A 144,179-nucleotide genomic window follows, 5' to 3' on the forward strand; every position below is an offset into this window, starting at 1 on the left:
CAAAAAATGTTGGTCCACCAACAAAAAATCAATTCATTTGTATACATTGTGGGAAGTAGAATAGTAGCTAAAATCTTTAGCAGTAGGAAGGAGCACTCTCCAGCAGTCAATCAGATGATAGGCCTGCAGGGATTTACGAAAATTTTTGAGAACGGGAAGGAGTGCGCAGAATGGCCCGTGGATGTGTCCATCTGCGGATCAGGGCTTACATTAAAGTCACCCCCCACTACCAAGTGTCCTTCTCTGAACGTGGATAGGGACTCCAGGACCCTATCCAAGAACGTAATCTGCTGGGTGTTTGGTGCATACACTGCAGCAAGGGTAAGTTTACGTTCAAACATGGTGCCTTTAAAAAAAGACAAACCTACCATCTGGGTCTGCGCTATGATCTAAGGGAACGAAAGGGCGGTGTTTATGTATGGCAATCGCCACTCCACCCGACTTTGGTCAGGGTGAGTTGCTGAGGTACTACTGATTATATAGGTTCATGGGAAGATGAGGGACAGAGTCAGAACAAAAATGTGTCTCCTGCAAAAAAAGTATGTGTGCCCCCAGTCTTTTCGTCTCAAGCCACAACTTACTGCGCTTAGATGGGGAGCCCAGGCCACAAACATTATACGACACAATCTTCAGGGAAGCCATGTATGACAGATGGGAGAGAGACAACCGTGGTCTCCAGGAAACATAGAGTGCTGAGAAGACAAAGCACACAAGTAAAAACCAAGATAACAACATTGAAACCGAACATAAGAAAAACAAAACGCCTGGAAGGCGATCCAAAAATACCAGTATTACCAGTAACGACGCAGGGGTCGGCATCTGGCCTCTTGACCAAAAAGGTGATGACAGCCCCTACACCGCTGTTTTTCCAAACTGGGGAACATAACTCAGAAAAATTAACCTATTGGGGGTGAGTAGAGAGGCATCCGGCGAGCACCAGCCAGTGGGCCCGCTCCGCCGGAAGAGCACATCAAGGAATAGATGTGCATGCTACTTGTCCTCAGCAGTAACAACAGTAACCCTAAAGGGATGGGAAAGGTGCAACAGAGTCCTAGGCAGTCACTCAAGAGGCTGCTACAGAAGAGGGCACCGATCCAGCGGAGCCAGATGCGCTATTGCAAGGTCTGTTCCGGCCCCTGCGGCGTACCGGCTTCCACAGCTGGAAGCGAGCCGGTATAGGAATCTCAGAGGAAGTGCGTCAGTCTGGGATGTCCATGGGAGCAAACCAAGGTGAGAGAGAAATTGAGGTAAATCTGCTTTATTTCGTAGGGGGACACGGTTACCATCTTTAGTGACAGAAAGACTGAAGGGGAAACCCCAGCGGTAGATCAGGTGAGCATCCTGTAGAGCTTCTAAGAGCAGGTGGAGGGCCTTGCGCTGCATCAGCGTGCATCTAGAGAGGTCAGGAAGCCGTGACAACTTAGCTCCATCAAAGTCCACGTGGCAGACCCCTCTGACATGATACATGGGTTCCTTCAGCGAGTATTTATGAAGCTTGCAAATGGTATCTCGTGGTTTAGCTGGGTCTTCTGAGGGGAGTCTCAGGGCTCTATGAGTTTGATCGATTTCAATGTGATCTGGCACCTCAGGACCAAGGATTTGCTTAAAAACTCCTTGAAGGGTATGGACTATGTCCCTGGATGCAGTGGCTTCTGGCAGGCCCCTGATGCGGATATTACCCCTGCGGCCGTGGTTTTCCATATCCTCTAACTGATCTAGTAAAGAGTCAATGCATTGATCTTGTGCTTTACTACATGTCTGCAGGGCCTTCAAGTTAGGGGTTATATCCTCCACTGATGAATCCAGAGCCCTACTCTCTAGGTGGGCTGTGTCAACCTGTGATGCTTTAATGTCCTGTCTCAGGGCCTTTTTCATTCTGGTCACAAATCTGTCCTCCTCAGACTGACACCAGCAACGCAGTGGCATTTTTTCCCAATGACATTGCCATTTTTTACCTTAGCAACACCACTGATGCAGGGATATTTTTTTCTTTCAGTGACACCACAGCCTCAGTTACACCACCAACATAGGGACATTTTTTCTTCCAGTGACACCACTGACGTAGGGACATTTTTTTCCTTCTAGTAACCCTACCATCATAAGGGCAATTTTTTCTTTTCAGTGACACCACGGACACAGGGACTAGGGATGATCGGTTTGACCCGAACATTGGCTGTTCGAAATTCGGCCTAATTCCGAACTTTTTGCTGAAAAAGTTCGGAATTCGGCAACCAGAACTGACCAAAATGCAATGGGACAGGAAATGGGCTTTAAAAGCCCGTGATTGGACCAGAACCATCAGTAAAAGCCAATTGAGGGGGCAGGAGAATGCTAGGAATGTGATTGGAGTGACTAGGGGGTCCAGAGACCAATCATTAGTGAATACGCCCCCCAGTATATAAGATAGCCCCGCGAAATTCCTAGCATTGTAATACAGGGACGTGGAAGAGAGTGGAAGCAGTTCTGTTACTTCTGCTTCAAAGTGTCATTTAGCAATTATTAGTGTGAGGAAAGGGATATCTAGTGTAGTTAGGGTGCTATTTTCCACTTTAGTTAGCTTTAATAATCTAGTTTTTGTAGGGAAAGTGTTAAGTGCCAGGGTGACCGTAGTGTAGTGTAGGGTTAACTCACTCTGACTGCTATGGCAGGGTGACCAAACCATTCCATGTCAGGGTGACCGCTATAGAGAAAAGATCGTTTCTCTTAGGTCACTTATAGAACAGCGATATGGCTTCTCGCCTGTCAGCCTGCTTTTTGCTGCAGGCGTTTATAGGGCTTTTTTGAGGACATGTTTGGAGTCAGGCATGACATCTGAACTTCTGTGTATGGGTATATATACACACACACACATGTCTGTACATATAAACATACACATATATACAGTGGGTACGGAAAGTATTCAGACCCCCTTAAATTTTTAACTCTTTGTTATATTGCAGCCATTTGCTAAAATCATTTAGGTTCATTCTTCTTCCTCATAAATGTACACATAGCACCCCATACTGACAGAAAAACACAGAATTGTTGACATTGTTGCAGATTTATTAAAAAAGAAAAACTGAAATATCACATGGTCCTAAGTATTCAGACCCTTTGCTCAGTATTTAGTAGAAGCCCCCTTTTGATCTAATACAGCCAGGAGTCTTTTTGGGAAAGATGCAACAAGTCTTTCACACCTGGATTTGGGGATCCTCTGCCATTCCTCCTTGCAGATCCTCTCCAGTTCTGTCAGGTTGGATGGTAAACGTTGGTGGACAGCCATTTTTAGGTCTCTCCAGAGATGCTCAATTGGGTTTAAGTCAGGGCTCTGGCTGGGCCATTCAAGAACAGTCACGGAGTTGTTGTGAAGCCACTCCTTCGTTATTTTAGCTGTGTGCTTAGGGTCATTGTCTTGTTGGAAGGTAAACCTTCGGCCCAGTCTGAGGTCCAGAGCACTCTGGAGAAAGTTTTTGTCCAGGATATCCCTGTACTTGGCCGCATTCATCTTTCCCTCAATTGCAACCAGTCGTCCTGTCCCTGCAGCTGAAAAACACCCCCACAGCATGATGCTGCCACCACCATGCTTCACTGTTGGGACTGTATTGGACAGGTGATGAGCAGTGCCTGGTTTTCTCCACACATACCGCTTAGAATTAAGGCCAAAAAGTTATATTTTGGTCTCATCAGACCAGAGAATCTTATTTCTCACCATCTTGGAGTCCTTCGGGTGTTTTTTAGCAAACTCCATGCGGGCTTTCATGTGTCTTACACTGAGGAGAGGCTTCCGTCGGGCCACTCTGCCATGAAGCCCCGACTGGTGGAGGGCTGCAGTGATGGTTGACTTTCTACAACTTTCTCCCATCTCCTGACTGCATCTCTGGAGCTCAGCCACAGTGATCTTTGGGTTCTTCTTTACCTCTCTCACCAAGGCTCTTCTCCCCCGATAGCTCAGTTTGGCCGGACGGCCAGCTCTAGGAAGGGTTCTGGTCGTCCCAAACGTCTTCCATTTGAGGATTATGGAGGCCACTGTGCTCTTACAAACCTTAAGTGCAGCAGAAATCTTTTTGTAACCTTGGCCAGATCTGTGCCTTGCCACAATTCTGTCTCTGAGCTCTTCAGGCAGTTCCTTTGACCTCATGATTCTCATTTGCTCTGACATGCATTGTGATCTGGAAGGTCTTATACAGACAGGTTTGTGGCTTTCCTAATCAAGTCCAATCAGTATAATCAAACACAGCTGGACTCAAATGAAGGTGTAGAACCATCTCAAGGATGATCAGAAGAAATGGAAAGCACCTGAGTTAAATATATGAGTGTCACAGCAAAGGGTCTGAATACTTAGGACCATGTGATATTTCAGTTTTTCTTTTTTAATAAATCTGCAACAATGTCAACAATTCTGTGTTTTCCTGTCAGTATGGGGTGCTATGTGTACATTCATGAGGAAGAAGAATGAACTTAAATGATTTTAGCAAATGGCTGCAATATTACAAAGAGTGAAAAATTTAAGGGGGTCTGAATACTTTCCGTACCCACTGTAGGTGTGAAAGTAGCAGAACACTATGCTTGCGCTAATGAAATAATTAACAGGAATATGTCTCCGCTCCTATCACACCTACATGTGTGTATGTGTATAAATACATATAAGTGTGTGTGTATATATACCCCTATACAGAAGTTCAGATGTTTTGCCTGCCTCCAAAGACCCCAAAAAAATGCCCAAAAAAAACGCCTGCAATAACACACCTGGGCGTTTGTTTTTTTGGGGCAGGCGTTTTTTTGCGCATTTTTTTGGGGTCTTTGGAGGCAGGCAAAACATCTGAACTTCTGTATAGGGGTATATATACACACACACTTATATGTATTTATACACATACACACATATAGGTGTGATAGCAGAGAAGCCATATGGGTGTTAATTATTTAATTAGCGCAAGCATAGTGTTCTGCTACTTTCACACCTATATGTGTGTATGTGTATAAATACATATAAGTGTGTGTGTGTATATATACCCCTATACAGAAGTTCAGATGTTTTGCCTGCCTCCAAAGACCCCAAAAAAATGCGCAAAAAAACTCCTGCGCCAAAAAAAAACGCCCAGGTGTGTTATTGCAGGCGTTTTTTTTGGGCATCTTTGGAGGCAGGCAAAACATCTGAACTTCTGTATAGGGGGTATATATACACACACACTTATATGTATTTATACACATACACACATATAGGTGTGATAGCAGAGAAGCCATATGGGTGTTAATTATTTCATTAGCGCAAGCATAGTGTTCTACTACTTTCACACCTATATATGTGTATATATACATATAAGTGTGTGTGTATATATACCCCTACACAGAAGTTCTGATGTTATGCCTGCCTCCAATAACCCCCAAAAATGCCCAAAAAAACGCTTGCTACAAAACCGGCAAGGTGTGAAAATAGCGGAGCCATATCCCTGTTCTATATTAATTCTAATACAAACGATCTTTTTTGTCTGGTTCTGGACATGCTGCAGAGCTGAAACTTCACAGGTACAGTTTTTAGACCCCCCAGACACTAAATAGAAAGAAATCTCATTTTTTTTTTCAATAATTTTTTCAATAATTGGCTCTCTATCAAAAATGACAATTTTTAAGAACTTTTTTTTTTGTGGGATTAATAGTCCCTGGGGCATGACCCAGAACCCTAGCACTTTTTAGGGGCATTTATTGGGTTTTAGGGCTTCAAAATGGTGTTTTTTGATTCCAGAAGTTCGGGTCCCATTGATTTCAATGGGGTTCTGAAATCCGAACCGAACTTTCAGGAAATTCAGGTGTTCCGGTCGAACCGAACTTTTCAAAAGTTCGATCACCCCTAACAGGGACATTGTTTCTTAGAGTGACACCACCAGTGCAGGGACATTGTTTCCTTCCAGGGACACCATTGACACAGGGACAATTTTTCCTTTTTTCCAGTTACACCACCAATGCTGGGGCATTTTTTCCTTATTATGGCACCACCAATGCAGAGATATTTTTAGCCTCATATCTGTGCACCTATTTTAAACCCTTCAGTTCCCTGCCACAAGCATTACGTTCCTTTTTTTGTAGCTTGTAGCTGTATAAATTGCTACTTATCTCAATACTTGAGAAGCTTGGATTATTCTTAGCTTTGACTAAGTGGCTGAGTCTTTGATGAACTTTGAGAAGGAGAAAAGCGGAACGAAGACCTGGTGTTCTTCCTTATACCTTGAACCTACTGTTGCACATTTTCTTGGAAATTCTAGGGCAATTTCACTACAACTGGGTTTACACCAAATGCAATTGCTAAGTACAGTATCTAAGACCTGGTAGTTGTGGGACTTTGGAGATTTCAAACTCTAGAAAATCACTCAGTTCCTGGAACTTCTTGTTGTCCCTGGTGGACTATCTGGAAAAGTTCTGTATTCTTTTGAATAAGGCAAGATTTTTACATCAGGGCTGCAGTAAATTTGCGGTAATGTCTCCCATGTGAGATTAAGGACTTTGTCTGATTGGTAAATGTGGATAATTTTAACTACTTCCCGTCCAGCCTATTGTCAAATGACAGTTGAGCGGAACATTCGTCGTTCCGGGTGGATGTCATATGACTTCCTCCCGGAATGCACCTCACGCACGACCCACATGCCGCGCTGTGGCACGATCTGTTACCAGCTGTGTCCACCAAACACAGCCGATGACTGATCTGCGTGCCAGCCCACTGTCGGTAGTGATCACAGTGAACTATCACAGCAGATCACATGACAATTGTAAATAATGGATGGCTTTCATTAATACCATCCATTGTATAAAACCCCCCTTGTATAATTTTCTGTAATTTTCCCAATGCAACAGTTACGTAATTTGTGCACCCTCATAGATTTACCCCAAAATCTCTATACAAAAAAAATTAAAGGAAAACTTTTTAATCAGGGTATAGCATCAAGTCAATTAAACTCATGGGATATTGATCTGGTCAGTTAAGTAGTAGGGGGGAGTTGTTAATCAGTTTCAGCTGCTTTGGTGTTAATGAAATTAACAACAGGTGCACTAGATGGGCAACAATGAGATGACCTCCAAAACAGGAATGGTTGTACAGGTGAAGGCCACTGACATTTGTTCCCCCTACTCATCATTTCTGTTTTTCACTAGTTTTGCATTTGGCTAGGGTCAGTGTCACTACTGGTAGCATGAGGCTATACCTGGACCCTATAGAGGTTGCACAGGCAGTCCAACTCCTCAGGATGGCATCAATACGTGCCATTGCCAGAAGGTTTGCTGTGTCCCCCAGCACAGTTTCAAGAGCATGTAGGAGATTCAAGGAGACAGGCAGTTACTCTAGGAGAACCAAAAACAATATGTAACCGCGCTCGTGTAACCAAAAATATTAGCTGCAGCTTCCAGTGTGATAACACCAAAAACCAGATAAACAAAAACAAGCTGCGCTGAGTGATAATAAAATATATATGTGACTATAAATAAATATATGCATAAATAAAGTAATGATCATAAATATATGAAAGCTGAATCAATAAATAAGTGCATAAATATATTAAATGAAAATCAGTAAAGTCCAATAAGTCCCAAATCCGTGAAGAAAAATAATGCTGAAGTAAATTACACCACACTGTGCTATATCCACCACCTATGAGACCTTTACCAGATGAATGGTAAAGTTGAGCCTGTAATCTCCAAGTCAGATGACCAGCAAAGGGACAACCAGATAAATATTTCCTCTTGGGCCACAGATACTGAGTACAGGAACTGATGTTTGCCAAATACAACTTAGGGGACACCCAGGAGCCTGCCCTCAGTGACACACATGTATCTCCACCATAAAGAGAAAATAAAATAGCTCCATAGCATAACATTGTATGGCTTTATTAAATAATAAAAGGATTACACTCACATATATATGCAGAGTAAAGCGCAGATATTCAAAAAGAGCCGCCCGCCGGTCGGCTCCTCCGTCCGTCCTTACTTCCTGGAACGCAGGGATGACGTCAGCACGCCGCAAACCGACGTACGTTTCGTCAGAAATGACATTTTCAAGGTACTGCTGGACAGGGCCATACAAGTTTCACCCATCAGCAGGACCGGTATCTGCTCCTTTGTGCAAGGAGGAACAGGATGAGCACTATCAGAGCCCTACAAAATTATCTCCAGCAGGGCACTGGTGAGAATATGTCTGATCAAACAATCATAAACAGACTTTGACGGTAGCCTGAGGGCCCAACATGCTCTAGTGGACCCTGTGCTCACTGCCCGGTAAAGTGGAGCTCGATTGGCATTTGCCATTGAAAACCAGAAATTGCAGCTCCGCCACTGGCCCCCTGTCCTTTTCACAGATGAGAGCAGGTTCAGCCTGAGCACATGTGAGAGATGTGAAAGGGCCTGGAGAAGCAGTGGAGAACATTATGCTGCCAATGCGGTCAGTGATGGTCCAGGGAGGCATACTTATGGAGGGACGCACAGACCTCTATAGGCTAGACAATGGCACCCTGACTGCTATTAGTTATCGGGATGAAATCCTTGGACCCATTGTCAGACCCTATGCTGGTGGTAATTCTTTATAAAGGAAATAATAAACAAAGTCTGCTGAATAAAATTATAATACATTAGTGTGACAGGCTAACATGGCGTGTGAAGTTCAAAGTGAACATATGCATTTTAATTTTGGAGATCTTTCTCTTATTGGGGGTCTGGACCTGATCAGTGAAGATGCAGCTTTGCAGCAGTAGATCACTGCTTTTAGTTATCTATTACTGGCCGAAATCAATATAGCATTAATCTGCTGCTGTATGGAAAGGCTAGTTAGAGCTATGACAGCTCTGTCTGACGCTCCCCATTAAATGGAAGTGCGGTGGTGTCACTAATGACGTTACCACACTCCCAATGTAAACATAACATGGGAGTGATGGGTTTACTTTCACTTGAAAGAGTTAGAAACTCAGGAGGCAATTGTTTTAGCTTGTAAGCTTAGCGCTGGATGCCAGCTGTCACAAACAGCCACCAGTTTCAGTGCTTGCCCCCCCTAGGGACCTGCTGATCCCTACCGCCATTTAAAAAAAGAGCCGCCATCCCAGTGCTATTTAAAATTGTGCTGGTGACTCAAGTGGTTAGGCTTCAAAGAAGACTTCGCTATGCATTTTAGTATAACAGATATTGCTACCTATTGCAAATCAGCTTAATCTTGATGGTCTGTAGATGTACAAAGTCTTGCTGAGGCATATTGCTGCAAATATGAACAGCCTAGCTATAGAGCAGAGAGTGTAGAAGGCTTTACAAATCCATCTTCTTACTGTTCTGTTTTAAATGCCAATATATGCAATGACATACTGTACCTCCAAGACCCAGTCTGTGTAAATAGTGTAAATAGTGTGGCCACTTGCTGACTTGGCACAATCCACAGGCAACTTAATTCTTCAATAGGTCAAAGAAGTTGAATCTAAGGCCAGCCATACACGGTTCGAATCTCAGCCAGTGCAGCATGAACCGGCTGTGATTCAAATCGTTAATGGGCAGGCTAAATGTACCAAGTTGATCGATTGATTAACTCGGGTACAACCAACCTGCCGGATTCTCTTGCGATTATCACTAGTGGCTGCTATAGCTGCTAGCAAAAATCACTGTCTTCTCCCAGCGGGGACTGCTAACGGGGAGAGATTCCCCTGTCATCACTGTCTGTGTTGATGGGGGAATCATGCAAAATTCTTTCTTGCAACCCGTTATTGCAGGAAAGAAATTTGCCTTGTGTAACACAGTTTTACATCAGATAAGTGCAGTGCAGAGAATGTTTTCTAAGTATTTTGAAGTGTAAGAAGACAATGACTTTCTAAGCCCTGTCTTTGCTTGGAAAGTAAAACTCACAACTGAGCAGCTAGGGGGTGTCTAGCTATAGACTGTACCAACTAACACCAAAATAAGCTGCTGTGGAGGATACTTTTTTAACATAAAATTCTGTTCGTACCTTTTGTTTTATTTTTTTTTCCATCTAGTCCTGTTGATCTCTTTCAGCCATTCTGACAGGGACTGCAGAGGACTATGTCTTTGCAATGTGTGTCGCATTGCCTATTGTAGTCTCAACTGGTGGAGCATGTGAAAGTAAAAACACAGGAGCCCAACTGGATGATATTTGTCACCCCATAGCAGGAAGTGCCTGAACAAGGACCTTCATGGCAGCAGGGGCTGACTGGCAACCTTCGGCCCAGGGGGCAAGTATAAACCAGAAGCCCATGGTGCAGCGAATCGGCATCACTCCCACTATCCTTCTTTCCGGCCTCCTCCTGACCCCCATTCCAGGCTGAAGCTCCGCTCCAGGTACTCTCTACTGACTGGGTTCCTGACCTGGCCAACAGGGGGCGGTTAGGGGGAGCTCGGACAGCTTGATTAGAGTCTCCAGTGGTGCATGGAACTGGCCTCTGTTCAGACACAGTTTACACCATCCATGTTGGGGGGGAGGCCTGCGCTCTGTCCTTGTCTTTATCCCGCACTCAGTAGGTCAGCGGTGAAGACTTTTTACTTCTCTTCACAAGAAATCCTTTAGGCATGTCTGTGGCAGAAGTGATGCAGGCTTTTCTAGGGCATCAGAGCGGTTAAAAAGATTGACAATTACATTTTACATTACATTAACATGTTAAAACCTATGAGACTTTAATTCATTGATTTAGATCTATTTTGAAAGTATTCCTCTTCTTCGAACACCTCTTGGCCTTCTAACCCTATTTCTGATCAGTGTTACTCGTTCTTCCAATTAATTAAGGGACAAAATCCTGGACTGGTGCTGAATATGATATTTTATGTTTTCAGTTTTGTCTTGTCAAACAACATGATAACCTTGTAACCTATACAAAAAAATGAAAAACCTTGTGCTCGCTTCTTTTTTCTACAACAGCCATTTATGTCGCTTTCGTAATCTCTGGATAAGGTATTTTCAATTTAACATATCCAGTGTGTTTAATGTAAACTATTTTGCAATTTTCTGAATAAAACAATGTTCAGCTGTATCTTTGCTTCTCAGCTGAATTAATATATGCCAGGCTGTTTGTACATCTATGACAAAGGAGCCAGGAAACCTAAAATAATTTACTTGAGAGTATCTTATCAGCTAGGCCCCCACAAACAGGCCACATGTTGGCTAAAAAATATACTGCCATCTCGTCACATTCATTTAAATAACTAATGTAATGGTTAACAGTTGTAGTAGTCTCTCACTTTCTCAGAGGCTGATGAATATGGTACATACAGTATGTTGGGGTGTTTGACATAATTCTGTCCCTATACAAAGGAATTGTCTTTATTGCATGTATCATTCAGGATTCCTGCAACATGAAATGCCCATCAAACCCAGGCATGTGTACTACTAGACAAAGCATTTGGAAGGCGCTTGGTGGGCATTGATACCACATGGTCACTGAGGCCCTTTCAGACCCTGCATGTACGAACCCTTAAAGCGGAGTTCCGTCCTCGAAAACAACTTTGCACCATCTGCTTTCTTTTTTTTTCCTGAAAAAGAATTGGATAGTTTACTTTTTTTTTTTACTTACCTTGATTTTAAAGAAAATATACTTACCTTCCTTTCTCCCTCTGCGGCCGTGGCCCATGCCGTCTCTTCCTGCTTGCATTGACTCCTGGAAGATGAGCATCATCGCTCCCAGGAGTCAATGCGCCTGCACTGGCCCTGCTCGTCACTTCCGGTGCAGGCGCGTCATTCCCTGCTAAACAGCTTCTGGGCATGCAGGGATGCCCCGGAAGTGACAAGCAGGGCCGGTGCAGCACATTCTGGGACTCCGACGTCACCGAAAAGGACGCTCCGGCTTCAGCTGCCCACACCTGAGATGGCAGCGCTGGACAAGACATTTTCAAGGTAAGTATTTCTTCTAAAAGGTAAGTGAAACAGGGGACAGTTCAGAGGCTATCGTTGCTGAAATGCACTAGCCCTGACTGTCCCGGGGGTATTTTTAGCTAAAAAATGTTTTTCAGGGTGGAACTTCGCTTTAAGAATAATTTACTTAAAATAGTCAAGCTAGTCAGCATATTGTTTTAAAATGAGAAACTGTAACAAATAAATCTCTCACTTATTTTAGTTGGAAAGCAGCTAATGTATAGTCCAGTACAGCATCTGATACCCTAGAAACAATTGTGTCTGCTTCCTCCACTACAATATTCTGATCGAAAGGACATCACAAAGCACAATAGTGAAAGCTGTTATTTTATCATGACAACATTTATTCCCTTGGTCAGTCCTGCTCATTTGTTTCATAAAAATAGGAAGAGCGGCCAAACAAGAATTATTATTTTTTAATAATTACTCCATACAGTACAGTGCATCTGGAAAGTATTTACAGCGCTTCACTTTTTCCACATTTTGTTATGTTACAGCTCTATTCCAAAATGAAATAAATTTACTATCTTCCTCAAAATTCTACAAACAATACCCCATAATGACAAATTGAAACAAGTTTGTTTGAAAGCTTAGCAAATTTATTAAAAATAAAAAAACAAAAGAAATCCCGTGTACAAGTATTCACAGCCTTTGCCATGGCACTCAAAATTGAGCTCAGGTGCATTCTGTTTCCACTGATCATCTATGAGATGTTTCTACAACTTGACTGGAGTCCACCTGTGGTAAATTCAGTTAATTGGACATGATTTGGAAAGGCACACACCAGTCTATATAAGGTCCCAAACAAAGCCATGAAGTCAACGGTATTGTCTGTAGACCTCCGAGATAGGATTGTATCAAGGCACAAATCTGGGGAAGGGTACAGAAAAATCTCTGCAGCATTGAAGGTCCCAGTGAGCACAGCGGCCTCCATCATCCATAGATGGAAGACGTTTGGAACCACTAGGACTCTTCCTAGAGCGGGCCGCCCAACCAAACTGAGTGATTGGGGGAGAAGGGGCCTTAGTGAGGGAGGTGACCAAGAACGCGATGGTCACACTGACAGAGCTCCAGCTTTTCTCTGTGGAGAGAGGAGAACCTTCCAAAAGAACAGCCATCTCTGCAGCACTCCATCAATCAGGCCTGTATTGTAGAATGGCCAGAGGGAAGCCACTCCTCAGAAACAAAATTCTCTGGTCTGATGAAACAAAGATTTAACTCTTTGGCCTGAATGACAAGCGTCATGTCTGGAGGAAACCAGGCACCGCTTATCACCTGGCCAATACCATCCCTATAGTAAAGCATGGTGGTGGCAGCATCATGCTGTGTGGATGTTTTTCAGCAGCAGGAACTGGGAGACTAGTCTGGGTCGAGGGAAAGATGAATGCAGCAATGTACAGAGACATTCTTGATGAAAACCTGCTGCAGAGCGCTCTGGACCTCAGACTGGGGCAAAGGTTCATCTTCTCACAGGGCAACGACCCTAAGCACACAGCCAAGATAACAAAAGAGAGGCTACAGGACAACTCTGTGAATGTCCTTGAATGGCCCAGCCAGAGCCCAGACTTGAACCTGATTGAACATCTCTGAAAAGATCTGAAAATGGCTGTGCACCAACACTCTCCTTCTAAGCTGATGAACCTTGAGAGATCCTGTAAAGAAGAATGGGAGAAACTGCCCAAAAATAGGTGTGTCAAGCTTGTAGCATCATACTCAAAAATACTTGAGGCTGTAATTGTTGCTAAATGTACTTCAACAAAGTATTGAGCAAAGGCTGTAAATACTTATGTGATTTTTTTTTTTTATAAATTTGCTAAGATTTCAAGAAAACTTCTTTCACGTTGTTAATTTATTTTGGAATAAGGCTGTAACATAACAAAATGTGGAAAAAGTGAAGTGCTGTGAATACTTTCCAGATGCACTGTATATGCCTGTTAGAGGTGTAGCAGTGAATCCCAAGAGAGCCAATGGAAATAGCTGGGTCCTCCTACCTGTCCAGAGGCAGTTTGACCTGTTACCACTCCCAATAGCTCACCAACAACCTCAGGCTCCAGCTGTGTTACTATAAGCATTTTATTGATTTACAGTCAGGTCCATAAATATTGGGACATCGACACAATTCTAATCTTTTTGGCTCTATACACCACCACAATGGATTTGAAATAAAACAAACAAGATGTGCTTTAACTGCAGATTTTCAGCTTTAATTTGATGGTATTTACATCGAAATCAAGTAAACGGTGTAGGAATTACAACAGTTTGTATATGTGCCTCCCTCTTTTTAAGGGACCAATAGTAATGGGACAGATTAACAATCATAAATCAAACTTTCACTTTTTAATACTTGGTTGCAAATCCTTTGCAGTCAATTACAGCCTGAAGTCTGGAATGCATAGACAACATTAGATGCTGGGTTTCATCCCTGGTGATGCTCTGCCAGGCCTCTACTGCAACTGTCTTCAGTTCCTGCTTGTTCTTGGGGCATTTTCCCTTCAGTTTTGTCTTCAGCAAGGGAAATGCATGCTCAATCGGATTCAGGTCAGGTGATTGACTTGGCCATTGCATAACATTCCACTTCTTTCCCTTAAAAAACTCTTTGCTTGCTTTCGCAGTATGCTTCAGGTCATTGTCCATCTGCACTGTGAAGCGCCGTCCAATGAGTTCTGAAGCATTTGGCTGAATACTGTATGAGCAGATAATATTGCCTGAAACACTTCAGAATTCATCCTGCTGCTTTTGACAGCAGTCACATCATCAATAAATACAAGAGAACCAGTTCCATTGGCAGCCATACATGCCCACTCCATGACACTACCACCACAATGCTTCACTGATGAGGTGGTATGCTTTGGATCATGAGCAGTTCCTTTCCTTCTCCATATTCTTCTCTTCCCATCACTCTGGTACAAGTTGATCTTGGTCTCATCTGTCCATAGGATGTTGTTCCAGAACTGTGAAGGCTTTTTTAGATGTGATTTGGCTAACTCTAATCTGGCCTTCCTGTTTTTGAGGCTCACCAATGGTTTACATCTTGTGGTGAACCCTCTGTATTCACTCTGGTGAAGTCTAATCTTTTGATTGTTGACTTTGACACACATACACCTACCTCCTGGAGAGTGTTCTTGATCTGGCCAACTGTTGTGAAGGGTGTTTTCTTCACCAGGGAAAGAATTCTTCGGTCATCCACCACAGTTGTTTTCTGTGGTCTTCCGGGTCTTTTGGTTTTGCTGAGCTCACCGGTGCGTTCTTTCTTTTTAAGGATGTTCCAAACAGTTGATTTGGCCACACCTAATGTTTTTTGCTATCTCCCTGATGGGTTTGTTTTGTTTTTTCAGCCTAATGATGGCTTGCTTTACTGATAGTGACAGCTCTTTGGATCTCATAATGAGAGTTGACAGCAACAGATTCCATATGCAAATAGCACACTTGAAATTAACTCTGGACCTTTTATCTGCTCCTTGTAAATGGGATAATGAGGGAATAACACACACCTGGCCATGGAACAGCTGAGCAGCCAATTGTCCCATTACTTTTGGCCCCTTCAAAAGTGGGAGGCACATATACTAACTGTTGTAATTCCTACACCTTTCACCTGATGTAAATACCCTCAAATTAAAGCTGAAAGTCTGCAGTTAAAGCACATATTGTTTGTTTCATTTCAAATCCATTGTGGTGGTGTATAGAGCCAAAAAGATTGGAATTGTGTCAATGTCCCAATATTTATGGACCTGACTGTATATAGCTGGGCTTCCCTTTTTCTTATGCTAAAGAAATTGTTCGACTGAGATCATGGAACAAGAATTGTTGTTGGTAGGAAGCAGGGGAAGAGAAGAAAGGACATGAACTCAGCCATATGCTAAAGACAAGGAGAAGTAGTTTTGTAGGACTTCGATAAGCAAGAAGAAGTCTGGAAGAGAACCTGGATAGAAGGAAAATGACTCCATAATAAAAGAGTGAAAATAGGAACTTTACCTGGGAATGAACACTAAATTTATAACAAGTTTAGTCACTGTTTAGACTTTAGAGTATCTTTATTGCATACAGTGTCAATGGCTATTTGTTAAGGATAGATAGCTTGTGTGTAGGTATATTGCATGCTGACAGGGAACAGGATTTTCTACTCAGGCTGAGGCTGCATTGTAAACTAAATACAAACAGTAAGAATTTGTAAACCTTGTGTTTTTCTGCACCAGAAATCTATTTAGCTGAAAGTTCAGTTGGGCTTTAATTCATAGGAACAATTTTATTTCTCTGTACAATTTGTCTAATCCAGGAGTTCCCAAACTGTGGGTTGGGACCCATTAGTGGGTCGCAAGCTGCGTTTGAGTGGGTCCCATTGAGCTGGAAATCACTGAGAGTGGGCCCGCTTAAATTGTGCTGTGCGAGCCGGCGCAAATTACAGAGAGCCAGAGCAGTCAAATCGTGATGGATTCAGGACCCCGCCCACGCAGTTTACGGAGGGTGGTCTGCATTTCCCGCATGGGGGATACTTGCATTGGTGAGTACGTATGTGGGCTGTTATGTAGGTTATGTTCATGGGGTGCTGAGCCAGCTCCTCGGTCCTGCTGGTGGCAGCGGTGGTGACTAGACTGGTGGCGGGATTCTCTCCTCCGTGTCATAGGAGGACCAGGTGGCCTGGCGCTGTCAGGAGTTCATGGCAGCTGGGTGTGCTGGGCCCTGGAGAGGGCAAACAGGGGTTTCACCTTCACTGTGGACCGCTGGGAGAGAAAGGAGGGTGAGCGCCATATAGCCTGCTGATCACTGTCCTGGGGTGGTTGATTTCTGTCCTGTGCCTGCCTTATACTGTCTATGAGGGTGCTGATTACTTATAACTCCGCTTATATGCCACAGGTTTCTGACCCCTCACTTAGAACATCTGGCAAGTTTATTCAATAACGAATTAAAAAGTTGTAATTTGATATTTTTAATTTAACATCCCCCTCTCTTTTAAAATATGCATTATTATTATTTGCATTTATATAGCACCAACACATTCTGTAGCGCTTTACAATATTCAATTACAAGCAAGTGGGTCCTAAAAAAAAATAACTGTATTCAGAAGTGGGTTTCCGCCCAAACAAGTTTGGGAAGCCCTGGTCTATTCTATTTGCAACCTATATTGGGGTCTTTAAATTACTGTTGTTACTTTTTATGATTCAATCTGAGTTTATTGAAAAATGATTTTACATATTGTTGTCACTGTAATGTTGTTACTTTTTAAATTTGTGAAGAGACTTTCCTTTGTTTTATTAATTTGATCTTTCTTTTACTATATCTCTCTTTTTTTTTTCTTCTGATCTTTCTTTCATTCATTCTTTCTTTTGATCTTTCTTTCATTCTTATCTATCTATCTATCTATCTATCTATCTATCTATCTATCTATCTATCTATCTATCTATCTATCTATCTATCTATCTATCTATCTATCTATCTATCTATCTATCTATCTATCTATCTATCTATCTATCTATCTATCTATCTATCATACTATCTATATTGTTTTCTGTTATCCTATTTGTAGTATCCCACTATTTATGAAAGTAATTCTTTTCAAAGACTTCAAAATAAAATAGAAAAACAAAATGGCCTGGCATCTATAGTGTAAAAGCACTCTATATGTCATACCTGTTTTATATGTTATATCTTGCTTTCTTTGTTTGCTAAGCCAGAACTTTGGGTTTTCTGCCTTAGCCAAGTAATTATATATGTAATACTACATAAATGTAAGCCGTTGCCATAGAGGCTTTTTTTCTTTTTTTCACAAGGCTGAGCCAGGACTTTATGTTTTCTATAATTTTACATCCGGTGCGATATGACATCACTATACACAGCAGAAAAACAGGCTGGATTCAGGAACATGGAATAAAAAAAAAAAAAAAAAAGAATTCACAAAAAAGGGTTAAAACTGAATGCTTGTGCAGCATACATAATTAGTAATACCCTATTTAAAAAAAAGAAAGATATGTACCACATTTTCCTTCTACACTAGTAAACGTGCATAGTAGATACGCTTGTATGTACACAACAGATGTATCTGTATTTTTATAGGCATGTATATATCCGTTGCATCATTCCATCAGAGCCCTGCACAGTTATCTAATGGATACTGTTTCCATAGAAACAATTCAATGTGTGGAGCCTGCTACTTCTCATGCAGAAAGACACAATTGCATCCTAGCCACTAACACCAGTAGCCCCTATAAGGAAGAGCAAACTGTTGAGCCACAAAGGCATCTTACCTGAATGATCGATTAGCCCACCAATGACAGAAGCTGTTCTCTACACAAGGGTGTGTCTAAGCAACTGAGTGACTGGGAAACATCGTGATCTAGATTCTGCTTAGTGCCCCCCAAAACCATTGCATCGTGACCATCAGAGACAGCTCAAGCACTAGGACAGAGGACAGAAGCGAGAGCCTGCAACGCTAAAGAACTTAAGGCTATCTTTCACTTGTCAGGTGAGTGCATATCCGCAGCTATACCATCTTCTATGATAGAGATTGTGCAGTGTACCATATGGTTTCTCTGAGATGCTTTGGACAAGTGCGTCTGCATTTTTTTTTTTTTGCGCTCCATAAATATATGATTAGTATTCATAAAAAATGTACACTGGCTTATATTTCAGCATTTCATAAAATAATTTGCATGCTACCTTCTCATGGTTGAGGGAATGAAAACAGGATGTCTCAACACTGGCTGGGTATCAGTCATTCATTTTTCTTTATATTGTGGCAATATACAGCACTGAAAAGAAGAGATGAATAGCATCCATAGTAATTCTACAGCTGTTTTATCATATCATATCAGCAAAACATTATATATATATATATATATATATATATATATATATATATATATATATATATGTAGATCTTAATGCACAAGGACAGGCATGTGTGGATGTGTGGCTAGTCAGCTACAGGTAGATAACGTATATAGAATAACAAATGGTCCTGACTTTGCTGAGAACATGGACTCAATGAGTGTGCTGTGTATACACACAAATCCTGGCACCTATCAAAGAACTGTGTGGGTTTTCAGTGTGAATACCAGTGAGGGGGGTGACAACGCTTTGCAGGGGAAAGTGAGGCATATAAACACCCTCAGAATGCACTCTGGGAGCTCTGTGTGTACCAGGCGAGGGTTGTCATGGAAACCTCCTCAGCACCAGCTCACACTTACACAGGACGGAAGATGGGGCTGATCCTGCATTTCTGAGAGGGAGAGATGGAAAAAGAGAAAGAAATAGAAGGAAAAAAAAAAAAACACGATGCACATAAATAAAACGGTGGCATAAAAATACGTCATAGCATGAAAATGGGAGAAAGCATCATTATTCCTATATTAAGTACAATAAAATGATAATGGCATGTAAACAAATACAAGGTTGTACACACAGGCAAAACAAATGCAGTTGTCAACATACTAATATTACAGACTGTGCTAAGGTAAACTGAGATAACTGTTGAAGAAGTGAAATGACTGACCCCAGGGGATACACAGAGATTAAACAAATCCTCCTACATGCGTTATTCCTGTTTATCTGCATTCTTCTCTTCTCTACATCTGTTCAGAGTACAGAATTCTTAAAGCTGGTATGAGCTGTCAGAAAAAAAAGGGGGGTGGAGAGCTGAAGTTACACTCTATAAAGGAAAAGGAATTGGCAGCACTCCGGTTGAGTCAAAATCTAGATTTATTGACTGGACATCCAAATATGACAATCGTGACAAGGTAGACGTGTTTCACACACTGACTGTGTGCTTAATCATTAAGTAGTAATGATTAAGCACACAGTCAGTGTGTGAAACGCGTCTACCTTGTCACGATTGTCATATTTGGATGTCCAGTCAATAAATCTGGATTTTGACTCAACCTGGAGTGCTGCCAATTCCTTTTCCTTTATCAAGTTTTCATGGAGGCGAGCTGGGGCATGCACCGGTGTGAGTCATCAGGCAATCACACCACCTTGAGCAGTGAGTTCTTGTCTTTTCAATTGAAGTTACACTCTGCAGAGCTCAGTGAGGAGAGCTCTGACAGCTGATTGGAGAGAAGGGACACCCTCCCTTCATACAGCACAGAGGAACAGAGCTAAGGCTGTCAATGAGCTGGAGATCCCTCCTCTGTCCCCATTGTTCTGGTGGTGTCAGCAGAAATTGTCAGCAGTGATTCATGGTGATAGGAGAGGAACAAAACAGAAGACAGAAATTACACTTAATGCTCTTAATTGAGACAAGTACACATTATAGAGGGATGTGCTTTGTTCATATTTCATTTCATGTCATGTCATATTTCATATACAAGCTCTTTAACATTTAAATCAATATGATCATTTACTTTTCAAAACGTCAACATTTCTGTCCCCATTCAATACCGTGGAAATATGCTAACAACTGCAGTAGTACAAACCATTATTAGTTATAACAAGTAACAAGCACTGTCTGTCACCAGGATTTCCTTTAACACTGCACAAACAGCAGTTCACTAAAATAATATATGGCAGTTCACTAAACTAATATATGACAGTTCACTAAATTATTATATGGCAGTTCACTAAATTAATATATGGCAGTTCACTAAACTAATATATGGCAGTTCACTAAACTAATATATGGCAGTTTACTAAATTATTATATGGCAGTTCACTAAACTAATATATGGCAGGTCACAAAATTACATTGTAATATGATTCCACTGTTTTGTGATTAAGGGAGGGCATGATAACCATATATAAATACAAAAATGTTCAATATAGTTAATTTGGTGTGCAGTTATTCACTTTAAGGTCATCACAGAGGACAAAGGGGGAATCTTTACGTCTGGAGGTAAATAGATTTAACCTTCAAATATGGAAAGGCTTCTTCACACTAAGAGATGTGGAAATGTGGAATAGACTTCCACAAGAACTAGTTCTGGCCAGCAAAGTAGATTGATTAAAAAATAGCTGGATGCATTCCCTAAATGCACAAAATATAACTGGATATCACATTTATAGGTAAAAATGTCAGAGATTATTGATACAAGGATTAGCAGATTGCCTCTGGGGGATCAGAAAGACATTTTTACCCCACTGGAGCGAATCAGACCATGCGTCATAGGTTTTTTTTTTTTTTTTTTTTGCCTTCCCCTGAAACAACTGTGGGTATCGGATTGTGTATATGGAGGTCTTGTCTTTATTTATTTTTTCAATTGGTTGAGCTGGGTGTACTGTATGTTTTTTTTTTTTATCTAATTTTGTAACTTTGTATCTGTCAATAATTATTTATGCCATATAATAAAAAAGAACACTGTGGGAATTATCTGTAATCAGGGCTGTATTTTCACCACTGGAGCCTATAGACACGCAACTTGCGATACCTCATGTAACACCCATCTACTAGGATACACTTTCATGTTTTCCTGTTCCTAACCTGACCTAAAAATATTGTGATAATGTGTAAATAACCTTATATAAGATGACTGTATCTACTGATGATTGAAAACAATGAATCTACCACTTTAGACATGTGCCTAATGGTAAATCCAGCCCTGTCTGTAAAGCACTGGCCCAAGGCAAAAATGAGGATTTCCAGTCCTATCTATCTGCTTTTTAGTGAGAAAATGAAAAAGAAGTCCACTGCAGTGTGTGAATGCAGTAAAAAAGGAAAACAAACACATAAAAAAAAAAAATGTTTAGGTACGGCTTTTTTGCATATTTACTTTGTTCCAGCTAGAACCAAATAAGTATGCATGTCTCATCCCTGGCTGATCCCTGGAGAATCTGGAGATCACTTTGTCGGCACTGCTACTGCAGTGATGGCCGTTAGCTTCTGAGTTCAATGCGGAGCAGCTGCCCTGCTGCATAGTGAACACAGGTTGCTCGCTCGGCACAGTTGCCATTCCGAGAATACTTTGCATTTTCTAAATTAATGCAAAGCATTCTCTGATTAGATGAGGTGGAGAGGTGGGGCGGTGATGTCACAACCCCCACCAAGCTGGACCAATAAAACTATGCAAAACAAGCCATACCTGAACTTCAGTTTTATTGTTATTAAAATATGCAATTTAGCACTGTATACTTATTAAACATTGATATTAAATGCACATAAAATGCACAACAATAGCACAGCCTAATACCCTGGCAATAGAAATTGGCACCAATACCCCCTGTAGTTGTAATTCTATGTGTTAGCCCAGTGATAGTAATTATATGCTCACATTACCATAGGCCTCCTACTATGGAGGCTCTCATAGATTTATAGAGTTAGGAGATAATACAGGGTGCTGTGGAGTGGCTCTGCAGCTTACGCATGTGAGCAAGCGTTTGGCTCGTGGTTGCAGAATGGCTCTTTTGACTTGAACGGGCAAGTTTAATAAGTGGTGCTGTCTTGAAAAATTAGCTGTGACTGTCACTTAAAGCATCATGGACACGGTATGTGTACAGCCCCTCTTGCTGTATAGTAGGTTTTAGGTGGACAGGCGAGGGGGGTTAAACCACGACTCAACCACCTTTTTCTTTCTGCCCCCCTGGTGAAAAAGGCCAGAGACACAAACTTCATCACTTTTTAGACTGCACACATACCTAAAATGTTTGACATTAGCACATATCAATGCCTTTTGTCAGTTATAGCTCTGTAGTTTTCTTCACCCTCTGACCCCATGCACACAGCTGTGTTAACCGCTTGATTTACCAGAAGATTTACGCCCCCTCTTCATGACCAGGCCACCAGCGCGGTCATGCAACGCTGTACCCACATACAATTTATGTAATTTTTTTCCCATGAATAGAGCTTTCTTTTGGTGGTATTTGATCACCACTGTGTTGTTTATTTTTTGCGCTATAAACAAAAAAAGTCTGACAATTTTGGTAAAAAAAATTCCCAATAAGCATATATATTGATTGGCTTACACAAACATTATAGCATCTACAAACTATTGGATATATTTATGGAATTTTTTTTTTTTTAATACTAGTAATGGTGGCGATCGGACACTAACTGACACTTTGCAGGAACCAGTGACACTAATACAGTGATCGGTGCTAAAAATATGCACTGTCACTATATTAATGACACTGGCTGGGAAGGGGTTAAACATCTAGGGCGATCAAAGGGTTAACTGTGTGCCTAGCCAGTGTTTTTGTGTAAACTGTGTGCTGCTTTTACTAGGGGACGAGATGGATTTTAATGTCTACTTTGCAGGAACACAAAATCCATCCCTTCCCCCCTGTCAGAACAGAACTCTGCCTTGTTTACATTGGCAGAGCTCCGTATTGAGTCTCTGCCTGACAATTGTGGCTGCGGTTGGACATCGAGTGCTGTGAATAACGGCGGCGAACACGTGACCCCTGCATGCGGAAGTGTGGAATCACGTGATCCGGCGCAGAGCTGCTGCCCTGTAAAACTGCTATAGGGCAGTTAGTAAGTGCCTAATCTTGCACAGAATCTTGGCAGCAAGCTCCTGCACTCCGCCTAAACTTTATGGACATACACCCGCTGATGTCTTTATGAGGTGAGATGCGAAGAGGCAGCTTGTATGGCCTTTTACTTCTCCCCAGTCTTTGAGTGCTGGTTCACATTGGTGCGATGCGGGAGCCCTGCGAATCTACTGCAGGTTCCCGCATCGCATCCGATTTGCAGGCAGTTCACACTGCCATATGCGAACTGCTGGGAGTGTCAATACAAAGTTAACGACACCCCCAGATTAGTTTGCATATCACAGTGCGAACTGTCAGTTTGGACAGGAATCGGATCACATAGGTGTGCAGACTTCCACAAGAACTAGTTCTGGCCAGCAAAGTAGATTGAATAAAAAATAGCTGGATGCATTCCCTAAATGCACAAAATATAACTGGATATCACATTTATAGGTAAAAATGTCAGAGATTATTGATGCAAGGATTAGCAGATTGCCTCCTGGGGATCAGAAAGAAATTTTTACCCCACTGGAGCGAATCAGACCATGCGTCATAGGTTTTTTTTTTTTTTTTTTGCCTTCCCCTGAAACAACTGTGGGTATCGGATTGTGTATATGGAGGTCTTGTCTTTATTTATTTTTTCAATTGGTTGAGCTGGGTGTACTGTATGTTTTTTTTAAATCTAATTTAACTATGTTGCGATGCAAATTCAGCCATACAATCTGTATGGCTGAATTTGCATCGCACAGACGTCGCATGTGATTTGCACAGCAGTGCGGGGTGAATCACATGCGATGTCTGACATCGCATATGTGTGAACTGGCACTGAATGACTAAAATGAGTGTGCATTCCTGTGACAGCAGCACATGCTCAGAATGACCTTAGCTTTCATGTAAACACACTATTAATTACATGTCAGCCCTGAGCAGTGGTGGTAGGGTCCATTACGCTATATGCATATAAACTTTAGCACAAATGTTTACATGGGTACATCATAAAATACAGCGAAAAGCAGGAAAGTAATTTTCTAGTTTAGGTAGCTAAATACTATGGAGGCTTGTACGCCTGTGACTTTCCATAATGGGCTCTGTACTGCCCATTATTTCACCAAGGTGACTGACTGCTGCCTATGAAGCGTCCAACACTTGAAGCTGTGTGTGGGAGAGTGCCTGCACATCATCAGTGACAACAGTGAGTTCCAATTTGGCACAAGCAAAGTAAACTTAGCCTTCTCACTGCTGTCACTCACAGAGCACTGGAGGCTTCGCAGGCAGCAGCCAGACACCCCGGTGGGCCAGTAGACGATGGGAGGGAGCAGTGCGGATTGCCCAGGAGTGTCAAGACAACTATATCACTATTACTGACAAAAGGCATAATGAATTGCTAAGTGTTAATTGCAAATATATATATATATATATATATATATATATATATATATATATATATATATATATATATATATATATATATATATACAATATATATATATTTTTTATGTGAGCAGCCTTAAAAGTGTTTCTTGATGACAGTATGGGGGAGATTTACTAAAACTGGAGTATGTCAAATCTGGTGTAGCTCTGCATAGAAACCTATCAGCTTCTAGGGTTTTTTTTTTTCAAAGCCTTATTGAACAAGCTGAGGTTAGAAGCTAGCTGGCCACCATGCACAGCTGCACTAGATTCTGAGTGCTCCAGTTTTAGTAAACCCCCCCGCCCCATTTGTTTAGGCCTTAGTGGGGCTTGACTGTAACTTGCTTCCTTCCCCCTGCCCTGGTGATGTCACTAACAATGCACAGAGCAGTGATGTCACCAAGGAAGAGATCCCAACCACTGTACTGACAGTAGTTACAACAGCCCACAGACTCTTAGTGCTAGTGATGCATCAGGGTGGAGCTTGTTGTGACATCATTGCGCTGTTTACGTGCAGCCATTTTGCTTACTGGCCAGAATTGATGTATTTAACGCTTATCCATTCTGTTTGAGTGCCTTTCTTTTACTACTAAAATTAGTTTTATTGGTACACACTATGTGGCACTTTTTCTTTTGATATATCTGTATATGATCTCGAGATTGAGAGTGTCCAGAGGTACTTTATATGACGAGTGGCACCATCCCAACACCAAGAGGATCCAGGCTTAAAGATAGACATAGCCCTTGGAGCAGATGCGCTGTTTAACCTTTCCTTCATAAGGAGGTCATGGCTATCTGGTAAGCCTCTGGATGCTTTTTCATGGAGGAGTTTGTGGCATCTTCTTTCAAAGCGCTGTTTTCAGATAATCATTACCACGGGGGATATTGTTTATTTCTTGGATCACCTTGCACTTTTTTCCTTACAATTTGAAAAAATGTTTCACATTGGACTTTTAAACTGTTTATCACTTTACTACTAGAGTAAAAAGAGCCCCATAAAATTCTTTAAGTATATAAACAGTAAGAAAGCGGGGCCAGAACACATTGGCCCCATAAAAGACGACAAAGGAAATTTGGCCACAGAGGACAGAGAAAAGGGGAAAGTGTTAAATAATTTCTTCTCTTCAGTATTCACAAAAGAATCGGGGGGCTACAGTAACCCAGCTTGTAATGCTAAATGAAATAATACAACTCAGGAAGTAACGCCATGGCTAACAGAAGATAGACTTAGAACTAAACTAGAGAAACTTAACATAAATAAATCACCGAGACCGGAAGGCTTGCACCCGAGGGTTCTTAAAGAGCTCAGCCAGGTGATTGCCAGACCATTATTCTTGGTCTTTAAGGATAGTCTACAGACGGGTATGGTGCCACAGACGGGTTTTGAAAAAAGCCAACGTGGTACCAATATTTAAAAAAGGGCTGAGATATATCCCGGATAACTTTAGGCCAGTCAGCTTAACATCAGTAGTCTGCAAGATTTTGGAGGGGATGTTAAGGGACCACATACAAGACTTTAGTAATGAAAACTGTATTATTAGTAGTAATCAGCATGCATTCATGAAAAATTGTTCTTGCCAAACCAATCTATTAACCTTCTACGATGAAGTGAGCTGCCACCTAGATAAAGGTCAGCCTGTGGATGTGGTGTATCTGGACTTTGAAAAGGCCTTTGACACCGTTCCCCACAAATGCTTACTGTACAAATTAAGGAATGTAGGTATGGCCCATAGGGTTAACACCTGGATAGAGAACTGGCTCCAAGGGAGAGTCCAGAGGGTGGTGATAAATGGGGAGTACTCGGATTGGGCGGGTGTGGAAAGTGGGTTCCCCCAAGGTTCTGTCCTGGGAGACCAATCCTGTTTAATATATTCATAAATGATCTAGAGGAGGGGATATCTAGTACAATCTCAGTATTTGCGGATGATACTAAACTAAGCATGCCAATATCTTCTATGCAGGATGTGGAAACCTTACAAGCGCACCTGAACAAAATAATGGGGTGGGCAACTACATGGCAGATGAGGTTAATGTTGAAAAATGTAAAGTAATGCACTTGGGCGTCAGAAACATGAAAGCAAGCTACTCACTGGGGGGGGGGGGGACCTCTGGGTGAGTCTAGGATGGAAAAGTACCTGGGGGTACTGGTGGACAACAGGCTTGGCAGTGGCCGCTGCAAGAAAAGCCAACAGAATGCTGGCATGTATAAAAAAGGGGATTCACTCCAGAAATAAAGGAATTATTCTCCCACTCTACAAGACTCTGGTCCGGCCACATCTGGAGTATGCTGTCCAGTTCTGGGCACCGGTCCTCAGGAAGGATGTGCTGGAACTGGAGAGAGTCCAGAGAAGGGCAACAAAAATAATTAGGGGAATGGAGGGCATCGGCTATGAGGATAGACTACAAGCACTGAACTTATTCTCTCTGGAGAAGAGATGATTGAGGGGGGATATGATATCGATGTACAAATACTGTACTGGTGACCCTAGCATAAGGAACAAACTTTTTAGAGAAAGGGAATACAATAAGACACGTGGCCACTCACTAAAACTAGAGGAAAAACGGTTTAACCTTAAAATAGTAAGGGGTTCTTCACTGTCAGAGCAGTAAGGATGTGGAATTCTCTTCCACAAGCAGTTGTATCAGCAGGGAGCATCAATAGTTTCAAAAAAACTATTAGATGGGCACCTTAAAGACCACAACATACAGGGGTATTCAATGTACGGTTAACAGCAAACACACACACACATAATAGGTTGAACTGGATGGACTGATGTCTTTTTTCAACCTCACAAACTATGTAACTATTTATGAGGGTTTTCAATTTGTGTTGGTTAGCACAACATGTGATTGTTACCATTGTTACCTAGCGATGCATCTACCTAAGGCTAAAGGGGATGGGGTCACTCCTCTCCCCATTGTTCACTCATTCATCAGGCCTGCACATTTAAACAGAAATGTCAAGTAAAATGCCAGCTGTATCATTTATAGTAAATATAGCTTTACTTATTCTGGAAGTGATATCACTTAGTTACCAACCTAATATTCTGCCAATAGTAATACACACTGTATTAAAATATCTGTAATGGCAATACGATATCAGCAATGCAAAATTCCATGCTAGAAGCATGTGTCTTTAATATTTGTCACCTTGTTCTACAACTCTCCCTCATGTTACTATTGCTGTCCTAGTGAGTTTTTCTATTGGGAACTAGGTGAAGATAAGGACCTTTTGACCAAGGCCTGGGGAAAAAGCATACATTTCTGCCTAGTATGGCAATCATCAAAACAGGACATGTGCACGGATAGCTAAAATACGCTGGAAAATGTTTGGGTTCCTTATCACTGATGTTTTCGTGAGTATAACTATTGCTATAACACCCTGAATGATTGTAAAGCAGTTTCTGGAGGCTCAGTACTTGGAAAGGAACTTATTTCAATGGCGTACTTCTATAGATACCAATTGTAGTGGCGGCTGGTGCTCACAATTTTTGAGGCGGCGCAAACAGAAAAATGTAATAGGCATTGCTTTGCGGCAAAAAACGCTGTAAAAAATTGCGTGACTTTGAGGTCACAAAAGTGTGAAATGGGCCTTCAGTAATTAAGTATAGCGTGCCCCCTTTCAATGCACAGTGACCAGCGTGCCCCCTTTCAATGCACAGAGACCAGCATGCCCCCCTTTCCATGCACAGAGACCAGCGTGCCCCCTTTCAATGCACAGAGACCAACGTGCCCCCTTTCAATGCACAGAGATCAGCGTGCCCCCTTTCAATGCACAGAGACCAGCGTGCCCCCTTTCAATGCACAGAGACCAACATGCCCCCTTTCAATGCACAGAGACCAGCGTGCCCCATTTCAATGCACAGAGACCAGTGTGCCCCCTTTCAATGCACAGAGATCAGTGTGCCCCCTTTCATTGCAGTGACCAGCGTGCCTCCTTTCAATGCAGTGACCAGCGTGCCCCCTTTCAATGCACAGAGACCAGTGTGCCACCTTTCAATGCAGTGATCAGCGTGCCCCCTTTCAATGCAGAGAGACCAGCGTGCCCCCTTCAATGCAGACATCATCGTGCCCCCTTTCAATGCAGAGATGCCAGCGTGCCTCCTTTCAATGCAGAGAGACCAGCATGCCCCCTTTCAATGCAGAGATACCAGCGTGCCCCCATTCAATGCAGAGATACAAGTGTGCCCCCTTTCAATGCAGAGATACCAGCGTGCCCTCTTTCAATGCAGAGATACCAGCATGCCCTCTTTCAATGCAGAGATACCAGCATGCCCCCTTTCAATGCAGAATCACCAGCGTGCCCCCTTTCAATGCAGAGATGCCAGCGTGCCCTTTTTCAATGCAGAGATACCAGCGTGCCCCCTTTCAATGCAGAATCACCAGCGTGCCCCCTCTCAATGCAGAGAGATCATCGTGCCCCCTTTCAATGCAGAGTGACCAGCGTAAGCGTCCCCCGCCCCCGCGCGAGACCAGTGCACTTACCTCAGGCAGTGACGGCTTCTTCTCAGTCCCCCAGCGTCTTCTCGAGTCGTCAGTCCTCCCGCCTCTTCCTCGGCCAATGGCATGGGGTTTGCCTTTCGGCCAATCAGGAAGCGGGAGGACCTGCTTCCTGATTGGCCAGGAGGAGGATCCGTGTGACAATAGCGAATTTTCATTCGCTATTGTCACACAATGGGTGGGCTCGGGGCGCACTGCTCTGCGCCCTGGGTCCACCCTTTGCTGAAGCCTATTAGAGCCTCTGGCTTTAATCAGGTGACAAAAAAAAAAGCCCCATTGAACTCCATGCGCCCCCAACATACCGGCCGCCACTGACCAATTGACATTGTCAGACTTGACTTTTGGAAGTAGCACTTGTGTGCTGATTAATTGCTATGGCCTGAAGAAAAATTACTTTTATCACATTTTTCCTACATAATTCCACAATTGCAATGTTAGGCAGAATTTGGTGCTGGAAGCAAAAGCATTTGGTGAAATATATGTGAATGGTGTATATTGGTGAAGGAACATCTGCTTCAAAATAAGCTGCTCGGTTATAACTTTTGTATGGGCTAGATCAGTGTTTCTCAACCTTTTTTCAGTCAAGTCACCCTTTAAAATTATGGACAGTCTCGTGTCACCCTTTGAAATTATAGGCAATCTCAAGGCACCCTTTAAAATGATGGACAGTCTCTAGGCCCCACATTCTAAAATGTGAAAAATTATTCTAATAGTTTTACAAAATGTAGCAACATCTACACGTAGGTCACCCAATGATAGAGGTGATGTTTTCTTCCAACGCAAATACACTTTTGCCCCCTGGTACTGGCTAGTATTCCAATGTTTCTCTTCTCCCTCAACAGAGAACATCATTGGTTGTTAGGATGCCAGTATCTAGAAAGTCATAGTGGTGCATAATGAAAACCTGTTGCTTTGTGTAACTAAAAGGCAAGCTTCACCCACCTGCTGGCTTGTATGCAATTTTTGATAGATTTTTAGACATTTTGCCAAGGCATCCCCTAATAAGCATTAAGACACCCTGGTTGAAAAAGGCTGGGCTAGATCTCTTTGAATTTTGCTTGGCCAGGGGCTTAGATATTTGTAATTACACATCAGGATGAATCCCCATGACTCTACACATGGTTTCAAAATATTCTACCAAATTAAAAAAAGTTTAATTTGTTTTCTAACTAAAACCAACAAGAAGGCTGAATCCATGTGTGCAGCAGACAGACAAACACTGATGTACCAAAGGTTTCAAAAGATTTAAGATTTGTTATTCTGCTGTAATTTTATTTATTCTTGTTTAGAGCTAAAACAAAGTTTCTTTTAGGAGGCCTTCCCTGCTTAATGTTGTGCCTAATAGCTTATATTTTGTAACATTCTTGTGATGTTATGTTACACCTCTAAAATGAATAAAATTGTAAAATCCACAGTTAAAATACAATGGGGTCAATTCACTAACAGTTAATCAACGGCAAATAAAATGCGGTAAAATAACGCTTGCGTTAAATCAGTGTTGAAAGTGCAATTCGCTAAGAATTTTGTAATAAACAACAAATGCGGTGTTTGTTTAATTGAGTGGCAATTACTGCATTTTTTCATGCTGTAATTTATCGCATTGAGCTGGTTGCTAAGGAGTGGGTCAGGAAGCCAGCTGTTGTGTCCTTAACAACGGATGACTCATCAACTGTCAGCGGGTTCCCTGCTAACACCTAAATGTAAAAAAAACACACCAGCAATTACAACTTATGAAAAAAAAAACAGTGTGCCCCCCCCCAATACATACCAGGCCCTTCAGGATTTTAGGGGAACCCCACACCAAAATTTAAATAAAAAAACTGGCGTGAGGTCCCCTCCAAAATCCATACCGGACCCTTATCTGAGTATGCAGCCCTGCAGATCAGGAAAGGGGAGGGGCAAGCAACCCCCCCCCCCCCCTGAACAGTACCAGGCCACATGCCCTACCAGGCCACATGCCCTCAAAGCACCTTGTCCTCATGTTGATGAGGATATGGGCCTCTTCCCCACAGCCCTAGGCTATGGTGGGAGGTCTGCGGGCGGGGAAGGCCTATTGGAATCTGGCCAGATCTTGGTTCCCCCTATGTGAATGAGCATGGATTTGACAGTTATAATATATAGTCAGGTCCATAAATATTAGGACATCAACATAATTCTAATCTTTTTGGCTCTATACACCACCACAATGGATTTGAAATGAAACAAACATGATGCGCTTTAATTGCGGACTTTCAGCTTTAATTTTAGGGTATTTACATCCAAATCAGGTGAACGGTGTAGGAATTACAACAGTTTGTATATGTGCCTCACACTTTTTAAGGGACCAAAAGTAATGGGACAGATTAACAATCATAAATCAAGCTTTCACTTTTTAATACTTGGTTGCAAATCTTTTGGAGTCAATTGCAGCCTGAAGTCTGGAACAAATAGACATCACCAGACGCTGGGTTTCATCCCTGTTGATGCTCTGCCAGGCCTCTACTGCAACTGTCTTCAGTTGCTGCTTGTTCTTGGGGCATTTTCCCTTCAGTTTTGTCTTCAGCAAGTGAAATGCATGCTCAATCGGATTCAGGTCAGGTGATTGACTTGGCCATTGCATAACATTCCACTTCTTTCCCTTAAAAAACTCTTTGGGGGGCATGGTCTGGACATGGCCGGCTGAGGCTGTGTTTTCTTGGAGCTCCGTGCCTGCCTGCTCCTAGCCCAACATATATAGTCTGTGGACGGTGGGGATGAGGTCCGTGAAGTGCCGGAAGACTAGGGACACCTCCGGGACTTCAACAACCCCTCGCCGGACCTCGGCTGGCGGTGAGATCCGGCAGTTCTTCTCTGCCTCCCTGGCTCCCGCGAGCAAGATGGCGGCAGCCCGCTCCACGCAGCGGCCTGATGTGGACTTGCATCCGGACTCTCCAGCATCCTCGGCGGCCACGGATGCTCTGCAGGATACACCCGCCGCACTCCGCCCGCTGGAACCCAGCCCGTCACTGCTCTTACATCGGGTGGAGGTGGACGAGGACCCCCGCGCCATCTTGCGCGCCCTGCCCAGCAAGGCGGACATTGAGGCCATAGTGGGTCGCCTGGAGGCGGCTCACCAGCGCGCTGTCGGGGAGGTACGACAGGTCTCAGAGCGGGTGACGGCAGGAGAGACTGCCATAAGTACTATGGATCGCAGCCTTGGAGCCCTTGAAACGGCCCATCGGGCTCAGGCTGAAGCAACTACCGCCATGCAGCTACACATGGAGGACATTGAGGATCGTAGCAGACGTAACAACGTTCGGATCAAGGGTTTCCCTGAGGCAATAGGCCCTGATGACCTCACTGAGACTTTCTCTGCCATCTTTGCCCGACTTTTGGGGGACTCACTTCCTGCCAACTTGGAATTTGACCGCTTGCATAGAGCCCCTGGGTCCCCGTTCTCCTGTTCCGGAGAGACAGAGGGATGTGATCTGCCGCCTGCACAGATTCTCACACCGTGAACTCATCATCCAGAAAGCTTAGGACACAGGTACACTGGACTTTGATGGTGCATCTTTGAAATTACTGCCTGACCTATCCAGGGCTACCCTGTATCGCCGGGCATTGCTTCACCCTCTTTTGGACTTAGCCAGGAGAACCGGGGTCACCTACCGCTGGGGTTATCCACTCTCCATCACATTCCGCAAGCCCAACTCCTTCTTTACGCTGCGGTCCCAGGAGGAGCTTCCGGCGCTGTTTGCCTTCCTGGAAGCAGATCCTATTCAAGTACCGAACTGGCTCATCCTGCTGCCTCGTCCCTCTGACCGTTGGACTGCACCGTCCAGCGGCCCATTTGGTTCCCCCCACCCGCAGCGGACCCAACGAGGATCTAGGCCACGGGTCCCGGAGGCCCCCAGGGAACTGTAGTGCACCCTCTCCGCTATGTTACCTGGACCTTTTCTCCTGGCTGCTCCGTCCCCTGCCGTTGCCTCTGCCAGCATTGGACAGCTGTCTCTCCGGTATCAGGTTTGATTGATGTTCCCCCTTGCCCCCAGGCGCCTTGGCTGATCTTCCCTCCATGGCCCACGGATTGATACTGCCCCTTCCCTGACGGTGGGATCAGGTTGTTTGGGTCCCCCATTTTCCCCCGTTGTCGCCTGGTCAGACTCTGATGATGCCGGCGGGTGGCTTTGCCGCCCCCCCCCCCCTCGGGTCCCTGTGGGTGCTCGGGGGCTGGGACTGAACTGCCACCTGGACCTTCCTCGGCCCCCCCTGTTTTCACTGTGGGGTCGGGGGCTTTCAATTGGTCTGTTGTCCCCCATTGCCCGCTGGGGATGTGGAAATTGAGTCGGATCAACGGGGTGGGGGGAGGGGGAGGCAGGGGATGTGGGATGCCTTCTGCAGTTGTGCGGGACCTGTTTTTTTTTTTTTCTCATGCCCTGCTGGGGACGGATCGCCTGGATGGGATGGGGGGGGGCTATGGAGAGGACACATTTCCCCACTATGGGGCCTGCCTGTGGGCCGGGTGACATGAGAGAAGTCTTCCCCCCCTTGTTCCATGAAGGGCAGTTGCCTTGGGGTTGTACATTATTTCCCTTACTGTTGCTGCTGGGAGATCCAGGCGATCTGAGCCCCGAACAGCTTATTGTTTCTTGTTTTCTTCATGTGCACTTTTCTTTGTTATCTATATTGCAATGTGTGGTCTCCCTGGGGTGGGATGGTGTTCCCTTGCAGCACCCCCGCCCTGGGGCGTCCCGCCCATTTTCTACCTGTTTACACATGAACTGTTTTATGTTTATTATGCACTGATTTTTTATTGGTTCTTTTGACCTCTCGTGGGACCGCTGACTGGGGGGTCTTGCGCTGATTTCCAGCCTTGCTGTCTGCCTGCCCTATCTTTACCCTGACTCTCTATCCTATTTTGTTTGCCGTGGTCTGCGTTGTGCCCCCGCTGCTCCCGCATTTCTCTACCTCTCCCTCCTCAATCCCCTTTTTCATTTTATCCTGCTGCTTGTCGGGCTGGGCGGGCAGCCGGACTCCAGTTCTTTGAGTTGCGCCGTCTCCGCTCTCGACCCCCCATAGGTTAGCACGCGGTGAGCTGATTGTCTCTCAGTGCAGGTGCAGTTCTCCTGCTTTCTAGTGCCTTCAGGGGATTTCCTATCTCCTTTCTCCTACCTGCTACTCCCTCTTGCCTTTTCTCTCCTTTCCTTCTCTTATTTTGTGACCTCTTCCCCCTTACCCCCTCACACTTTCGCCTTCCCCCACCACTACATTCCCTCTTACCTTCCTTCTCCCCCCGCTACCTTTGCCCCCCCTTTTTTTTTCTCTTTCCCCTAGGGTGTAGTGGGTGCCGTGCTGGGCTATGGACTCTCTTAAATTGATCTCCCTAAAAGCCAAGGGGCTCAATATACCAGAAAAGCGGAAGGTTCTTCTTAATGAATTGCACCGCCAACTGCACGCGGTTCGTACTACTGAGATCAATTCGATCACTTTTTCGGATCACGCGCTAATCTCCCTGACTTATAGCCTTTCGGAGGGTACGGGTGTGGGGACCAGGGTGTGGCGTCTTAGCGACTCCCTGCTGCAAAATACAGAGGTACACGCTGAGATCCTTCGGGAGCTAACGGAGTACTTCCGTGAAAATACCACGGAGGACAGTGATCCTGGCATGATCTGGGAGGCCCACAACACGGTGATGCGGGGCCTCTTCATCAGGCATGGCTCATGTCTTCAAAAGGCCCACTTACAGCTATTGGAAAAGCTTCTTGGTGAGATTCACACTCTTAAAACCAGACATAAACACTCCCTGACCAGAGAGGCGGAGATGGAGCTGATCTCCCTTCGCCAAAAGGTGAAAGACCTTCTTTTCGCGAGGGCGAAAGCGGATCTCCAAAGGTCTCGCCAGGCGTTCTACTCCTCTGGAGATAAATGTGGTTGATTATTGGTGGCCTCTGTCCGTGCGCAGAGACTGGCCAACTACATCCCTCACGTCCAGTCGGCCGAGGGACGGAAGGTGGCACTGCCTAGACTGATAGCGGAGGAATTTAAAGCGTTCTATTCCAACCTTTATAAATTACCTGCTCAGATGGCTTCTCTGGCGCAAATAGATGACTATGTAACAGCAGCGCGCCTGCCTTGTCTTTTTCAGGAGGAGAGGGAACAACTGGAAGCCCCAATATCTATGTTGGAACTCCAGGGGGCACTGGGTTTGTTTAAAGTGGGCAAGGCCCCGGACCCGGATGGCTTCACCCTCCCTTACTATACAACCTTTTTTCAGATCCTGGGCCCACACTGGTTGGCCTGGCTCAACCTCCTGGGTTCTAACAGATCTGCGTTTCCTCTCTCCGAGCTCATATCTCCCTCATACCGAAGGAGGGGAAGGACCCAGCACTCTGTAGTAGCTACCGCCCGATATCTCTACTGAATGTAGACCTGAAAGTTTTCTCGAAGATAATTGCAAATCGCCTCGGGCCTCTCATGCCGCGCCTGGTTCACCTGGATCAGATGGGGTTCATTCCAACTAGGGAGGCGCGTGACAACACCTCTAAGGTGCTTAATATCATACACTTAGCGCTCACGTCCTGCGTTCCCTGTGTCCTTCTGATCACGGACCCGGAAAAAGCTTTTGACCGCGTCAGCTGGCGGTTTATGACAGCCACGCTGCGGTCAATTGGTCTCGGAACCACTATGATGTCATGGATTGGACACATTTATACTGGCCCTACCGCCCAAGTGAAATGTAATGGGGTACTTTCGGACTCCCTCTCTATCACTAACGGCACCCGCCAGGGATGCCCGCTCTCCCCCTTGCTTTTCGCACTTTCCTTGGAACCTTTTCTCTGCAGGGTTAGAGCCAACCCCGATATTAGGGGGCTGAAAATAGGGGACGTGGAATGCAAGGTCTTGGCCTATGCAGACGATATGATGTTTTCTCTCTCCAATCCAGTAATCTCTGCCCCCAACCTCCTTAGAGAACTGGAGCTTTACGGCGCCTGTTCTAACTTAAAGGTTAACTACAGCAAATCGGAGGCAATGGGGGTGTTGATGCCGTCTGCACTTCTGGCTCAGGTGACGTTGTCCCTGCCACTTCGCTGAACTCAAACAGCGCTGACTTATCTGGGTAACCGCATAGCCCCAGATCTCTCGAAGCTCTACAGTCTTAACTCCTCCCCGCTGTTAGCGACTCATGTCTTGGGCCCGGAGGCATTCACTCTAGGTTCGGGCGATGCAATCTTATCAAGATGTCGGTACTCCCCAAGATCTTATACCTTCTCCAGGCTCTTCCGATCAAGCTACCATCGATTGTCTTCAGGCAGCTTCACTCCCTCTTTGTATGATACATTTGGCGCTCTGGATCGCCCTGCATAGCTCGCTCCCTCTTATCCCTTCCTAAGCGATACCGCGGTCTAGCCCTCCCAAATGTATCCAAGTACTACCAGGCAGTCCATCTCGGACGTCTGTTGGACTGGCGTAGGCATGGGGCGAATAAGCTGTGGGTCCGCTTGGAAGAGGCCCAATCAATAATCCCTCTGGGTGGGGCTCTGTGGTGTCGAGAACATTGCCCACCATCTCTCAAATCTCACCCGACGATTGGCGTCACCCTTGCTGTGACAGCCTCACTCCTCTCTCACCCAGCTCACCCAGCTCCCATCTCCACTCCCACCTCTCCCCTGTGTCCAATCTTGGGCAACCCGGCCTTTCGGCCTGGCGTGTCGGACCGGACGTTTCAACCCCTGTTGACCTTAAACCGGGGCACGGCCGCACTTTTCTTGTGCTCGGATGGCTGGCCCACGATCAAAGCACTGACTGCGCCTACCGGCCGCTATGCGTTGAATTTCTGGCAAGCGGCTTAACTCCACCACTTTCTCCACTCTTTACCTACGCCAGACCTTTTCAGCAGGGAACTCACTGCTTACGAAGTTTTGTGCTCTGGGGACGGGATCCTGCCCCACACCCTCTCGCAGGCTTATACTCTTTTGGTGTCTCCTGCGGAAGACTATACCCCTGCCTTTATCTCCAAATGGGAACGAGATTTAAAGCTGACGCTCTCACCATCTCAGCGCCTAAACCTTTCCACTATTGCATTGAAGACACCGACCTGTACAAAATTGCAGGAATCTAACTACAAAGTGCTGACGAGGTGGTATAGAGTGCCGTCTCTTCTGAGTAAGATGTTCCCGGGGACGTCTGACACATGCTGAAGGTGTCAGGAGGAGCGGGGTATCCTCCTCCACATTTTTTGGTCCTGCCCTACACTCCGGAGTTTCTGGTCTGCGGTTGGCTCCCTTTTACGTGACCTCACGGAACACAACATTCCAGACACCCCGGCCTTTTTTCTCCTGCAACTGTCGAGCATACCGCTGAGGAAATATAAAAAATCGATCGTACCCCATGTATTGTCCGCGGCGAAGTCTTGCATTCCGGTTTACTGGAAGACTTCCCAGATACCCACCATCAGGGATTGCATGCGCAGGTTGGAGGACATCAATAAGATGGAGGACCTGACCCTCACGGCGCTACATAGACGTGACAAATACGAAAAAATATGGGGTTACTGGAATATGTTTCTCATCTCTGACAGGGGTAAAGCCCTGATATGCTCGTGAGCTCTGCTGGAGTACATAGCTTGATGGGGTGTGCTGGCCTGGAGCGACATCCCACTGCCCCTGCCCCCAAAACTCTTTGGTTGCTTTCGCAGTATGCTTCGGGTCATTGTCCACCTGCACTGTGAAGCGCCGTCCAATGAGTTCTGAAGCATTTGTCTGAATATGAGCAGATAATATTGCCCGAAACACTTACGAATTCATCCTGCTGCTTTTGTCAGCAGTCACATCATCAATAAATATAAGAGAACCAGTTCCATTGGCAGCCATACATGCCCACACCATGACACTGCCACCACCACCATGCTTCACTGATGAGATGGTATGCTTTGGATCATGAGCAGTTCCTTTCCTTCCCCATACTCTTCTCTTCCCATCACTCTGGTACATGTTGATCTTGGTCTCATCTGCCCATAGGATGTTGTTCCAGAACTGTGAAGGCTTTTTTAGATGTTGTTTGGCAAACTCTAATCTGGCCTTCCTGTTTTTGAGGCTCACTAATGGTTTACATTTTGTGGTGAACCCTCTGTATTCACTCTGGTGAAGTCTTCTCTTGATTGTTGACTTTGACACACATACACCTACCTCCTGAAGAGTGTTCTTGATCTGGCCAACTGTTGTGAAGGGTGTTTTCTTCACCAGGGAAAGAATTCTTTGGTCATCCACCACAGTTGTTTTCTGTGGTCTTCTGGGTATTTTGGTGTTGCTGAGCTCACCGGTGCGATCTTTCTTTTTAAGGATGTTCCAAACAGTTGGTTTGGCCACACCTAATGTTTTTGCTATCTCTCTGATGGGTTTGCTTTGTTTTTTTTCAGCCAAATGATGGCTTGTTTCACTGATAGTGACAGCTCTTTGGATCTAATTTTGAGAGTTGACAGCAACAGATTCCAAATGCAAATAGCACACTTGAAATGAACTCTGGACCTTTTATCTGCTCCTTGTAAATGGGATTAAGAGGGAATAACACACACCTGGCCATGGAACAGCTGAGCAGCCAATTGTCCCATTACTTTTGGTCCGTTAAAAAGTGGTAGGCACATATACAAACTGTTGTAATTCCTACATCTTTCACCTGATTTGGATGTAAATACCCTCAAATTAAAGCTGAAAGTCTGCAGTTAAAGCACATCTTGTTTGTTTAATTTCAAATCCATTGTGGTGGTGTACAGAGCCAAAAAGATTAGAATTCTGTTGATGTCCTAATATTTATGGACCTGACTGCAGGTAAGTGGCTGAGCCGACTGGCGACATCACCTGGTGGCACCTCCCTCTTGTAAAGTCACCGATTCAGCATGTACGCGGTGGGTGACATCACAAGGGGGCAGTGCCACCAGGTGACATTGCCGGGTGGGTCCGCTCCATAGCTATTAAAGAAATGTCACACGGCAGGCCGGGCAGACCGTGGGAGTGTTTCTGGCGAGTGGAGCTTTTTAAATTTTTGCGGAACCTGCGGTGTCATGATTCTACATCAGGGACAGTTTTGTTAATAACTTATTCACTTTTACGGTGAATTGGTACTATGAACCTCATACTCATTCACATACGGGATCTGGGGACCCTTTGTTCCAGATTCCGATAAGCCCTCACCAACCACAGCCCAATGTTGTGGGGGCAGAGCCCCCCAGCCCCAAAGACCCCCCTATATTGAGGGCATGTGGCCTGGTATGGTTCAGGAGGGGGCGGGCGCGCGCTCGCTCGCTCGTATCCCCCCTTTCCTGACCTGCAGAGCAGCATGTGCGGATAAGGGTCTGATATGGATTTTGGGGGACCCCACACCATTTTGTTTTTACATTTTGGCGCTGTTTTATTTTCATAATTTTTTATTACCGGCATGTTTTTTTTACATCTAGCTGCCAGTGGTGAACCCACTGACAGCGGATGAGTAATTCGTAGTTAAGGACGCGGTGGCCGGCTTCCCGGCCCGCTCCTTAGCAACCAGCTAATAGAGGGGACCCACATGCTGTTTCTGATAAATACCACATATGATACCGTCAGCAAAACCCTAATGATCAATATTGCATGTTTTTTTACTCTCTGTTCCATTTGTGAATTGGACTTAATAGCTTACTGCATGTTTTTTTGCCGATATTTACCGGCAGGTTTTTCATTTTGCTGTAAATATGGCATTTTCTTGTGAATTGGACTTTATTTACCGCATGTGATCATTTATGCAAATTAGGTATATGACCATGTTATTACATGTGGTAAATGCTAGTGAATTGACCCCAATGTCCACAAACTAAACAGTCGTCTAGCTCAGATGTGCATAAAGCTGTCCATAGATGGATCAAAATTGAGCCGGTTCAGCAGGGACTAGCCAGATTTCGATCCATCTATGGTCATTTCCGTTCAAGAGGAGTCAATCTAATGAAAAACTCCTCTCAAAACAGGACTGTTGGTATATTTTCATTTTATCAGCAGTTGCAACCAATTGGTTGCAGTTCTAATCAGTGTATTCTGACAGCAGAAGAGTCCCGCTGTCAGAATACAATAGGTGCAGTGGAAAGGATTCCTTTATCCACCACAAGCATGTGGATGAAGGAATCAGTTTAGCTTTTTCTTAATCAGCTGGCTGTCTATTAAAAAAAATCAATTTATGGCCAGCTTAACTGCTTTGAAATTTGTCTGTTGTGCATTTGGCACCCATTTACACACAAAACTGGCTAATTGGAAATCCCAAGCATGGGAGCTGTGGTTCCCACACAGGTCCAGCGGAGAAAATAAACCCAAATTAAGTTGGCTATAGATGGTTTGAATCTAGGCCAGATCAGCAGGGACTGGCCGAGATTCGAACCATGTATGGGCAAGCTGATTGTACCCAAGTCAATTCATTGATCGACTTGGGTAAAACCAGCATGTTGGATTTTTAAGGTGCAATTATTGCTAGCGGCTATAGTCGCTAGCAATAATGACTGTGTTCTCCTGGCAGGGATGTTTCCCCCGTACCCCCTGGGAAAACCCAATAGGTCCATGAGAGGCATCCCACCCATCAACAATGACTGTGTTGTTGGGGATATCAAGCAATTTTCCTTTCTGCAATCCATGGTACAGAACCTTTCCTTCTGCATAGAGGGAGGGGAGCAGGAACTACTTTCGAAATAAGCTTCACTTTAAGTGCTGAACCTCAATATGTGATTTGCATGGTGGAAATGTAGGTACTGCACAGTGAGGTGTTTCGGAAGATGAAACTGGAGTATGTGTGTGCTTAAGGTAGTTACCCAATCAGAAAAGACCAATATATGTGCCAAAGGTGGGATCTGAATAGGGAAAGACCAATCTTGTGTGCTGGAGGTGGGATCTGACTGGGGAATGACCAATCCTTGTGCTGGAAGTGGGATCTGACTGGGGAATGACCAAGATGTGTGCTGGAGGTGGGTTCTTAAGGACAATGAATGTTTATAATTTTTTGTTCAAGTGGTTGAAGTAGAGTAGGAATGCAGCTGTTTGTTTGTGAGTTTGTGTCTAATTTCCCTAACCGCATACCAGAAATTATCCAGGATAGAGCATTTCGAAAATATACAAAATTACATAGTCAGGATAAAAAAGACAAGTCTATCTAATTCAACCAATAGTAAACATAAGTAAATACACAAATACATGGTGGTGATCATATCCCCCTAATCTCCTCCTCTCAAGAGAGAATAAATTCAGTTTTTCTAATATTTCCTCACAGCTGAGCTCCTCCATGTCTCTTATTAGTTTGGATGCTCTTCTCTGCACTTTCTCCAATATCCTTTTTGCAAACCGGAACTGCATATTCCAGTTGGCGACTTACTAATACTGTGTACGTGGGCAAAATGATGTCTCTCTCTCTTTCTCTCTATCTTTGGAGTCTAGATCACTTTTAATAAAAGAAAGTATTTTGCTTGCTTTAAAAACTGCAGCTTGGCATTGCATGCTAATATTAAATCTATGATCTACCGGCACACCCAGACCCTTCTATGTCATTGACTACACTAATGTTCGGGGTAGGGCTTATATTGCAGCCCACCCCAAAAATAACAATTGGTCTTATTTTCAGGGTAGGTCTTATTTTCGGGGAAACACGGTAGCCCTACATACAGTATCTATTAGAGATGGATGATTGAAGTTGCTTCACACAGTCCCAGGTAACCCTCACACCTTGAGATTTATTAAAGGAACAGAGTGTTCAAGGTTCAGGGGGTAGCTGCACAATCAGGGATACTGTTTGTCTTACTGGTTCAGTCTCTAGGCAAATTATTTTTAAAAATGAGTCATGGGCACCATTGATTTATTCTCATCAAGTTTGGTGTTTTTGAAATGCTTTATTTGCATAGCCCTCTAACTATCCAATTGAGATAATGTCATCTATGTTAGGCTTCTGAACTGTGTGTCAATAAAACTTGGAGGGAAGTCTGGGCCAGTATCTCGAATTTATATTAATTATAAATGTATTAATACCATACATACAGTATATTTAGATGGCATTTGTTTGTGAGCCACTTGCTGTCTCACTGGACAAGGTAAATTTTAATGCATTTATTAAATAGTTACAGTGGTCTGACTATATGAAAAGTCTGGACTGTTTATAGAGATATTATTTACAGGAAGTACTACAGGCACTCAAAGTGTATTTCCGTGTTTGCAGCCAAATTGGGATAAATCTACCTCACAGTATGTTTATTTGTTCCTATTCAAATAGTATAACTTAAAAGTAAAAAATAAACATTCCTCATACAATGCAGAGGGGATTGGGGAGTTAAAGTAATACTAAAATCTCAGGTTTTTTTGCTTAAAAATAGCAAACATGTCATACTTACCTGCAGAGCCAGCCTTTGGGGTGTGCGAGCTGTGCGGCCGCACAGGGCGCCCTGGGCAACAAGGGCGCCGTGCGGCCATCACAGCTCGCAGAAGATCAGGAGATTCAGGCCGCACAGTGGTAGGTAAGCGGCGACCGCGGCCTGGACAGGGTTAACACAGGCCGCGGCCGCCACTTCCTCCCGCTGTGCGGCTGTGCCTCGGTCACCTCACCTACTGCTGCAGCCTGCAGCCTGTTTGAGGTGAGCTGTGTATTACACACAGCTCAGCCTCCGATCCACGCACGGTGACAGATCCCTCCTTCCTGCAGGGATCGTCAGCTCCTCCTCGCCCCCCCCTTCTCCTCCTCCTCCCGACCCGCCCACACACCCCCCGGGGATGTGTGGGCGGGAAGTTTAACGAAAAGTGCAGACAGCGTGAGGTAATGTAAGTGAGGTCTCCTTCAAAAAAATGTTAGGGGGGTCTCTGATGTGGGGGGCTCTGTGTGAGGGGGGCTCTCTGATGTGGGGGGCTCTGTGTGAGGGGGGCTTTGTAACGGGGGCTCTATGTGGGCGGGGCTCTGATGTAAGGGGGCTTTTTGTGGGGGGGTCTGTGATGTAAGGGGGGCTCTGATGTGGGGGGCTCTGTGTGGGGGTCTGCGATGTAAGGGAGGCTCTGTGTGTGTGGGGGGCTCTAATGTAAGGGGGCTTTTTGTGGGGGGTCTAATGTAAGGGGGCTTTTTGTGGGGGGTCTAATGTAAGGGGGGCTCTCTGATGTGGGGGGCTCTGTGTGGGGGGGCTCTGATGTAAGGGGGCTTTGTGTGGGGGGTCTGTGATATAAGGGGGGCTCTCTGATGTGGGGGGCTCTGTGTGGGGGGGCTCTGATGTAAGGGGGCTTTGTGTGGGGGGTCTGTGATGTAAGGGGGGCTCTCTGATGTGGGGGGCTCTGTGTGGGGGGGCTCTGATGTAAGGGGGCTTTGTGTGGGGGGTCTGTGATGTAAGGGGGGCTCTCTGATGTGAAAAACCCTCTGCCTTTACAATCACTTTAAGGATTACCATTAATTAACCCTGACTGCACTATGCTGTCATATCTCAGTTATAAACTAAATCTGAATACTTTTTGTCATAACAAAGCGTTAACTGCTTGCCAGCCGCCCCACATACTTTTACTGCTCTGCACTGGATCATGTACCTAGTACGTGATCCGGCAGTTTCGGTTGGGGGCGCAAACTCGGCCCCGTGACTGTGCTGTAATTAAAACAGCACAATCCGATCAGCGGGTGTCAGCTAATGGATGGCCGCCCATACCTGCTGATCAGGGAGGAGAGACACAGAACAGAGCTCTGCCTATATAAACAAGGCAGAGCTCTGTTCTGTCAGCAAGGATGTGATGGATTTTCTTTCCTTTCAATGCAGGGAATAAAATCCATCAGATTCCTTAGTAAAAACAGCACACATAGTACACAAAAACACAAAAGTGTCAGATTGTCCACGGCAATATCGCAGTCCTGCTAGAAGTCACTGATCGCTGCCATTACTAGTTTAAAAAAAGAAATAAATAAAAAATCCAGTATATCTACACCATGGTTTTTAGACGCTATAACTTTTGCTCAAACCAATCAATATACGCTTTTTGGGATTTTTTTTTTCACCAAAAATATGTGGTAGAATGCATAATGGCCTTCATTTATGAAGACATTTTTTTTTTTACATTTTTTTTATAGTATGTGTTTTATAGCAGAAAAAAAAAATATTATTTTTTTTTTTTAATTGTCAGTATTTTTTCGGTTATAGCACAAAAAATAAAAATCCAGAAGTGATCAAATATCACCAAAAGAAAGCTATATTTGTGGGAAAGAAATGACATAAATTTAATTTGGGTACAGCGTTGCATGACTGCACAACTGTCAGTTAAAGTGATGCAGTGCTATATCGCAAAAAATGGCCTGGTCATGAAGGAGGGTAAATCTTCCGGAGGTCAAGTGGTTAAAGATCTAGAAGCTGGACTTCTTTATTGTATGTTATTGAGGGAAAACTCAGTGTGTCCTTCCTTGTCAGCTGGGACAAACTGAGTTGCTTCTCATTCCAAAATGGTCAGAGGAACCTGCAGTCTGTATGAGGCCTTCTCCAAACAAACACATAGAAAGGTAAGAATTTTATTTTATTTTTTTAACTTCTGTGCTATGTGAATGGGAAAAATAAGACATCACCTAGAGCCAGTGGGTTTTCTTAAACATAACATTTAGTAGTGACAAGTTCCACACACTATCTTGACCTAAGTACATTCAAACTACAACAAATAAAACCTTTGTCAAATACACTATATTATCAAAAGTATTGGGACACCTGCCTTACACGCACATGAACTTTAATGGCATCCCAGTCTTACTCTGTAGGGTTCAGTATTGAGTTGGCCCACCCTTTGCAGCTATAACAGCTTCAACTCTTCTGGGAAGCCTGTCCACAAGGTTTAGGAGTGTGTCTATGGGAATGTTTGACTATTCTTCTAGAAGCGCATTTGTGAGGTCAGGCACTGATGTGGACGAGAAGACCTGGCTCACAGTCTCTGCTCTAATTCATCCCAAAGGTGTTCTATCGTGGTTGAGGTCAGGACTCAGTGCAGGCCAGTTAAGTTCCTCCACTCAGGACTTAGTCATAGAGATATGTATAACTAAGCCCCAGTGGGTGGGGCAAAATGCATCAGAGGGGTGTGGAGGAGTTCAAGGCTGTTCACATTCATCTTCACCTATTGAGCTAGTGGTGTGCAGTGTCTGTCAGCTTTTCATGCTTAAGTTTAATGTATACTTTAACCACTTCTGGACCAGAAGGTTTTACCCTCTTAATGACCAGGCCTTTTTTTGCAATTCGACACTGTGTGATTTTACCTGGTAATTGTGCAGTCATGCAATGCTGGACCCAAACCAAATTTATGTCCTTTTTTGCCCACCAATTGAGCTTTCTTTTGGTGGTATTTGATTACCTCTGCGGTTTTTATTTTTTGTGATAGAAGCGGGAAAATAACAAACATTTTGAGAAAAAAAATTAATTTTCTACTTTTTATTATAAAAAATATCCAATGAACTCAATTTTTGTCATACATTTAGGCCAAAATGTATTTAGCTACATGTCTTTGATAAAAAAAAAAAAAATCTCAATAAGCATATATTTATTGGTTTGCGCAAAAGTTATAGCGTTTACAAACTATGGTGTATATACTGGAATTTTCGTAGCTTCTACTTTCTGACTGCCTATCTCATTTCTTGAAGTGCTAAAATGGCAGGGCAGTACAAACCCCCCAAATTACCCCTTTTTGGAATGTAGACACCCCAAGGAATTTCCTGAGAGGCATGTTGTGCCCATTGAACATTACATTTTTTGTCACAGGTGTTTGAAAAATGACAAAAAATAAATAAAAAATGTTTTTTTACACAAAGTTGTCATTGAAATTATACTGTATTGCCATGGTTATATGTGGTATTATACCCCAAAATACTTTCTACTGCTTCTGAGTACAGGGATACCCCATGTGTGAGACTTTTTGGCAGTCTAGCCGCATACAGGACCCCGAAAACCAATCACTGCCTTCAGGCTTTCCAAGGGTGTAAATTGTTGATTTCGCTCCTCACTACCTATCACAGTTTTGGAGGCCATGAAATGCCAAGACAGCACAACCCCCCCCCCCCCCCCCCCCCCCAAATTACACATTTTTGGAAAGTAGACACTCTAAGCTTATCGCTGAGAGGCATGTTGAGTCCATGGGATATTTTATATTCTCCCACAAGTTTTGGGAAGATTACAAATTTTTTATATTTTTTTGTTTTGCACAAAGTTGTATTTTAAATTATATATTGCTCACACATGCCATGGGTACATGTCAAATGACACCCCAAAATATATTCTGCTGCTTCTTCTAAGTATGGGGATGCCCCATGTGTGAGACTTTTTGGCAGTCTAGCCACGTACAGGACCCCGAAAACCAATCACTGCCTTCAGGCTTTCTAACGGCAGAAATTGTTGATGTGATTTCTCAGTACCTATCACAGTTTCAGAGGCCATGAAATGCCAAGATAGCACAACCCCCCCCCCCCCCAACTCCTCAAATGACCCCATTTCGGAAAATAGACACCCTAAGCATGTTGAGTATTTTGCAGATCTCGCTTGAAAAAATAAAAAATAAAAATGTTCCTTTTCTTTCTTCATTTTCCAAAACAAATGAGAGCCTCAGAATACTCACCATGCCTCTTAGCAAACACCTTGAGATGTCTACTTTCCGAAAAAATGTCATTTGGGGGTGTTTTTTGCTATCTTGGCATTTCATGATCTCCGAAACTGTGATAGGTAGTGAGGAGTGAAATCCATCTGGGGGTTGTTTGAACTGTCTTGGCATTTTATGCCCAATATTAAAAGCTTATGCCACATATCATCCACTCTTCTAACCTCTTGAAGACCAAGCCTTTTCTGACATTTTTTTTACTAGAAAATTACTTTGAACCCCCAAACATTATATATTTTTTTTTAAAGCAGAGGCCCTACAGGACACAATGGTGGGTGTTGCAATTTTTTTTGTCACATGGTATTTGCGCAGAGATTTTCCAAATGCAATTTTTTGGAAAAAATTAATTTAATGCACAAATACACTATATATTGCCCAATTGTTTAGTAAAATATAAAAGATGACCTTATGTGGAGTACATAGATACCAAGCATAACATGCTTTAAAATTGTGCACGCCCGTGCAGTGGCAACAAGCTACGTACATTTTTAAAGGCCTTTACAGGTTACCACTTTAGATTTACAGAGGAGGTCTACTGCAAGAATAACTACCCTCGATCTGACGTTTGCAGCAATACCTCACATGCCTGCTGCAATTGCTGTATACATATGACACCAGACCGATGCTTGCGTTCGCCTTTGCGTGCAAACACGGAAGGGAAGGGGTTTTTTTTGTAATTTTATTTATTTTGCTTTATTTATTTTATTTTGACACCTTCCCTTTCATTTTTTTTTTTATCATTTTCATTGTTATCACATGGAATTGAAATATCCCCTATTATAGCAATAAGTAGTGACACGTACTCTTTAAAAAAAAAAAATTGGGGTCTATTAGACTGTAGATCTCCTCTGCCCTTAAAGCATCTGACCACAGCAAGATTGGTGTGATCAGATGCTTTCCCAATTTCCCAATGGCGCTGTTTATATCTGGCGAAACCAAAGTCATGAAATGCTTGTAGCTTCCGGTATCTTAGGCCATAGAGAAGATTGGAACCATTCTGGTCTCCAGTCAGCTCTATGGTCAGCTGACGGAACCAGTCTCAGGTTATCCGGTGGGACAGGAGAGCCAGAGAAAACCGTGGAAGGTGGTGGAATGGGGGAGTCCCCTCCCACTGCTTGTAAAAGCAGTCTAGTGGCTAATTATCTGCTAGGATTGCTCTTACTTGAAAGCCGACCACTGGCTGTAAAAAAACAATACCAAGATGATGCCTAAATCTGCAGGCATCATCCTGGTATGACCACTCAAAGTCCAGCGACGTACCAGTACGTTGCTGGTCCTTGTTGGGCATATACTGTATTGACTGTATTGTAAGTTTTTTTTTTTTTTTTTGCAGCCTGTGGGCTGAACGAAAAAAGAGAACCTAACAGATTCCTGATTCACATCGATCAATGGGGATGAAGAAATCTCTGCCAGAAAGTGTGTGGTATGCCCACCATTAGACCTCTCAGCATCCACCCACTTCTAATGATAAAGAAATCTCTGCCAAGAAAAGTGTTAAAAAATATATGGCGAAGCATAGGGGAGATCCGTCCTCTGGTCCACCCCACCTCCTATGCTTCGCCTTATTTGCTCTTTTTTTTTAACTGCAGTTGTGAAATCACCTCCTACATGATTTACATCATGGGTGTCCAACCTTTTGGCTTCTCTGGGCCACATTGAGTGTAGAGAAATTTTCTCGGGCCGCATATAAAATACGTCTGTGATAAGGCCCTGGAGGAGGGCGAAACGCGTCAACGCAATTTCCGGTCCTACGCTTGCTGTGACGTCATTTCCGGTAGCGGTGGAACGCACGCCGGGACCAAGGGAGCCCATAACATAACAAGCATGCTTTCTCTTACCAAAATGTGAGTGATCCATTTATGTTCTTCTCAATAAACGTTTTAAAATCAGTATCACACTATTGTGAGCCTTTCCTTCCCCATATGGTCCCTTTATCCCGCTGAGCACATACATTGGAGGTCCATTTGCGTCCCGGGCCAGTCTAGAGGATATTGCCCAGATTCCTTACTGGACTAAGCTCGAGTGACCCTTACACAGTATTGTCTAGGGGTCCATACTGTCCGGTAAGTGGAACATCCTAGGGGAGAGGATATTCACCATTCTCACTTCACAGTGTCAGCATGATTTTGCACAGATTCCTCAGCACTTAAGCACCTTTATGAACTATCTTTCACTGGCTACTTGCTAAAGCACTTTGGGACTTATATGCAATGTTATGAGGAACTTTTTTTCACATTATATTTATTCTTATTTATTGATATTAATTGCACAGGGTGCATTGGACATTTGTTCTATTTATGTGAATTGATGTTGATATATAATTTAATATTTTTATGATAATCACAACCTTTTTGCGCTGTTTTTTTGCACTGTCACATTGAGTGTAGAGAAATTTTCTCGGGCCGCATATAAAATATATACTATAGTTAAGGTATATAAGTAATAAAACGCAGCCGCACCCTTCCCGCGGTGCTGCACCCCCCCCCCCCCAGCACTAATTTAACACAACTAAAAATTGGCAGGGGGCAGTGGGCCGCATTGACTGCGTTTCCGGGCCGCATGCGGCCCCCGGGCCGCAGTTTGGACATGCCTGATTTACATTTATGATGAGAGCAAACGCTGTTGCTGTCAGAATAAACAAACCAGTGCTGCAGCTGATGGACGTACCTGCAAAGCAAACAATGGCTAACAATAAAACACAGTAACAATAAAATATTACAATATAATAGTATACAGTGCAGTAAAACTGTTTAATGGTGGTATCTGCAAAGAAAACTATGGTTGACAATGAAAAACACAGCAACAATAAAACATTACATTATAATAGCATACAGTACAGTAGAATGGTGGTATCTGCAAAGCAAACTATGGTTAAAGCGGAGTTCCACCCTCGTTATACATTTTTTTTATAAAAATATCCCCGGGACAGTCAGGGCTAGCACATTCCACAATGGCTAGCCTCTGATCTGTCCCGGGTTGCACTTACCTTTCAGGAGAAATACTTACCTTGAAATTGTCTTGTCCAGCGCTGCCATCTCAGGTGTGGGCAGCTTGAAGCCAGCGCGATCCTCTTCCGCGTCCTCTTCGGTCCTCTTCCTTCTTCTTTGGTCCCACGATGCACTGCACCGGCCCCGACGTCACTTCCGGGTCTCGCGCGTCATCCCTCCACAGCTTCTGGGCATGCCCAGAAGCTGTTTAGAAGGGAATGACGCGCGCGCCCCGGAACTGACGTCGGGGCCGGTGCAGGCGCAATGGTTCCTGGGAGCGATGACGTTCAGCTCCCAGGAATCATTGCAAAAGCCAGGAAGTGACGAATCGCCGTGGCCGCCGAGGGGAGGAAGAAGGAAGTAAGGTGAGTATATTTTCTCTAAAAGGTAAGTGAAAAAAAAAAAAAAAATTGCGATTATCCATTTGTTTTTCAGGTGACCGGGAGCGAGAAGATGGAGGTAAGTATAAATTTCGGGTGGAACTCCGCTTTAACAATGAAAAAAACTGTAACAATAAAACATTACAGTATGCCAGTATATTATAAAATACAGTAAAAGAGTAAGAACAAAAAATTAACTCAATCAAACGACAACTACTTTTGTTTTTTTTCTTTTTTTTTTATTTATTTTTTGTAACTTTTTTTTAAACCTTTTTTGTAACTGTAAAAAACTTAAAATGTTCCAGGCTAGGGTCTCTCAAAATGCGATAGCCATCTAACATCTTTTGAGACCCTGTGTGAAAGTGTGTCCTAGACTGTGCTGTGCTGTACCCTAATACTCTACTAGTGTGTGGTAGCTACAGAAACAGTCCCTGATGCAAAGACCAGGTTAGCCAGGACAGGAGGGATAAAAATAGCGGGTGTCACGCCTATATCTGCGTTTTCATCTTCTTTGGAGTGCTCTTTGGGTAGGGGTACCAGGGAGGACATCCAGAAAATGCCTCTTATGCATCTGGATTGGGAATTTGGGCCCCAGCACCTTCTGGATACAGAAGGGCTGTGATGATCTCTTCCTGGAATTTTAGGAAGAATCCACTTCGTCCTGACGCTTTGTATAGAACATAAGCATTCAGCAGAGCCAATTGGAATAAGTATACAGACACTTTTTTGTACCAGCGTCCGGCCTTATGGGCAATTAAGTATGGTGCCATCATCTGGTCGTTGAAGTCCACCCCTCCCATGTTAAGGTTGAATTTGTGGACACAGAGAGGCTTCCAAACAACACCAGTCGCCATTGCAATTTGGACTGTCGTATCTGCGTGAATGGAGGACAGAACGAAAACATTCTCTGTGTCCCTCCACTTCACTGTAAGCAATTCATTTTGGGAACTCTATACTAAACTATTGGAGACACAAGTATAGTTCTGATCAGATCAAAGATATTGATCCGTTCAGATACTATACTAGTAATGGAGGTGTTTAGTGTGTGTGTCACTGGCAATCAGAGGGTTAAAATGTATTACTAACTATGCGGTGGGCAATCTGACGCTTTCCTGTATTGATGCTAACTAACATTAAAGCTAACTGATGTCATTTGTGACACTAATACAGTGATCATAAAAAAGATCTGTACACTATAACAGTGACACTGTGACAGGGTAATGAAGGGGTTACCTGGGGATGAACAGGGGGGTTAAATCTTTATTAAGGGATATATGGTGGGTACCCTAAACCTATCCGGGACTGCCCCTAACTACCACTGTCTCTCACACTAACTGAAGTCACAAGTGACACTAATACAGTGATCAGTAAATTATCTGTATACTGTATATAGTAACACTGTGACAGGGAGTGAAAGGGTTAACTGGGAGGTGATCAGGGGGTTAAATGTGTGCCTAGGTGTGCTTGTGTCAGTGTAGTGCTTGTGTACTCACTGTCTGATGCTCTCTTCTCTCACGCTGGAACCGAAAAGGGCTCCAGGAGAGGAGATTTCATAATTTCCTGTGCCTGTGTTTATATTACACAGGCACAGGACGTTCTGCAATTCTCAAAAATCATTGGCCTGGACCTGATGACTGAGCGGTTCTGAACTGAATCAGCACATCACAGGGACTGTGGGCGTGCACCCCCCTAGACCCGTGCACGACCGATATACAGTTACGTATGTTCAGGCAGACGAGCCACCTTGCTGCAGTAAATCTGCGGCGGGTGGTCGGCAACTGGTTAATTGGTATCAGGTTGTTCGTCAAGGCTGAATTTTCAGGTAAGCAGCACAGCAAGGCCCATAAAGGGGATCTTCACCCTCATATTCAAGTTCCCTCCTCTCCACCGCTCCTTTACACTATTTTTTTTCTGTTGTTTATTTCCTTTTTTTTTTTAAAGTTCAGCCCCCCTCCCCTTTGCACGTCCTTCACCTAGCCAGGGGTCTCCAATCTTTCTAAAGAAAAGGTCAGTTTACTTTCCTTCTAATGTTAGGAGGGACAAACCATGCCCAGTGGGAGTAAACAATGCTCAATCTTTGGCATTAGGGGGAGAAACAGTGTAGTTGGGAGGAACAGTGCCCCATTTTTGTTATCAGTGGAAGGAATTATGCCCCATCATTGGTATCACTGGAAGAATTAGTGCTCCATTGTTGGTGTTAGTAGCAAGTATAATGCCTCAAGGGCCGGATAAAGGCAAGCAAAAGGCCGCATCCAGACCCAAGGCTGCAGTTTAGAGACCACGGGCCTAGACGAATGACGCACACTACCTTCCCTTTGACTCTTGGGATATTCATGTCACATATCCCAGGAGGCATAGTGCTCCATAGAGATAAAAGAACATGGCAGCACGGGACCAAGCGTGGCTGAATTCTGAGAGGATTCTGCAGGACACTGCTGGATCCACTGACCGGGTGAGTATCTGAAATGTTCCAGCAGGGTAGGCAGGGGTTTGGAAAAAAAGAGAGGGGGAAGCTGGAGAACTATTCATTCCTAACCTTCGTGGACTAAGCCTGCAGATTGGACAGTGAGCAGCATGCTCAGTTCACTCTGCTCTCCCCTCCTGTCAGCCCGTACAAACTACAGCATGCACATGCATAATACAGCAAATTCTGTCTATCCTAGTGTACTAGCTTTGCCTCTACCAGTCTAAGTGCTGTTTTATAGGTAATTGGAAAAGGTTGATATCAAGACATTTTCAGGTACTTAAAGCGGAGTTCCACCCAACATATAAGACTTTGCGCCATCTAGTTAATCAATGCATCTTAAAAACGTATTGGCTAACTTTTTTTCTGTGTTTGTTTTACCCTCTTTTCCATTGTTATTCTTCTTCACTTCCTATGTACCTCACCGCGGCGAGGTATGTAATTTCCCCCGATTGCTTTTGGCCTTCCCCCCGCTACCTTCTGGGATCTGTGTGTGTTCCAGAAGACGAGAGGACCACTATGCAAGCGCAGTGCGACTCGTGCATGCACAGTAGAAAACCAGTTGTGAAACCTGAAGGCTTCACCGCCGGTTTCCCATAGTTTCAATGATGGCACCTGCACCCGAAGCCGATAGACGAATCAGCTTGGGGTGCCGACTTTGCGGGAACCCTGGACAGGCAAGTGTCCTTATATTAAAAGTTAGCAGCTATAGTATTTGTAGCTGCTGACCTTCAATATTTTTTATACAGGCTGGAACTCCGCTTTAAACTAGCTGCGTTTAAATATATATTTAAAGTGATTGTAAACGATCACCTTGTAAAACAACCCATTCAGTTTAAAACTGAAATGAAAGGCAAAACATTTGGGTATAGATAATAAAAAAACACTATAAATACTTTTTTTCCCCCTTTTTTTTAATAAGGGATCACATTCCCTCTGTTCCCTTTGTTGTCAGCTGCATAAGAGCTGGGGGAGGAGAAGCAGCAGCACACTGAGCTTCCCAGTGAATGGCTGTGTAGGACAAATTTGATCATTGGAGGAGAGCACACTAAGTTCTCAGCACAGCTAGAGAACTGACCACGCTGTGTTCTGCTGCTTAGTGTGGTCAATTTATTTAAGGAAAGCAAGGGGACTGGCAGGAACACCGGGGGGAAATTCACACAAAGGAAGCAATACAAGTAGAACAGGAGACTTTCTCATACATGGTACAGCAGGCACATATCAGCAATATGAAATGTTGGGGTAACTAATGCTTTAATGGTTTTTGAACGAATACATAACTGCCAACACATGAGCTTACTGAGGGTGGACTCCTACATCAGAAAGATGGTGAGCCCCGGTTCACATTAGTGCGATTGCGGAGATCGCATGTAATTCGGAGCGCACTGCTCCTTAATTACATGCAATCTCATATGCGTTGCAAATTTCAGCCATACACTTTATATGGCTGAATTCACACTGCATACACACTAAACTCGCACATGAGGCTTTTATCCGCAGCAGAATCGGATCGCATGGTGGTTCACACTAGTGAGATCCGATTCTGTGCAAACTTGCAGATCGCACTGCGATATGCGATCTCAACTGGGAGTGTCGTTAACTTTTAATTGACACCCCCTGCGTATAGCATATGGCAGTGTGAACTGCCAGAGGTGCGGATGCGATGCGGGATCACGCTGCATATTCGCAGCGGTCCCGCATCGCACAAATGTGAACCAGGAGCATTGATTTGTCAGTAAAGCTTGCAAATGGGCAAAGTGACAGTGCCACTTTAATGAAATGAAGATATGCTCTTATACTATCTTGGGCTTTTTAGGGTTGATTTTAGTCACAAAATCTTTTATTCGGCAAGAAACCAGCCAAATTACTTTGCAAAGGGATTTCATGAACACACTTCTGTGTGTGACAAATGGTATTCATTGCAGTATGAACAGAACAGAGAAATAGATATTATATCACTTCATTTTTTTTTATATTTCCTACGCCTTAACTTTTAAAAAGACACAAGAAAAACATGCCATCTGCCAAAGAGCTAGCAATGCAATCTACATTTAATAATCACATTCTGTTACTTTGGAGTAAGGTAATTAAAAGGGATTAATTAAAAGGTAATTAAAAATTCAAGAGGGCTGACTTGGGTCAACCAGGAGCAATAAAACTATTTGTTTCAGAGTAAAAGGTACTACCAAAGTTGAGCTGCTTCCCACAGGACCTTTGTAAGAAAGAGAGCAAATGTCACCAGTGATACTTATTTCTACTTTAACCGATTCTAAATGCATTTTTAGTTGTTTTTTTTAATTTAGCATGCTGTAGATGACATATTATTTAAACATATCCCACTAATTTAAAATACACCAGAGATATTTGAAATTAATTACCAGATGTAGATGTGTTCACAGCAGCATGAATGCTAATTCCAATATCTTTTATTTATAAAGTGCCAACATATATCATAAAACACTGTCTTCTCTGTCTTTCGGGGAATGAGTGAAGCTCCTGGAAAAACAGCATGCAAATCATCATGTCACCAGAGAAAAAGCTACACTGACAGTAAATTATTAGACTCAGATAACACTTGCGCTTGAAAAGTAGGACACAATGCTGACCTTTGGGCTTTTGAACACTGCTAGCTTGGTTAAAGGTGTCTTTCCAAGGACATAATTCAATACACATACTATGGTCAATGTACCAGTGTGCTGCATTCCATATTATTATAGGCAAACTGCAGCCTGGCTGGGTGAATTACATTATCCAATGTATCGTCAAAATTAAATGTGCCTTCATCGGCATAGGAAGATATGGGAATGGCTGTTTTGTGAATGTGATGCTAACTTAAAAATCTTAAATCCCCATTAACACCTGAGTGTTTTGTAGCTCAAAGCTCATATGCCAAAATGTTCCACATCCCATAGTTTTCAGTTGTTCCTGTTCTCACTCAAAGCTTCTTTTAAGCTACAAGCTTCAGGCTCCATTTACACTTGGCGATTTGGAATTGTGGGCATAATCACCACCAAGGCAGCCATTTGTGGACCCCTTACACAGCTTTAGGCCTGGCCCACCCTGGCCTGACCACCAACATTCCCCAGGGCCTGCCCACGGGTTTTCCCACTGAATCTGCCCACTAGCCATCCCACCTGTATGCACTTAGTCCCCCTCACACCTTTACACACTCAACCCCCCCCCCACACCTGTTCGCACTCAGCCCCCTCACACCTGTACACACTCAGCCCCCTCACACCTGTACACAGTCAGCTCCCTCACACCTGTACACACTCAGCCCCCTCACACCTGTACCAAGTAAGCCCCCTCATACGTGTACACACTCAGCCCCCTCACACCTGTACACAGTCAGCCCCCTCACACCTGTACACACTCAGCCCCCTCACACCTGTACCAAGTAAGCCCCCTCATATGTGTACACACTCAGCCCCCTCACACCTGTACACACTCAGCCCCCTCACAACTGTACACAGTAAGCCCCCTCACATGTATACACACTCAGCCCCCTCACACCTGTACACAGTCAGCCCCCTCACAACTGTACACAGTAAGCCCCCTCACAACTGTACACAGTAAGCCCCCTCACATGTGTACACACTCAGCCCCCTCACACCTGTACACAGTCAGCCCCCTCACAACTGTACACAGTAAGCCCCCTCACAACTGTACACAGTAAGCCCCCTCACATGTGTACACACTCAGCCCCCTCACACCTGTACACACTTAGCCCCCTCACACCTGTACACACTCAGCCCCCTCACACCTTTACACAGTCAGCCCCCTCACATCTGTACACAGTCAGCCCCCTCACACCTGTACACAGTCAGCCCCCTCACACCTGTACACACTCAGCCCCCTCACACCTGTACAAAGTAAGCCCCCTCATATGTGTACACACTCAGCCCCCTCACACCTGTACACAGTCAGCCCCCTCACAACTGTACACAGTAAGCCCCCTCACATGTGTACACACTCAGCCCCCTCACACCTGTACACAGTCAGCCCCCTCACAACTGTACACAGTAAGCCCCCTCACATGTGTACACACTCAGCCCCCTCACACCTGTACACAGTCAGCCCCCTCACAACTGTACACAGTAAGCCCCCTCACATGTGTACACACTCAGCCCCCTCACACCTGTACACACTTAGCCCCTTCACACCTGTACACACTCAGCCCCCTCACACCTTTACACAGTCAGCCCCCTCACAACTGTACACAGTCAGCCCCCTCACACCTGTACACATCCAGCCCTCTCACACCTATACGCACCCAGCCCCCCCCCCCCCCCTCACACCTGTACACACCTCCCACATACACACATCTGTAAACACACACACTGCTCTGGCCCTCCCTGTATACAAACTGCCCCTCCCTTTTCTTTGCAGCCCCTTCTTGTAAAGGAGGTTTTCCTAGTCCCATCTCCTGTTTACATAAAGCTAACAGATGTTGCTGAGACTCAGAGGAGCTGCAGCTGATCACAGTACATAATACAGTACAAGCAGCACTCACAAGAGGGCTGCGCATGCAGGAAGTAGCCAGAGGTGGAAGTAATGAGCTTGATGTGCGAGCGCAATGACACAGAGCAGCAGAATCTGCGGACTTGTGTTCTGAGGTGCACCACACGGTGTACCTACCCCTACTGTGAAGCTTGTCATCCAAAAAGGAGCAGGAGCTTCATTTTGGGCAACAAACCCACATAGGGCAGCCCATTGAAGTGAATAGGATGCCCTTTGATTGACACACAAAATCACATGAAAATCGCCCACCAAAAACTGAAAGAGGGAACGCAAGTTGGGGATGGGAACACCTACAGTAATGAGTAATAATTGTGCATTCTTTCCCTGGTAATTAAGTTTCCATTGGCTAAAAATAATACAAAAAAATGCTCAATCCTCAGATGCCTGCAAAAACTCATGTACTGAAGAAAAGCCTGTAAAATGATCAGAGACGCTCAGCTTAAAGTTATACGAAGCACACAATGTTTCATTTATATTGCCCCTTCTATTTCCTTATATGGAAAATGACACTGTAAATATTTTAATAAATAATAATAAATTTTAAAAAAACATCTAAGTACCGTTTTTCCTAATCGATATACAGCTGTCACATGAGGCAGATCTTTACCAGCCTATTTGCAGGGAAACATAAGCAGGAGGAGATTCTAGTCCTCTGCTGCTGGTCACATGTTCAAAGAAAAAAAAAAAGCCTTTGGAATAAAGAGTAAAAATAAATAAATAAATAATATCAATAAACTGTTTTACATTGGCATACAAACATATATTTGAAAAAAAATCTTTTTTATTTTGTGGAAATACCATGGTATGGGCACGTTACTGCCAGTCATAGGCCCTGTTTATTAGAATACGAAGGAGGTGCAGCCTCTATTAATCTACCTGTACTTGTAATATCCCACCCCCATTGTGTTTAGCTGGTTATTGACATGGAGGAGGAGGGATAGAGTAGGCTGTCATTTACCTCTGTATATATATGCCCACATGTGTGACTCTGTAGTCCGACTGTAATACATTGTTTATTGATAGTTTCTTATGATGTGGGTTTAGTGACACTTTAAGTGTGAATGCAGCCAGGAGAAGTGCACTCTGGCAACTTTACCCTTTAAACTGTGACAAGACCTGCATTTTTCTGCATTGGATAAATGCAGATCAGCACCTTGGCACATAGAAAGCAATTGTTTTCTATGTGCCCTGTTCACACTACAATGCTGGTGTGAGGTGTAGTGCATTGCAGTGCAGACAAATGCAGCATATATGCAATATTCCTAACCGCACAGTATGGCACCGTATATGTCACTACACAGCAGCACAACGCACCATGCTGCTGTGCAGCAACAGTAATGAAGTGTCACTATGTGTTTTACCTTGCAGGTTTATGTGAATCTAATGGGCCATACACACTATACAATTGTCTTTAGATTTTTTCCTTTAGATTTACCAAAACCATATAATATGAGGTCAAATATAAACACTTTTAATTCATCAGGCAGGTCCTTGCACTACATAGTTGAAGGTAAATCTAAAGGAAATCTAACAACAAAAGTTGTATAGTGTGTATCCAGCTTAAGTTCAAGCTATCATCAGGCAGTAAACCTAACCTAGTCCAAGATCCAGCCCCCCTGGTGACGTCAACTGTGTATGGAGTAATCGCTGTGATCGGTAGATCATGTGACATTTTTTTGATGGCATCCTAGTACCTAGTCATTGGCTCATGGGCTGCTTTTACTAATCTTTTTTCTATTAATAAATTTTTTAAATAAATCTGTTAGACAACCAGATTTTAGAAAGGAATTCATGACAAACATAAAATATAAATGAACAGCCCAATGAAATAAAAGAGAGAGAGACAGAGAAAGAAAATAAATGCAAGAAATAACAGGAAAACAAAAGGTTAAAAAAAACATGGTTCAGAAAAACCGGGGTGTGTAGGCAGGGTTGGGGTGGCCCCGTCAGGAAAAATGGTTAGAAACAAAATACATATACAGTAGTGCTTAATCATATGTCCGGGAAGCTCCTGCATTCCATGATCCGGCAGTGAGGTACAAGAGTGACGTAAGAGGCTCTTCCCAACGCGTTTCGGTATAACACTATTGGAGATTGCTTTCTGGTTCCCTTTTTAAACACTGGAATGGAGGAAAAGAGCAAAAGAAAATCCAGTGCCAGCAGCAAAGGAGCATAAACCGGTAGAGGAACAGTAGTGGTGAACCAATCGCATTTGACTCGCTTATATAAGGGGTCCTGGAGCCTTGGTGAGTGGGGTTCAATGAAGAGGAACACGTGTGTCACAAACACCAAAGTGTGTAAAATAGGTAGGCACTTTATTCCAAGAACACTTTAACAAAGACTCCACTCTTTGAGGACTTTTTTGTAATGATTGCACTATTATTTATATTGAATTAATATTCATATTGATTGATTATATGATTTTTTAAAATATGGGGGAGGTGTTTTATACATACATATATACATATATATATATATATATATATACTGTATATACATAGTGAAAGTATGTGAAATGTACTAAGGTATTTATATTAAATTAAGTTTTTTCACATATACAGTGCCTTGCGAAAGTATTCGGCCCCCTTGAACTTTGCAACCTTTTGCCACATTTCAGGCTTCAAACATAAAGATATAAAACTAATTTTTTGTGAAGAATCAACAACAAGTGGGACACAATCATGAAGTGGAACAAAATTTATTGGATATTTCAAACTTTTTTAACAAATAAAAAACTGAAACATTTGGGCGTGCAAAATTATTCAGCCCCCTTAAGTTAATACTTTGTAGCGCCACCTTTTGCTGCGATTACAGCTGTAAGTCGCTTGGGGTATGTCTCCATCAGTTTTGCACATCAAGAGACTGAAATGTTTGCCCATTCCTCCTTGCAAAACAGCTAGAGCTCAGTGAGGTTGGATGGAGAGCGTTTGTGAACAGCAGTTTTCAGTTCTTTCCACAGATTCTCGATTGGATTCGGGTCTGGACTTTGACTTGGCCATTCTAACACCTGGATATGTTTATTTGTGAACCATTCCATTGTAGATTTTGCTTTATGTTTTGGATCATTGTCTTGTTGGAAGACAAATCTCCGTCCCAGTCTCAGGTCTTTTGCAGACTCCATCGTGTTTTCTTCCAGAATGGTCCTGAATTTGGCTCCATCCATCTTCCCATCAATTTTAACCATCTTCCCTGTCCCTGCTGAAGAAAAGCAGGCCCAAACCATGATGCTGCCACCACCATGTTTGACAGTGGGGATGGTGTGTTCAGGGTGATGAGCTGTGTTGCTTTTACGCCAAACATAACGTTTTGCCAAAAATTTTGATTTTGGTTTCATCTGACCAGAGCACCTTCTTCCACATGTTTGGTGTGTCTCCCAGGTGGCTTGTGGCAAACTTTAAACAACACTTTTTATGGATATCTTTAACAAATGGCTTTCTTCTTGCCACTCTTTCATAAAGGCCAGATTTGTGCAGTATACGACTGATTGTTGTCCTATGGACAGAGTCTTCCACCTCAGCTGTAGATCTCTGCAGTTCATCCAGAGTGATCATGGGCCTCTTGGCTGCATCTCTGATCAGTCTTCTCCTCGTATGAGCTGAAAGTTTAGAGGGACGGCCAGGTCTTCGTAGATTTGCAGTGGTCTGATACTCCTTCCATTTCAATATTATCGCTTGCACAGTGCTCCTTGGGATGTTTAAAGCTTGGGAAATCTTTTTGTATCCAAATCCGGCTTTAAACTTCTCCACAACAGTATCTCGGACCTGCCTGGTGTGTTCCTTGTTCTTCATGATGCTCTCTGCGCTTTAAACAGACCTCTGAGACTATCACAGTGCAGGTGCATTTATACGGAGACTTGATTACACACAGGTGGATTCTATTTATCATCATTAGTCATTCAGGTCAACATTGGATCATTCAGAGATCCTCACTGAACTTCTGGAGAGAGTTTGCTGCAGTAAAGTAAAGGGGCTGAATAATTTTGCACGCCAAATTTTCAGTTTTTTATTTGTTAACAAAGTTTGAAATATCCAATAAATTTTGTTCCACTTCATGATTGTGTCCCACTTGTTGATTCTTCACAAAAAATTACAGTTTTATATCTTTACGTTTGAAGCCTGAAATGTGGCAAAAGGTCGCAAAGTTCAAGGGGGCCGAATACTTTCGCAAGGCACTGTATATGTTTTAAAGTAGAACTATAGGCAAAACTTTTTTTTCATTTTGGATAGAGTAAGGGAGGGTTATTACTCATGTAAGGTTTATTTTTGCCATCTTTGTCCCATTGGGGAGATTTCCCGTCACTTTATTTCCTGTCCCACAGACAAAACAGGAAGTGAAAGAAAATCCCTGAGAATTAAGGGAGTCTCTTGGGGACCCCGAGGTCCACATTAGAACATTTCCCTTTATTACTTTTCTGGGGACAACCCAAAATTTGGGATTTTCTTTTACTTTCACTTTTAATGATAATTGTAAACAGGACACATAGAGAGGCTGATTCTCACGAAAGGGGACACAGACTGCAATAAAAACTGACAGGTGTTCTAATCTCTCTCTCCTCTATCCAAACCTAAAAAAAAAATTTTGACTTTGGTTACACTTTAACCACTTAAGCCCCGGAGGATTTTCCTGCTAAAAGACCAGGGGGTATTTTGCGATTCGGCACTGCGCGACTTTAACGGACAATTGCGCGGTCGTGCGACGCTGTACCTAAACAAATTTGACGTCCTTTTTTTCCCACAAACAGAGATTTCTTTTGGTGGTATTTAATCACCTGTGCGATTTTTTGATCACGCGCTATAAACAAAAAAAGAGCGACAATTTTGCAAAAATAGCAATATTTTTCACATTTTTTTATATGAAATTCCCCAAAAGAAAATGTAAAAAACAAAATTTTTTAACATTTTTGGCCAATTTGTTTTATCCTACCTATGTTTGGTAAAAAAAAATCGCAAAAAGCGTATTTTGATTGGTTTGCGCAAAAGTTATCGCGTTTACTAACAAAGGGAAAGATTTTTGTCATTTTTGTTGTTTTTTTTTTTAACGCGTAATGGCGGCGATCTGCGATTTTTTTTGCGGTACTGCGACATTGCGGCGGACAGATCGGACCCTTGACTGACATTTTTGGGGTTACCAGTGACATTTCTACAGTAATCAGTGCTATACATATGCACTGTTACTGTAAAAATACACTGGCAGTGAAGGGGTTAACTTTATTTGGGAGGGAGGGGCTGTGTGTGTCCCTAGGGGCGTGGTTTCTACTGTGATTGGCTGTGGCTTGAGCTGTAAGGACACTGATCAACGGATCTACATACTAGATCCGTGTAATCAGTGTCTTTACAGCGAGGAGAATGACAGGCAGCTTGTTTACACAAGCTGCCTGACATTCTCCCTCTTCCCCCGACGATCGCCGAGTGGCCGGCGGACATCGGGTCCGCTGGTCACACGCGCGGGGGGGTGCGTGACCGCGCGGGAGCGGGAGCGCGCCTCCGCGGGCGCGCGCTCGCTCCCCAGACCCTCCCAGGCTAGTGACGTTAATTAACGTCACTCTGCCTGGTAGGGGCTGACCGCCGCAGTAAATCTACTTGCGGCGGTCGGCAAGCAGTTAAGCACATAAGAGAGAGGTGTTTTGCAGTGTCTCCCACATAATTTGAAGGGAAATAGAAGGGGGGGGGGGTGTCCAGTAGCAACACAGCAAATATACAAATTGGGGTTGATTTACTAAAAGCAAATATACTGTGGACTGCAAGCTTATTAAATGAAGTAAGGCCCCTTTCACACTTGTGTGACTTGTCCTGCGACTTGGGACTGCAAAGTCGCATGACAAGTCATACCCAATGATTTCCAATGAATACTGTTCATATTTGTTTCGACTTCAAAGTAGTCCCTTCACTACTTTGGTCCGACTTTGATGCGACTTGAGGTCCATAGACCTTCAAGATTACACAGGCAATGCTTCAAGTCACGTCAACGTCGCGTGAAAGTCGCACGGCAAAGTCGCGTGAAAGTCGCCTGACTTTCAGATCGTACAAGTGTGAAAGGGACCTTAAACTTCACTTTGCAAAGAATACCCAATCACATGTAAGGAAAATAAAAAACAGCATTGTTGTTTGTACATGATTGATTGTACATGATTGATGTCGTGATGATTTGCGCATGATTAGATGATAGAAACCAGCAGAGCTTTCCCTCATTTCAGAACTTCCCCTCAGATCTAGAGCAGCTGCACTTAAAGTGGAAGTAAAGTCAAAATTTTAAAATCTGCTGACAGGCAGGGTTTATATAACAGAATAGACCCTAGAGGTGTCTCCTGTCATAAATCTCCCTTTTTACTGTTAGTAGTAGCATGCGCAGCTCAGACCACATTTATGGCCCGCTTCGTGTGCCGATGCGGAGTGATGTCACTGCGGCCGGGCCATTCAAGTGACCGAGCTTAAGAAACCCAGAAGGAAGACCGGGTGAAGATGGGAAGGGCCAGAGGAGCCATTACAGCGCTGGCTCTGGAGGGCTCTGTTTGCAGGTAAGTCTGTCGTAAGATACTAGTATGCGGTACGTACTAGTACTTTATGACTTAAATCTGCAAGGGTTCTATCTGCAGGGGGAACATATTTTAGCACTTTTATGGGGACTTTACTACTGCTTTAAAGTGCGCTTGCAGTGCATAGTATATTAGCCTTTAGTAAATAAACCTTCCTCCATTTATATTTTATGTTTGGCCTGAGTTCCACTTTAAAATCTAGTTGTCTAACGGTGGCTATACACCAATTTTTTTATCCAATCAATATGTGATTTAATTAAAATGATCAAATCAAAATATTAAAACAGCCACAACTTCTCTTTCAATCAGTAAGGCTCAGTTTAGACTCAGCCAGGGTGGAAAATTATTGATCGTTTTGGATCAATTAGCAGCACTGAAGATGATGAATGAATATTTATATTCTATGGTTTTACAATATGCTAAGTCACTGTTATCAACATTAAAGCGGTTGTAAACCTAAAATAAAAAATAGAAAAAATAAAAAAACCTGCAAGACAAAGGCATAATGAGCTAGTATGCATCGCATACTAGCTCATTATGAATTACTTACCTTACAACGCTGCGGGCGCTGACATGATCCCACGGCGTCTCTTCCAGGTTCGGCGGCTCCGGCGCTGTGATTGGCCGGAGCCGCGATGACGCATGTGCGCGGGAGTCATTTTCCAGTAAGCTCCTGGGAAGGGAAGCTGAAGGTCCGCCGGACCTTCAGCGCGCATGCGCCGCTCGCGAGAGCGGCTGCATGCACTGCAAATATCTCCTAAACAGTGCCGGTTTAGGAGATATTAATTGTACCTACAGGTAAGCCTTATTATAGGCTTACCTGTAGTTAAAAGTGAAAAAAAGTGGTATACTACCGCTTTAAAGCCCAAGTTTAATTGTTTTTTTTTTCTAAATAATCAGCGCATAGGACAGTACAGGCGGTCCCTGGGTTACATACATTCGTCTTACATACAACTCCTACTTACAAAGAAAAGGGAGGCAACAGGAAGTGAGAGGAAATTTACCCCTAGGAAGGGAAATTCACTCCTGTATAAAATATCATGGGGAAAAAGGTGTCTCCATTGAAGCTTTATCACCAATCCTTAATTCCACAACAACCCAAAATTTTTAAAATCCATTCGTTACGGAGACACAAAGTGAGGGGAAATCTTCTGAACATAGGCACAGACAACAAAACAAACCTTACAGGGGTTACTTTTAACCCTTCCCTATGCCATCCAAAAAGCTCAAAAATGATTTGTTTGGCTAGAGTTACACTTACAAAATGTACCTATTCCATCTTACATACAAATTCAACTTCAGAACAAACCTACAGACCCTATCTTGTTTGTAACCCAGGGATTGCGTGTCCTGTCTTAGTTTAAATCTTTCATCAACTGCCCCCCCCCCCCCACACTCATATCCCTCCTACACTAGTAATCTTCTGGTGCTATCAGGGTTAAAACAGCCACTGGAGCTGTCACAGGTACTTGTGAAAATGCAGAATATTCCTGTCCCTTCCACCTCTCTCCTACATTTATAAGAGTTGTTCTATATCTTTAAATGAATGTAAGGCGCTATATGAATGGAAGAAGAGGAAATTAACCCCTTAGCACCTAAGGGTAAAACAAATCTTAATGCCTACGCACAATTTTGCAACTTTGACATGTGTTAGTAAAATTGTACATATCATCACAACTACTTTGTGCAGCCAGCTTGTGTTTTTTTTTTATAGGACAAATTGGGCTTTCAGTTGCTGGTAAATAGTATTGGATATCTTCTGTGTTTTTTTTTTTTTTCTTTTTTTATTATTATCAAAGAAAGACTGGCCCAAAATGGTAATTAACTAATTTAGCTGTATATTTCTTGCTACTACCATAACCTTCCACCAAAGAACGACCCAAAATAAATTCTCCTGCTCCTGATGATTGCAGCAATACTACATATGTGTATGTTATTGTTTGTACCCGTAGTACAGCCCAGAACCAATAGTACGCATCTTGCTTTTTTTTTCCTTTTTTTTTTCTATCCTACCGAAAACACCAAAAACATTTTTTTATTATTATTATTTTTTTTTCTCTCTGCAAGGTAAGAGAGATATGACATATCTCTCTCCTCCATTCACAGAGCGAGAAAACATGGGGACGGGCTTCACAGTGACTGATCACTGTGGTAGCCAATCAGAGGCTATCACAGTGATCAGGTGACCCGGAATTGGGTGTTCCAGATCCCGATGATTATTACGTGGCCCGGGGCTCTCGGTGAGACCCTGGTCTCTATGCTGGGGGTGCGCCAGGCAGCATGCTCCCAGCACAAAAGGAGATATGTAAATATGCGGCCCCATGGAAAAAAAAGTGGGCCCGTATATTTGTGTGATGTCAGTGTCAAGGGGTTAATGAAACTTCTACTTCATTTATAGAGCACTTTTCCTTGATGGAAGCTATAGTTTTTATGAATGGAGGAGGTGGGCAGAAAGGATGGGCATAGTTGGCAATCTTGATGTGTGCCTGTAAACAAGTGCAGTTAGCTACTCTGCCACTAGGTAGCTCTGTCCCAGAATAGTGTGGTGATAGCAAATTATGTAAGTGGGTGTAAGGTTCCTTTTAGGCAAAGCCTTCCTGTAGTGGTGTCATAGGTATAGTCAGAGCCCATATAAAAACCAGGTTGGGAGAAGCCTTGTGGCGTTCGGGAATGGGAGTCAAACACCCCACTAGCATGCAGATTTAGTTAGCTAACGCAGAGGCCCTGGACAGGACAGTAGGATAAGTTGAGATGGTCCTATACAAGAGCCAGTCATAGTCGAATCCTGATGCTTTATGGTTGATGAAGGCTAAAAGTGGGTTGGAAAAGACCTTTTAGGCCATGACAAGTGTTCTCTGCAGTGAGTGCTATTCCCCTGGAGGTCCTGGAAGACGTGTACAGAAACTAGAGGAGCAGCTGTAGCATTCCTATCTCAGGAACGACATGCAGGGAGTCATGAGCAGAATGCATAGAGCCTAATGGCACGGGGTGGCCTATGACCACAATATGGCAAAGGCTAAGAACTTCCAGCGGGCACAATATGAAGTTGGGCACAATTTAGCAAAGAGTAAGAACTTCCAGTGGTGGGTGCCTGTCCTATCCAAGAAGGAGTGGGTGGGATCTTGGGGATTTGGCACTAACAATGAGCCAATCATAAGCCCCCCTACATGCCTGTGTTGGTTTCAGCAGTTTTATTAAGGATGGAAGGATGGAAGATTTCAACTAGGACAGCAGCCCCAATGTGTATGCTGCTGCTCCAGGTGGATCCACCACACATTCTTCTTTTTTTTACCTCCATGGTATTCAGGTGCAAGCACCGCTCGTCCAGACATGAAATAAAAAATGGTCTGGCACTGTCAGTGCAAACACCTCCATCCCGAATTATATACAATTAAAAAAAAGGGGGGCCCTGTGGGACTTTATATGAGGTGGATGCAGCGAATCAACATAGTGTGTAAAATAGCAAATTTATTGAATATAAAATGTACAAAAATTGCAACAAACATCAATGTACAGCACAATAAAATTGTAACATCAATATTGCAATTGGATATCATACAATAAACTCATATCTATAATTTTGAACTCTACGCGTCATCAGGAGTATATGTCAGAGAATAAGCCTATCCATAAAATAAATCAATAAACACAGTATTAGTATGCATAATATTGGCCAACAGGTATGAAATTTCAACATAAGTATGTATAACCCAAGTGGGGAAATCGCACTCACATGTGGACAAAAAAGTTATGGTAAATGAGCGCTGCCATAAGGTAGGGGCACCAAAGTCTGATTTGGGAGCTGACGGGACCTGGATGAACAGCAACAAGGTGGGGAGCCAGACGAGGAGACATAGATAATAGAGTGCAAGGACCTGCTAAGTAGCATAGCACTGACCAGAAAAAAAAAAAAAAAAAATGTCTGTCAAAATGTAGAAGTATCTATAGAGTATCACATAGTGAGATCAGAAAAAGGTTTATATATAAAAGTATCCAGCCCTGGCTGGATTATATTTATACATACTGATACTTTTATATATATATATATATATATATATATACCTTTTTCTGATCTCACTATGTGATAATCTATAGATACTTCTACATTTTGACAGGCATATTTGTATTTTTCCGGTCAGTGCTATGCTACTTAGCAGGTCCTTGCACTCTATTATCTGTCTCCTCGCCTGGCTCCCCACCTTGTTGCTGTTCATCCAGGTCCCGTCAGCTCCCGGATCATACTTTGGTGCCCCTACCTTATGGCAGCGCTCATTTACCATTACTTTTTTGTCCACATGTGAGTGCGATTTCCTCACTTGGGTTATACAGTACATACTTATGTTGAAATCTCACACTTGTTGGCCAATATTATGCATATTAATACTGAGTTTATTGATTTAAATATGGATAGACTTGTTATCTCATATATACTCCTGATGAGTGGGCTCACAGACCCACAAAACGCGTCAAGCTCAAAATGATAAATATGAGTTTATTGTATGATATCCAATTGCAATATTGATGTTACAATTTTATTGTGCTGTACATTGATGTTTGATGCAATTTTTGTACGTTTTATGTTCAATAAATTTGCTATTTTACACACTATGTTGATTCGCTGCATCCACCTCATATAAAGTCCCACCCCTTTTTTCTACTCGTCCAGACATATGGAACAAATGCAACAGGATCCAAAGGGCTGCACACTTGAAAACAGCTTCCACTTTATTGATAAACTTTGAAACACCATATACAGCAGCGAGACACATTGGGAGCAACGTGTTTCGCGCTGCTAGAACCTATTCATGAGTAGGGATGATCGAACGGTTCGGGTCGACCATCGGTTCGACCCGAACATTGGATGTTCGATATTCGGCCGAATACCGAACTTTTTGCGGCAAAAGTTCGGTATTCGGCCACCAGAACCGCCCAAAATGCACTGGGACAGGAACTGGGCTTTAAAAGCCCGTGATTGGCCCAGAAACTTCTGCAAAAGCCAATGAGGGGGCAGGAGTCTCCTAGGAACGTGATTGGAGTGACTACGGGGACCAGAGGCCAATCAGGAGTGAATACGCCCCACACTATATAAGATGGCCCCGCCTAACCCCTAGCACAGTTATCCAGAGCCTGTTGAAGAGAGTTGAAGCAGTTCTGTCTGACTCCTGCTTGCTACACTACATTTCCTATATATCGAGTGGTTCTAAAGCTCCATATAGCAGAATTGTATTAAGCTTACAGCCAGTGTAGTTAGATACAGTGATTGTGCTGGTTCTTAGAGTTACAAAAAAAAAAAAAAACTTAAGGGACAGTGTCAGTCTTCTGCTGTATGGAGCTTTCTATTTAGTGGAAAGGGATATCTAGTGTAGTTAGGGAACTTTGTACTACATTAGTTAGATTTGAAAATTTAGTTTCTGTAGGGAAAGTGTGAGGGTTCTGTTTAGTGAGCACGTGGCACAGTGCTGCTCTATCACAGCAGGTATACGTGCTTGCTAGGCAGCAAAATACAGTGACAACTTAACGCCTGTTGTTCAAAGCGTTAGGTGCACTGTACAAAAGCCTTTGCAACTGTGCGTGACACGCAACTGCTGTGCTGTATCCAGCGACAACTGTGGGTCGCATAGCAGTGTGCGTTTTTCACCGCACACAGTTGCCAACGCATCAGTGACAACCTAACGCCTGTTGTTCAAAGCGTTAGGTCCACTGTGCAAAAGGCTTTGCTACTGTGCGTGACACATCTGCTGTGCTGTATCCAGCGACAACTGTGGGTCGCATAGCAGTGTGCGTTTTTCACCACACACAGTTGCCAACGCATCAGTGACAACTTAACGCCTGTTGTTCAAAGCGTTAGGTGCACTGTACAAAAGCCTTTGCAACTGTGCGTGACACGCAACTGCTGTGCTGTATCCAGCGACAACTGTGGGTCGCATAGCAGTGTGCGTTTTTCACCGCACACAGTTGCCAACGCATCAGTGACAACCTAACACCTGTTGTTCAAAGCGTTAGGTCCACTGTGCAAAAGGCTTTGCTACTGTGCGTGACACATCTGCTGTGCTGTATCCAGCGACAACTGTGGGTCGCATAGCAGTGTGCGTTTTTCACCGCACACAGTTGCCAACGCATCAGTGACAACCTAACGCCTGTTGTTCAAAGCGTTAGGTCCACTGTGCAAAAGGCTTTGCTACTGTGCGTGACACATCTGCTGTACTGTATCCAGCGACAACTGTGGGTCGCATAGCAGTGTGCGTTTTTCACCGCACACAGTTGCCAACGCATCAGTGAGAAATATGCCTGGTAGACCAAGAAAAGGCATACGTGGCCCTGCTGCGGAAAGGGGCACAGCTTCTAGGGTGTCTAGAGGCAGGGGTGGACGTGGTGGTCAGTCCTCAGCCAGGCCACCATTTGGATTGTTCTCCGGCAGTGGCCAAGCTATACGTCCACAGTATGTACAGGAGGTGGTGGACTATATGAACAAACCCTCATCATCGGCATCATCTGCAACTACAGTGACCCAGGCAGAGAAAAGTGGTCAGTCTTCTGCAGTTGTCAGAACAAATACAGATGAGTCCATGTCCACCTCATGTCCTCCCTTAGACCCAATTTCAGACATGGCAGAGGAGTCAGCTGAGCTGTTTGACCACAGTGTCGGCCATCTACTCCAGCCTGATGCTCAGTCCTTTATGGAGTCTGATGTTGGGTCTGAGTTTGAGGAGGAGGCAGAGCAAACAAGAGGGGAGAGCAGACGGCCCGCTCCATCTAAGGCCACACCTGTTGTCTCCCAGGCCAGGCCTGATGCTCAGTCTTTGATAGAATCAGATGTTGGGTCTGAGGTTGAGGAGGAGGCAGAGCAAACAAGAGGGGAGAGCAGACGGCCCGCTCCATCTAAGGCCGCACCTGTTGTCTCCCAGGCCAGGCCTGATGCTCAGTCTTTGATGGAGTCAGATGTTGGGTCTGAGGTTGAGGAGGAGGCAGAGCAAGCAAGAGGGGAGAGCAGACGGCCTACTCCATCTAAGGCCGCACCTGTTGTCTCCCGGGCCACTATACACACCTCATCTTGCTGGGCCTTTTTTGAGACATCCCATGCAGATAAAACAGTTGCGATCTGCAAGATTTGTAAGAAGGGTATAAAACGTGGCAAAAATGTCAACCACCTGGGTACAAGCTGCCTAAACAGGCATTTGACAACCCACCACTCGGCCCGTTGGCAGGAGCATTTAAAGAACCCACAAAAGGGCCAAAGATCGGTCAGTCGGCCTCCTAGTTCTCCTCGCGCTCCTCCTCATGCTCCATCTGCTCCACCTGCTCCACCTGCACATCAGTCTGTTCCTGGCCCTGCTATAGTCACTCGTCACCTGTTGGCAGCCTCCACTGGCAGGGATGATGATATAGCAGGCAGTGTCGCATCTACCTCCAGCACACCACCAGCTGTAACATCTAGACGCCAAATTTCGATTCCACACATGCTGGAACGAAAAAAAATGTATACTCCCCGCCACCCACATGCCCAGCGTCTAAACAGTAGTTTGGCTAAACTACTGGCTCTGCAACTATTACCATTTAACCTGGTAGAGTCTGCTCCCTTCCGTGACTTCGCAAAATGTGCAGTTCCACAGTGGCAGGTGCCAAGTCGGCATTACTTTTCCCGTAAGGCCCTGCCATCCCTATACCAACATGTGGAAGGCAATGTAGTGTCGTCCCTGGCCAAGTCAGTCAGCCGTAAGATACACTTGACGGCTGACACTTGGTCAAGCAAACATGGGCAGGGACGGTACATTTCTGTCACTGCTCACTGGGTGACACTGCTTGCCAGTGGAAGGGATTGTAGCCAGGGCTCGGTGCTGCAGCCAGTGTTGCCCCCACGTCTGCAAACAGCTGGTGGTGTCGCTGATCCGGGTAGATCGATCACTTCTACCCCCTCCTGCTCCTCCTCCTCTACCTCCTCCATGCCCTCCTCTGCAGAATGGTCCTTTGAATATGATGAGGTACCACGTAAACGTTCAAAGGGCTATTCTATGTCTCAGGCCAAAAGGTGTCACGCAGTGCTGCAGCTTGTGTGTCTAGGGGACAGGCAGCACACTGCCCCTCAGATTCTTGGGGCTCTGCAGGCACAGGCCCAGAGGTGGTTGACACCACGCCAGCTGCAGCCAGGGATGGTGGTTACTGATAATGGGTCAAACCTCCTGGCCGCCCTTCGTCAGGGAAAGTTAACCCATGTGCCATGCCTGGCGCATGTCCTGAATCTCGTGGTACAGCGGTTTTTGAACTCGTACCCGGGAATGCAGGATGTGCTAAGGATGGCAAGAAGGGTGTGCAGTCACTTCAGGCGGTCGTACAGTGCCACTGCACGTTTGGCCGAAGTGCAGCGCGAGTTTCACCTGCCGGTACACCGCCTCATCTGTGACATGCCCACCCGCTGGAACTCCACCTTGGCTATGCTGCAGCGCCTGTACACGCAGCAGAGGGCCCTCAATGAATACCTATGCGAGTACGGCACCAGCACTGGCTCTGCGCGCCTGGGCTTCTTTTCACCACGGCAGTGGCTTTTGATTAAGGATGCATGCGCTGTCCTCTCGCCATTTGAGGAGGCCACAAGGATGGTCAGCCGGGACAGCGCATGCATCAGTGACACCCTACCGGTACTGTTTTTGTTGGAGCACACTCTGCGTGGCATTATGGACAGGGCACTGGAGGCAGAGCAGCAGGAGGAAGAGGAGGACTTCCTTGCCTCTCAAGGCCCCCTTTATCCTGAGAATCCTGACCCCATTATGCCTAGCTCCCAGAGGCCCGAGCAGGATCCAGGGGTGGAAGAGGAGGAGGAGGACGATTCTGCAGGAACTTTTGCAGGGTTTGAGGAGGAGGAGGAGGAAGACATGCGGCAATCTGCAAGGCCTAGTTTGACTCCCTCGGGACACTTTGGAGTAGTACGTGGCTGGGAGGAGGAGGAGCCCGTTGAAGATAATGTCGTTATGAGTGACCCCGAGGAGTCAGCTTCTCAGGCCTTCGCTAATTTGCGACGCATGGGAAACATCATGCTCCAGAGCCTGCGAAAGGACCCCAGAATCAAGGCCATTAAAGAGACTAACCACTATTGGTTGGCCACCCTACTTGACCCCCGGTACAAGTGTAAAGTCTCTGAGCTTTTCCCATCCACCCAGAGAGTCCACAGGATCAAATCCCTTGAGGACAGTCTCAAGAGGAATCTGGTGAACATGTTCCCCGACTCCCGTATGGTGCAGGGGCGGGGACAACCTACCATGGATTCTACTGGTGGTCACGAGAGGAGCGTTGGAGAAGGCGTGCGGTTGACGGATGCCTTTCGGTCTTTTTTTAGTCCTCACCGCCCAGGCCTCTCAGCTGCCACATCGCATCGACACCGTCTGCATCACATGGTGGACGATTACGTGAGGGCACAAAGTGACACAGAGGGCTTTTCATGTGACGAATCCGATCCACTGGCATACTGGGTCTTAAGATTAGACCACTGGCCAGAACTGGCCCAGTATGCCATGGAGTTGTTGGCCTGCCCTGCTTCCAGTGTCCTATCGGAACGGGCATTCAGCGCAGCAGGAGGATTCGTCACAGACCATCGAACTAGACTCTCCACCGACTCAGTCGACCGTTTGACATTCATTAAGATGAATCAGTCGTGGATATCAAGCTTTGATGCACCTGATGCAGACCTTGTAGACTAGGCTATCGTTGTGATGTGGCAGTTGAGCCTCAGTTTAAGCCTGGACCATGGTGCCACCCTCAAACCCTCCTCTCAATCTCTTTACGTTCACAGAACCTCATTTTGGTTATGACAAAAACGACAATGTTTGCGCACCTGTTCCACAGGTGCACACCTTTACAATTTTTGGGCCTCCTTCAACACCAGCTCTTTGGGGTTAAGGTGGGGAGGTTATGCTAAAACAAAAACTACAATGTTTGCGCACCTGTTCCACAGGTGCACACCTTTACAAATTTTGGGCCTCCTTCAACGCCAGCTCTTTGGGGTTAAGGTGGGGAGGCTATGCTAAAACAAAAACTACAATGTTTGCGCACCTGTTCCACAGGGGCACACCTTTACAATTTTTGGGCCTCCTTCAACACCAGCTCTTTGGGGTTAAGGTGGGGAGGCTATGCTAAAACAAAAACTACAATGTTTGCGCACCTGTTCCACAGGTGCACACCTTTACAATTTTTGGGCCTCCTTCAACGCCAGCTCTTTGGGGTTAAGGTGGGGAGGCTATGCTAAAACAAAAACGACAATGTTTGCGCACCTGTTCCACAGGTGCACACCTTTACAATTTTTGGGCCTCCTTCAACACCAGCTCTTTGGGGTTAAGGTGGGGAGGCTATGCTAAAACAAAAACTACAATGTTTGCGCACCTGTTCCACAGGTGCACACCTTTACAATTTTTGGGCCTCCTTCAACGCCAGCTCTTTGGGGTTAAGGTGGGGAGGCTATGCTAAAACAAAAACTACAATGTTTGCGCACCTGTTCCACAGGGGCACACCTTTACAATTTTTGGGCCTCCTTCAACACCAGCTCTTTGGGGTTAAGGTGGGGAGGCTATGCTAAAACAAAAACTACAATGTTTGCGCACCTGTTCCACAGGTGCACACCTTTACAATTTTTGGGCCTCCTTCAACGCCAGCTCTTTGGGGTTAAGGTGGGGAGGCTATGCTAAAACAAAAACGACAATGTTTGCGCACCTGTTCCACAGGTGCACACCTTTACAATTTTTGGGCCTCCTTCAACACCAGCTCTTTGGGGTTAAGGTGGGGAGGCTATGCTAAAACAAAAACTACAATGTTTGCGCACCTGTTCCACAGGTGCACACCTTTACAATTTTTGGGCCTCCTTCAACGCCAGCTCTTTGGGGTTAAGGTGGGGAGGCTATGCTAAAACAAAAACGACAATGTTTGCGCACCTGTTCCACAGGTGCACACCTTTACAATTTTTGGGCCTCCTTCAACACCAGCTCATTGGGGTTAAGGTGGGGAGGCTATGCTAAAACAAAAACTACAATGTTTGCGCACCTGTTCCACAGGTGCACACCTTTACAATTTTTGGGCCTCCTTCAACGCCAGCTCTTTGGGGTTAAGGTGGGGAGGCTATGCTAAAACAAAAACTACAATGTTTGCGCACCTGTGGAACAGGTGCACACCTTTACAATTTTTGGGCCTCCTTCAACACCAGCTCTTTGGGGTTAAGGTGGGGAGGCTATGCTAAACAAAAACTACCATGTTTGCGAACCTGTTCCACAGGTGCACACCTTTACAATTTTTGGGCCTCCTTCAACACCAGCTCTTTGGGGTTAAGGTGGGGAGGCTATGCTAAACAAAAACTACCATGTTTGCGAACCTGTTCCACAGGTGCACACCTTTACAATTTTTGGGCCTCCTTCAAAGCCAGCTCTTTGGGGTTATGGTGGGGAGGCTCCGCCAACACCAAAACTACCATGTTTGCGCACCTGTTCCACATGTGCACACCTTCATAATTTTTACGCCTTCTTCAACACCAGCTCTTTGGGCTTACAGTGGTATGGCTCCGCCAACACCCAAACAACAATTTTTGCGCACCTGTCACACAGATGCATATCATTGTAATTTTTTTCCTTACAAAGGCAATTATTGCTTTCATTACCAGCACTTTCATAGGGATATGGTGTCAAGGCATCGTCCGCACCACCAAATGCCCAATTTTTAAGCATCCTTTACTTCTATTCAAAGTCAAGAGACAACAGTATTCATCCAAAACATCTCTAATCTTGTTCACTCTGCACTACATTGTGGCCCCTACCCCTAACCCTCAATGTATCCGTGCATATATGTCTGTTTCTTGTGAGATTTCAAGTTAAAGTGCACCAAACACCATTTTACATGAAATAAAGTGCAATTACATACATCTTTGGACTTCTTGAAACATTTGGTAATAAAAGCCCCATTGTGGAAATACACCCGTTAATTATATGCACATTTAAAGAGACAGCACCTTTTTCCAAAAAAACCTCTAATCTTGTTCCCAGTGCACTGCATTATGTCCCCATCATACACATTGGCTGAGCCGTTGATTAGGAGCAAAAGAAAGTTGCGGTTAAGCAAAAAAGTCATTTTTGAAGGTTTGGTATGCTGTAATTCTGGTTCTGGACATGCTACAGAGCTGAAACTTCACAGGTACACCTTTTAGAACCCCCAGACACTAAATCCAAAGAAATCTCTTTTTTTTTTTTTTAATTTTTTCAATAATTGTCTATCTATCAAAAACGACAATTTTTAAGAACTTTTTTTTGTGTGATTAATAGTCCCTGGGGCATGACCCAGAACCCTAGGCACTTTTTAGGGGCATTTATTGGGTTTTAGGGCTTAAAAATTGTGTTTTTTGATTACAGAAGTTCGGGTCCCATTGATTTCAATGGGGTTCTGAAATCCGAACCGAACTTTCGTGAAGTTCGGGTGTTCTGGTCGAACCGAACTTTTCAAAAGTTCGATCATCCCTATTCATGAGTAGGGCAGCAGTCATCAGCCATGCTTTTGCTGATTTGAAAAAAAAATTAACAAAACTTTAAAAAAAAAGGCAGCAATCCATTTTTATGTTCTTCAATCCCATTGGCATTGCTTTCCTTACACTTAAAGTGGAACTCCACCCAAAATGGGAAGTTCAGCTTGTCTGCCTCTTCCTCCCTCCCCTCCTCTGCAATTTTTGTCCCAATACATTTTGGGGGGGGGGGGGGGGGGGAGTGGTTACCTAGTTTGGCACAATCTTTCTGCCTAGTATCATTAATGTCCATAAATATTTAGAAGATATAGCTAACAATCATGCTGTTGTGTAAAATTATAAAAGGGTGTTTGCTGAGAAATGAATTGTTCAGTTGCATAGGAAAATGGATTTATATACAAACTGTAACATGTTTCTCTAGGTTATATATTAACATTTACTTCAATTTTCTTTCAGACATGGGAAAACAAAACAGTAAGCTGGCCCCAGAGATGCTACAGGACTTAGTGCAGAGCACAGAATTCACAGAGCAAGAGTTGAAGCACTGGTATAAAGGGTTCCTGAAGGACTGTCCATCCGGCATTCTCAATTTAGATGAGTTTCAGCAGCTATATATTAAGGTAATTTTTCTGGTGCTTTTCAGACCTTGTTCATTGCAACATAAATGGTCATGCTGGTAACATTTGTGAACATGTTGCTAAATATCAATTTATAAGGAATGATTTTGAAACTGTAGCACTACTCCCTTTGGAGCTGCTGATTACGGGTTTCCCTGGGTTACCATTAGCAACAACATGACAGTTTGACATTTTTCCCAAGTGTTTTAGCTCAGTCAGGAAACAGTCCAGTAGCTTTTGTTTTTGTGTTTTTATTTGGAACTTGGATAGGAGAAGGGAATGAGTGGGATACTCCAACTTTATACACTATGCACAATAGGCTGGGACGACTTGAAAATGCTGAGTAAAGCTGAGTAATGTTAGTCACGGCTAGGCCGCTGTATCCCTTTGCCCTTAGCTGTGAAGTATATTTGAATGAGCTTTCTGAGGTACACTGTATCCTGGGGTATACTATATCCTGAGGTAAACTGGACTGAGCTGCAGAACAACTTCAGGGCCCTTCCTGGCACCCTCTTTGTTCCTAATCTTCAGGGTCAACTACACGGCACCCCCTTTACTGATACACTCCTTGTGTGAGCTAGCTCCTTGATCCCCTGACTTCTCTGGAGTTGTCCCCTCTTCTAGGCAGACCCTTAGGCAGATCGCCTGGTACTCACGATACTGTTTTTTCCAAGATGATTCTGCCAGCAGCTCCACTTGTCAGCAGTCTGGATCCTCTGCAGCTCAGCTCCACACCTGGTTCACTAGGCCGACTGCCCGAACCACCTTCCTCACACTTGCAGGAGGAGAGACAGCCGTTCACCTCCTCCTGGGACTTTGCTCCAGCCAAAAGACACCCTGTCACATGCCCCCTCAAGATTTATTGCCCATCCCAGGATGCATTGCGGCAATGCCCACCCACTGGGGCAGCCATAAATCCTGGTGTGCTACTGGTCAGTTTTCCTCCACTGTCCAACAAGCTCCCTTATTGGATACAGTGGGGAGACTCCCTTAGACCCAATAAATCACACCTGGAAACATGTGAAAGACCAAACTAACAGATCAGGCTCTCCTGAGAAGCAAAAAAGAGCCACCAAATGCGTTTTCCTAGCACCTACCTAGGAGGGTGCTACAAAACTAAAGCATTTTTCCTCAAAATAGTTTGCACATTCAGTCAAGAACTTTGAACACTGAGTTGTTTGTGCTGTCAGGTGTGTCATTCTATGAAACCTCATGGGCTTCACCATACACTTTGGGGTGGTTTTTCTTTATTGGCCATCATTATGATAAAAATGCAAAGTTTGAAAAAAGTAAGCTTCCTATGCAGAATAAACCTGAAGTATTTAGAAACCTTGTATTTTCAGTCTATTTCTATTAAGTGAAGCCAATAAATTGTACTAATTTAAAGTAGAAGTTTGGCCAAAGCTCATTGGGTCATATTTCTCCTGTTGGTCATGGGAATGCCCTTAGTTCTGCACTCCTGAGACACCTATTCAGCCGACAGAGGGCTAAAGTTCACTGTCGGCTGACGTCAAAGAGCTGGTCCAGGCTCTGCAGGTATCCTGACAATAGTGTCTTGATGCGCCCGGATTCCCGACTGTCAGCTGGCTCTGCCTCTCAGCGAGAGCCTAAGCCAGTCACTCCCACCCCCATCACAGCCTGGCACTCCAGCCAGCGCTAGAGAGACAGAGCAGAGAGCCGGTGACTGACTCTCTCAGTACTCGGTATTAGAGAGGATTTTCGAAAACATGCACTTCTCTTTTAATGCCAAACTGCTTTATTGCCACAAGTCAGCCTGCAGTTTCCTGGTTGTGTATTCTTACTTCCTTGCTTTTTTTTCTACCTCGATTCTTTTCACATATGTGGTTTGGCTGTGCTCATCTATGAGCATCACCTACTATTCTGCGGGCTTTTATTTCCTTCCTTTCTATCACTTTCTGGCCCTCCTCTTCGTTTGCTTGCCTATATAAAACATAATCAGTGCAGCCCACATTGGCTCAGCAATGTCAAAGTTCTCTGAGCTCCCGATTGCTTGTTACTGTGTCTGGTTACCCGTGTACCGACCCCGACTTCGTTTACTATCTGTGTTTGTTTGCTACCCATCCAGACTTTGGCTTGTCTCCTGGATTGCCTGCTGCTTTATACACGAGTGATCTCTGCATCCTCAGCTGGGTGTACCTGGGGGCCGTGTCCTGGTTCCATCCTCACCATTAGGAGCTCTGGTGAAGAAGCAGGCTGGGGCTGAGACTCTGCGCCCTGGGGAACCAGGAGTTGGCGATCTACAAGGGCTTACTGCCAAAGACGCTTGACATTTAGTAAAGTGTAACTAAAGGCAAACCGTTTTTTGCCATCTGTGTCCTGTTGGGAAGATTTCCCTTCACTTACTGTCCCCTAACCAAAACAGGTAATGAGAGGAGCTCTTTCTAAAGTGAAGGAATCCCAGCGTGTCATCAGAACTAGTGCCCCCTGTTGGAAGATTTCCCTTCTATTAGTGTTTTGATGTTAGCCCAAAATTCTTCTGGTACTGAATTGTAAATATAATTTTTTTGTGGCTGAACCTTACATAACCTTACTTATCTTAACGTACTTTGTTAAAATCTGAGTGCCTTAGTTAAATTACTGGACAACTACGTTGACATAGTTGTGGTTACATGCTGTATCTAAAGAATTTTTAAGAGAATGTTTAGATGCTTTGTGAATTATTTATTTATTATGGTCAAAGAATTACAAAAATAAAAATGCTATAAACAATTGTATTTGTTTTTTAGCCAGGTTAATTATTTTTTATTTTATTATTTTGTAATCGGATTTTGAACCAACAAGGTAGAACAATAGCTCCTGTGCATGGTTTCTGCAGTTTGTTGCTGTAAAGCCTGGAGTTTTTGGAACTCAATAGCTGAAGCTAAAATTTATGTGCTCAAGTTGATGCGTCATCAGAGTAGTGACTTCTACCTTATTGGATGGCTCATTTAAAAGTTTCAGTCAGACAAAGCAAGCCTTAAAGCAGGCAGCATCTGCTGTGCTACCTCTTTATGCAGCCTGTTTTACACAAGCTTCAGTTTGTATAAGAGAAGCATGAATGGAAAGCTTTTACAAAGCATTTTCAGAGCTTTCAGCAAGCTTTGTTAAAGCTTTTAAAGTACCATTCATCTCCAGTTTGTAAGTGTTGAACACAGATCTTAATGGGAGTGCTAATTGTCACTTTAAAAAAGCTGCTAGCTGGCTTCAGCACTACTTCAAGGTTGTTGAAAGCAGCTGCTTGCAGCTTATTTAAAGTGACAGTCAGCACTTCTAATAAAGTTGAGCTAAACCCATCAATTGAATGTTTTTTTTTTTTTTAAACTGTTACATTCCTGACATGATGTCAGGATTGCCAACTGTCACATATATATTAAAAGAGAATAGCGCACACATGCAAAAGAAATGACTATCAAACATGGAGACAATCCATAAATAAAAAATGGGGATTTAGTCCCACCATATGGCCATATCGTGCTCAAGCCCACCACTGCGTCAAAGTACCCCATTATCAGTGGGTCCTACACTATCCATAGAAAAGGGGGTGAATCCAGCCTCTCTAACCCTTGGAGACAACACTCCTTGCTGGGATAGATTTGCTAATGCACTACAGGGGACTCCTCCTATATCTACTTGTATCATTTTTTGCTTGTTTATTATGTATTCGGTCTGACCAGACTTCTGAGGTTGAGCACCCCACCCCCCACACACACCTGTACTCTATCAGTGTCCACTATCAAGTAGATATAGGAGGTAAACTACACTACAAAGAGCAGGTAAATATAACATGTTTTTTTTTTTTTATGCAAAAAAAAAAAAGAACATGGGTTTAGTAACACTTTTACTTCCTTGTTGCTTCACAGAAGAGGGCGTGATAGGGTGTGTTCAACACTCTGGACCACACCTCCCTCATTACAATACTATCTTCCACCCACTTCCTATACAATCTGATTGTATGATCTCCTTTAGATCTCCCATCATATGTAGTACAAGGGCCTATCTGATTTGATACAAATTGAATGGATTGTTCAGGTGTATCCTTCTGGTATATCTAAAGAAAATTGTACAAAGAGATTGCATAGTGTATGGCTATCTTTATACAAGTACATAGGAAGAAGTGGACAGAGACAGTCAGTTGGCAGTTATATCTTCAAGTAGCAAAAACTCACATTCCCGCATGCGTTTGTTTTGGGTGTTTTGAAGCGTTTTCACTCGTCATGCATAGGGCAGCCCATTCACTTGAATGGGCTGCCCTACGCGCAACAATCGCCCCAAAGAAGCTCCAGAACCTTTTTTTGAAGTGCATGGTGCGTTACTGCAGTTTTTGGTGCGTTTGTCGCATTTTGGGTGCCTTTACCATGTAATGACAACACAAGCACGATGCACATTTGCAACGTTTCTGAAATACATGGCAAAGTGCGCATTTTCTGTGTTTTGAAACACACAGATGTGAAAGGAGCCTCATTGTTCTTGTGTAAATTTCACTTTCAGGCCCATTCACACCTAGAGTAGTGGGAGCGCATGTTTTTTGGCTTGTTTTGGCTTGTTTTTCCAGTGACACACATAGGGCAGCCCGTTGATTTCAATGGGCTTCTCTACATAGACAAAGTAGCTCATGGTACATTTTTGCATGTTGGTACGTTTTTTACTTCATTTGTCACCTGTTTTATGTGGCAAAATGTGTGTTTGCTTCTGTGTTTGGTGTGCTGTTAACAATTAATGACACTGAATGTGCAACTAGATCATTTTAGGTGAATAAATGTGGCCATACACTATACAATTAGATTGTATATTCTCTGTACAATCTCCTTTAGATTTAACAAAACTATATAATAGTAGGTCACACCATCTATCCAATTACTGTGTATCCAATCAGGCAGGCCCTTGCACTAGACCATGGGCTGCATGAGGCCCCAGGGAGTTTAGCATGCAGCCTGAGCCCGTCTGAAGGGACGCATGGGACGCCAGGCAAATGCAGGTGTGGAGAGGTGTCGGGGATGCTGTGAAAACTTAGTTGATGGTTGAGGGATATGTGCTAATGAGGACAGCTGGTAAACTTCTTCCTGTGTCTCACTGGTTTCTGTGTCTCAAATCCATACCAGGGAGTCTCTGAAGCTTTCTAATAAATATAGCAAGGGTTAAAGTGGATGTAAACTCCATTCATAAAATTTAAAGTGGACACATATATCTGTAGTGTTTACTTATATCTCTTTTTAGAGCCCTAAGTCCCGTGTCTTTCTGCTGCTCCGAACCTCTATTATCAGCATGATAACTTCTGACAAGTTCTCCGACACAGGAGATAAAAGCAGCTGAAAATTTGTGTTGAGGTGGGTGCATAGAGATAGATTAGCATAGACCTGGTTTATTCAAAGCACAGCTCTGCATGTTTTTTTCCTTCCTCTGCCTATGTGGAGGGGTGTGTTTGCCTTTCCTCCAACCAGCTGTCACACAGTGTATGCCAAGACTCCACACCCAGAGCCGGAACAGGAAGAAAAAATTCTAACACGATGTTCAATTTCTAAACAGTGTAGAAAGCTAAAGACAGGAGATATACAAGTAAAACTTATGTAGGGGGATTTGCTTAATCTCTGTGTATCATCTAAGGCTGTATATGTCAGGGTTTACATTCACTTTAAGGTAAGTCCTTGTTCTCAAAATCAAAGAAAGCTTTTATTTTTCTGCAACCGAGGTACATTACACTTTATTAGTACATAGAGGGGCTGGATTTTAGAAAAAATGTGAACTTAGCCTTTAAGATCTGTTTTTACAATTTCCAAAGTGGAGCTGAAAGGTGCTTTAAAGATTTAGAAAAAGCCGCTCGAAGCTTGCCGAAAGCTTTGCAAATTCTTGCTGAAAGTTTCATAAAAACTTGTTGTTCACATTGCTCTTGTACAAACTGAAGGCAGCGTAAAACTGGTCTAATTGTCTTTTTTTGTTAAACAAAGATTGTAGTGTGGTTTTTCTCTGGTGCTTGTTCCTCTGTTATCAGCATGAGTCACTTCTGGGAAGTGTTCCCGACACATGAGATAAAATGTGTGATGGGGAGGGTGATAAGCACACAGCTTGTCTATTCAAAATACAGCTCTGCAGGTTGTTTCCTTCCTCTTCCTATGTGGAGGAGGGGGGGGGGGTGGGGTGTCCCTTTCTTGCATTAAGCTCTCACACAGTGTATGCTGTAACTGCAGCTCTCCACCCCTTCCTCTGTACTCCTCGCAGATGCAGGAGGATTTTATCACAAATCTGTACGTTTGAAGGGTTGTAGACAAGAGAAGACTGCAGATAAACAAGTAAAACTTATGTAGGAGGATTTGTTTCATCTCTGTGTATCATCTGAGGCTGTTCACTTCACTGGGTATATGTGAGGGTTTACAACCACTTTAAATTATGTGTGCTCAGTGCCTGGGCTTTTTGATCCCAGCCAGCCCACCTGTGGTATAAAAAAGGGGAAAGGATGAAGGCCAGGGGCTCCCTTTTGGTTACCGTTCCTACTCTCAGCTCATGGTGCTGGGACTTCTGCACCTAGCAGTCTGCTGAAGGCACTGGGATTATGGAGGACATCCAAGACATAAAAAATACCTGCATGGACTAGCACCTTCATGGAGGTATGCCTGGGGAGCCACACAGTTATAGTTAGGATAAGGGTTTGGACTTGTTGTTATTGGACCGTAATGTTGAAGTGTCTCCAGTAAAGCAAAGGAGGGAATGGCTTTGGTGCTGATCCTGAATAATGAGCTTATGTATACATCTTGAATATTGCTGATCTAATAGCCAGACATTTTAAATGTGGTGAAGTGTTGGTGAATCTGGAGATATTCAAGCCACTGGATAGGACTCTTGGTGGGAGAAGGTGCATTGGGACCTGTTAATAAGTCTCAGTGGAAGGTGAGCGCATATGTTGACTGGTGGCAGGTTGGTGGCAGGTTGGAGTTGGTAGCACACGAGGAGACACACAATTGGACATTAATTTCGATTATTCACTACAATCTATATATTTGTTAGTGGAAGCTCTATGTTAAGGGGTTTCCACCACTATTTCATTACTGCACATTTATATTTGATTTGTATTTAAATAGATACACACCCCTGATAGTGTAATTTTGCACATTCTCTTGGGAATCAATCATTGCAGTTTATTTGTAGGAGGATCCTTTACACACTGCAATTTTTTTACAAATGTATTATTATTTTAATTTTGATATATAGGGTATTATTTAGCACATGCAGTATTAAGAAAGGTTCCACCACTATTCATAAACATTTTATTAGGGTTGCACTTTTTTCCTGAAATTTTGGTCTAGTTGATGTGGGAGCCCTTCACTAATTGGTTTAATTGCTTAGATTATTATAGAGGATTCCATTGTCATTTAGATACTAGCAAGGTGATAACTACATTTTGTTACTGGAAGTGAGGTGAGCAGGTCCACAATGGACTGGTGGAGTGGGCGCATGTCCCTCTTAATGCAACATCTACTAAAGTTACAGTGTGTAGTGACATGGGATGGGACAGCACTTTACAGAGGAGCTCTGTATTTACTGTACACAGTATGGAAGTTCATCTCTAAATCAGGGAACTGCCCTAATGTTCACATCTTCACATGACCGCAGTCTCCGCCTGGTCCTGGGTATTGATAAACATGCTCTGTATGAAAGGTACCCCAACGTGCAGGGTGAGTAGGCCCTGACCACAGTCGTACATAAAACTCACAACACACGGGGTATGTTCATTCAAAGCACACAAATTCATTATAATGCCCCTTGCTATTGTTGTTGTAAGAATTGTTATAAGAGTGTGATGGCCACATTCACTGACATTCTTCTGAAATGTAATGCAATGATGTCTACATGTTGGGATTTCTCTGTTGCATTTCAGCAGTGTCAATCTGGGATCCAGCCAATTATGGTGGTTTGGTTGACATAGATGTGCAATGTTCTTAGCAATATACAGGGAATGAGGATAACTCTCTGACAACCTGCCGTATTAATGCTTTGCATACATGGGGCATAGTAAAGGTTTTTAACAACATGACAACATTTTAGTCTTCATAAATATGGAGGCTATTATTTCACAAGATTCCATGCATTAGCAACGTCCGAAAGGCTACATGCATCATATAATATGGGATTATGTACTTGGGGCTTCAAAAAAGACAATATAACATTGTGGGTTCTAAACTCAATAAAATTTGCATAACAGTTCTTATTACCTGTGCATAAAAAAGCACACTCCATGCTTGTAGTATCGATTTGGTACCATAGGGCAGAGCACTCTGACTTTGGCACAGTTGTAATATTATACTGTTCCCCCCCCCCCCCATATTTCTGAAGCCTTACTGAAAATATTGTTTAGACCCCGTTCACACTGGGGAGACGCTACTTGCCGGGCGACCTCACAGGTCGCGGTGCGCAGCCCGCACCGTGACCTCGGAGCGGCCTGCACGGACATCATAACATTGAAGTCAATGCAGGTCGCCCCAAAGAAGCTCCGGACCCTTTTTCTAAGTCGGAGCGACTTGTGTCGCTCCTATTAGAACGGGTCCACAGCTTCTCTATGGCAGTCGACCTACGCCTGACAGGTCGCCCCAGTGTGAACGGGGTCTTACACTGAGGTAGAGGTAAACATGGTAAAATATATAAGGGACAATTCGTGTAAAGTGACTTTTTTAGTAATATAAAAACAGTACTTACTGTGTTTCCCCTAAAATAAGACCGGGTCTTTTATTAATTTTGGCACCAAAAGACACAGTAGGGCTTATTGTTGGGGTAAGTCTTAACATATAATGTGCTGTCTTCTCTCCCTCTCTCCCTCCCTGCCTGTCAGGAATTCTCTGTGTGAACCGAGTAAAAGTGTTTATAAAATCCTAGAATCCACTCTATTATTAGTATATCATGTCCAATGTGTGTGTTCTTGTATTATATTTATGCCAAATACCTTCGTTACAAACCGCTCGGTGCTTCCGTGACCCCCTGGAGCTCTCTTCTCTTAGTATATCATGTACAATGTGTGTATTATATTTGTGCCAAATACACTAGTTAGGGCTCTTTCACACGGTCCGCCTCCGCAGGCGGATCCGTGTTGCTCAGCGGGGATCGATCCGCGATCCCCGCTGAGCCGGGCGGACGACAGCTCCGTCTCCGCTTGCAGAGCGGAGAGGGAGGTGTCTCAGCACCCGCTGCCCTCTATGGGGGATCGGAGGAGAGCGGACCGCTTGTCTGCTCTCATCAGATCCGCTCCGCTCCGATTACTGAACAGATGGAAAAATAGGGTTTCCATCCGTCCAGATTTCAGCACAGGATCGGATGCGGATGGCAGCGGGTGTCAGCGGAGGTGTCTCCGCTGACACCCGCTGCCCCATAGAGCTGCATGGAGGATCCGATCAGATCCACCTAAAAAACTGACAGGCGGATCTGATCGGACCGCCCGTGTGAGCCCTTACAGCGCCACTCGGTGCTTCCGTGACCCGCCGAAGCTCTCTTCTACCGTATGTTCTAAGCACTGCAGAGGGAAGGGGCTGAGTTCCCCCCGCTGACAGCTGGGAGAAGAGAAGGAGAGCAGCAGGAGAGAGGCTGAGCGCCGTACCGAAGGTATTTGACACAAATATAATACAGAAACACACACATTGGACATTATATAAAACAGTAATAGAGTGGATTCTAGGATTTTTCAAACACTTTAAACTAGGGCTTATTTTCGGGGCAGGGCTTATATTGCAGCCCTCCCCAAAAATCACAGTAGGTCTTATTTTCGATGAAACAAGCTGCTGCACAACATTAGACAGTAGTCATTAATTAAGAATTACATTCATTTGCACATAGACTAATGTTAAAAACATGTGGGCAGTGGGACAAATTGATGTGTTGCTCATAGCAGTCATATTGTAGTCATATTGTAGCAGCCATTTTCTTGCATTTATAATATAAAGAACAGCAAAAACTTGATTGATCTCTAACTTTATTTCCTGCAGCTGTTAAAGTGATTGTAAAGTCGAGTCCCTCATTGCTGATTCTGTCCCCTCCCTCCTGTTGAGTGCCTTCACAGCAAGCAGCTTGCTATGGGGGCACCCGAGCTGACCTGCAGCTGTGTGTATCCATTCAGACACGGAGCTGCTGTTCATTCCTGCCCCCTCTCTCTCCTGATTGGCTTAACTAACTTTGATTGACAGCCGTGGGAGCCAATGGCTCTGCTGTTGTGTCCCAACCAATCAGGAGAGAGAGTCCCAGACGGCTGAGGGACATGTGGACATCGCTGGACAGAGATGGGGCTCAGGTAAGTATTAGGGGGTGCTGGGGGAGGCTGCTACACCCAGAAGGCTTTTTATCTTACTGCATAACTGACTGACTTTACAGCTCCTTTAAATATTCACTGTCTGTAAAGATTTTCAATGCTTTCTCTCTATGTCAAGATTACTATTTAAAATCTATAAAACTGACTTCTTTATGTCTGGTTACTTTATTCCTACAGTTTTTCCCTTACGGTGATGCTTCCAAGTTTGCACAGCATGCCTTTCGTACTTTTGACAAGAATGGGGATGGAACCATTGATTTCCGGGAATTCATCTGTGCTTTGAGTGTCACATCACGGGGAAGCTTTGAGCAAAAGCTAAACTGGGCTTTTGAGATGTACGATTTAGATGGGGATGGAAAGATCACCAGACTGGAGATGTTGGAGATTATTGAGGTATGTTTGAACTAGACTGTTAGGAAAGCATAAAAACTGGGAAAAGATAATTGGATACAGAAATTATTAAAATATTTTAACAATATGTCGTATAGTACAATTTTTCTAGCTATTAAGACATTTCAGTTCAATCATTTTTTGAGGTTTTAACAAAGCTAAATACTAGGAATTAGGAAAAGCCCAGTGCATTAGGTTATATTGAAAACGTTACAGTACACATGGTACAATGTAATCCAATGTATTGTAGATATACACAGTTTCAATGAGCCATAAGAGGTAGTGTACCAGTGTATTAATGGGCAGAAGAGAAGAACTGAGGTAAAGAAAAATTTGGGAAGTGAGGGAAGGTTAAGGGTTTGAGCGGGTCTGTGGTTGGGGGAGGTGAGGGGCTTCTTAATCTTCTGGGTCAACTTGGAGAAATATCAGTGGGGTTTAAGTATACCAGAGGCAACAAACAAAATTTGGGGAAGGTAGTATTGGCTCCACAGGGACCACACCTTCTTAAAAAGAGCCATTTTATCATTCAATAGGGCTTTCTCTTTATTATTGGATATCATTCATGATATTCTTGGCCTGACTTCTTTTGGATTCAAATTAGAAGTTTTTAATGCTTTTGGTATTGTCTGCTTAGTGAATGTTATTAGTTTATACTGGGAGTGCAGGATTCGCTCTGGTAACTCTGCTTAAGAAGTAATGCCTCTACTAGGTCTCCAGTGAAATGTGGAAAAGCATCCTTAGCATTTTATAGGTGTTCCCCCATTAAAATGTGCAATAGGCAATCAGATATTCCCTGGATCAACTTTACCTATAAATTAGGTATCCAGTTACCGTATATTATGTACATTTAGGAAAAAATCCAGGCCTTTTTCTTCAATCTACTGAGCTGAACAGAACCAGCTGACCTGATGGTACTAAGTACAACTGTAAAAAAACATTTAGCTAACAAATTAACTGCAACTCACGGTCCTTTCTCCTGCCATTTCAATATAAATGGTATTATTAAAGCTAAATTTCAGACAAACAGCTAAATATACATATACAATACAGTACAAATAAGTCAGATGCTTACCTGTCAAAAAAAAATTGTACTTCTGCCCACCTAGTCATGACATTTATACAGCCCCCTTGCACAAAACAGCAAAGTGGATGACACCTTTGAAATTTAATAAATACAGTGGTGTACACTCTACTTCAGTCTGTTGACTGAGCAACAAAGGAGCAGCAGTCATCTAATGCTGTGATCCCTCTGTCCTCTTCTCCCATTAACATGTTTATTGACAACGCATTTGCATGCAGCACAACTGGTGTAGGCAGGAGGGGTTCAGATCCCTGGTGAACAGGACTGACTTCTCAGTCGGTTATCAGCTCTTTAGCAGGGACGGACTGCACCTAAATGGGGAGGGTGCAGCTCTGTTGGGACAGAAGTTAACCAGAAAGTTAGAGAGACTTTTAAACTTGGTGCTGGGGGGGGGGGGGGGACCAGATGGAATGATAGCCAGCAATGAGCAAGTGTCAGCCGGTATATTGTAGGCATTAATAGTAGGGTGACTAGAATACCTAAACATAAGGTATGTAAATTGGCAAATCCTAACTGCAATCTCATAACAAATAACAAGGAAATAGTATGCGACCGGACAAAATTAAGAGGCATGTACACATTTACAAATGCTAGAAGTCTAGCTAATAAAATAGAAGAATTTAAGCTGCTTATTTTTGAGGAAGATTTCGATTTTGTGGCAATATCAGAAACTTGGTTTACCGGGCACATTACTGGCTGGCAACCGTTCTGTTACTTTCTATGGGGAAGTAAGCTGCCATCTAGATAAGGGTAGGCCTGTGGATGTGGTATATCTGGATATTACAAAGGCATTTGATACAGTTCCCCATAAACATTTACTTTACAAACTGAGGTCTGTAGGCATGTACCATAGACCATAGGCTAAGTACCTGGATAAAAAAAATGGCTACAGGGGTGTGTCCAAAGGATGGTGATAAACAGTGAGCACTCAGAATGGTCTGGTGTGGTAAATGGGATCCCCCAAGGATCTGTCCTGGGACCAATTATGTTTAATTTATTCATAAATTATATAGATGATAGGATATATAGCTCAATCTCAGTGTTTGCTGATGATACAAAGCTAAGCGGGGCAATATCTTCACTTACAAGAAGACCTAAATAAATTAATAGGTCAGGCAACTACATAGTAAATGAGGTTTAATGTTGAAAATGTAAATTAATGCATTTGGGTGCTAAAAATAACAAAAAAAAAAAAGCAAGTTACTCGCTAGGGGGAGAACCACTGGGTGAATCCAGGATAGAAAAATATCTGGTGGTCCTAGTAGATTACAGGCTACGCAATGGCATGCAATGCCAAGCTGCTGCAAGCAAAGCCAGCAGAATATTTGCATGCATTAAAAAGTGGATTTATTCCAGAGATAAAACAATAATTCTGCCACTTTACAAGACTCTGGTCCGGCCGCATCTTGAGAAGGCCATCCAGTTCTGGGCACCAATCCTCAAGAAGGATGTGCTGGAACTGGAAAGAGTCCAGAGAAGGGCAACAAAGCTTATAAAGTGCTAGAACAGCCTTTTAAAACCATGGCGCCCTGAGGTTTCTTCAGGGGTGCTTTGGCAAAATGCCTAACAAATACCCCAAAATTGCATACAAGCCAGCAGGTGGATGAAACCTGCCTTGTAGTTACACAATAGCTGGACGTTTTCATTGTTCACCATTACAACCTTTTACCTGCCAACCTCCTAACAACAAATTACATCATCGGTTGATAAGGTGGATGTCAGTTGCCTGAAATTCATCCACGTTTGACCCTCCCTTGTCTCTCTCCATCAGCGTTGGGGTCTCATTAGCTAAGTGATGGAGAAAACCTGAGAGAGAGGAGAGAGGAGAAACATTGGAATACTATTCAGTATCAGTTTGCAAAAGTGTATTTGCTTTGAAAGAATATATCACCTTTAACGTTGGGTGTCCTAAGTGTATTGATGTTGCTGCCATATGTAAAACGATTGGAATAGTTTTTACATTTTAGAATGGGGCGCCTCAAGACTGTCCATAATTTTAAAGGGTGCCTTGACTGAAAAAAGCTTGAGAAACACTGAACTAAAGGACCTCAGCTATGAGGAAAGACTACAAGCATTAAACATATTCCCTCTGGAGAAGAGACCCTTGGAAGGAGATATGATAGCGACATACAAATACCTTACTGATGACCCTAGCATAGGGAAAAAACTTTTCAGTGGGAAGGAGTTTAAAAAGGCACGCGGCCATTCATTGAAACTAGAAGAGAAACGGTTTAACCTTAAACTGTTTAGAGGGTTCTTTACTATCAGAGCTGTAAGGATGTGGAATTCCCTATCAGCAGGGAGCTTCGATAGTTTAAAAAACAATTAAATGGGCATCTTATGGTCCCAACATACAGTGATATGGACCTTACTTTAGACATAAATTCACACACACACACTCACACACACCACAAGTTAAACTGGATAGACTGGTGTCTTTATTCAACCTTACCAACTATTTAACTATGACTAGCTCCAAAGGTTCTTCTTCCCTCCTCCAGTCTGAGTGCTGCTGCATAGGTAATGGTAAGAGGCTGACACCAAGTCAAATGAAGGTACTTACCAATTGTGCATTTAGAAGTAATATAAAAGCAACTTTAATAAAAAGTGGACATTCATATTATCTTTGTTTTCTCTTTTAGGCGATCTATAAGATGGTGGGTACTGTGATTATGATGCGCATGAATCAAGATGGCCTAACTCCACAACAGAGAGTTGATAAAATCTTCAAAAAGATGGACAAGGACAGAGATGATCAAATAACCTTGGAAGAGTTTAAAGAGGCAGCAAAGAGTGACCCCTCCATAGTGCTTCTGTTGCAGTGTGACATGCAGAAATAGTATCAGTTTCATATTGTCAGCTCAGCTGAATGCCCCGCATGCACCTCTCCACCTTTCCTATCCCACACAATATCATGGGGCCTTCCACCTAATCAATGTTATAATCAGTACCACACTGATCATATAAGATGGAGGTGGTGGCAATATGGCTATGTCTTAGATAATGAGACTGAATACACTGTAAATTGGAATTCACACACAATCTCAGCTGTCTTTCCCTAAACCTTTATCATAGCTATTTTTAAAGTAAAATAATCCATATATATGCCTGTCTCTGAGAATGCCTAAAGAAGACAGTCTATGGTTCTTTAAATATGAACTGTTTTAAGCAAAGTGTTTGCTCTGTTGTACATGTTTTTGTATATTATGCAGTGTTTAATTTTTTATTTAACAAAATCGTATATGTCAAATTTTATTGTATGTGTAAAGACCCAAATTCTTTACGAATGGTAGTGGTCCAAATTCCACTCCCATTCACCTTTTACAAGTAATATTATTGAGTTTCAACTTCATTTATGCTATGTAATACAGCTGCTCTGTCTTAGACCACCCAAATCTGGGTTACATGTTAAAAGTCAGGTGACTGTAACCTTGTAACAGTTGTTGTCACTATGCAAGCAAATGTTGGTGAAATGACACTGTTAGTGATCAATACAAATTACCATTGCAATTAAATATAATCCTCCAAAATATTCTTCTCTTTGGTAGTGACTATGTTAGTATGTGCTATGTGAAGAAGACCCTTCTACCCTGTGTGCATTACATGTGAATTAGAGCTTTTGATAAAGCCTGTCTAAAAATATGTGGCCGGCTGTGTGTGGGACATTTATCCAGCAAATTATCATGAAATGTAGGTACATGTTTATTGCAAATCAGGCTTCCTATCATTTAGAAAACTACACGTGACAGTGTATTTATGACCCCTGTGTCTGGAATCCCGATAAGCAAACTGAGACAGATCAGTAACAGAATTTTACTAAAAACACATGCTCAATTACAAAATGGTCAAGGGCAGGTTTTATATTGCCACATTGCTGCATTAGGGCAGCAGAGGGAGGAATGAATGCATCAAACTGCAATCTTATAGCAAATATGTCTCATAAGCAGGGCCGGACTGGGAATAAAAACCAGCCCTGGAAATAATTTCATACCAGCCCCATAGCGTTATTATACTGGCCCAACAGCATAACGCCATTATTTTCTTGTTCATAAAAGGGAAAACCATGCATTTTAAAGCACATTGAAGAGTGTATTATATATAGATAAGATCAATATGTTCTGGCAATATATGCTACAGGATAGCAACACAGGACAGGTGGTCAGAGGCTGTGCATTAGATTGAACAGGAGACATCTTAGGCTGTGCGGACATGGTACAGGAGATTTCCGAGGCTGTGCGGACATGGTACAGGAGATGTCCGAGGCTGTGCGGACATGGTACAGGAGATGTCCGAGGCTGTGCGGACATGGTACAGGAGATGTCAGGGGCTGTGCGGACATGGTACAGGAGATGTCAGGGGCTGTGCGGACATGGTACAGGAGATGTCAGAGGCTGTGCGGACATGGTACAGGAGATGTCAGGGGCTGTGCGGACATGGTACAGGGGACCTCTTGGGCTGTGCGGACATGGTACAGGAGATGTATGGAATGTAAATATCGTAAACATTTATAGACCTCATAAATATTTATTCAAATGAAACCCTTCACAAGAGAAACAGGAGGCTGCCATTGCTGAGCTCTCCTCCTGTAAACATAACAGCCAAGCAACTAGTATTTTCAACAATGGCAAGCTTCACTTTCCTTCTCCTGACAGGTAAATTTTAAACCTGTCATTGATTTAAAGAGCAAATGTGTAGCTCTGGCTGGTGGCCCTTAAAGGGTATTAGTGGCTGTAACACTAGCAATGGACAGTGCTCCCTGTGTTATGAATTTGCATCTACCAAGCCTATAGATCACATTATTATGCATAAACATAGACCTAATTCACAATGATGAGGTTAATAGCTTGAATATATCATGTGATATGAATTTGGAAACACAAGACTTGCATGTTAACCTTTTGGCTCTTAGCGGGAGTCAGAGGTCTGTTGCAACAAGCAGTTTTACACAGTTCAGAATTGAAACATGTAACAAAATATTCCCTTTTTATTTATTTGCGTTTTCATTTGTGTGTTGGTTGAGCGTTGCTCAATAATGTGATTTTATGTTCTTTTTCCAATGAAATCAGTTCAAGTATCTGAATTCATGAGCTATTACATCATAAGGTTGTAAATAACTTTATTTCAATAATGTTCTCTCCTGCCATCACTTGTCTTAAAGCCCTTCTACCTACCTGTACATATCTGGATCTTCAGAAGCAACTCACATCTAGAATGTCTAAACAAAAGATACCTGATAAAAGAGATTATTGTGTTATACCATTGCTAGGCACTCAACCTCGAAACAAAGCAAAGACTGATGTATCAGGACTGCTTCTATTAAAGTGTACCTACACTTGAAGAGCAAATAAACAGGTTTGCTTAGGTAGCCCTCACACTGGCAGTTTTAACTATACTTAGACACAGTTGACCCCCTTGGTCCTGTTCACTTGTATAGTGTGGGTGCGCCAAGCCATGCATGTTTTGGGTTAGGTGTAACATGCTCAGGATAACTTAGAAGAGGTAAAAAAGTATTCCTGTGAAAACACAGGAAGGAAAAGAAGGCTATAATGTTGGTAAAAAACTTAGAAGAGGTGGTTCTTAGCAACGGTTCACTTCAGTCTGTCTACACCTTTCTTGGTGAAGCTTGATCACACTCCTTTGACTCCCTATTGGTCTTTTAAAGTGGTAGTAAAGGCCCACTATAACTATTGGTAAAAATGTTTCCTCCATCCTTCTCCTACCTATCTTGCAAGCCCTGCATAAAAAAGATCTGCGTACTTACCTTTTTTAATCCATTCTAGTCAGGTCATGTGATTCAGCATCTCTGGATCCTTGTGTAAAAGGGGCACATGACAACAGCTGTGAATTCCCAGAGCCATGAAGTCACTCATAGGCTCCCGTAGCCCTCCCTCCACTCCCCTGTAGCAGCTGCTCTCCGACACAGGGAAGCTGGAGCTGCGGAAGCACATGACTGGATTGGACCGAATTTTAAATAGGTAAGTTCACAGATCTTTTTTCAACAGGGTATGCAGAAAAGTATGAAGAGGGCGGAGGGAACATTTTTAGCAATAGTTAGTTACCCTTTTCTTTTAATTTACTGCAAGGTCCACTTAAAAACTCCAGCCCCCCTTCCCCTTGTATAAATCCCTAGCAGATAGTAGGTGGAAATGCACCTGTAAAAAAAACAAAAAAAGATTTATAAAAACCTCAGCCCTGGCTTCCTACTGTGGTGCCTAGGCAAGAACAAGGTTACACCACTTCCAGCAAGATCTTGAGGAAAGAAGGTCACAAGCACAAAATGATTCATATGTACTGTATTTATTTGGTCAAACCCCATAGGTCAAAAATAGCCAGCATTTTGGGGATGCACAGGTTCCTTCCCCAATGTGACACAGTCCACGAGTGTGGTTTTGCATGTTGCCATGAGCTGCATTCATTACAAGCACCTATAAGTTACACTGGTCTCAGTGCTGTAAGTGCAGTCTAAAACTGTATGACTTCTTGTGCAGTTTTGCCTGTTCTGCACTACTCGGGAATCTTCCCGGCAAGATAGTGACGTCACGACCAATGATGCGGAAGATGGAGCTAAGATAATTAGAAATCTTACCTTATCTAGCTTTTTCCAAGAACTTTATGGATGAGCGCGCACCACCATGGAGAGGAGTGGAGAATGGAGATACATTTAAAAATGGCGCCACCCTGCACCGTTACGTCACGGGACCTGCGCATGCGCTGTATGGCCGAAAATGCCGAGAAATGCTTTCCCGAGCCCGGCAATCTTTGGAACGGCGCATGCGCAGTTGCCGCGTCAGCCGGGCCGGGAGACATCTTCTTTACGGGCGCCGCTGCCCTTAAAGCCAAGACAGGCGGACTCGCTGGCCTACTGGGAAATTTCCCAGTATCCCGGTAGGCCAGTCAGGCCCTGCTCATAAGCTGTTTCACTGCTCCTGCTTAGCATTGCATACTGTGGGACAGAATTGATAAATGTCCCTCAAGGTATATTATCTTATGCTTGAGTATGTGTTCTTCAGTGGGAGCTTCTAGTAATGGGTATATATTGTACAGCGTATATACATAAAATTGGAGAATGCTATTCCTACAATCCAAGGACCTGTTCAAATCTAACTCTACAACTTCCAATTACATAAACTTGTCACAAACATTTTTACAGCAGCTAAAATGTATTGTCTATTTTGAGTTACAGTTAATTTTCATCTTAGCATTGCTGTGGTTAAAAAAAATGTACTACATTTCACCCTCTGAATTAAAGTGATTCTGAGGATGTAATTTATTTTGTATTGGAAATACTTAAAATTCTGTGTCAATTCAAAAGCTATTAAAGAAAAGACCATGGTTGCTGGATGTACATGCAGGATTCAACCACACCAGGGAACCAAAATAAGACAGCATGCCCTTAAACAGAAATGTTGCCCATGAGTGAATGATCCTGTATAGTTACTGGAGGAAGGGTGATGAGAGTGGTTCCAGTTAAAATGGCATTTTTTTTTTTTTTTTTTTTACAGTGAAGTAAAGTAGTAATCAGCCCAGGTTTTTATCTTGCCAAAACGATTATTCCTTTGGAGATTGGTCAGCATTCATGTGCACGACCCATTACCTTGACACCAAATTCTGCCTGATCGGGAGCCTTTCATCACATGTCTATAAGCATACCTCACAACTTTTTGAGATTGGAATGAGGGGCAGCTATTAGCAAAACTATGTAGGTATCGGACACACCTCCTCCCATGCCCCTTAACCACCCTGGCAGTCTGATTATGTCAGGATTTTTGATCTCAAAGCGGTACATTGTTTTGCCTGGAAATCTGTTGTTTTATATTTTAGGCCTGTAATTCTTAGGAATAACTCACCTAAATTTGTCCAAACAAAAGTCTATTAGACATCCCGGGTATGATAAAGTTTGAAACATGAAATATAAATTATAATATAATAATACATTTTATTCAATAATTTATTTAAACCAAAAACACTGAAATGTGTACAAACAAGGGGTGCAATATTACTAGTCACTGTAATAATGGTTTAGTAAACATCTCGGGTTTGAAAGATTTTGAAACATGGAACTGCACAAAGTCCGACGTCACAATTGGGACAATAGAATCTGATTTCCTTTCTTATTTTCTTTCCACTGTCATCTCTCTTCGAGCAACAAACCACTTACATCCTTGTAGGTGCTGACTTTTTCTCAGTTGGTGGGATGTAGTCCATGAAGTGACCACCAGTCAGGCGTTCCGGGTTGACAACGCCAACAGCACGACGTCAAGATCTATTAACAGTATTCACAGCCATTGATGGTGTTTGGTGATTCAGAAAAAAAATGTTTGCCAACTTTCCTCCAAATGAAGTCCAAATGAACCACAGACTTGTCACTCTTTTTTTTTAGCAGAATGTAGGCATTCCACAAGCATTGCTCAAGAAGATGTCTGAAGACCTTCTTATATTACTTCTTTGGCTGTTTCCTCATTGCTGGGTAGAATGTCATTGCTTGGTCAGCTCTGTCGACAACTCCCATGGTGTTGTTGTAGTCTATCACTACTTGTGGCTTCATAACTTCTTTCTCACCTTTCATGTGTACCATAACAGTGGAGGAATAATGCACTGTACTCCATTAAGCACACATCTTTATTGTCCCGCCATCGCAGAGCCATCATTTTGCCTTTCTGCCAGGCAACCATTTCTCCTGTCTTGAGCTTTTTTTGCCAAACATTGGCTGCATGTTGCACCGGTTAGCCCTTACAGTTCCATAGGCATTGGTTTTGTTTTGCAGTGGAACCTCATAAAGTTCAGGAGATGTATTAAAGTTGTCTGTTACACAATAGCCCTGATTTAGTAATGGCTCAATTAGTGAAAGAACAGAAGATGTTGCCATTCCATAAATGCTGTATTTTTGATCGAATTTTGTTCCTTTTCCAGTGTATATCACTAAATTCCAAATGTAGCCAGTTGACAATTCACATAGTGTGTAGGATTTTATGCCAAATCATGCCATCTTTGATGCAATGTATTGCACCCAGCTGAGCCTTCCCTTGTAGGCCATTAGACTTTCATCTATGCTAATGTCTCTTTCTGGCACATAGCTCCATTAGAAATTATGTAGAATCATTTGATATACTTCACAAATGTTCTTTAGCTTTGGTGCAGGATGAGTAGTTTCATCAAATTCTTCATTGTTTTCAAAGTGTATATATTTAATTGTAAGGGAAAATCTATACTCTGACCGTGCCAAAGAATGGAGTGGCAAGTAATGTATTGGTTGTCCAACACCACTTCTACAGGGGTTTCCCCACCACTCCCTGAAGAATTATTAGGCCCAGAAATTTTCAAATGTCATCTTTGGTCACTGATTCCCACTTTCTGCATCTTGCAAACTTCTGATGCGTAGCCAATTGTTGCTCTTTGTACCGGTTTGTCTTGGTAACTATTTTTTCAATAACCCCATCGGTCAGAAATAATTGTAGGTATGCCAAGGGATTGTCATGGTCAACGTCAATTTTCATACCAGGTGCTCCAGGAAATTGGAATCTTGGGGGCGCTGCCTGATCTGTACTGCAGTCAATAGAGCACTAAGTTCTCAAATCGCAGAACTCAGAATCGCAGAATCGTCGATGTCGTCACTTTCAGTACCTGATGACGAATTTTCCCACTAATCACTATCGCTCAGTTCTTCAAATAATTCCGATTCACTGTCCCTGTTTTGCAGTTTGTCTAAAAGCCCTTTTGAACTAAAAGAACACTTTTTGGACCCAATGGACGTTTTCAATTTTCCAGGCACAAAGAACCACAAAAGTAGGCAATTTTCCAGGCAGGGCACTGTATCATGTCATTTGTTTTATTTACTTTTTGAAATTCCCGCCGGTCCCCCCCCCCCTCCGCATTGCGGCGCTCGCAAGGAAGGGAATCAGAAGACAGGTGCCGGCATCGGGTGGAGCAAACAGCGGGAGGATGGCTGGAGGACAGCGGGGGAGGATGGTGGGGGATAGTAGCTGAAGGTAAGTGTGTTTGTGGGGTAATCCCGAGTGTGGCTCAGGGTTACCGCTTTTGGCACTATATATTAACCCCGAGCCACACTCGGGAATACCGCCAGGGAGGTTAAAGGAGAATTATACAAAAAAATATTTGTTAAACCAACAAGGCCTTTTTTGTTTACCACTACTATTCCTTTATACTTGCTTTTGAAATTTTCCAATGCAACAATTTAGAAATTGGAAGAAAGGTTTAGCACTGGGAAACATTTTTTAAAAAAATAAATAGTGCATTTTTTTAAACAACTACATAGATCAGACCAAAATGATGGACAAATGAGGAAAGAGGGACAAAGGGCTTTGTTTCAAATCAGTGACAGTCCCTCGAAATCAGGGACAGTTGGAAGCTTTGCTATAAGTAAATTTGTCAGATCATGCCCAGGTTGTACCTTTTTCAGATTCAACTACAGATCCAGTATCTGTATATTCTTTCTACTGTTGTCAGAGTTGCAGCTTCATATACAAAATTTAAGCTATTCTCCTGCAACCAATTTGAAGGGCTTTAATTGCATCATTACCTCTCATATACTACCCAATTATGAATACGATTGCACAATGTATTGATGGCCAGGGGCGTAACTACAGGGGTTGCAGGGGTTGCAATCGCTACCGGGCCCCATGCTCCAGGGGGCCCGGTAGCAAACCAGTGGGTGAACTTCCAGGATCGCAAAGGTCACACTTGCAACTGGACCCTGGCATTGCACCACTGTGGGGAGGCCCCAAGATTGCAGGAAGGGGGCCCACTGCAGAACTTGTGAAAGAATCCTGCAGCGGGACCGTAATAAAAGGCCATGCAACAAGTGTAAAGAGCCCCAGGATTAGTGGGAAGAGCCCTGGGCTTGAAGGTAAGGGCCCCGGCCAGGGGTCTGGGGGGCCCTTCATGGTTTCTTGCATCAGGGCCCTGAAGGTTCTAGTTACGCCTCTGTTGATGGCCTTAGCCTAACAACACACTACAGATAAATGCTTTCTATCAACTGTCCTGCACACTACTAGCGTTTAGAGAGACGGGCTAACAGTGTTTTTTTTATTACGATGGCTGATGTAAAATAACTTACCTCCAGGCCCTGGCTGTGTTAAATAAATATGCAGGGTGTAGCCCTCTGATCACTTTCATAGATGCATTTACACGTTACTTCTTCAGGGCTGTGTTCATAAACATTTGTTTTTTTCTTCTAACATGCCTTTATAAAACAAACAAATGCAAGTTAAAAGCAACCCAGAAGCATCTCAGACACATATCAGATTAAGCCATCTTTCTGCATTTGACTTGCTTCTATCACTAAGGCCAGCCATAGATGGTTTGAGTCTTGGCCGGTTCAGCAGGAACCGGTGTTCTGTGAGAATTACCTACCCCGTGAGAAAAACCTACCCTCGTCACTTCCGGTGCACGGCAGTGTGTGTAACGCGGCGGTTACATTAAAACAGCTGTGCTGCAATATGAGTCATCTCCGCTCCTATCCCTGTCACTTCCCTGATCTCGCCTAGTAAATATAAAAGAGGCGGCGGGTGTATGAAAAGATAAATCACGGAGCCTAGAGCCGCTTTTATATTTACTAGGCAAGATCAGGGAAGTGACAGGGACAGGAGCGGAGATGACTAATGTTGCAGAGGAGCTGTTTTAATGTTCCCGCCGCGCGGGTAGGTTTTTTTCACGGACACCGTGATCGTTTCATACTAGTGCGCATGTGCAGTAGTCTGATCCTCAGCTGCTCCATTACGTATCTGGGGCTGTGAGCATGCGCACTACTGCGCTGCTCAGCTGTTCCTGGCCGGAAGTGACGAGGGTAGGTTTTTCTCACGGGGTAGGTAATTCTCACGGAACACCGGCAGGGATTTGAACCATGTGTGGGGAGGCTGAATGTACAAAATTGATTGATTGATCAACTTGGGTACAACCAGCCTGCCAGATTCACTTGTGATTATAGCTAGTGGCTGCTATAATCACAGTCTTCTCCTGGCGAGGAATGGCTTATTTCGCCCCCCCCCACCGGGAGAAGACAATTGCTCAGCAGGAGGGATTCCCCTGCCAGCACTGTGCGTGTTGATTGTTGCAGGAAAGAAATTTGCACCGTCTATGGCCTGCCTAAGGCCCCTTTCACATGGGCAGCGCACCCAACGGACTCCTTTTTGCTCATCGGGGATCGATCCGCCGATCCCCCACTGAGCAGGCAGATGACAGCTCTTTCTCTGCTTTCTTTGCCGAGACGGAGCTGTCAGATATCTGCTCTCCTCTATAGGAGATCGGACGAAAACGGACCACCTGTCTTATCCGATCCGATCCTCCAAACAGATGGAAAATAGGGTATTCATCTGTCCGGATTTCACGGACAGGATCGGATCAGATAGAAGCGGGTGTCAGCGGAGATGTCTCTGCTGACATCCGCTGCTCAATAGGGCTGCATGGAGCATCCAATCCTGAAAAACTGACAGGCGGATCGGATCGGAAAGTCCGTGTGAAAGGGGCCTAATTCCTGTGTACACAAGCCCTTAAGCTGGATACACACTATACAACTTTTGTTGTTAGATTTCCTTTAGATTTACCTTTACTATGTAGTGCAAGGGCCTGCCAGATTACATTCAAATTGAAAGGGTTTAGGTTTGACCTCATATTATATGGTTTTGGTAAATATAAAGGAAAAAAATCTAAAGACAATTGTATAGTGTGTATGGCCCATTACTCTGAGATCTGCAGATATGCACAAATAGACAACTTCTTGTCAGCACTTTAGGGCCTATAAGCTCAACCTCCCCCGAAAACCTAATTAGCTACATTTGTCCCCAATTCCTCAATTGCTCTGTGTGTGAGACTATAGTCTGAAAAGTACAAGTGGACTTGTTATATTTTTCTAATTGAAAATAAAAAAAAACAAAAAAATTAGCCTGAAATAAATTGCGTTTTGTTTGCCAATTACAAAATATGCATTTTGTTTTACTAATAAACAATGTTTGCAAATTAATAATTAACTAAAAAAAAATTATAAATAAAGAAGTTGCAGATATAACCGTATATATGCATGTTAGTAGAGATAAGACTTTACACATATTTATTATAGCTACCTGTCAATGTTACACGTGTAGTATTAGGTATCCAACCAACATTTAGCATGTACAAATCCTATAATGCTACCTGTGTTATTAAATAGCCACAAAACATAAACTCATCTGGAGTTTAAAAGAACTATGGCTCATTCAGTAAGGAAAAAACTTTTTTTCCACTTTATCTTCACTATACCACACATCATTTTATTGCATTCATAGAGACATTCACCTTACAGCAACAGTCCTACACATTCATCCTTTTTGGGGGTAGGCGGATTATTCTACTATGGATTCTGGAAAGAAATCCAAACACCAAACCAACAGGATATTGACAGAAACAGAACATACAAACTACATGCATATCACTGGTTGGAGCTGAACCCACAATCCTTGTGTTGGAAGGCAGCAGTACTCCTCACGTTTAAATCACTTGATTCATGTAAAATCCTACTGTTGTCACCTGGGTCACTTGTTCATAAGCACACTTTTGATCTTTGCTTAAGGGCATGCAGGAATAAAGGTATGGTAATGTGCTCATTTTTGCCCATTCCTATAATCACATATGTCAAATATCAGGTGAGTAAGCTGTAGGCCAGTTGGATAGCCCTGCTATTGGTGGACATGTAATGCCCTGATCAGATGCAGAAATCTCCTTGTTCCAGGTGGGTCGCGTGAGTGCCTTTTACCATGATGATGTACTACATGCTCTCCTTTATACAACATGGAGGCCTTTTATGTGTGTTTATGTTTGTCTTTGCCTTTTTCTCCTCTGGAGGTAGTTTTCGGCCTCTCATGGCAGCTAGAGTGCATCTGCGTTCCAAGCCAAGGCTCTCTGTTCATCCTGCAGGCACTGCAATGGATTCACCCTTTGCATCAACATATGCAAATTTGTTCCTTGGTTGGTGGGAGTGTACCATAAGAGGCGCCGATTGGCTGCCTTCTGGGGGCGTAACCTGGGCGCAAGTCTTTGCGATTGGACACCCCCACTTTCTGATATCCTGGCTGTGATTGGTCCAGTCTACAGCCTGGACCAATCATCATCCAGGACTTCCCATGGCCCCATACTGACCCCGCTGACGTCACGTCGCGTGCGTCAGTCACGCTGACGCACCGAGTCGGAGACTAGTGGACGGACACGGCGGGAGACGGGAGTGACGGCGGCACCGGCAGAGAGCGGAGAGGAGACCGGAGTCACCGGACCGGAATCGGATCGATCCGTCCAGACCACCATTGGTAAGTAAGTGGTGCAGTTTGCAACACTGCAGTGCATGTATCACCACCTGGACTGTTATGTTGATTAGAAAACTTTTTCAACCCCCAAGATTTCAAATCATGTTGGGGTAACTGGCTAAAAGGTTGCATTGTAGCAGTCTAAATGAACCCTGGTGGTGACGAGACTGAGGAAATGCTTCCTCCCGTTTGCAGCAGATTATTGACATCATCTCTGACCAGACATAGCCACCCGACTGGAGTTCAAGGACTCATTTTTGATAAATGGTACAGGGTTAACTGCCTCTGCAGAATCTTGACCACAGACCTTTCTATATTCTTGCCATATTAGCTGCCTCTCAGAGAGATTCTCATATGCATGTGTTTCATTCTCAGAAGCAGGCATGTGCTAGGGAGGTGGATACTTGTGCATGTGCCATTAGGCACAGGGGTGTCAAACTGGCGGCCCTCCAGCTGTTGTGGAACTACAAGTCCCATCATACCTCTGCCTGTGGGAGACATGCTTGTAACTGTCAATCTTGTAATGCCTTATGGGACTTGTTGTTCCACAACAGCTAGAGGGCCACCAGTTTGACACCTATGCAGGCTTAGGGTCTTAGGGAGTTCAACTGCCCAGGGTCCTCACTGCTTACCTTAATGACTGCACTTTGGTTGGGGGTCTCCTCCTCCCATAACTCTGTGGAGCAGCAGAGCAGAGGGTATTACACTAGATTGCACTTGGCAATGCAAAAAGATAAAATAAAGTTTGGAGAAAATGGATGCAAAGGAAGTGGTTGGAGTGCCTGTCAGTGAGACAGCTGCTAAGTTAAAGATATTTCTGCAGCCTGCTGAACCAACTGCACATGGGAGTTCTGAGGTAGTGTTGCAAACTGCACCACTTACTTACCGGTGGTGGTCTGGACGGATCGATCCGATTCCGGTCCGGTGACTCCGGTCTCCTCTCCGCTCTCTGCCGGTGCCACCGTCACTCCCGTCTCCCGCCGTGTCCGTCCACTAGTCTCCGACTCGGTGCGGCAGCGTGACTGACGCACGCGACGTGACGTCAGCGGGGTCAGTATGGGGCCATGGGATGTCCTGGATGATGATCGGTCCAGGCTGTAGACTGGACCAATCACAGCCAGGATATCAGAAAGTGGGGGTGTCCAATCGCAAAGACTTGCGCCCAGGTTACGCCCCCAGAAGGCAGCCAATCGGTGCCTCTTCTGGGACGTAACCCCACCCCCCCTAGCCACCAGTTCCATCACAGAGGCCGGCGAACCCAATTTTTTTTTTTTTTTACAACTTTATTTGTTCGCTTTGTAATTTTTTTCTTTTTTTTTTTTCTTTTTTTTTTAGGGGTAGGGGGGCGGCACCCTGGCGCCCCCTATGCACGGGCCGCCACTGGTACCATAGTGTTCACAGAAGATTTATAACAATTTACTGTACACATTTTACTATGGGTACAATTCACTGATGATATTTTTATGCTTTGGCAGGGCCAAAATAAGAGATTTGAGGAATTTGTAGCATGTCTAAATAATGATATCGGTATGTTTTTCACCAGTGAAATTAATTATGATAGTATCAACTTCCTGGATTTTAGGATTGGGAGAAATGACGGTGGTACCATTATTACAACCATCAATCAGAAATTTACCTCAACCAATACCAATAACCAATAACCAATGGCTACATTTGGAGAGCCTATACCCTACATCCCTTAAAAAAGACATTCCCACTGGGCAATTTAAAAAAGAAACTGCTCTGATGTAGCCTTTCAGAAAGAAAGTTGACAGGTTCAGTAGACGTGGTTATAATTTCAGTAACTTAAAGCAGAATTCCACCCGTTTTTGTGTTTATTAAAAGTCAGCAGCTACAAAAGTGTTCCAGACCGCTCGCCGCAGTTTTACTGCGGCAGGCAGTCTCTCCTGTGCGAACCGATGTAGGACTACATCGGTCGCGTGTGGGGCCAATGATTTTTGGCCTGGACCTGGTGACCGGTTCTGACCAATGCCAGACCGTCCTGTGCCTGTGTTTTGTAAACTCAGGCACAGGAAATGCTGCTCTCTCCCCTCGTGGAGCCATTTTCAGTTCCAGCTTGAGAGGAGAGAGCATCTAACTGTGAGTACATCAATCACTACACTGACACCAGTACACATAGGCACATTTAACCCCTTGATCACCCCCTAGTTAACCCTTTCACTCCCTGTCACAGTGCACACTATATACAGTATATAGCTTTTTTACTGATTACTGTAATAGTGTGCCTTGTGACTTCATTAAGTGTTAGAGACCTTTAGCTTCTGTCCCAACTAGGTTTAGGGTACCCGCCATCCCCTCCCCAATAAAGATTTAACCCCCTGATTACCCCCAGTTAACCCCTTCATTTCCCTGTCACAGTGTCACTTTTATAGTGTACAGATATTTTTTCTGATCACTATATTAGTGTCACAGGTGACATCAGTTAGCATTAACCCTAGTTAGCTTCAATCTAGGACAGCATCAGATCCCCGCCGCATATTTAGTAATATCATTTAACCCTTTGATTGCCAGTGACACACACATACACACAAAAAAACACCTCCATTACTAGTATAGTGTCTGAACGGATCAATATCTTTGATCTGATCAGAACTATACTAGTGTCCCCAATAGTTTAGTGTTCACAAAATGCAGCGTTAGCAGGATCAGCCACGACACCTGCCAGCACCTGCGTTTAGCCCATCTACCCATCCCAAAAGTGCAGTAATCAACAGATTACTGTCACTTGCAATACACAACTCACAAAACCGCAGCGTTAGCAGAGTCAGGCCTGATGTCTGCTAGTCCTAGCAGGTTTTTTTTTCGTAGCGATTTAAACAGTCCTCGACAACCAGGTGCTTTTTTACCTGTGAGTCACACTAGGTACCTGTAAATTTATTGGGCAAAATGTCAAGTCAGAGGTACTCTAGTGAAGAGGCCTACAGGATACTGAGCATGACAGATGAGAGCGATGGGGAAGCCTCACAGTCAGAATCAGGCTCAGTATACGAACATGTAGACAGCAGTGGTACCCTGACAAATAGCTCGGACGACAGAGTGGTCCCTGCTAAGGTCAGGCATACCTGACCCCGTTCTTCTGTTGCTGAGGTGCAACAATGGCAGGGTTCTCGTATGCAGCAGAGTGTTGGTACTAGTGCTGCTCAACCTTCTGGTGAACTGGCAAGCACCAGTGGCCTAGTACATCCTGGTCATAGTCAAACCAGCACTGCAGTATCACTTTGTGACGTGGTGAGTCCCATAAGTGCAGTTCAAGCTTTTGCAGTGGCTACCACAAGTAGTGTCCCGCAGCCACCAAGAATTTCGAAGACAGGCCCATAGAGCCCATAGTGTACTTCCTGATGCGCTGGCAAATCCTTTTTTGGGAGCCCACCACTTCTGCAGCGCCCGTACTTCCCCCATTCACTGGCCAACCTGGAATTCAGGTGGAAATAGCAAATTTTACTTCCCTTGACTTTTACGAGCTGTTTTTCACAGAAGATCTGTATAGATCTATTGTGGACCAAAGCAATTTATATGCTGATCAATTCATCGCCACATATCCAAATTTTACCCTTGCCAGAGAATTTGCATGGAAACGTATCACTGTTTCCGAATTTAAAACCTTTCTGAGCCTATCCCTCTTCATGGGCATTACTAAAAAGAGTGAGTTGCGGTCATATTGGTCCACTGACCCAATTCACCATATGCCCGTGTTCTTTGCTGACATGACCATGACTCGATACGAGCAAATCCTGCGGTTCATGCACTTCAGTGACAATGAACTCTGTCGTCCTCGGGGTGACCCTGAATATGACCGGCTTCACAAAATTCGGCCCCTCGTAAATCACTTCAACCAGAAGTTTGCAGCCTTGTATACGCCCCAACAAGCTGTCTGCGTTAATGAGTCCCTGATTAAGTTTTCTGGCCCCCTTGCTTTCAATCAGATTATCCCCAGCAAGCGTGCCAGATACAGGGTCAAGATATATAAGCTCTGTGACAGGGCAACAGGCTATATATGTAGTTTCAGAGTTTACGAGGGCAAAGATAGCAATGTGGAGCCCCCAACTGCCCAGACTACTTAGGGAGCAGCAGCAAGGTTGTTTGGGACTTGGTCTCACCCTTATTCAGAAAAGGGTACCATTTATACGTGGGCAACTTCTATACAAGCGTGCCACTTTTTAGTCACCTTTCTGAATTTGCAATTGGCGCATGTGGTACTGTGCGATCTAATCGTCGGGGCTTCCCCCAGCGGCTTGTAGATACCCAACTTAAACAGGGGGAGAGAACCTGCTTGAAGTCTAACAGATTGCTTGTAGTGAAGTGGAGGAACACACAGAATGTTTTCGTTCTGTCCTCCATTCACGGAGACACGACAGTTTAATATTCCACTGGTGTTGTTGAGAAGCCCCTCTGTGTCTATGAATACAACCTTAACATGGGAGGGGTGGACTTCAATGACCAGATGATGGTGCTGTACTTAATTGCCCATAAGGCCAGACGCTGGTACAAAAAAGTGTCTGTGTACCTATTCCAATTGGCTCTGCTGAACGCTTATGTGCTATACAAAGCGTCAGGAAGAAGTGGATCCTTCCTAAAATTCCAGGAAGAGATCATTACAGCCCTTCTGTATCCAGGAGGTGCTGGGGCCCAAATTCACAATCCAGATGCAGTGAGCCGGCTGCATAAGAGGCATTTTCCAGATTTCCTCCCGAGTACCCCTACCTGAAGAGCACCCCAAAGAATACGTCGCGTCTGTAGGAAATGCGGATATAGGCTTGACACCTTCTTTTTTTGTCCCTCCTGTCCTAGCCAACCTGGTCTCTGCATTGGGGACTGTTTCCATCGCTATTAGTATAGGGTACAGCACGGCACAGTCTAGGGCACACTTACACAGGGTCTCGAAAGATGTTAGATGGTGATCGCATTTTGAGAGACCCTAACCTGGAACGTTTTAAAGTTTAAATAAAAAAAGTGTAAAAAAAAGTTACAAAAAAATGAATAAAATAAAAAAGGCAAAAATAGTTTTTGGTTTTTTGAGTTAATTTCCTGTTCTTACTCTACTTTTCTACTCTTTCTACTTTTACTGTACTTTATAATATAGTGTTATACTGTAGTGTTTTATTGTTACTGTTTTTCATTATTAACGATTTTTTGCTTTTCAGATATCAACATTCTATGCTATTATAATGTAATGTTTTATTGTTACTGTTTTATTGTTAACCATTGTTTGCCTTGCAGGTACGCCCATCAGCTGCCACACTGATTTATATATTCTGACAGCAACAGTGTTTGCTCTCAGCATATATGGAAATCTATGATGGCAGCGCTGTAGGAGGTGATTTCACCACCGCAGCTAAAAAAAGGAGCATATATGGCGAAGCATAGGGGATGGGGTGTGAACACAGAGGGAGGATCTCCCCTATGCTTCGCCATAAATTTTTTTAACACTTTTCTTGGCAGAGATTTCTTCATCCACGTTGATCGATGTGAACGGAGGAATCTGCTATGTTCTTTTTTTTTTTTTTTTCCTTCAGCCCATGGGCTGCATGAAAATAAAAGAACATTGCATGTTTGCCCTTCATTAGAAGTGGGTGGATGTTGGGAGGTCTAATGGTGGCCATACCACACATTTTCTGCCAGAGATTTCTTCATCCACATCGATCGATGTGAATGGAGGAATCTGTTAGGTTCTCTTTTTTCGTTGAGCCCACAGGCTACATGAAAAGAAGAACCCTACAATATATGCCCAACAAGGACCAGCAACGTACTGGTACATTGCTGGACTTTGAGGGTCATATCAGGATGATGCCTGCAAATTTAGGCATCAACTTGGTATAGTTTTTTTACAGCCATCGGTCGGCTTATATGTAAAAACGATCCTAGTGGATAATATGGCCACTAGACTGCTTTTACAAGCAGTGGGAGGACACTCCCCCTCCCCCCCTCCCACCGCCTTCCACAGATTTCTCGGGCTCTCTTGTGCCCCTGGGTAACCTGAGAGTGCACCCGGTGGTTCCATCATTTGACCATAGAGCTGATTGGAGACGAGAATGGCTTCAATCATCTCTATGGCCTAAGATACCGGAAGCTATGAGCATTTCATGACTTCCGTTTCGCCAGATATAAACAGCGCCATTGGAGAATTGGGAAAGCATCTTATCACACCAATCTTGATGTGGTTAGATGCTTTAAGGGCAGAGAAGTTATCTAGAGTCTAATAGACCCCAATTTTTTTTAAAAAAGTACCTGTCACTACTTATTGCTATCATAGGGGATATTTAAATTCCCTGTGATAACAATAAAAATTATAAAAAAAAATGAAAGGGAGGGTGTCAAAATAACATAAAAAAGCAAAATAATAATAAAAAAAAAAAATTCAAGCACCCCTGTCCCCCCGTGTTTGCGCACAAAGACGCAACCAAGCGTCAGTCTAGTGTCATATGTAAACAGCAATTGCAGCATGCATGTGAGGTATCGCCGCGAACGCCAGGTCGAGGGCAGTAATTCTTGCAGTAGACCTCCTCTGTAAATCTAAAGTGGTAACCTGTTAAGATTTTTAAAGGCTTTTAAAAATGTACATAGTTTGTTTCCACTGTACGGGTGTGAGCAATTTTAAAGCATGTCATGCTTGGTATCTATGTACTTGGCATAAGATCATCTTTTAAATTATATCAAACAATTAGGAAATATAAAGTGTATTTGTGCATTACATTTTAAAAAAGTTTTTCTTCCGCAAAAATTGCGTTTGGAAAATCTCTGCGCAAATACCGTGTGACAAAAATATTGCAACAATCACCATTTTGTTTTTTAGGGCCTCTGATTTAAGAAACTATATAATGTTTGGATGTTCAAAGTAATTTTCTAGTAAACAAAATATATTTTTTTCATGTAAACAAAAAAGTCACAGAAAAGGCTTGGTCTTTAAGTGGTTAGAAAAGTGGGTGCTGTGTGGCTAAGATTGAGCATAAACTGCCAGGACAGTTCAAACACCCCCCAAATGACCACTTTTTGGAAAGTAGACACCCTAAGCTATTTGCTGAGAGGCATGTGAGTCCATGGAATATTTTATATTTTGCCACAAGTGTCAGGAAAATTACAATTAGTTTTTTTTTTTTTTTTTTTTTTACACAAAGTTGTCACTAAATTATATATTGCTTACACCTGCCATGGGTATATGTGAAACGTCACCCCAAAATACTTTCTGCTGTCTCTCCTGAGTACAGGGATACCCCATGTGTGAGACTTTTTGGCAGCCTAGCTGTGTACGGGACCCCAAAAACCAATCACTGCCTTCAGGTTTTCTAAGGGTGTAAATTGCTTATTTTACTTTGCTCACTACCTATCACAGTGTCGGAGGCCCTGAAATTTCAAGATAGCACAACCCCCCCCCCCAAATGACCCCATTTTTCAAAGTAGACACTCCAAGCTATTTGCTGGGAGGCATGGTGAGTCCATGGAATATGTTATATTTTGCCACAAGTTTCGGGAATATTACATTTTCTTTTTTTTATGCAAAGTTGTCACTGATATATTGCTCACACATGACATGAATATATTTGAAATGACATCCCAAAATAGATTCTGCTGCTTCTTCCGAGTGCGGAGATACCACATGTGTGAGACATTTTGGCAGTCTAGCCGCATACAGGACCCCGAAACCAGTCACCGCCTGCAGGCTTTCTAAGGGCGTAAATTCTTGATTTTACTCCTCACTACTGATCACAGTTTTGGAGGCCATGAAATGCCAAGATAGCACAAAAAAACCCAAATTACCAGTTTTCGGAAAGTAGACACCCCAAGGTATTTGTTAAGATGCATGGTGAGTATTTTGCAGCATTTTTTTTTCTTTTTTCAATTTTCAAACCTTTGTGACAAAAAGTGAGATCTGCAAAGCACTCAACGTGCCTCTTAGGGTGTCTACTTTCCAAAAAGGGGTCATTTGGGGGGGGGGGGGGGTTGTGCTGTCTTGGCATTTCATGGCCTACGAAATTGTCATAGGTAGTGAGGAGTGAAATCAACAATTTAAGCCCTTGGAAAGCCTGAAGGCAGGGATTGGTTTTCGGGGTCCTGTACGTGGCTAGACTGCCAAAGAGTCTCACACATAGAGATGTACAGAACTGTTCGCCGGCGAACAGTTCCCGGCGAACTTCTCATGTTCGCGTTCGCCGCTGCGGGCGAACATATGCGATGTTCGGTCCGCCTCCTATACATCATCATTGAGGCAAACTTTGACCCTGAACATCACAGTCAGCAGAAACATTCCAGGCCAATCAGCATACCTCCCTCCCACACCCTCCCACCTCCTATAAATAAGCAAGGGCAGCATCCATCTTAGATCATTTCTGTGTTACTGAGAGCAGGGAAAGTGCTGGTGCTGCTGCTGCTGTTATAGCTGGGGACAGTTCCCGGTCTTGTTAGCCAGTGTTCTTGGTACACTCCTGCTGTAAGGACAGCACCCCAAAAAGCCCTTCCTAGGGCTGGTATTTGAGTTTTTTTTTGGATATATATATATATATATATCTATTGTCCCCAAAAGCCCTTTTGATGGCTGGTATTTGTGTAAATTTTTTTGTTCTGTGATATATATATATATATATATATATATATATATATATATATTGTCCCCAAAAGCCCTTTTGAGGGCTGGTGTTTGTGTAATTTTTTTTGTTCTGTGATATATATACATATATATATATATTGTCCCCAAAAGCCCCTTTGAGGGCTGGTATTTGAGTATTTTTTTAATATATATATATATATGTAGCATGTCCAGAACCAGAAAAAAAAGATCATATAGGTTCCCACCATCCCTGCTCTACTGAAAAATTATCTTTTTTTTTCTGGTTCTGGACATGCTACAGAGCTGAAACTTCACAGGTACACTTTTTAGACCCCCTAGACGCTAAACCCAAAGAAATTTTTTATTTTTATTTTTTTTTAATTTTTCCAATAATTGGCTCTCTATCAAAAAATTACAATTTTTAAGAACTTTTTTTTGTGTGATCCCTCTCCGGCATGCCACAGTCCAGGTGTTTGTCCCCTTGAAACAACTTTTCCATTACTATTGTGGCCAGAAAGAGTCCCTGTGGGTTTTAAAATTCGCCTGCCTATTAAAGTCTATGGGGGTTCGCAATGTTCGCCGGTTCGCGAACAGCGAATTTTATGTTCGCGACATCACTACTCACACATGGTATCCCTGTGCTCAGGAGAAGCAGCAGAATGTATTTTAGGGTGTCATTTCACATATAGCCATGGCATGTGTGAGCAATATATCATTCAAATGACAACTTTGTGTAAAAGAAAACCGAAGAAAAACAAATTATCATTTTCCAGACACTTGTGGCAAAATCTAAAATATTCCATGGACTCAACATGCCTCTTAGCAAACAGCTTAGGGTGTATACTTTCCGAAAAGAGGTCATTGGGGGGGGGGGGGGGGGTTGTGCAATCTTGCCATTTCATGGCCTCCTAAACTGTGATAGGTAGTGAGGAGTGAAATAGACAATTTACCCCCTTAGAAAGCCTGAAGGAGGTCATTGGTTTTCGGGGTCCTGTATGTGGCTAGACTGCCAAAAGGTCTCACACATGGTGTATCCCTGTACTCCGGAGAAGCAGCAGAATGTATTTTGGGGTGTAATTCCACATATACCCATGGTATGCGTGAGCAATATATCATTTACAGGTCCCTCTCAAAAAATTAGCATATTGTGACAAAGTTGATTATTTTCTGTAATGTACTGATAAACATTAGACTTTCATATATTTTAGATTCATTACACACAACTGAAGTAGTGCAAGCCTTTTATTGTTTTAATATTGATGATTTTGGCATACAGCTCATGAAAAACCAAAATTCCTATCTCAAAAAATTAGCATATCATGAAAAGGTTCTCTAAACGAGCTATTAACCTAATCGTCTGAATCAACTAATTAACTCTAAACACCTGCAAAAGATTCCTGAGGCTTTTAAAAACTCCCAGCCTGGTTCATTACTCAAAACCGCAATCATGGGTAAGACTGCCGACCTGACTGCTGTCCAGAAGGCCATCATTGACACCCTCAAGCAAGAGGGTAAGACACAGAAAGAAATTTCTGAACGAATAGGCTGTTCCCAGAGTGCTGTATCAAGGCACCTCAGTGGGAAGTCTGTGGGAAGGAACAAGTGTGGCAGAAAATGCTGCACAACGAGAAGAGGTGACCGGACCCTGAGGAAGATTGTGGAGAAGGACCGATTCCAGACCTTGGGGGACCTGCGGAAGCAGTGGACTGAGTCTGGAGTAGAAACATCTAGAGCCACCGTGTACAGGCATGTGCAGGAAATGTGCTACAGGTGCCGCATTCCCCAGGTCAAGCCACTTGAACCAGAAACAGCGGCAGAAGCGCCTGACCTGGGCTACAGAGAGGCAGCACTGGACTGTTGCTCAGTGGTCCTAAGTACTTTTTTTGGATGAAAGAAAATTTTGCATGTCATTCGGAAATCAAGGTGCCAGAGTCTGGAGGAAGACTGGGGAGAGGGAAATGCCAAAATGCCTGAAGTCCAGTGTCAAGTACCCACAGTCAGTGATGGTCTGGGGTGCCATGTCAGCTGCTGGTGTTGGTCCACTGTGTTTTATCAAGGGCAGGGTCAATGCAGCTAGCTATCAGGAGATTTTGGAGCACTTCATGCTTCCATCTGCTGAAAAGCTTTATGGAGATGATTTCATTTTTCAGCATGACCTGGCACCTGCTCACAGTGCCAAAACCACTGGTAAATGGTTTACTGACCATGGTATTACTGTGCTCAATTGGCCTGCCAACTCTCCTGACCTGAACCCCATAGAGAATCTGTGGGATGTTGTGAAGAGAAAGTTGAGAGACGCAAGACCCAACACTCTGGATGAGCTCAAGGCCGCTATCGAAGCATCCTGGGCCTCCATAACACCTCAGCAGTGCCACAGGCTGATTGCCTCCATGCCACGCCGCATTGAAGCAGTCATTTCTGCAAAAGGATTCCCGACCAAGTATTGAGTGCATAACTGAACATAATTATTTGAAGGTTGACTTTTTTTGTATTAAAAACACTTTTCTTTTATTGGTCGGATGAAATATGCTAATTTTTTGAGATAGGAATTTTGTTTTTTCATGAGCTGTATGCCAAAATCATCAATATTAAAACAATAAAAGGCTTGCACTACTTCAGTTGTGTGTAATGAATCTAAAATATATGAAAGTCTAATGTTTATCAGTACATTACAGAAAATAATGAACTTTATCACAATATGCTAATTTTTTGAGAGGGACCTGTATTTGTGTAAAAAAAATATATATTTTTTTTAGTCATTTTTCAAACACCTGTGACAAAAAAATGTAATATTCAATGGGCTCAATATACCTCTCAGGAAATTCCATGGGATGTCTACTCTCCAAAAAGGGGTTATTTGGGGGTTTTGTACTGCCCTGCCATTTTAGCACTTCAAGAAATGAGATAGGCAGTCAGAAAGTAAAAGCTGTGTAAATTCCAGTATATACACCATAGTTTTGTAGATGTTATATAACTTTTGTGCAAACCAATGAAAATGCACCTATTGAGATTTTTTGTCAAAGACATGTAGCTAAATACATTTTGGATATTTTTTGTAAGAAAAATTAGAAAATGTCATTTTTTTCTCAAAATTTTAGCCCCTTTTTCGTTTATATCGTTTGATATTGATCAAATACCACCAAAAGAAAGCTCTATTTGGGGGGAAAAAAGGATGTAATTTTTTTGGGTACAGAATTGCATGACCGCGCAATTGTTAATTAAAGTCGTGCAGTGCAAAATTGCAAAAAATGGCCTGGTCATTAAGGGGGCAAGTCCAGAAGTGGTTAAACACACACTCACCTGTCCCACGGTCCAGCGATGCTGCCGGCGGGAGTCTCGGTTCTCTCCCTCTTCTCCCCATGGCGCCGGCATCTCTAGTGTGATCACCCGGCTGTGACAGCTTGCGGGTTCACAGCCGGGTGCGCACTGCGCATGCGTGAGTCCCGCTGCGAGTCCGGAGTGGATGGGCAATCTACTGGGACTTGTGACATTTCCCAGAAGATTGCAGGGAGGGAGGGGGAAAACAGAACTTCCCCTTGAGCCACCTAGGCGGCCTGAGAGGAAGTGGGAGCAGGTACCTGTCAAATCTAGGTACCTGCTCCCCCCCCCCCCAAAAAAAATGACATGCCAGATGTGGCATGTCAGGGGGTCAGGAGGCCTTAAAGCGGAAGTTCCATTTTTGGGTGGAACTCTGATTTAAGAAAGTCTTATGAAAAGGTGAGCACTGTCTCAAGGGATACTCAAATCAATCTGGTGAAATCTTCAACATCATTAAAAAATATTAGGACGTGCTACATAATGACAAAGATCTATCTAAAATCCTTCCAAAAATCCCAATGATCGCATACAGAAGAGGTAGAAATCTTAGAGACATGCTAGTGCATAATCATTTGGGAACTGTCCAAAAAAAATTTATTCTCACATGGCTACCGGAAAAACCATTAGGAAGCCATAGATGTGGACATTGTAAGGCATGCCCTCATATTCCTACTGTTAAGGATTTTGAGAACCCCAAAAATTGACAAATTATCAAAATACAATCATTCTTACATTGAATTATTCAATTCCCTCAATTCAACAGAGGTAATCATTTATGTTATGAGATGCCCATGCCCATTTTTGTAAAAACCCAATTCCAAAAAAGTTGGGACACTGTACATATTGTGAATAAAAACAGAATGCAATGATGTGGAAGTTTCAAATTTCAATATTTTATTCAGAATACAACATAGATGACATATCAAATGTTTAAACCGAGGGGATTTATCATTTTAAGGGGAAAATAAGTTGACTTTAAATTTCATGGCATCAACACATCTCAAAAAAGTTGGGACAAGGCCATGTGGCATCCCCTCTTCTTTTTATAACAGTCTGAAAACGTCTGGGGATTGAGGAGACAAGTTGCTCAAGTTAAGGAATAGGAATGTTGTCTCATTCTTGTCTGATACAGGCTTCTAGTTGCTCAACTGTCTTGGGTCTTCTTTGCCGCATCTTCCTCTTTATGATGTGCCAAATATTTTCTATGGGTGAAAGATCTGGACTGCAGGCTGGCCATTTCAGTACCCGGATCCTTCTTCTACGCAGTCATGATGTTGTAATTGATGCAGTATGTGGTCTGGCATTGTCATGTTAGAAAGTGCAAGTTCTTCCCTGAAAGAGACAATGTCTGGATGGGAGCATTTGTTGTTCTAGAACTTGGATATACCTTTCAGCATTGATGGTGCCTTTCCAGATGTGTAAGCTGCTCATGCCACACGCACTCATGCAACCCCATACCATCAGAGATGCAGGCTTCTGAACTGAGCACTGATCACAACTTGGGTTGTCCTTGTCCTCTTTAGTCCGGACATGGCGTCCCAGTTTTCCAAAAAGAACTTCAAATTTTGATTCGTCTGACCACAGAACAGTTTTCCACTTTGCCACAGTCCATTTTAAATGAGTCTTGGCCCAGATAAAACCCCTGTGGTTCTGGATAATGTTTAGATATGGCTTCTTTTTTGACCTATAGAGTTTTAGCCGGCTATGGCGAGCCCATGTTGTGATTTCCATTACAGTAGCGTTCCTGTATGTGATGCAGTGCCGTCTAAGGGCCCGAAGATCACGGGCATCCAGTATGGTTTTCCGGCCTTGACCCTTACGCACAGAGATTGTTCCAGATTCTCTGAATCTTTGGATGATATTATGCACTGTAGATGATGATAACTTCAAACTCTTTGCAATTTTTCTCTGAGAAACTCCTTTCTGATATTGCTCCACTATTTTTCGCCGCAGCATTGGGAGAATTGGTGATCCTCTGCCCATCTTGACTTCTGAGAGACACTGCCACTCTGAGAGGCTCTTTTTATACCCAGTCATGTTGCCAATTGACCTAATAAGTTGCAAATTAGTCCTCCAGCTGTTCCTTATATGTACATTTAACTTTTCCGGCCTTTTATTGCTACCTGTCCCAACTTTTTTGGAATGTGTAGCTCTCACGAAATCCAAAATGAGCCAATATTTGCCATGACATTTCAAAATGTCTCACTTTCAACATTTGATGTGTTATCTATATTATATTGTGAATAAAATATATGAGAGTTTATGAGATTTGTAAATTAGTCCATTCCTTTTTTACTCACAATTTGTACAGTGTCCCAAATTTTTTGGAATTGGGTTTGTATGTGGGAAAGACAATTCAACAATTTAGATGCAGAGTATTAGAGAACGTAAATGACGTTGCACAAAAAAAGAGACCAATTGTTCACAATTGGTAGTCATGTTCATGGAAAATATGGTGGTAAAGCTGAGGTATTAAAATTTTGGGCCATAGAACAATTTAACCACTTCCATACCGGGCCTATTTTGCCACTCCTCTCCTACATGTAAAAATCTTCTTTTTTTTTTTGCTAGGAAATTACTCAGAACCCCCAAACATTACTCATAGTTACATAGTTACATAGTTAGTGAGGTTGAAAAAAGACATCCGTCCATCCAGTTCAACCTATGATGTGTGTGTGTGTTTGCTGTTCACTGTACTCAGACCCTAGGGAATAAAATGGTGGTCATTGCAACTTTTAATGTCACACGGTATTACATAGTAGGTGAGGTTGAATAAAGACAATAGTCGATCCAGTTCAACCTGTGTAGGTGTGTGTGGCTGTAATCATCTCACATACCCCTGAATGTTCTGATCCTTGAGATGTACGTCTAATAGTCTTTTGAAAGCCACCATACTACCCGCAGAAACCACCTCTTGTGGTAGAGAATTCCACAATCTTGTAGCCCTAACAGTAAAGAACCCCCCACGTTGCCTGAGGTTAAAACGCTTCTCCTCTAATCGCATTGTATGCCCCCGAGTCCTCATGCCATCCCTTCGACTGAACAGCTTTTTTTCTAAGCTGAGATCCCCATTGAGATATTTAAAAATTGCTATCATGTCCCCCCTCAGGCGTCTCTTCTCCAGGGAGAATAAATCAAGCGATTGCAGACGCTCTTCATAATCAAGGTCCTCCAATCCCCTAATTAGTTTAGTTGCCCTTCTCTGGACTCTCTCCAGCTCTCTCTCCAGCTCCAACACATCCCTTCTGAGGACTGGCGACAAGAACTGGACAGAATACTCCAGATGCGGTCGGACCAGAGTTTTATAAAGTGGAAGGATTATAGTCTTATCTCTGGAATACATCCCTTTCTTTATGCATGCTAATATTCTGCTAGCCTTGGCAGCTGCCGCCTGACATTGCATGCTGTTGCCTAGTCTATCATCAACCAAGACTCCCAGATCCTTCTCCATTTTTGATTCCCCCAAGGGTACCCCTCCTAACGTGTATTGTGCTTTTATGTTTCTAGTCCCCAAGTGCAAAACCTTACACTTCTCTACGTTAAACCTCATTTGCCAAGTTGTTGCCCACTCCGTTATTTTGTCCAGGTCATCCTGTAGGATATCTGCTTCATGCTGTGCAGTTATTGCCCTGCCCACTTTTGTGTCATCTGCAAAAACTGATATCGAACTACTGACCCCGACCTCAATGCTGTTTATGAATAAATTGAACAAGGTTGGTCCCAGGACTGAGCCTTGGGGGACCCCGCTTACTACCTCAGACCAGTCTGAGTATGCGCTGTTTTTTTTTTTCCGTATCCAAAAGCAAACCCTGCTGTCGATACCTGCAGACCTTATTTTATAAATTAAGCGCTTATGGGGAACTGTATCAAACGCCTTAGCGAAATCTAGGTACACCACATCCACTGGTCTGCCCCTATCTAGCTCACAGCTCACCTCCTCGTAGAATGTTAAGAGATTGGTTTGACAAGAACGCCCATTTGTAAACCCGTGCTGGTTACTACTGATGATGCTGTTGTCTTTAGCAAACTCTACGATATAGTCCCTTATCATCCCCTCCAGAAGTTTACATACTACTGATGTCAGACTGACAGGCCTATAATTTCCCGGTATATGCCTCTGACCCTTTTTGAATATCGGAATCACGTTTGCTTTCCTCCACTCCCCTGGTACATCTCCTGTCCTAATACTGTCCGCAAAGATCAGGAACAGTGGTCTGGATATAACCTTACTGAGTTCCTTGAGTACTCTCGGATGTACGCCATCCGGGCCTGGTGATTTGTTTGTGTTAAGTTTATCCAGCCTTGCCCTGATTTCACCCTCTGTTAGCCATAGTGGCAAGTCCTGTGTATTACTACTAACCATACAGTCATGGTCAGTGTACCCCTCCGTTTTCCTGTGTAAATACTGACGAGAAAAAAGCATTCAGCACGGTTGCTTTTTCAGTGTCCTCTGTAACCATCCTCCCATCATCGTTAGTTATGTGTGCAATATGCTCTGCCCTAGTTTTTTTGCTGTTGATATACTTAAAGAATTTATTTGGGTTTTTTTTACTATCCTCCGCTATTTGTCTCTCAAAGTCTATTTTAGCCATCTTGATTTCGTGTTTACACTTCTTATTTGCCTCCTTGTATTTTCGAAAGCCAATACTGTGCCTTCTGATTTATATTTCCTGAAGGCCAATTTTTTTCCCCTAATAAGTTTTTTAACGCTACGGTTTAGCCAGCCAGGTTTGGCTTTGTCTCTTCTAAATTTATTTCCCATAGGAATGCACTGCAAGATGCCTTTGCTTAATATGTTCCTAAAGCATTCCCATTTTTCCTCTGTGGTCAGGGATCCCAGGGTTCGGTCCCAGTTTACCCTTTCCATCAATGCGTACAATTTTGGAAAGTCTGCCCTTCTGAAGTTAAGGGTTCTTATGTTCCCCACTTGCCTTGCTATATTGTTATTTACGCTAAATGTGACCATCCTGTGATCGCTAGAGCCCAGGTTGTCCTGGACTCCTACCTCCGAGATTCGGTCTGGGTCATTAGTGATCAATAGATCCAGGATTGCGTTTTCTCTAGTAGGAGAATCCACCAGCTGTGACATGTAATTATCCTGTAAGGTTTCCGTGAATAGATGGGCCTTATGTGAGTGTGTAGTCCCCTCTCCCCAGTCAATGTCGGGATAATTGAAGTCCCCCAATATGATGACTGATCCTAGCTTTGCCACTTTACCCAAAAGTGCTAAAAATTCTACCTCTACCTCCTCCCCTTGTTTAGGTGGCCTATAGCAAACCCCCACAATTACTTTTCCCTTTTCTCCCTCCCTAAGGAGTTCTACCCACACGGATTCTAACTCCATACTCATCCCTTCCGTAATGTCACTCCTCTCTATCACCCTTACATTGTTCTTGACGTAGAGACATACCCCTCCCCCTCTATTTCCTACCCTGTCCTTCCGGTACACCGAATACCCTTGGATATTTGCCAGCCGGTAATGTGAGGGGTCGAACCAAGTCTCCGCTATTCCCACAAGGTCTATGTCCTCCTCATGTACTAACATTTCCAACTCATCCATTTTATTAGCTAGGCTCCTGGCATTAGCATATACCCCTCTTAGTTTTACGGAAGTTAAACGTGATTGGTGGTTATGTTTATTCCTGTTTGGTCTGAGGTTCTCCCGCACAGACCTACCGATTGACGTTGTGGACCTACTGTCGCTGCTGACCCTACAACTGCCTTCAGTCCTTTGCTCCCTCCTAACTGACTCTACTTCTGAGCCCTCCCCCCGTCTCCTAGTTTAAAAGCCCCTCCAACTTGGTGGCCATCTTTCTCCCCAAAAGAGCTGTACTGTCCCCATTAAGGTGCAGCCCATCCTTACTAAAGAGCCGGTAGCCGACTGAGAAGTCAGCCCAGTTCTCCAGGAACCCTACTTGCGCAGCAATTTTTCAAACTCGTTTTTTGTTTGGAAAAAAATTTCATGAATTGAAAAAAACAAAACACTGAAGTTAGCCTGATTTTTTTGTATAATGTAAAAGATTATGTTACGGCGAGTAAATAGATACCTAATATGTCACTATTTAAAATTGGGCACACTCGTGAAATGGCGCCAAACTTTGGTACTTAAAAATCTCCATAGGCGACGCTTGGAAAATTTTTACAGGTTACCTGTTTAGAGTTACAGAGGAGGTCTTGGGCTAGAAGTATTGCTCTCCCTCTAACATGCATGGGGATACCTCACATGTGTGGTTGAACGCCATTTACATATGCGGGTGCGATGTACATATGCGTTCACTTCTGTGTGCTGCAGGCATCATTCAGATATCCCCGCTCAAAATCCAGGACATCAATCGGGCCCAAGTTGACCTGGATAAACATCTATTGAAACTGGAAGTGAGATGGATCTTCCATCTTAATTCTCGAGCTCCATCTGGCTTTAATGAAAGCTTTACATTTCTACCTTTCGTACGTGATTAAAAATCTTTGGATTTATTGTCTAATAGTCTTAATATTAATATTTGTATGGATCATATTGGTATTTAGGAAAGAAAAAGAATCTACACTTACTTTTGATCCATTTTTACTCACAAGGAATTGTACATATGTACAGCACATTGGCATATGGGTTAGGAGCATTCAATATTAAGTTATTGTCTTGTAGTTTTGATTTTCCTCCACAAGATGGTGATAGGATTCCCCTCAGTAATGAGCATGTGCGGCGGCCATCTTAGATGGTCAGGTTATAAAAAGAGGGAATACAAACAAAATATGCCATTTTATTTTCACAATGAGACAGTCAGCTACTCTCATAATCTTCATTTTTCTTTTACTTCTTATCCCTGACGAAGCTCTATTTGAAGAGTAAAACATGTTAGTTTTGGTTGACTTTTTTTTTAGGAGCACCTTCTGACTTTTTTTTCATTTAGGTTCACATTTTTGTCCTGACTCGTTCTTTCCACCCCCTTTTTCATTTTTGTGGGGTGAGATATGCCTTGTGTCAATGCAGTCATGGTTATCAGAGAAGCTTTTTTTTGGGTATGGTGATAAATGGGGCTCGTCCATTAGTGGTGGTTTGTGTCCACGTGGATGAGTGTACCTGTATTGCTTATCTGAGAGATAGATATTTTCATAGGGCAGCAGACAGATGGCCCATATCTTCAGTAAGACAATATTTACTAGTATACGTTCTCTTTTTCTTGTTCATCTCATTATTATATGTGGCTAATAGATGGGAGAAGAGACAGAAATACCCCCATGTCTTTATACTGGTTAGTGTTGGTGAGTAGACCTTGAGTTTACATATCCTCTAAATAGTGCCAGTATGTTCCAACAAGTGCCCTTATGCTCCCCTCCCTATGTGCCCTTACTCATGGACTAGAGATTGGTTAAACGCCTGTGTTTCAGAATAATCCTCCAGTGGCAAAAAATGTTTTTTTCTTTCTTTTGTGACTCCGGCAAGTAGGTCAAAGAACCTCATATGATTGTAGGGAGATAAAATTAGGAGAAATCCATAGTGTAATTCTGTTTTTATTGTTAAAAAAAACTATAAAAGCTAATTGTGCACTTACAAAACTCTCCTCTTGCATGTGAGCATGTAATGACGCCATTCTGGAATTCAAAAGTCACAGTTTGCGTTCCAAAGAGCGAACGTGACATAACAAGAAGTATCCACCTGCTTAATGCATTTTGCTCCATTCAGGAAGCGTCCTCAGAAGATCCAGGCCAGGTCGGGAATTTAAGAGGAGCTGGAGGAAAAGCCAGTCATCCATTCAGAAGTAATCTAAAAGCTCAACCTCGGGAGGCTACTAAGTCCTTTTGAGATTGGGCCCCCTAGGCAGGCCAGTTGGGGGCATGTCTTCTCCACTTTCGGCATGTCCGGGCAGCCTCAATCCAGGACTATTGGACTGTCAAAATAGTCTCTTTGGGACAAACCCAGGCTTTACAAATTAAAACTTTTATTATTTTGGATTTATTATTAGTTTTGCTTTGTAAAGTCTGGGTTTGTTCTATTGACTCTGAATTGGTATTGTAGATTGTAATATCTTCAATGACCACTTGAGGTCCCTCTTACCCTAATATTTTAGTTGTAATATAGTAAACGGCCGCTAGTGGCCAGTACCAATTAATGTTATGATTTTTACTTTGTAAAGTCTGAGTTTGTTCTATTGCCTCTAAATTAGTATAGGAGAATGTAATATTTTCAATGACCACTTGAGGTCCCCCTTACTTTAATCCTTTAGTGCTAATATATAAAATGGCCACTAGAGGCCAGTACCATTTAACTTTATGATTAAAGAATTTTGTTTTTATTTATTTATTTCAGGTTCTTATATAGCGCTGTCAATTTATGCAGCGCTTTACATATACATTGTACAGTCGCATCAGTCTCTGCCCTCAAGGAGCTTACAATCCAAGGTCCCTAACTCCCATACATACACAGTAGGGACAATTTTTTATACAGGATCCAATTAACCTACCAGCATGTCTTTGGAGTGTGGGAGGAAACCGGAGTATCCGGAGGAAACCCACGCAGGCACAGGGAGAACATGCAAACTCCAGGCAGGTAGTGTCGTGGTTGGGATTTGAACCAGCCATCCTCTTGCTGCTAGGTGAAAGTGCTAACCACTACACCACTGTATTTTTTTAAGGCTCCATTCACATCTGTGTTGTCGTTTTCAGGCATTTTTTTGGAGCATTTTTTGCAGGTGATTAGAGGCAGGCATTAACATCTAACAAAAATGCTTGTAATCTGCCAAAAAAGAAGCTCATGTACTTATTTGAGCTTCAGGTGTTTTGCTTCAGGTGACAAAACAGTCAGAGATATCCAAGCACGTAACCCCTGATAACGTCAGTCGTAGGCTGTACTGCACCATGAGAATGTTCTTTCCTCTTTCTCTCTATATGCCAACACTGGAGCTTTGAATACGTGATCTATTTATATTGAATGGATGACAGCAGTGGTTTGAATTCAATCCTGTGACCTCATGAATGACATCTTGCTTTTTCCAAATGTGTAATTTGACTCCCTGTAATAGGGGTCAATAAGGTCTGGTGAGTGCATAGTTTGTCTGCATGCTGGTGGAGAGGAACCTTTCCTATACTTATTGTGGCCATCATTCACTTGTGGGATTTATACATGGACTTCACATTTTCTATGTTTTTTTGGGGGGAATTCCTTACTGGCCAAACAGGCCATGGTTCCCCTTGATGATGCATCTCAGCTTTCAGGATCCAGTTCCTCTGCCTCTCAGACCGGACCTTCTATTGCAGGGGTCAACTCTGTATCGAAGCCCCGCTCAGCTACATCTGATGGTCTGGTTCTTGAGAGGTTTGAGAATGGAGGCCCTAGACTGTGCTGTTGAAGTCATTTCTACTTTGATGAATGCCAGAAGAATGAGCACAAACAAAGTCAATGGCAAAATCTGGTTGAGGTTTGTAGAACACATGTCTGCTACTGGCGGGTCATACCATGACCCAAGAATTCAGGATATCCTAGGCTTCCTGCAAACAGGCTTAGACCTTGCCTTATCAATTAGCTCCACCAGGGTGCAGCTGTCGGCCTTTTGGCCTTTACTGGGGTGTCTTCGTCCGTCAGTTTTCTCAGAGCTGTGAGACTTAGACCTCAGAGAAAGCCAAGACTCCCCAGGTAGAACCTCCCTGGATTTTATCTTGGAAGCTGGGACAGAGTATACAAGCCCGATTTCAATTAGAGGGCTTTTCCTCAAGTCTGCTTTTCTCAAGGCTATAATTTCAGCAAAAAATATTTCTGAAATTGGAGCTCTTGGTTGTAAAGAACCGTTCTTAACATTCTTCCCAGACAGGGTGGTACTCATACCTATGCTTGACTCAAATCCTAAGGTAACATCAGTCTTTTATGAGAACCAAGAGATTGTTCTGCCAACCTTATGATCATCTGGAAGCAATAATGTACATTGGGTGGATGTGAGAGAAGCTCTAAAGCTGTATCTGCAAGCTAAAGCTCCCTTCTGACTGTCTGATCGTCTTTTTTGTTGTCTTTCACGGGAAGAACAAGGGAAATCATGCCTCATTAAGAACGATTACAGCGTGGATTGTTCAGTCCATTCAACTGGCCTACAGAACTAAGGGCTTGACACCTCCGGAAAGAGTGACCAGGAGTTTGTCCATGTCGTGGACCGCTTTGCGGCATGTTGCCCCTGAGATGATTTGTAGGGCGGCCTTATGGTCCTCGATCAACACCTTTAGGGCTCATTGACGTGTAGTGCCTGCTTCTTTATCCTCTGTTAATTTTGCTTTTAAAGTCCTGTCTGCTGACGGTGCAAATTAAAACTTTTTGATCAGCAACTGCCTGCCCGGGTGTGTATTGCTAGTTATTTCCCATATGTATACTGCCATGGAGTCTGTCAGGAAAATTGAAAATTTCCTATCAATTACTTACCGTAATTTTCCTTTCCTGATGGACTCCATGGCAGCAGGATTTCCCTCCCAATATCTCAAATTGGCTAGTAATAGAATGCGGCCTCTGGTACTGAGACAACATTTATGGGAATGGGGTCCTATAGGGTAGGAGAGGAGGTGAGGTTAACCCCTACATATGCTGCCATGGAGTCCATCAGGAAAGGAAAATTAAGGTAAGTATTTGATGGGAAATTTTCTGTTTTATTGAGGCGAATGCACATACAGCATAATAAAACGTAATAAAAAGAAAACTGTACATGACTTACGTCCGATCAGTCAAACACTTCACATGTTACCATAATTTTATAGTTCAATTTATATTAATCCCTGTCTGGTTGACTTGGTTTAGAATTTGCACAGTGCATTGCACCAAACAGACCAGTCTTTTAAAAAAGGGAAAAAAACATGCTATATATTGCTTTTAGTTGTGCATTAATGTGATTGCTATGCTACACAGTTTGCACAAATTGCACTACTGAGCAATCCTTTGTGTATATTGTATGTCTTCTATTTTTCATTTCTCTATTTAATTTTAATATGATGCTAAAATACATTAAGACTGCCACCTAGTGGTCAAGGTTATAATAATGTCAAACCTCGTTGGAGCCTCAAACAAATCCTAAGAGAACCTTTTACAGGACAAGTATGGAGTTTAGGAAGATGAGATGCAAAAACAATTCTACTGTAAAAGTATTAATGCAGTGTCTCAATCTTGGCAGATTCATGCAAAAACATAGCAACAAATAACTCTTCTTATAAATTACTATTCAGTATTATTACTCAATTTTATGCCTTAAAATGAAACAAATCTGTTTAAAAAAAAAAGAATGTATTCAAGTATGTATTCTTAGCTTTAAAAATACCTTCTATTGCCCTCAGCCTCCTCCCATTTTTTAAAAATTTAATTTTATTTATTTATTTTCTGCTGCAGTGATTTGGCTTCCTGTTAGAGGGTGGCTACGTTCATTCTCCATGGCCCCGCTGTATGAGGGAACGGAGCCACCCTCACGTCTTGGATTTGTAAAGTGCATAGAGCAGTGGACATAACCACAACTAATGTGCTCTGCTTGTTCCAAACAAACAGAAATAAGAGGAAAAGGAGAGGCTCGGGAGCTTACGAAGGATGTTACAAGAAGGCAGAAAAACAATTTTATGAAAAATAGATTACAAGGTCATTAAGTAGTGGATGTGTATTGATTATTTATTTTGCAGATAAACATAGTTTAAATTCACTTTAAGAAGTTTTTTTTTCTTTTTGAGAAATGCAGGCTTCTTTAAATGTACATTCCAGCCACAATGGAAAATTAAACATACATACAGGAAACAAAACTGAACTATTTAGACGTAGCTGTAGCGTACCAAGTCACCCTACTGTTTAAAATCTCCTTGTTGGTGGTTATCTGGTATTTTGAGTTCACAAGTTGCTGAGCCTATAAATGTAAAGTATGCCCAGCTGCAGCCATTGTGGGCTTTTTGATGTCCCTCGGACAGAGAGAGAAGTTGCACTTTAACAGCACAGAATCCTATGACAAAAAAAACTGCAGTTCATCTCAGAAACCCATGTGGAAATCTACAAAATGCATGTTGTCCTTCTCCGTGTTTTAGACAATGTTGCTTTTCTGTTTTGGTTTGCGAAGGATCAGCTACAGTCCCATCTCTTAGTCCTAGGTAGGGTCTACATGTGTTTCTTGTCAGTCCTCTGTGGAAGAAGTGGAAGGAATTCTATACCGGTTTATCGTTCTACTGTATATTACGGTCAGGACAAAAAAAAACTATGGTTTATACATACCTGTGAATGGCCTATTACAGTGAATAATACCTTCTCTGGCATCTTAGTACAAAGTTTTCCTCAGACAAACCAAGCCTACAAGCAGACACTGTCTGCTATGCTGTCTCTTTAGCTTACCCCTAATTCTCTGGGAAACCTTTTTGTATATTAAATATTTATTTGTTAAACAAATACCAAATCTACAGTACAGAGCAAGGACCCTGTGCAAATCCGATGTTTCAAGATTCCATCACTTCCTGAGGACAACCTCAATGAGGAAAAAAATGGAGCTTTGAAACATGTCAGTGGCAGTGTCTTAGATGTTGGGCTTGTACAAGGTCATGGGATGTGTGTCACGATCAGAGGTCATGCTCGAAGCCCAATTGCCTTTAGCAGCAGCTGAACTACCATTGACCAGCAGGATATGTACACAGGCAGTCACCATGGTGATTGACGCTGGCTCACCCAGGGCCGTTTGAAGGAATTTGGGGGCCCCAAGCAAAATGGACATGGAGGTCCCCCCCCGCACACACGCAAAGCCTCCAGCTTTATTTTTCACAGAGGAGAGAAGGAAACATGTGTTCCTTCTTCTCCTTTGTGCAATGCCAACCCAACCTGTTGGAATGGGAGAGCCCAGGAAAACAGGTGCAGGTGGCAGCTGAACACAACCATGGGGATCATTTTTGCTACACAAAAAGCATCATGGCCACATCATATAGTATTCATCCTCTGCTGTTTTGCAGTATGAGGGTGAATGTTTGGGGTGGTAAAAAAAAAAAAAAATAAATAAATTTCCACACCCTAAACACAAGTGTAAGGGGCTCATTCACATGAAGCAAGTGTAGGTTGTGTCTCCTGTGCAGAGCTGTATTTTACCAGCATTGGGATGCACAAAGTATTGTGGGCGTCCACGTGCCAGCTTCCCATTCATTTCTATTTGGACCTGCACCCACACCTACCTGCATGTTAGAATAGGATCCAGTGGTTGTACCCATGCAACTGTGTTTCCCAGTAGAAATGAATACGACACTGGCAGGCGAGGCGGATGCGCACACAACACTTTGTGCATCCCATGCTGGTAAAAGATGGCCCTGCACAGGAGACACATATCTGCAACGCCAAGTGTCCCTAAAAGGGCCCTAAATGAGGCCTAAGAATGCTTTTCACTGTCTGTCCTGTGATCATCATTATCATCATGATAATAATTACACAATACAGATGCTGTGGTTCAATGCAACTGCACTGTGATTAACATGATGATAATGATCACATTTAGCTGCTGTATCATCAATCATGTGCAACAGAGGCATGGCATAGGTGAAGAAAGAAGCTGTTTTTTTAGTGACAATGACAATACCTTATTTAAGCAACATTCACTGCAGACTTGCTGGTCCAGGTCCCCACTTTCCTCATACTGTCCCTCTGTGCTTTGATGGCTTTTGGTTGCTGCTGATTTCCCCAGAGCCTGCCCTCTCCTCAGCTTAGCACTTACTTGTTGAAGGAGACACGAGAGACCGTCAGTGAAGAAGCTGCTGTCTGCTGACAGCCTCTGCTCCCTGTGTGACACAGACATCACTCCACCAGGACTGGAACTTGGGGCCCAGGATATATGGTCATTGGTCAGTCAGATCACATGGGAGCAGCAGGGAACTCGGCAAACAGGCAGAACTTCAGAAGCAAAAAAAAAAAAGTGCCTGCACGCACACTTTGAATGCTCTGTGAAACACAGTTGCCGGCCGGGCCCCCTACAGGAGGTAATGGGAACTGCGTTCCTGCTATGGAAAGAGTGCAGAAACGTCATCGTTCCCATACGTTCCCACAGCCGGACTCAGAGCTCTGGATGATAATGTCAGTCTGTGTCGGGTCTTGGGGCCCCAGGCCAGCTCGGGGCCCCAAGCAATTGCTTGGTTTGCCTGCCTTGACGCGACGGCCCTGGGCTCACCTGATGTGCGGAGTCTAATTACTAACTGGTGTTCACCAGAGCTCCTGATGGTGGAGATGGATTGCACTGCATGTTAGTACCAGGTCACGGTCCTCAGGATTGCCCCATCAGGAGGTGAGCAAGCTGGGGTCCAGTAGCGGATAAGCAGGTAGGGGAATCAAACAGAAGAGTATTCAGTAAAAAAGCCTAAAGGTCAGTAACGAGTAGTTTCAGGTTGTGATCAGGCAGAAGCGTAGTCGAGGAACAAGCCAAGGGTGATAATGAGTGGTAGCAAAATATGGACAGTAACAGGGAAGACAGGAGCGAGATACTGGCTGAAAAGAGCACAATAATCTGGCAAACAGGAAATGCAGAGACATGGCTTAAATCAGGGAGGAGCTAAGAGTTCAAGGTTCAAGACAAACAAGGTTCAAGGCAGGATTATTCAAGGAATTATCCAGGGAAATGTCGAGTGAAACGTCCAGCATTCCAGGTAGCTCAACAAGAATAAGCATTGCCTGACACAGCAGAGGTTTCAGGTTCAAATCCAGGCCTTGACAATGTGTGTATCAGCTTTGTGATTTAACTATTGTTCCTATTGAGGTTTTGTCTGAATTGTATGGATGGCCAAGTTGCAGTTTGGACTATTTATCCCCACATGCCAACTGATAGTGGGGGAGTCCAGGTTTCTTACATTTTTATACCTGGTGAAGTCAGCTTTTGTCTGTGGCCTATACATTATTTGTAGGTACAATTCTTTTTTCTCATTTTATTATTATTATTAGGTGAATTATGTAAACTATGCATTAAGCTTCACTTGCCTTTTTTCTTGCTGTTTTAGTGTTCACTAGCTTCCTTTTGTGCTATTTATGGAGCTGCAAGGATCTATGTAGATTGTTTAAGACATTTTGGATTGTCATGTTTTTTTTATGCTGTATATTCTGGAGGCTTTTTTTGATGATTACTTTTTGACGGTGGTCTTTAGGTCACCTTTTTTATGAGTGCACCTATTGTTATGTTGTTTGTCCCTAAGATTTTTAGTTACATCCCAAATTATCACAGAAGGTCCGTATCACCCTTCCACTAACACCACAATTCTTCCAATATTCTTCAATACACTGGTAGAAGAGATCTGTGTATTTTATTCTCAAAGAAGAAATGATGAATTTATGCAGACCCATGTTGTCAGTATTCAACTTCTTACATGTTGCTGTTATTCTTGAATTAATCTTTTCATTTGCAATATTTATTTATTTATTTATTTATTTATTTATTTTCAGGACTATGCAATAGTGTTACAGAGGTTCCTTTGTTAGCATAGATGACAAATGTTTGGTATAGACCATATCTCCATTACAGTTAGTGAGCATACAGAGCTCCCAAAGCCATAGCGTTTGTGTTAGCCCTAAAATAACACTACAAGCAATGGAAAGCAAGTTCCTTCATTGGCCTAACTTTACATAGGCTATCCCCCTTCAGTGCATCATAAATGCTGCTGACAAACTCTTCTACCTTAGCAACCACTTGGTGTCTGCTACCTCACTCTGCTAATCCTTCCACTGGCTTCTGTTTACCCAACAATCACAATTCAAAATACTGACAACATACAAAGCTATCCGGGAACTTTGCCTCGTGCTACATTACCAAAATGTCAAACAAACTGTCCTCTTTGCTCCTCCCAAGATCTCCTGCTATTTAGCTCCCTTGTCACCTCCCCTGCCCATCTCTGGGATTTTTATGAGCCTCTCTCAACCTCTGGAACTCCTTACCCTAATCGATCTGGCTGTCACCTACACTGTCTGTTTTGATGCAATCTCTGAGAACTCATCTCTTCAGGGAGGCCTATTTCACCTTCACCTTCAGTTAATAATCTATACTTGTACTTTCTTCATCAGCTCATCCCTCATCCAACTATTAGCTTTTGTATCACTTGGCCCTCCTTTTTGATCATAAGCTATCACAAGCAGGATCCTCCAATTCCTCTTGTACTGACTTATACTGTATCCCTTTATTTTGTAAAGAGCTGTGCAAACTGCTGGCAGTACACTGTATAAATTCTGTAAAATTATATATATTTATTGGTATCAAAACCTAAAACCCTGATGAAGGGGGATTTTGGGTCCACCAATACATTTTGGCTTTCTTCTTATCCATTTGATCTTCTAATAATGAAAAACTATTTCTGACTATTCTGCCTCTCAGGTCTAAGCATTGAAAGTGTGATCTCTGTAACTCACAGTTGTAATAAGATAGCGATAACCCACAATCTTAGCTGAATTAACAGACAGTGACTCGATTCAGACGAAGCCTTGAAGATCTTGTGAAGTTTAATCCATAAACTGTAAGGATCCTACAACAATGAACATCGGATAGGTCAAAAGATCATAAGTGATCCACTCCATGAGACATGAGGCTGAGATGCATTACTGGAAAAAATATTAAAGGAGTGGAGCTATCTATACAGTATAAACTGAGCTAAGGGGAGGAGAGGAACCAGGGGCAGGAGAATACATACAACATTTAAAGGCATATCACAAAGCATGTAAAACATGACACTGACTCAGTGTTGGGGTAGTTACTCGAAATATGTAACTAGTTACTAGTTACTGGTTACTTCTGTAAATTGTAATGAGATTACTTTACTAGTTACTGCATTTGAAAAGTAACTTCACTACTTATTACTTTACTTTCCTCTTTCTTAATTGACCGTGTAGAAGAAGATACACGACACTCTTTCTGCATAGAGTTTATTGTATAAACACAGGCTTTGGGAAACATGAGAACAAAACCTGAAAAAACAGAATAAAACATAAAGTGCAACAAAAAGTCATAAACTTCATCCCTCTCTATTCTTTGAAATAACGATTGTATCGCACGGCTTGGGTAACGCAGGAAAGCGCGTTCCTATAGTCTAGTAAAGTAGTATAGTTACCTCCTATAGCCTAGTAAAGTAGTGTAGTTACCAATATTAGTATTGTAACTAGTTACTTTACTTAGTTACCAAAAAAAGTAATGTAGTTACTGTAATCAGTTACTTTGTAACTAGTTACCCCCAACACTGCACTGACTCTAGTCCAGTGGTATGAGATTCACCCTCTCTATGACCTGGTGACCATTGTCACTAAAACAGAAAGTGAGGAAAAATCTAAAATTTTGAGCTGTCACTGGAAAACTAAAACCAGCCTCACTCATCATTTCACTACTAGGTGAAAGTTCTCTATTCTTGTGAGCAAGCCATGAGTGATGTAACATGTCCATGTGGTGTAACATATCCATGCCTTTAATTACACTTTGAAATGAGGCCTTCCCACTACCACCACTTTCAATGCCAATTATTCCCTTGTTCCATCATCACAGAGAAAACATTAACATTGTATTCAATACTAAAAAGATGCATCCATAGGTTCATCATTGGTTTAAAAAGGTAATGGGCTCAAATCATAGGAACTGTTTTACTCTTGTTTAATCTTATTTTTTTGGTTATAATACAATTTGCCTTGCTTACTCTGTCAGTAGTATTTTTCAACTGCTAGTGCTATTATAACACTGTCACTTACTGAATTATACAGGCCGTTCTAATAAAAATATTCTAGAATTGTGGTGGATGTGGGTGCCTCAAACCCAGGTAAGGGGACTTTAAGGGCAAGAGTAGGTTAGAAAATAACGTTGAAAAAGAAGAAAATGTATTGATAACAATAATAATAATAATAATAATAACAGATTACATATTAAAGATAGACAATTGGTGTATGGGTAAAGCCCATAGTGTGAAGTCAGATAAAGTATGGAAAAATTGTGACTTGAAAACGGTGATAGAGATCCACCTATTTTGCTGTTTCTATTTTCCAGGTTGGGGATAAACAGAATCCAAAGCAAAATAAGGGAAAATGATCTTGGGTATGATCCTAGTAAGTCCTAAGCGTTTCGGCCCGATGGGGGCCTTTCTCAAGGATAAATCACCAATTCTACAAAGCAATAATAGAAGTGTTATCATTTGATGCATAAACTCATAAAGTGAAATTTATGCAAAACAATGAAAATGATAATAATGAAGATTAATAACATACATGTTTTTAAGCCCGAATGTTGCATGTCAATGCACCTTTCTTTGATACTCAAACTGCAGCTGGAACCGTATGCTGCTAACAGGCGGCGTCACCCTCCTGCGTTGTGAACGAAAACAGAATGTTTATGGGAATTGAGTAGGGTTGATTTAGAAAAAAAAAAAAAAGTGATAATAAAAAAATTACTTTACTTTTGCAAAGAACTGTGTGATCCTGGTGGATTTTGTCACAGTTTGCATAATGTGTCAGAGGCTTCAATCCGTTGACTGAGTAAGTTTCTAAGAAAATATATGGTATATAATAATTTCTTGGTCAGGTATTGTATTTAAAAGTAATCAATAGTGACAGTATTCATTTTAGGGTGTATATTTCAAATAAAGTATTTTTGTATTATTACTTGTGTATCCAGTGTTGAAAATCCTGGTTACTTTGAGGCAGAGAGATGCAAACTGTAGGGGTAAAAGTATAGGTAAAGTTCCCATTTGAATAATGGAGCAGCAATGTTTCCTTTTCCCAGGAGCTGGAATGAAGCTTACCTAGTTGTCCACAGCAGCATCTACTTCCGTGACCTCACCGCTCCCTCTGTTTGCAGCAGAATGAGTGTCTACGGATGTTCCCCGGCCTTTTATGTGAGCCGCACATGCACTCATTGGCTGTGCGGCATCACATGACACGGACCCATTATGCAACCAGCCGAGAAGTAGAAGTGCGCATCCCCGGCGGCCCTCTGGTCGTGCCATAACGGCCGCCGACATGGTTTTAAATTGTTCCTCTGATGGAAATCGGAATGGGGTGCCAATCACCCTGCTTGTGCCCCAAGCACCCCGACCCTTGGATCAGGGTTATCCGTGCCGGGTGCAGTCTTAGAGTTTTAAAAGAATCGGTGTTGGCAAATCGGGCTGTACAATATATGTTCAATATTCAATCATATGTTTACAATACGAATGACATACATGATTACAATTTTGTTCGTTCCTATATATAGATGTTTGTCCTCTCCCATATGGATTTTCAATGAATGCACACATCAGACTAACCATATCGTTCACCTTCTGGACTAACCTAAGCACCGATTCGGTGCACTTTCTAAACCTCAACAAACTTTTACTGCTGTTAAAACTACACCAAAATAATATTATGTATGTTCCTAGGAACGAACAAAATTGTAATCATGTATGTCATTCGTATTGTAAACATATGATTGAATATTGAGCATATATTGTACAGCCCGATTTGCCAACACCGATTCTTTTAAAACTCTAACACTGCACCCGGCACGGATAACCCCGATCCAAGGGTCGGGGTGCTTGGGGCACAAGCAGGGTGATTGGCACCCCATTCCGATTTCCATCAGAGGAACAATTTAAAACAGTGTCGGCGGCCGTTATGGCACGACCAGAGGGCCGCCGGGGATGCGCACTTCTACTTCTCGGCTGGTTGCATAATGGGTCCGTGTCATGTAATGCTGCACAGCCAATGAGTGCATGTGCGGCTCACATAAAAGGCCGGGGAACATCCGTAGACACTCATTCTGCTGCCAACAGAGGGAGCGGTGAGGTCACGGAAGTAGATGCTGCTGTGGACAACTAGGTAAGCTTCATTCCAGCTCCTGGGAAAAGGAAACATTGCTGCTCCATTATTCAAATGGGAACATTACCTATACTTTTACCCCTACAGTTTGCATCTCTCTGCTGATGTAACAAAAAGTCGAAGTAACCAGGATTTTCAACACTGGATACACAAGTAATAATACAAAAATACTTTATTTGAAATATACACCCTAAAAATCAATACTGTCACTATTGATTACTTTTAAATACAATAGCTGACCAAGAAATTATTATATACCATATATTTTCTTAGAAACGTACTCAGTCAACGGATTGAAGCCTCTGACACATTATGCAAACTGTGACAAAATCCACCAGGATCACACAGTTCTTTGCAAAAGTAAAGTAATTTTTTTATTATCACTTTTTTTTTTTTTTCTAAATCAACCCTACTCAATTCCTATAAACATTCTGTTTTCGTTCACAACGCAGGAGGGTGACGCCGCCTGTTAGCAGCATACGGTTCCAGCTGCAGTTTGAGTATCAAAGAAAGGTGCATTGACATGCAACATTCGGGCTTAAAAACATGTATGTTATTAATCTTCATTATTATCGTTTTCATTGTTTTGCATAAATTTCACTTTATGAGTTTATGCATCAAATGATAACACTTCTATTATTGCTTTGTAGAATTGGTGATTTATCCTTGAGAAAGGCCCCCATCGGGCCGAAACGCTTAGGACTTACTAGGATCATACCCAAGATCATTTTCCCTTATTTTGCTTTGGATTCTGTTTATCCCCAACCTGGAAAATAGAAACAGCAAAATAGGTGGATCTCTATCACCGTTTTCAAGTCACAATTTTTCCATACTTTATCTGACTTCACACTATGGGCTTTACCCATACACCAATTGTCTATCTTTAATATGTAATCTGTTATTATTATTATTATTGTTATCAATAATTTTTCTTCTTTTTCAACGTTATTTTCTAACCTACTCTTGCCCTTAAAGTCCCCTTACCTGGGTTTGAGGCACCCACATCCACCACAATTTTAGAATCTTCTGGGACGGTGGCAAAAACCTACTATATGGTCCAACTGAGACATAAACTCCCCTCCAATCTAATAAAAATATTGTAAAAGTAAATCCCAAAGATTACTGCACAGGTTATGATTCCCTTAAAGGACAAGTGCACCTTACTTTTAAAAAGCATGTCTGCAGCACCGAGGCAATACATCTACTAATAGCTGGCCCACTTGTGAGTGTCTGTAAGAACTCTTCAACTGAGACCTTTCTCTCCAAAATCCCCTTCTCTGAAGAGACAATGAGTCACTACCTTTTTTTTTGCTCACAAGGTAACAACTCATATTTTCCTTCAACATAACACTGGCCCACTGGCCCAAAGGAATCTTTGCAAAGTGTCCTTAATGAAGTATCTACGCAAAGTGTCCTTAAATTAAGTATTGCTTTAGCAACGATAATGGCTCATGGCCCAAAGGATCTTCACAAAGTGTCATTGGGAACTAGGGGTTTACCCCCTCCAGGTAACAGCACCTGGCTTTAACAGGAGAAGTCCTCTGTGGCAGAAGTTCTTTTCTCCCAGGTGATGAAACAATGGCAGTTTCAGTGATCCCCTCCTTCATTTGCAAGGATAGACAGTAAGGGGATTTTGGAAAAGGGCCTTTAGCCCCAATAACAACATTTTAGCGGTGGTAATGCTTCGGGCTCAACAGCCCCTTTGTAACATGCAACCCTTTAAACAGACCAAGAACTCAATGTACCTCTATAGGAATGGTCAGGATGAGGTACACAAACCTTCTTGCCTTCAGGACTCAAGATGCTGATGGCCCAAGCTGGGCCCTTCCTGCCTGGATGGTTGACCTCCACTCGATATATATATTAACTGCCCCAGATTCCAATTTTCTTTGATAGAGAGGAAGGTTTCCCACAGCTGAGGCCTGGACAGGTTTCGATGCAGCTTGGGGACATAGAGAAAGTCCCACTGCTTCTTCACACCAAGCCTTCCTCTTGCTTTCAATTTCCTCCATTATTTCCCTTGGAGCATATGGATAATCGTATTCGTATTCCATGGCCACCTTCCTCTGAAAGAGCCTTTGGAAACGAGAGGACCTGGGAAGTTTCTACTCATCTCCTCTCCCAGGTGGGGCATACGGGGTCTAAACTTTAGAGATTAGTTTGGAACTGGAGTCATTCTGTGTTCGAGCATGAGCATAAGTGCGGGGTGAGGATAAGTCTGGGACCCTTGTGGCATAGGCCTTACAGAACCTAAGATTCCTCGCACACCTCATGCGAATGACCGCTGCCTCTGTCTCTTCACTAAGTGAATTGGAAATTGGAGAACTTCTTCTTCTTCTCTCAGTTCCCCAGTCCTGCTCAGTCTCCACATCTGATCCCCATTCACCGATTCCCTCTTCCAGGGTTTAGAATTGGCACTCAAAACTGGATGATCCCACATCAATGATCCCTGCCTCCTTCTCACTGGACGAACTGGAGGACCTCAGCTTCTGGATCCATTTAAGCCCCTCTGCCACTTAAGGAGAGCTGGACCTCCTGTTGCTGCAACTGTAACCAATGCACCCTGTGCCTGCTGCCTGGAACTCACGACTTGTGTGCATTGCACCTCTGAAATGTTGGTTTGGCAGATGGTTATGGTCTGCACCACTGACACCACGCTCACAGCCGCACAGTTACATTCAGGCATCTGCCACATACAAGTCCATGGTTCTCCTTGTCCCCTCCGCTGCACAATGCCAGACTCCTTTTGGGCATCAATTGGACTCCTGTGTCCAACAGGATCGGATTATGCATCGCAATCCTTGCGACATGCTCTCCGCCAACACATGTGATAGCCTCCGCACTCCGGCTCACCCCGGCATCCTCCATCTTGCTACTCCACACACGTGTCTCCTCCTCGGCTACACCCGATGGCGGAAGTGACGTCTCAGCTCACTTCCTAAATTTGGATTGGTGGCCCGCGGACGGCAACTCTGCCCACGTCCCCAGACTAGCTGACTCTCTAGCGGTGGCTCCTCCTGCTAGGCAGATCTCTTTGGCGTGCTCTCTCCCGTGCGGAACAGTAATCCCTTTGCTGCTGCCATAACACTGCTCAGCCTGCACGAATGGTACTGCATTGCAGATTTTGTTCCCTGCCACAGACACACATACTGTACGTCTGCCTTTACTGTCTTCACTTGAGCTCTGGTTACACCTTTTCTTTTACATGTCAGCCAAACTCCCCCACTGCTGCTGAAAACTGTCCTGCTGTTACCAACTGACACAACCCCTGACGCGCCGATCCCTGTGTCCCAGGTTACTGCTTTTTTGACCATAACTTGAAAGCACACTTGCACTGATCACTGTGAAGCAGACATCCCCTTCTTCCACAGTACAACACCTCCTTTCTTCTTCTTAGTGTAGCTTACCTTTAACATTGCTTCAGACTGTTAATAACTGTGACCACCTGCATGTGCTTAGTTTGAGTTGAATTTGCTTATTTAGTGGACTAGGTGTGGCCATCACGTACTTTACCACTTTTCTTCACTAAACTACATTCTCATAACAACTGTTAAAAATTATTTCTACTCACACAGCAGTTCTGTGACAGACTGTAAAAATCTGGCTGTCAGGGACACAGCCGTACTGGCATTTCTGCCAGTACTAGTCATGGACGCTCCTGGCTCAATCGACACAGCCCTCTGCTGGCCCGTCAGGGAAATGGCCGCAGGAGAACTGGCAACATTACCAGTAATAGCAATAGTCGCTCCTGCCTCAATTGACACTGCCCTCTGCTGGCCTATAAAAGGTGGCCATATGATCAGCCTCATTGCTGGATTATCTCGTCAGCTTCCTGTGACCTGAACCTTGTTATCTTCTTGGACTTCCTCTTGTGACCCGGCTTGTTTCTGAACCATCTGATCTCCTCCTGGTGTTTGACCCTTGGCTTGCTTCTCGGACTTTGCTCTTGCTACTACCTGCCTGTTTTCCCAGTGTATGACCCCGGCTTGCCTAAGGACTCTGTTTCTGCCTGCTCACCTGTGTATGACCCCGGCTCGTCCCTGTTCTGCTACTTACCTTGTTCTTGGACCGATCACCTGTGCATGACCCTCGGCCTGGCTTTTACTACTCCTCTAGTTGCCTGCCTTACCCAGAGTTCCTGCAATCATCTGGTGCTCACCACAGACGACCTGTGCTACTTGGGACGCTTCACTTCCTGTACCAATTCCAGGGGTGACTCGCACTGAGCCGCAAGGGAAGCCCTCTCTGCACTTCGGCCTCCATCCAGATTGTGACAGTATAATCCAGCCATGTCTGAGGCCGACAGAGGTGCTTCCCCGCTCGAGGCGCTATGTCAACAAGTCGCCACCCTGACCCAAGCAGTCCAGCGGCTTTAAGATGGCTACTTCCAGTTAGAAGGACGTCTGCAGCATTTAAAAACTTCGCTGTCTTCGCAGTCCGTGTCATGTGATGCCGCACAGCCAATGAGTGCATGTGCGGCTCACATAAAAGGCCGGGGAACATCCGTAGACACTCATTCTGCTGCCAACAGAGGGAGCGGTGAGGTCACGGAAGTAGATGCTGCTGTGGACAACTAGGTAAGCTTCATTCCAGCTCCTGGGAAAAGGAAACATTGCTGCTCCATTATTCAAATGGGAACTTTACCTATACTTTTACCCCTACAGTTTGCATCTCTCTGCCTCAAAGTAACCAGGATTTTCAACACTGGATACACAAGTAATAATACAAAAATACTTTATTTGAAATATACACCCTAAAAATGAATACTGTCACTATTGATTACTTTTAAATACAATAGCTGACCAAGAAATTATTATATACCATATATTTTCTTAGAAACGTACTCAGTCAACGGATTGAAGCCTCTGACACATTATGCAAACTGTGACAAAATCCACCAGGATCACACAGTTCTTTGCAAAAGTAAAGTAATTTTTTTATTATCACTTTTTTTTTTTTTTCTAAATCAACCCTACTCAATTCCCATAAACATTCTGTTTTCGTTCACAACGCAGGAGGGTGACGCCGCCTGTTAGCAGCATACGGTTCCCGCTGCAGTTTGAGTATCAAAGAAAGGTGCATTGACATGCAACATTCGGGCTTAAAAACATGTATGTTATTAATCTTCATTATTATCGTTTTCATTGTTTTGCATAAATTTCACTTTATGAGTTTATGCATCAAATGATAACACTTCTATTATTGCTTTGTAGAATTGGTGATTTATCCTTGAGAAAGGCCCCCATCGGGCCGAAACGCGTAGGACTTACTAGGATCATACCCAAGATCATTTTCCCTTATTTTGCTTTGGATTCTGTTTATCCCCAACCTGGAAAATAGAAACAGCAAAATAGGTGGATCTCTATCACCGTTTTCAAGTCACAATTTTTCCATACTTTATCTGACTTCACACTATGGGCTTTACCCATACACCAATTGTCTATCTTTAATATGTAATCTGTTATTATTATTATTATTGTTATCAATAAATTTTCTTCTTTTTCAACGTTATTTTCTAACCTACTCTTGCCCTTAAAGTCCCCTTACCTGGGTTTGAGGCACCCACATCCACCACAATTTTAGAATCTTCTGGGACGGTGGCAAAAACCTACTATAGGGTCCAACTGAGACATAAACTCCCCTCCAATCTAATAAAAATATTGTAAAAGTAAATCCCAAAGATTACTGCACAGGTTATGATTCCCTTAAAGGACAAGTGCACCTTACTTTTAAAAAGCATGTCTGCAGCACCGAGGCAATACATCTACTAATAGCTGGCCCACTTGTGAGTGTCTGTAAGAACTCTTCAACTGAGACCTTTCTCTCCAAAATCCCCTTCTCTGAAGAGACAATGAGTCACTACCTTTTTTTTTGCTCACAAGGTAACAACTCATATTTTCCTTCAACATAACACTGGCCCACTGGCCCAAAGGAATCTTTGCAAAGTGTCCTTAATGAAGTATCTACGCAAAGTGTCCTTAAATTAAGTATTGCTTTAGCAACGATAATGGCTCATGGCCCAAAGGATCTTCACAAAGTGTCATTGGGAACTAGGGGTTTACCCCCTCCAGGTAACAGCCCCTGGCTTTAACAGGAGAAGTCCTCTGTGGCAGAAGTTCTTTTCTCCCAGGTGATGAAACAATGGCAGTTTCAGTGATCCCCTCCTTCATTTGCAAGGATAGACAGTAAGGGGATTTTGGAAAAGGGCCTTTAGCCCCAATAACAACATTTTAGCGGTGGTAATGCTTCGGGCTCAACAGCCCCTTTGTAACATGCAACCCTTTAAACAGACCAAGAACTCAATGTACCTCTATAGGAATGGTCAGGATGAGGTACACAAACCTTCTTGCCTTCAGGACTCAAGATGCTGATGGCCCAAGCTGGGCCCTTCCTGCCTGGATGGTTGACCTCCACTCGATATATATATTAACTGCCCCAGATTCCAATTTTCTTTGATAGAGAGGAAGGTTTCCCACAGCTGAGGCCTGGACAGGTTTCGATGCAGCTTGGGGACATAGAGAAAGTCCCACTGCTTCTTCACACCAAGCCTTCCTCTTGCTTTCAATTTCCTCCATTATTTCCCTTGGAGCATATGGATAATCGTATTCGTATTCCATGGCCACCTTCCTCTGAAAGAGCCTTTGGAAACGAGAGGACCTGGGAAGTTTCTACTCATCTCCTCTCCCAGGTGGGGCATACGGGGTCTAAACTTTAGAGATTAGTTTGGAACTGGAGTCATTCTGTGTTCGAGCATGAGCATAAGTGCGGGGTGAGGATAAGTCTGGGACCCTTTTGGCATAGGCCTTACAGAACCTGAGATTCCTCGCACACCTCATGCGAATGACCGCTGCCTCTGTCTCTTCACTAAGTGAATTGGAAATTGGAGAACTTCTTCTTCTTCTCTCAGTTCCCCAGTCCTGCTCAGTCTCCACATCTGATCCCCATTCACCGATTCCCTCTTCCAGGGTTTAGAATTGGCACTCAAAACTGGATGATCCCACATCAATGATCCCTGCCTCCTTCTCACTGGACGAACTGGAGGACCTCAGCTTCTGGATCCATTTAAGCCCCTCTGCCACTTAAGGAGAGCTGGACCTCCTGTTGCTGCAACTGTAACCAATGCACCCTGTGCCTGCTGCCTGGAACTCACGACTTGTGTGCATTGCACCTCTGAAATGTTGGTTTGGCAGATGGTTATGGTCTGCACCACTGACACCACGCTCACAGCCGCACAGTTACATTCAGGCATCTGCCACATACAAGTCCATGGTTCTCCTTGTCCCCTCCGCTGCACAATGCCAGACTCCTTTTGGGCATCAATTGGACTCCTGTGTCCAACAGGATCGGATTATGCATCGCAATCCTTGCGACATGCTCTCCGCCAACACATGTGATAGCCTCCGCACTCCGGCTCACCCCGGCATCCTCCATCTTGCTACTCCACACACGTGTCTCCTCCTCGGCTACACCCGATGGCGGAAGTGACGTCTCAGCTCACTTCCTAAATTTGGATTGGTGGCCCGCGGACGGCAACTCTGCCCACGTCCCCAGACTAGCTGACTCTCTAGCGGTGGCTCCTCCTGCTAGGCAGATCTCTTTGGCGTGCTCTCTCCCGTGCGGAACAGTAATCCCTTTGCTGCTGCCATAACACTGCTCAGCCTGCACGAATGGTACTGCATTGCAGATTTTGTTCCCTGCCACAGACACACATACTGTACGTCTGCCTTTACTGTCTTCACTTGAGCTCTGGTTACACCTTTTCTTTTACATGTCAGCCAAACTCCCCCACTGCTGCTGAAAACTGTCCTGCTGTTACCAACTGACACAACCCCTGACGCGCCGATCCCTGTGTCCCAGGTTACTGCTTTTTTGACCATAACTTGAAAGCACACTTGCACTGATCACTGTGAAGCAGACATCCCCTTCTTCCACAGTACAACACCTCCTTTCTTCTTCTTAGTGTAGCTTACCTTTAACATTGCTTCAGACTGTTAATAACTGTGACCACCTGCATGTGCTTAGTTTGAGTTGAATTTGCTTATTTAGTGGACTAGGTGTGGCCATCACGTACTTTACCACTTTTCTTCACTAAACTACATTCTCATAACAACTGTTAAAAATTATTTCTACTCACACAGCAGTTCTGTGACAGACTGTAAAAATCTGGCTGTCAGGGACACAGCCGTACTGGCATTTCTGCCAGTACTAGTCATGGACGCTCCTGGCTCAATCGACACAGCCCTCTGCTGGCCCGTCAGGGAAATGGCCGCAGGAGAACTGGCAACATTACCAGTAATAGCAATAGTCGCTCCTGCCTCAATTGACACTGCCCTCTGCTGGCCTATAAAAGGTGGCCATATGATCAGCCTCATTGCTGGATTATCTCGTCAGCTTCCTGTAACCTGAACCTTGTTATCTTCTTGGACTTCCTCTTGTGACCCGGCTTGTTTCTGAACCATCTGATCTCCTCCTGGTGTTTGACCCTTGGCTTGCTTCTCGGACTTTGCTCTTGCTACTACCTGCCTGTTTTCCCAGTGTATGACCCCGGCTTGCCTAAGGACTCTGTTTCTGCCTGCTCACCTGTGTATGACCCCGGCTCGTCCCTGTTCTGCTACTTACCTTGTTCTTGGACCGATCACCTGTGCATGACCCTCGGCCTGGCTTTTACTACTCCTCTAGTTGCCTGCCTTACCCAGAGTTCCTGCAATCATCTGGTGCTCACCACAGACGACCTGTGCTACTTGGGACGCTTCACTTCCTGTACCAATTCCAGGGGTGACTCGCACTGAGCCGCAAGGGAAGCCCTCTCTGCACTTCGGCCTCCATCCAGATTGTGACAGTATAATCCAGCCATGTCTGAGGCCGACAGAGGTGCTTCCCCGCTCGAGGCGCTATGTCAACAAGTCGCCACCCTGACCCAAGCAGTCCAGCGGCTTTAAGATGGCTACTTCCAGTTAGAAGGACGTCTGCAGCATTTAAAAACTTCGCTGTCTTCGCAGTCCGTGTCATGTGATGCCGCACAGCCAATGAGTGCATGTGCGGCTCACATAAAAGGCCGGGGAACATCCGTAGACACTCATTCTGCTGCCAACAGAGGGAGCGGTGAGGTCACGGAAGTAGATGCTGCTGTGGACAACTAGGTAAGCTTCATTCCAGCTCCTGGGAAAAGGAAACATTGCTGCTCCATTATTCAAATGGGAACTTTACCTATACTTTTACCCCTACAGTTTGCATCTCTCTGCCTCAAAGTAACCAGGATTTTCAACACTGGATACACAAGTAATAATACAAAAATACTTTATTTGAAATATACACCCTAAAAATGAATACTGTCACTATTGATTACTTTTAAATACAATAGCTGACCAAGAAATTATTATATACCATATATTTTCTTAGAAACGTACTCAGTCAACGGATTGAAGCCTCTGACACATTATGCAAACTGTGACAAAATCCACCAGGATCACACAGTTCTTTGCAAAAGTAAAGTAATTTTTTTATTATCACTTTTTTTTTTTTTTCTAAATCAACCCTACTCAATTCCCATAAACATTCTGTTTTCGTTCACAACGCAGGAGGGTGACGCCGCCTGTTAGCAGCATACGGTTCCCGCTGCAGTTTGAGTATCAAAGAAAGGTGCATTGACATGCAACATTCGGGCTTAAAAACATGTATGTTATTAATCTTCATTATTATCGTTTTCATTGTTTTGCATAAATTTCACTTTATGAGTTTATGCATCAAATGATAACACTTCTATTATTGCTTTGTAG

The 144,179-nt window shown here is 43.4% G+C and overlaps 1 protein-coding gene across 1 annotated transcript; it reads left to right on the forward strand.

Annotated features, from left to right (window-relative positions):
* The first annotated feature begins 18,004 nt into the window (after positions 1-18,004).
* On the forward strand, positions 18,005-92,007 carry HPCAL4 (hippocalcin like 4). The gene is made up of 4 exons (XM_082247724.1): positions 18,005-18,311; positions 76,565-76,728; positions 87,182-87,397; positions 91,118-92,007. The coding sequence occupies exons 2-4, from the start codon at positions 76,567-76,569 to the stop codon at positions 91,313-91,315; spliced, it is 576 nt and encodes a 191-aa protein (XP_082103850.1). The 5' UTR covers positions 18,005-18,311; positions 76,565-76,566; the 3' UTR covers positions 91,316-92,007.
* The last annotated feature ends 52,172 nt before the right edge of the window (positions 92,008-144,179 follow it).

This window comes from Pelophylax lessonae (genome assembly GCF_965119305.1).
Source record: "Pelophylax lessonae genome assembly, chromosome: 2".
NCBI lineage: Eukaryota > Metazoa > Chordata > Amphibia > Anura > Ranidae > Pelophylax > Pelophylax lessonae.

Bases quoted from the DNA above. Each gene is read 5' to 3' on its own strand.
- HPCAL4 (XM_082247724.1), top strand. From the start codon at position 76,567: ATGGGAAAACAAAACAGTAAGCTGGCCCCAGAGATGCTACAGGACTTA. The intron at 76,729-87,181 runs GTAATTTTTCTG...TTATTCCTACAG, and splicing joins TTCAGCAGCTATATATTAAG to TTTTTCCCTTACGGTGATGC. The intron at 87,398-91,117 runs GTATGTTTGAAC...TTTCTCTTTTAG, and splicing joins AGATGTTGGAGATTATTGAG to GCGATCTATAAGATGGTGGG.